General features: G+C 44.5%; 4 protein-coding genes across 4 annotated transcripts; 2 read left to right on the top strand and 2 right to left on the bottom strand.

The window, feature by feature from the left end:
- The first annotated feature begins 21,138 nt into the window (after window positions 1-21,138).
- On the top strand, window positions 21,139-67,987 carry LOC144225803 (putative DMBT1-like protein). Its single transcript, XM_077757394.1, has 22 exons — window positions 21,139-21,553; window positions 26,477-26,539; window positions 27,290-27,607; window positions 30,186-30,503; window positions 35,458-35,526; window positions 36,058-36,129; window positions 40,838-41,155; window positions 45,276-45,593; window positions 47,061-47,099; window positions 48,370-48,517; window positions 49,753-49,943; window positions 51,118-51,147; window positions 51,781-51,822; window positions 52,684-53,058; window positions 57,005-57,041; window positions 58,781-58,788; window positions 59,226-59,246; window positions 60,803-60,956; window positions 62,682-62,899; window positions 63,955-64,287; window positions 66,880-66,894; window positions 67,833-67,987. Exons 1-22 carry the CDS (start codon window positions 21,139-21,141, stop codon window positions 67,985-67,987), a joined length of 3,657 nt encoding a protein of 1,218 aa, XP_077613520.1.
- Window positions 67,988-70,859: 2,872 nt separating this feature from the next.
- LOC144224943 (scavenger receptor cysteine-rich domain-containing protein DMBT1) lies at window positions 70,860-104,283 on the top strand. The gene is made up of 14 exons (XM_077756398.1): window positions 70,860-70,950; window positions 71,845-71,994; window positions 75,996-76,109; window positions 76,728-77,060; window positions 79,588-79,626; window positions 80,384-80,659; window positions 83,128-83,442; window positions 84,795-84,839; window positions 85,628-85,942; window positions 97,685-97,996; window positions 98,804-98,845; window positions 99,967-100,142; window positions 102,504-102,871; window positions 103,992-104,283. The coding sequence occupies exons 1-14, from the start codon at window positions 70,860-70,862 to the stop codon at window positions 104,281-104,283; spliced, it is 2,868 nt and encodes a 955-aa protein (XP_077612524.1).
- Window positions 104,284-109,432: 5,149 nt separating this feature from the next.
- CUZD1 (CUB and zona pellucida like domains 1) lies at window positions 109,433-119,421 on the bottom strand. Its single transcript, XM_077755361.1, has 8 exons — window positions 119,405-119,421; window positions 118,397-118,611; window positions 116,165-116,315; window positions 115,413-115,630; window positions 114,759-114,931; window positions 113,085-113,476; window positions 111,690-111,958; window positions 109,433-109,755 (listed from the first exon to the last, which is right to left on the bottom strand). Exons 1-8 carry the CDS (start codon window positions 119,419-119,421, stop codon window positions 109,580-109,582), a joined length of 1,611 nt encoding a protein of 536 aa, XP_077611487.1. The 3' UTR covers window positions 109,433-109,579.
- A 7,819-nt stretch (window positions 119,422-127,240) lies between these two features.
- Window positions 127,241-129,405, bottom strand: FAM24B (family with sequence similarity 24 member B). Its single transcript, XM_077759458.1, has 3 exons — window positions 129,202-129,405; window positions 128,414-128,534; window positions 127,241-127,496 (listed from the first exon to the last, which is right to left on the bottom strand). The coding sequence occupies exons 1-3, from the start codon at window positions 129,281-129,283 to the stop codon at window positions 127,319-127,321; spliced, it is 381 nt and encodes a 126-aa protein (XP_077615584.1). The 5' UTR covers window positions 129,284-129,405; the 3' UTR covers window positions 127,241-127,318.
- Window positions 129,406-132,320: the final 2,915 nt, after the last annotated feature.

The following is a 132,320-nucleotide window of genomic DNA, read 5'->3' as shown; positions in this document are numbered from 1 at the left end:
TTAATTAACGAGTATTAATTAAATAACCTTCCAAAGGTAAAAGCAGTAATAAAAAGAAAAATAAAATTCAAAAAAGGGGAAATTGTTTTTAAAAGAAAAATTAAGGAGATACTGGAAAATATCAGATTAAAACTAAAAAAACTTTTATGTGTATTTGAATTTACATGTAAACTATAGTTTAATCAAAGAAAATGCTTCAAGATCAACTATAGATTGCTGAAGATGCCTGATAAAATATGCTGGCTGAAAATCGTAAGAATAACCGGTATAGACATTTTTCTGATTAAAAGGAAGTTATAAAACTCAATATACCCCAAAGCAAGAGCATAATGAAAAGTGATCCCAGAACATGGGTTCTCAAACCTGGTAGCAAAACAGAATCAGCTGGATTGTTGAACATTCTGACTCTCAGGTCCTCTCTGCTGAGAATGTGAGTCAGTGGGCTTGGACTGGAGCCTTGGAAACCAGTTTCTGATGCTGGGTCCTGTTGGGTATCCATACTGGGAAGGATATTTTCTCTCTCCCTCTGTTCTGAACACCTGGCTTCTGGGACACCTGGGTGGCTCAATCATCTTAAGTGTCTGGCTTCAGCTCAGGTCATGATCTCGTGGTTCATGGGTTCAAGCCCTCCGTGGGGCTCTGTGCTGAGACCTCAGAGCCTGGAGCCTGCTTGGGATTCTGTGTCTCCCTCTCTCTCTGCCCCTCCCCCACTCATTCTCTCTCTCTCTCTCTCTCTCTCTCTCTCTCAAAAATAAATAAACATTTAGAAAGAATTTTTTTTAAAAAATGAACATTTGGCTTCTAACGTGGCCGTATGTCTCAGTTTGCTCCAGGAGGGACATCAGAGGCCCCAGAGAAAGGCTGTGGAAGGTACATTCGAAGAGAAGCACCATGCAAGATTCCCCGGTGGAGCAGCCCGATGGTGAGTCGGAACCTGACCATCCCCTTGGCCTGGAGGAGGTGGGGCCGAGGGTAAGAGTCAGGGGGCACCTGCCCGGCTGAGGATGTGGGGAAGCTGCGAACGCCCCTGTGTGTGGATAAGCCACTCATCTCTGGAAATAAAGACACCCCATTTTTATTTCTATTTAACAAGACTGGGGTCTTTATCTAATTTCCTGCTTCTTACACATTAAGGAATGACTGAAGGGTCGCTATGTCAGGTGCTGTTAAATGTTGGGGTACATGGCAGTCATGTGGGTGCTGCAGCCTAGGACTTTGGAAGGAAGACTCTGCAAATCTCTTAGGCAGCACGTCCTTGGGCCCAGCACCTTGGCAGGAGACAGAGGCTGATAATAGTCCGCTTAGCACATTATTATAAAAATCTGACTTCAGAGAAATTTAAAAATGCTTTTTAAGTATAATTTTAAATGACTCTCTTCAACGGGATGTGTTTCCCCGGAAGACTGGCTTGCTGTGCAGCTCGTGGGAGGTTCTGGAGGGTGCTCTGGACGCGTTGAGGTGTACTTCGAAGGCGTGTGGTGCACGGTGTGTGACGACCTTTGGGACCAGAAGGAAGCACAGGTGGTGTGCCGGCAGCTGGGCTGCGGGTCAGCCGTGTCCGCCCCCGGAGCCGCCCACTTCGGCCAGGGCTCCGGCCCCATCCTTCTGGACGACGTGCAGTGTTCTGGGACCGAGGCCTACCTGGGGCAGTGCTCCCACGCCGGCTGGTTCACCCACAACTGCAGGCACGGGGAAGATGCTGGTGTCATCTGCTCGGGTAAATGTCTTTCTCTCTTCTCTGGGAGTTAAGCTTCCTTTTTTTTTTTCTTTTTTTTCCACAGCCTTTTCCTCAGTTTCTCCCCAGCACAGCTGGACACCTTAAATCTTTTTTTTTTTTTTAATTTTTAATGTTGTATTTATTTCTGAGAGAGAGAGAGGCAGTGTGAGCAGGGGAGGGTCAGAGAGAGGGAGACACAGAATCTGAAACAGACTTCAGGCTCTGAGCTGTCAGCACAGAGCCCGATGCGGGGCTTGAACCCACAAACCATGAGATCATAACCTGAGCCAAAGTCAGACGCTTAACCGATTGAGCCACCCAGGTGCCCCTGGACGCNTCTTTTTAATTTTTAATGTTGTATTTATTTCTGAGAGAGAGAGAGGCAGTGTGAGCAGGGGAGGGTCAGAGAGAGGGAGACACAGAATCTGAAACAGACTTCAGGCTCTGAGCTGTCAGCACAGAGCCCGATGCGGGGCTTGAACCCACAAACCATGAGATCATAACCTGAGCCAAAGTCAGACGCTTAACCGATTGAGCCACCCAGGTGCCCCTGGACGCCTTAAATCTAACCTCAATCTGCTTGTGGCTGTTCGAAAAGCTAAAGGTCATCATATTGCAAAGAATGCTAGCTTTGAAGCAAAAGAGCTTAGTCTGGTCACCACATGGGCTATATCACTGTGGGGCCTGGAGCAAAATGAAAATGTGTGTCTCTTTTTTCAGAAATTATTAAGACTTTCAAGACTGTGAAAGCAGAGCAGTAGAGCTCTGAGTGGGGGCCCTGATTGAGGCAGGAGAATCTGGCCTCCCTGACCGATGCACCCCCCCGCACCCCTCCTTCCTCATCATGTTGGGTTTTGTACATTAGTTCACTTTTTTTAATTTTTGAAATTTTTAATGTTTATTTATTTTGAGAGAGAGAGAAAAACCAAGCACATGCAGGGGAAGGGCAGAGAGAGAGGGAGACACAGAATCTGAAGCAGATTCCAAGCTCTGAGCTGTCAGCACAGAGCCTGATGCCGGGCTTGAACCCACGAACTGTGAGGTCTTGACCTGAACCGGAAGTCAGACCCCGGAATGAGCCACCCAAGCACCCCGTAGTGCACTTTTATCTAAAACAACGGAAATAATAACAATAGCAACCAAAACAGTGGCTTTCCTCCCTCTCTCCCTGCTGTGAGGGAAGACACCTGTTCATTTTTATCATTAACATGTCACTTCATAGCCAACCAGGCTGTGCCTGATACCCCTGCTTGCTGAGGACACCTACCCCCTAGAGACCAAGTAGTCATGGGTCTAGGAAACCATCTCCGGCTGATGGGGCAAGTTCGGGAGTCAGAAGCCAGAGGGGGTCTCTCATTGAGCCTCAGCTGCGGGCTATGGCAGAGTCAGGGGAGATTGCTGCCTCTTTGCACGGATCCTTTCTCCCAAGGCTGACTCGCCAGGACGCGAGATCCGACGTTATCGGCTGGCCAAGAGCCAAGCACACACTCATTCAGTAAACACTGTTGAGGAAGGCTTGGAGATTCAGCAGTGAACACAACGTCCCTGTCCCATGGGACTGACTTCTAAACTATTTCACATGCCAGCCTCTGTCACAAAGCAGCAGGCTTGCCTCTCTTGATGGTAGTGGGGACCAGACCCTGCCCTCCTGGAGCTTCCCCACTGCAGGCGGCTCTGTCTCCAGAGCTGGTTAAAGGGCTGAAGGAGAGTTTTGGTCCATTAAAATCACATCCCCAAACCCTCTCACTGGCTTGTCGGGGAAAGGGGGCCCCAGCCCCCCTGACTTCCTGAATGCCTAGAACCCACCTGTGGTTGAACCACTCCAGATGCTTTTCAAAGTGCTTCCTGTGAGTCCCCAGGACAGACAGGATTGGGCAGAAGTCATCTTTGCCTCACCTGGTGCTCCAGGAAGCCTGGGACTTTGGAAGGAGGACTCTGCCAGTCTCTTAGGCAGCACGTCCTTGGGTCCAGCACCTTGGTGGGAGACAGAGGCTGATAATAGTCCAGTTAGCTCATTATTATAAAAATCTGACTTCAGGGAAATTTAAAAACACTTTTTAAGTATAGTTTTAAACAGTTGTTCTCAACTGGGGATGATTTTGTCCCCCAGGGGACATTTGTCAAGGTCTGGAGACACTTTTGATTGTCACAACTAGGGGGTGCTGCTGGCACCTTGGAAGTCAGGGATGCTACTAAACATCCTGCAACACACAGGACAGCCCTCCACCACAAAGAATTTTCCAGCCTAAAGTATCAATAGTGCTGAATTTAAGAACCCCTGCTTTTGAGGTGCCTGGCTAGCTCAGCTGGTGGAGCATGTGACTCTTGATCTCAGGGTTGTGAGTTTGAGCCCCATGTTAGGTATAAAAATTACTTAAAATCTGCAAGGGGCGCCTGAGTGGCTCAGTTGGTTAAGCTTCCAACTTTGCCTCAGTTCATGATCTCATGGTTTGTGGATTCGAGCCCCGTGTCAGGCTCTGAGCAGACAGCTCGGAGTTTGGATCCTGCTTGGGATTCTGTGTCTCCCTCTCTCTCTGTCCTTCCCCTGCTCGTGCTCTGTCTCTATCTCTTAAAAACGAATAAATGGTAAAAAAATATTTTTCAATAAAGTAAAATAAAATTAAAAAAAGAAAGAACATTATTTTGGAATCAAGCGTGTGCAGTTGATTTTGTTCATTTTAACAAGTATGTGCTAATTAATAATTGATAGTTAATTAATAATTGCTTTGCTAATGAAAACAAAGTTGGCCATAGCTCCTTCTTCAAGTATCAACCTTAGTCCAGCTTTTTCCCAATAATTTCCTCTAATTATCTTATCTGCTGATTATAGTTGATTAAGTTTAGTGTCCTTTGGGGGAAGAGAAAATCTAATTCCTTTCAAATAATGATAGTTTGACAAACTTACCGAATCTTTACTGTAATCCTAGCATGTCATGTATTCCAAGTCTGGGCATCCTGAGTCGCTGGACAGAAACTGCCTCAAAGCGAGAACCCCATCGGGTCATGGAGCAATTTCCAGCTTTCCAAGTACCTCCCACCTGTTATCACATCCCATCCTTACACAATTCAAACGGGCTTGTTTTATTCACAAGTAAACTGAGCTTCAGTGACAAGGTTAAGTCAAGGTCAAGTAACTAGACCAAAGTCACATAGCGAATATCCAGGCCTCTGACCCCACCTCTGATACTCTGTCCTCTCCACCAAATATGCCTGCTAGCTGGAAAAGTGCCCCGAATCTCGACAAAATTTGCAAATGTTCAATGTTGTCTTGCTGCTCTGTCAGTGGCCTCACCCTCCCCTCATAATTCAGGCTCACCGACTCATGTACCCCAAGCCCTGGGACTCTCCCCAGATGCACGGTGCCCCTCGAGTAGAGCTGCTTTAATTTATTGAAACCAGAGCCTCCAGACCCACCTTCCCCGATCATCAAAACTGAATGTCAACTGAGGGAATGAACAATTGACCATGCAGTGAGAGAACAAATGTCCATGTGTTAATCAGCTCCTATGTCCCTCAAACAAATGCCCCCAAAGGGCACGGCCCAGGCTTGCCTGCCCTGAGCACAGACTCTCCTTGGAAACTGTTTACCTTCAAAAGTCACGCAGAGTTTTATTTCCGGGTTACAATAGAATCATATTTAGCATAATATGAAAACCAATGTTTAAAAGCCTCCACATAAGGTAACACTGGTGACAGGAGATGCACCTTAGAAAGATGTCCCTGTCCACCTGCAGGTGTCCCCAGCCCCAATCTCAGGGCAGGAAACAGACAACCCAACCCTGAGTGCATGTATTGAGCTATTCCTGAGCATAGAGTTTAGACTAAGATATTTGTACTTCAACAGATATTGAAAATAGTAAAAGGGTCTTTCGTTCCAAGCATCCTTTTTGGAATAACCACATAGAGAACAAATTCCAGGCTGAACTTTTTCACTGGGGTCACAGAGTGGGACAGCTGCTGATCCTTGCAACAAACGCAGGAGTTTCTGAATTTTTATCATCTTTGATGGACTCCAGTTACATTCAGCTTTCTTTTCTTTCTCACAGAATATGAACATGAGACTTCAGAAGCCTTGGGTAAGAATCACCCTGCAGTATATCTTTAAGAGAACATCCCCACATGACCCCAGCCCCCATGATTATATAACAGAGCCCACCATGGAGGTGGGGAGGGCAGAAGACAAATAGTGAATTTAATCAGAAGGACTCAACAGAGAAAGGACAAAAAAAGGTAGCTTCTCTGCTGTTAACTGTGGAAGAAACGTTTTTGCCCCAAACCGTTTCATTCTTGTTGCCTAAATGTATTTCAGAGAATTATGTATATGAATATGATTTGATAAATTATCATTCAAAGGCATAAGTGAACTAAAATTGTACTAAAAAATAGTCTTAACTTCAGACTTCTGGCAAATTCGGAGATGAATGGAGAAAAGCTCACTTGGGCCCGTCAACACTTTTCTTCCTTAGAAGTCCCTTTATGAGCCAGAGGAATACACTTCTATGAGCACTTGACCCTCTGCCTTTCTGGCAGAAGCTATGTTCCCAGAAAGAACCCAGTTTAAAAGAATAATGTGTGAGTAACTCTGAGCTGCCCAAATATACTATCAGTTCTCACCTGCCACTGATCAGGATGAAGCTGCCAAATCCAGTCCCCAAGACATGTCCTGAGCTCAATGTCTAGACCGTAAGGCCACCCTTGGCTCAGTGTCTGCCCTGTGAGCCCACCAAATACATGAGCTGCTCCCCAGTAAACTTGGGTGGACCATTTTGGTTTTGGATTTCTTTTTTGTTTTTTTTTTAAATATAATTTATTGTCAAGTTGGCTATTGTACAGTGTATATAGTGTGCTCTTGGTTTTGGGGGTAGATTCCTGTGATTCATTGCTTACATACAACACCCAATGCTCATCCCAACAAGTGCCCTCCTCAATGCCCATCACCCATTTTCCCCTCTCCCCCACTCCCTCAGTTGTTCTCTGTATTTAAGAGTCTTTTATGGTTTGCTTCCCTCCCTCTCTGTAACTATTTTTTCCCCTTCCGTTCCCCCATGGCCTTCTGTTAAGTTTCTCAAGTTTGGGTTGGACCATTTTGGATGGCAATGACGTCTCAATTCTTTCTCTCTGCTCTTAGATGCTGAGATTCTAACACCATTCCCTGGTGGTAAGTCAAGGTTTTCTACCTCTTCAGTTCATGTGGCTTGGTGGGTCACACGCTATGAAACAGAACAATTCCATCCCTGCAGATCTCTATGCATTCACCTCACTCATAAACCTCTGCTGTTTTTCAATGAACTGGGGAAGCCTCTGCCTCCTCCCATCCTTCTTTGTCTACTTATCTCCTTCCTCCTCTTTGTCCAAGCCTCAGGTCTGTAATCACTTCTTAGGAAAGATACCCTGTAGCCTCCAGCCTTGTATGCATTCTCCAACATTACAGATTCCCCTCCCTTCTTGCTTCTTAGCATGGAGCATAGTTGTAAATGTAAACTTAATTTTGGATGAATGTGATCACTTCCTCCAATCTCCTCAAATTAGACTCTCAGCTCTGTGACAGCAAAACCAGGTCTGTTTGGGGAACCACAATACTTAGAGTGCTATCTTCTGTGACCCAGTACATGCTCAAAAAATACGTGTTGAAGGGAACAAATGGGCTAATGCAGAATGTGTTCCTTCTCCTAACATGTAGTATTTTTGTGTCTTTGGAAGACTGGCCACAACTGCAGCTAGTGAATGGGTCAGGCAGATGTTCTGGACGTGTGGAAGTGTTCTACCATGGCCAGTGGGGCAGGGTTTGTGATGACCACTGGGACATGAACGAAGCTGACGTGGTGTGCCGGCAGCTGAATTGTGGGCGTGCCCTCGCGGCCCCTGTTGAGGCCCACTTTGGTGAAGGGGAGGGCAAGTTTCTACTGGATGATGTGGACTGTACAGGAAGAGAGAGTTTCCTGGGACAGTGTCCTCATACTGACTGGTCTCTCCATAACTGTGGTCCTGGAGAAGACGCCAGTGTCGTCTGCTCAGGTAATGGTCACCTCTTCCTCTGGGGATGCACATCTCATTAGGTAGATGGCATTTCCACTGCTTCCATCAGCGATGCTTGCACCTGTGTAATCATAGTCTGTCTCTGACCATGTGTATGAGCCAAAAGTAAAGAGACATTGGTATGTGGAAACTAATTTGACAATAAACTATTTGTAAAAAAAAAATAAAAAAAAGAGAGAGAGACATTGGTAATTTAAGAGCTTCACCTGGAGCTCAGGAATTTTCTAGCCACAAGATGTTGAAATGGATTTTTTTATAGAGAAGAATAGCAGATCTTAGTGGTTCCATTACGAGGACTAGATTTCAAAATGACTGGGAAAAGACAACGTTAGTCAACAGTGGTATTAATCAATCACTGAATGTAATCCACCTTTCTTCAGGACACTGAAGATAAGGATTTTCCCACTATAAGTTTGCAGTCTAATGAAGGCGAAGAAGGTGGGAGTTTATAGATTAGAAAGCACTGAGTTTTGTCCTGCCGATTGTGACTCAGGCCCTGTATTGCTAATCATAAGTCTTCGCCCAATTAGTAATTATGTGATTATTCTAGACCAGGATTTCTCAGTCACAGCACCATTGATGTTTGTGGCAACATAATTCTTTGTGGTGGGGGCTGTCCTGTGAATATAAGCTGTTTAACAGGATCCATCACCTGAGCCTAGTAAATGACATCCCCAGCTATGACAACCAAAAATGTCTTCAGACATGGTCAAAGGGTAGAGGATTGCTCCTGATTGAGAACCACTCATCTAGACAAACAGATGAATATCCACCAAATACATGACTAGTATTCATTATACTACCAGCTCTAAAGACCAGAAATGCATATGCTGGTGGGAAATAAAGGAAATAGTGAGTCTAGAGCAGTGAACTTGGGCACTTGCTAAAAATCCCAATTGTATTCAATTAGAAACGCTGGATCCAAATTACACTAATATAATTAATAAGTCAATTCAAACAATAAAATATTCGGGGGAAGTGTTTTGGTTTGTTTTCATTTATTTTTGTTTCTCTTTTTTCCCTCTTTGATTTGCCATTGTTTTTATTTTAGTGATTTAGTTGGATTTTTGGTTTGAAATTCCATCCAAGCAATCTGTTCTGTAAAGCCACAAGCTCACACCTGTTTCGTGTGTGTGACAAGTGTTTGCCTCTCGTGTGGAGGTGTTACAGAGTCTGCAGGGCAGAAACAGCACAGCGACAGCCAGATGAACGTGTGTTTTAGAAACACTATTAATAGACACACTGTTAATAAACAGTTTTGCATGTGATGGTTAATTAAAATCATCTGAACTAAGTCAGAGAGAGTCAACATTTTTATTTCTGAGAATCCCATTCTTTCATTTTAAAATTCATTTGGAATGGAAGCAACTCTTGAAACAACTATCTTTTCCAATGTACACCTTTCTTTTCCCACATATTGACAGAGACTGAGCGTTTCAAGCCTGTGTTGGGGAACGGCATGTTTTTGTTTTACTGACATGACATTTTTTGAGTAGGAGCAGAAAAGCGGGGAGAAGTTAAGATGGGGGAGCTGCATGGGGACCCTGAGCTTGTCTCATTCCTGAAATGCAGCTAGATCAGCACCAAACCATTTTGGTTTTACCTAGGAAACTGATCTGAGGATTACCGCGACATGACACTTTTCATTTTATGTGCTACCTGGGCAAGTAGTGTGTAGGTCATGAAGGAAAAAAGGATATCAATGATAGGAGTAGGGGCAAGATTGTCGTATTCTGATAATTATTTGCCATTTCCACATTCCTGGGCCATTAAGATGATCCTACCATTAAATTGAAAATGTGGTTGGGCCACTTTCTTCCTTCCACAAGAGTCAGCTTTATTTTCATTTCTGTTGTGTGGGTTTTAAGTTGTTCTCTGGTATTGATCTTTTCATCCAATGGAATTGCTGTTAAACGCATTGTTCCTACCACCATGTTAAGGAAATACCTTGGTAAATTATTTGTAGAGTTTACACAACTATTCAGCATATGCTCTTTCCCACTGGGTGGCTCAGTGTGGCTGGAGCAGGGAATGAATACTTTCACATCCTAACAGCCACTTGAATTCTCCACTCCTCTCCCTGCAGAGAATGCACAGGAATCACTGCCAATGCCACAAGGTAGGAAGAATTTTCATGTTGACTTTGCAGTATTTGTCTTTATTTAATGTAAATTTTCCTTTTAGTTTAAAACCAAAAGGTTTTTTTGTTGGGATTCCTGAACCAAACTTGGAGGGGGCAACATATTACATATTTTATACATAAACTATCCACAGATTGGTGTACTAGGAAACTGATGAGGTCTGAAATTAGTAAAACCCAGTGGCAACATGTTCAAGATAGGCCTGTGTACCAGTCCAGGTGGGCTTTGGGATGAGGGAAGGACAATGGATTTGGCAACAGAAGGTTTGAGTTAGGTTCCATCTCTGCCACTTAGTATGACCTTGGGCAAGCCACGGACTCTCTTCTTTAAAGGCCATACAAACACTTAATCCATAGAGCTCCATTTGAGTTAAAAGGAGGTCATGTGCGCAGAATGATAACAAGAGCTAAATTTTATTGAGTGTTAAGGATATTCCAGACATTTTCCTAAGACCTTTGCCTGCATAGTTATTAGTTGTTTGATTCTCTAATTCAGGGGTCAACAAACCTTTTCTGTAAAGGGTCAGATAGTAAATCTTCTAAGCCTCGTGGAACAAATGGTTGCTGCTGCATTTCAGCTCTGCTGCAGCAGCATGAAAGCAGCAGCCATAACAATTTGTAAATTGCTGGGCATACCTGTGTTCAAAAAAAGAATTGGTTACAAAAACAGTCACTGGCTTCAGTGTCCTGACCCCTGCTTTGATGAATAAATTCCAAGTACTTTGCATGCATGACCTATTTAATTTGCATAACAACGGTATGAAGTAGGTACTATTGTAATTTCCCTTTTACTGAGGAAATTGAAGCATAGAAAAGTTAATCAACTTGCCCAAGGCCATGAAGTTAGCAAGGGTCATAGCTGCTGATCTGTTAGACTATGACACCTTCCTTGGCTTTTACGAAGGGTAGATGTTAAAAACAGACATATTCTGCCCATTCCATTAGTTTCTTGAACCATAAGCCATCTCCGTTGCTCTCTTTTCTGCTCACAACCAATGCATCAGAAATTTCTCCTTCTCTCCTTCCAAAATGTATGGTAAACCTGTTAGTATCCCCCAACTCCACTGTTACTCTGTTCTCCAAACCTTCAGCATCTCACCCTCATTATTGCAACAAATTTCTGAGCGGTCTTCTGCATTGTCTCTTTCCTCTCCATCACACATATAACCTGTTCCTGGCACAGAAGCTAGAATTGGCTGGCAAAGCATAAATCAGACCATTGCTCTTAACTCAAAACCCTCCAAAGTTTTACTCTTATATTTGGAATACTGTCCAGTTCTGTTTTTAGTGACCTGTAAGACCCCAAATGACCTAAACCTAATCTGGGTTTCTGACCACTGACAAAAACCTCATGTAGGACTGTGCTCCCCACTGGATTTTTCCCCATCCCTTGAAACTGACAAGGGAGGGTTCACACTAGGGCCTTTGCATTGACTTTTCCCTCTGTCTGCAATGTTCTTCTCTCAGAGTTTTCCCACATGACTCCTTGTAATCAGGTGTCAGCTAAAATATCGCTCTTTCAGAGAGGATTCCTCTGACTATAAAATCTAAAATAGACTCCCTCTCAGTCATGTTCTATTTTATCAATCTCTTGTTTATCTCTTCACAGTACTTACATCATCTGAGATTGTCTTTATAGTTTTCTTTTGTTCACCTGCGCATCATATGTCCCTCCCATCCCACTTTCCAGAAAGTAAGTCATGTGAAAGCAGGAACTTTCAGCAAGTTAATGTCAGAACCAAGGACAGTTCCTGGTGTATAACAGGTTCTAAATAAATATCTGTTGAATGAAAAAATGAAAGCCATACTCTAGCACTCTGCCTCTCCTATAAAGTTGCTGTTGAAGACAAAGTGTTAGTCACTAACATGCTCAGTGGTCTTCAAACAGGCAATAACTCCCTTTAGGAAGTTACCACTTATCAGGCAATTCTGTCTCCTACACTTATTTGTTAAGTACAATTCCATTGTGCACCCATGATTTCCATCTCTCTTCAAATTCCAGGAAGTTCAGACCTTAACTGAATAATCAGTTTTAATAATTAGCTAAGAGATTTATTGGTTGGTTTTTGGTTAAATTAGTAGGTTATTTTTCTACTTATTTCTCTTTCACCCATATTGTCATTAAACTTGTATTCCTATTTTTCCGGTTTTGCTATACAGATATATATTTTTTACTGTCAGTCACTGGAAACTTGTAGCAGGGTATATATACTCAGAGTAATAGAAATGTTTACCGAGGGTCTGGGAGGTATATATGATGCCACTGGGTCCTGTGGGAAGCATGAGCTGAGAAAGTAGGTCAGATGTGGATACGCCATGGCCATCCTGCATTTGTCCCTATTGGGAGCTACTTCCCTAGATGGGTAGGTGGCCCCGAATTCCAGGGGTGACTGGCTTGCTCTCCATGTGTGGACATTCTGAAGAGTTAGTATCACATGTTAAAGCTATTACGTCTAGAGTCTCTTCAAAACAATGAAATCAGCAAATATTTTTGAGTTTCTATCATGCCCGAGGGACTGCATTTCACTAGGAATTCACTATATTTTTACATTTTATATTTTGGATCTGTCACATTAAAGATTTCTTGAAAATTGGTGAGTAGGTAAAATAAAAGTTATTCAATTTAATTAAATAAAAAACATTTCAATTTATTTGTAGCAATAGGTGATGGAAATTCAGCAACCGTATTACCAGGTAAGAGAAATTTTTATTTGTTAAGAGAACATTTTGGGGCTATTTTTCCCTGGAATATTTCTGATTACCCATCCAAATCCAGAAAAGAAATAAATGAAAGGGTTACTATTGAGTTCTTTTGCTGAGTGACTCATTACAACCTGCCCCTCACTTGTGAGTGTATGTGGAATTGATTTTCAGGTTTTGATCCCAATAGATTCACTAACTTCTAAATAAAATCAAGTAACAATGCCATTGTTTTGAATATATACTGGAAACCATTTTAAACCTGGTGGATTTTTAATTGTCTTTAAGTTTCATTTTGGCCAGCTCCTCTGAGATATACAAACTTTTAACTTTTATAAATGATATGTTTCAAATTTTCTTTGAAGGAAGAAATATGATCACATGTAATGCTTGCCTATTTTATGAGTTTTGAATAGCTGCTCTAACAAATTGACACACACTTAGAAGCTTAAACAACACAAATTTATTTATTATCTTGCAGTTCTAGAGTCAGAAATCCAAAACATCTCACTGATTTAAGATCAGGGTGTCTAGTCAGGTTATGTTCATTCTGGAGGCTCTGGAGAAAGATCCATTTCCTTGCTTTTTCCAGCTTCTAGAAGCCACCTGCATTCTTCAGCTCATGGCCCCATTCTTCTATTTTCAAAGGCAACACTATAGTGTCTGCAAATTCCTCTCTGCCTGTCTTCTTCTGCCTTTAGTTCCACTTTTAAGAATGCTATGATCACATGGAGCCCACCTGGGTAATCCAGGATAATGTCCTTTATCTTTTTTTAATTATTAATGTTTTTTATTTATTTCTGAGAGAGAGAGAGAGAGAGAGACAGTATGAGCAGGGGAGAGTCAGAGAGAGAGGCAGACACAGAATCTGAAGCAGGCTCCAGGCTCTGAGTTGTCAGTACAGAGCCCAACACGGGGCTCGAACCCATGAACTGTGAGATCATGACCTGAGCCGAAGTTGGACGCTTAACCGACTGAGCCACCCAGGCGCCCCGTCCTTTATCTTGTTTTAAATGTTTATTTATTTTGAGAGAGATAGAGAGAGCAAGCACACAAGTGTTGGAGAGGTAGAGAGGAGAGAGAGAATTCTAAACAGGCTCCACACTGTTATCACAGAGCCCAATTCGGGGCTTGATACCATGAACCAAGAGATCATGAACTGAGCTGAAATCAGGAAGTAGACGCTTAACCAACTGAGCCACCCAGGTGCCCTGATAATGTCCCTAATCTTGAAATAGCTGATTAGCAACATTAATTCCATCTGCAGCCTTATTCCCCTTGCTGCGTGACATGACATGGTCACAGGTTCCAAGGACTAGGATGTGGCCAACTTTGAGGGGGCCAGTGTTCTGCCTCCCACACTTAAACACAATTCTGTAGCTGCTGTGCTCAGTGGCACAGAGATGGACACATGTCTCAGGACGTGCACTGAAATCTGGTGACCCAGAAAGCAAACAAGGAAAAAAGTGTGATAGAAGAGGGGTAGCATCTACCTGAGTCAATATGAAGAGAAAAGCAATGTTGTCATCCACTGTCCTTTCTTCTGTCCTTCTTTCCTAAGGGACATTGTAATTGCCAGGGCTACCAGTGGTGCAGAGGCAGGTCGGTAGGCAGGAGAGAATGTGGCATTGCATGGATCCACGGAGAGTTCCTGTGCTAGGGCAGAACCTATGCCACGGAGCCACATCAGTGCTGAAACATGCTGAGGAAGGAAATAAAGAGAGCAAGTGAATGCAAGGACCAGGGGTTCCTGATGGTCCAGACCACCACCCAGCTCCTAGGGAGAATATTAAAACTCAGTACACATCATTCTTGCCACAAAACACCAAATACCTGCACCTGGACATTGAGTCTGGGAGAGAGGAGACCCAGATGATTGAACTGAGGATCCACAGGGCTGAGCGTCAGCCACTGAGAGGTGACCTACCCTCTCTATCACTTACACAGTGGTCACTTCAGCGTTGAAGAAAAACGACCTCTTTTGAGATCGCAGGGAACCCCTGGCTGGCCACATCTCTCTCGAGTCTTTATGGGCACTTACCTCCTGCTAACAGATGTTTCTTTACTACAGTTCTACCCGTCAGCATCCCAACTCAGCTGTCTCCCATGGCTGCAGCACGCACAACATCGCCAGGTAGGACTCCCTGCCCCACCTGCCACCACCGTTACCAGATTTAGGGCAGCTCCTGTCGTGAGAGTCAGCTGTTCTTTTTCTTTTATANGACTGAGCCCCCCAGGCATCCCGAGAGAGTCAGCGGTTCTGCCACCACCACTAGACGCCACTAGAGATTGAATGATTTGAGAAGAAAGAGACAAGAGGACCCTAGAGAGTGAGGATTTCATGCTGTCCAGCTTTCCTTTATGTTTATCATCTATAACTACAATTAGAAAACCTTGTAACACAAAGCTCCTCATTTCTCATGTTTCACAAATATAAAGAGTGAGAGAGAAAGAGGTAGGTGTGTGTGTGGGTGTGAGAGAGAAAGAGAGAGAGAGATTGAGAGAGAGAGACAGAGAGAGATTACTAAAAGCATCACCTCACACCTCTTGAATTGAGGAAATAGACTAGAGCATTTGGGAAGTGTCCAACCTGGAAAGACCCCATTATTTTCCTGTATCAGTGAATCACATAAATAAGGGACACCTCTTCCTAGTTGTGGGGAATGGTGGTCATGATTATGGGCCATTTTATTTTATCATTGTGCTACTTGATGCCAATTCACCTGCAACTACTGACATTTCAATCATACCATCAAATAATCTGTATTCTGACAATGCCAATGATAACCTGCCATAAGCCCTTATACCTACACTGTCCATGTGGCTACCGCGTCCTTGCAATGTGGCTCGGCAGAACAGACAGCTGCCCAGCATGTCAAGCACACACCGGTTCTTTCAAAGGCCTGGTGTGATAAAAGAATGTAAAATCTCATTAACATCTTTATATTGATTACATGCCAAAATGCTAATATTTTGGATGCATTGGGTTAAATAAGATATATGATTGAAGTAAATTTCACCTATTTCTTCTTATTTTTTAAAATGTGGCTACCAGAAAAGTTTAAATGATGTACGTGGCTTGCACTTCATTTCTCTTGGACAGCACTGCCTCCCGCCATGTCAGCCTCTGTGATGGCCTGACGTGGATTTTCTTATCTAATCTCCCCAACTGCTGGGGAGGGAGCTTCTATAATCCCCATTCTCTGAATGGGGGGACCTCATACTCAAATAGGTTAAATATTGTCCCCGAGGTCAATGGAAAGATTAACATGAACAATCTGACTTCAGAATCCTACATCTTAATCTCTGAACTACCTTAACTCTCTAAACCACATTAAAATTCTTAAACTCCTAGAAAGACTGACTGGGTGTATAGTCTAATCAGAAACCATGAGGATCCGTTTGCAGAGAGGAAAGCTGAGAACAAAAGGATGAGCGAATCTCTGAGCGACGCCTGCATTTAGTTTCTTACCCTTGCGCTTCTTCCACAACCACCTGTCTGTTGCCTATCGGTGGTCCATGAGGACACCAGCATCAGCCCCCTGCACGCCTTGTCCAATCCTTCCCATCCTAAGCTGGCAGCAGTGACTCCCTCTCCTAGATCCCTGGCTTTGTATCTGTCCTCACTCGCAGCTCCTATTCCTTCCTGAGAGTTGTATGTATGTACTAGCTCCAATGACATGATCAGCTTCTTGGAGCAGAATCCATAAGCTTCTCATCCGTGACATGGTCCCCACCCCCAGACACAGCGCGCGCGCACACACACACACACACACACACACACACACACACACACAGAGTCTTGAGAACAATGACTGCTGTCTGAAGGGAGTTCACTGTTAAATGAATAAATAAGTAAATGTTTGGGTAAATGAATCCCATCTGGCTGATCCCAGTTCACATATTTGTGTCTACTTTCAAATATTAATGAAAGAGAGAGCAAACATATTAAATTCCTAGATCTCATGTCTAACTAGCTAAGGATTCTTTTGAAACCTGGGTGGCATATTCTATTTACCTGCCAGTACAATGCTCAGAGCCAAGTGCTGGACCTCTGGGCTTGGGGCCACTCTCTCCTACCTCGCAGCTGTGTGACTCTCACCAGTTTTCCCTACCTCTTTGTGCTTCAGTTATTTGAAATGGGGAATAATAACTATGCATTTCAAGGAGTTGTAAGGAGCAAATCAATGAGTTTGTGTAAAGTGCTTGGCAAAGAGCATGGTGCACAGTCATGGCACGTGAGCATAGGCTTCGGTGCCTTAGGGTGTGTCCTGTGGAACAGCACTGTTCAAGAAGAGGGGTTCTGCTCCACTGCTAAGCTGGGTGAAGAGGGTACAGCATTTCTGCTCTTCGCTGATAGTCATGGCCATTTTTTCAAAATTCCTCCCCCAGCATCCGGCAACCCCCGACTTGTTTTCTATCTCTATGGATTTACCTTTTGTGGATATTTCACATAAATGGAGTCATACAATAAGTAGTCTTTTGTGTCTGGCATGATATTTTCATGGCCACTCTTCCCTTGAAAATTCTCTATGTTGAGGGATACCTGGGTGGCTCAGTCAGTTGGGCGTCCTTACTTCAGCCCAGGTCATGATCTCACGGTTCGTGAGTTTGAGCCCCGCGTCAGGCTCTGTGCTGACAGCTCAGAGCCTGAATCCTGTTTCAGATTCTGTGTCTCCCTCTGTCTCTGACCCTCCCCTGCTCACACTGTCTCTATCTCTCACTCTCAAAAATAAATAAAACATTAAAATTCTCTATGTTGAATGAGTTATATAGAGCTTGAATTCTTATGCTGAAAATATGAAGCTGGTGAAAGAAAATCCATCTCTTTCCATTTGGTATCAAACATTAGAAGTCATTTTCTTTGTATTGTTGTTTCCCAACAGCACGCTCAACTTCCACCATCCCAGAAGATATGAACCACCCAACCACATCAGCAGGTAGGCCCATGATCTACGGTTACAATCACAAAAAATGGGTGTGATACCTTGTATTTGCTACTTCCAACATTTGAGCCCATAGGAAGGATGATGAGGTCAGGGCCAAGGATGATTCACTACCCAGGGATCTAGGGACATGTGATGCCAATGTCAGCTTCAACACCTAATTTTATGCTTCATGAGCATAAGGGCTTTGTCTGTCTTGCTCATCACTGTACCTCTAGAAGCCATCACAGTGCTTGGCACACGGTAAGCACCCAATAAAATTCATTGAGTCAATAAATGAATATACAAGTGTGACACATGTGGACAGGCTGTTTAACCCCTCTTGGAGTAAGTTCAGTCTTGGCCAAGAACAATCCTGGCCAACAGTGCGCGGTGCAGAGTGGAGGCATCACTCTGCCAGTCGCCCCTCCTTGTACTAATATCCCTCCTCAGAAAGAAGTATTAGTATTTCATAGGTGAGCAAGCTAATGAAGCCAAATCCTTCTAACAAATATTTTTTTTCAGCCTCAGGAGATAATGAAAAGTTACCAACTCTCATATCAGGTAAGGCAACAATTCCATCACCAGTCCTTGCTATCCAGATGGAAGGTACAAACAGATGGGCCATGTCACTGGGTTGTATGATGTCCTCCATGGGGTCATCCAAGATAATCAGCATCCTTATAAATACAATCCACTTTAGGGGCGCCTGGGTGGCTCAGTTGGTTAAGCATCCAACTTCAGCTCAGGTCATGACCTCACGGTTCATGGGTTCAAGACCCACGGCAGGCTCTGTGCTGACAGCTAGCTCAGAGCCTGGAGACTGTTTCAGATTCTGTATCTCCCTCTCTCTCTGACCTTCCCCTGCTCATGCTCACTCTCTCTCTCCCTTTCTCTCTCAGAAATAAATAAAACATTAAAAATTTTAAAAATACAATCCTTTTTAAAACTTTTGACCAATTCATCACTGACTCATTTTACCACTGTGGAGCATCTTACACAGAACCAGGAGTTGATGTAAGTAAAGCTAAAGGAAGCAAGGCATTTGGGCGCAGCAGGATCACATTTAGGAGGTTTCTATCAGCAGCTTGAACTTGACTTCACCCTCTTTAGAAAGTCATTCTTCATGAGCGTGTGGCCAGTCCAGATGTTTTGGAAAGGTGTGGCATAGCTGATGGCCCTTCACAAGCAGCCAGTTGAGTCCTTTTCTGACATGTTGTCCTGTGTCCATCTCAGGAAGAGAAGTTTTAGTTCTAATCACTGTTTCCATGCAGTTCCAGCTCTACCTGTGGTCGACTCCCTGTCTTCCCGCCGCAGAGCCAGTGTTCCTTGGCCCAGCCCATCAGGTCAGCAGCCTTCCCCACAGGATGCACCATTGCTCTCGAAGACCCCAGGGGGTCACCACAACCAGGGTAGGAGCCTGGGAGCTACAGTTGAGGCCTCAGAGGTGCCTGGGGAAAGACCACAGTTACGGGAAGAAAGATCACTACCCCCGGAATTTGTCTGGGTCCCCCACTGCTTTGGCACCTGATAATCCTCACTGTCCTGCTGTTCCAGCAAAACTTTCTAAAGTTCAGAAAATACAGAGATTAAGAAAGCACATAGCCATGTCCCCTTTACCTATGCATGACTGATGCTTACATTTTGGTATATTGGTTTTTCAGGCTTACCAAGAAATAAAGCATCAAAGATAAATTTGAAATTCCTCAAATTCCCAAATCCCAGTCTCTATTCTCTCCTTCCTCGGAGATAAACATTCTCTTAAATTTTGTATATATCTTCACTTTTAATATTTTTACAAACAGGAATTCTGTGATCTCCATATATGTTGTTTCATGTTTTTCTTTTACACAAATTACATTATTCCCTATATATCATTCAATACCTCTTATTCTTTAATCAGTTATGTTTTTGATATTCACCTATGTTGATACACAGATGTAGACACTTCCCTGCTTTTAACTGCTGTATTATTATGTTTTTTTGAATAATCCATTTAAATTATGCATTTCCCCACTGCCAGAGATGAATTTTCCTAATTTTTGATTTCTGCCTTATTGACATCAAGTCCTAAAGTGCCAGTGTATAAGAAATATGTTTTCCACAACCTAATCTGTTTTGTTAAGTGACTAATAAAAGCATATCACATAGTGGTGTAATCATTAAGCAGTCTTTACCTAGAATGCTCTTATACATGTGGAGTAACCACGAGATTCCTCTTAATTTGTAAGCAAGGCAAATAAGGTGAATTGAATAGGAAAGTTTCAAAAACTTACCTTAACATTGGTTTCCACAGAACACTGGGCCATGCTGAGGCTGGTAAACGGCACTGGAAGATGCTCTGGACGGGTGGAAGTCTTTTACCATGGCACCTGGGGGTCAGTGTGTGATGACGGCTGGAGTCTAAAGGAGGCTCACGTTGTGTGCAGGCAGCTTGGGTGTGGCCAGGCAGTGTCTGCCCCCTTGGGCGCCCACTTTGGCCCAGGCACTGGAAAGATTCTCCTGGATAATGTGCACTGCAGTGGTAAGGAGAGCCATCTGGTCTTGTGTGCCCACGATACCTGGTTCACTCACAACTGTGGGCACGAGGAAGATGCTGGAGCCATCTGCTCAGGTAGGGGTCTTTTTGCATTTGAAATGAATCATGAACAGAATGGGTTATTACATAAATTGAGCAATGAGCCAATGGCCCCTCCAGTGAGGGTGATGGTTTCTTCTCTTTGCACTAACAGATTCTCTGATGATAAGCCCCTCCCCTCCAGGTAAGACTGACTTGGCCATTTCTATACCCTATTCTTAGTTCTAGTCCTGGCTGGCTAATATTTACCTGGGTGATAGAAGCGGAATGGAAATTACCCTGTTAAATCAAGCTGTAAGCAGTTTCCAGAAGTTGGTTTGATTGGTCCATATCACTTAAAGCCTAAAAAGTTTTCCCAGTCTATAGTTCAATGCCACCATAACACAGAGAACTCAGAACACAGGCATGAGGTGCTGACCTTACTTTCATGCACTCATACTCTCCTCTAGAAAACCCACTAATCCTGGCCAGAATCACCTCTCTTCTGGGAAACTTCCCGCGGGTAGTTCTCAGGCACTATTTAGCTTGGTGGAGAGCTCAACAGTGGAGAGCAATATCAGCAAAGAGGGAGTTCAGAAATTAGCTAAATACCCAACCAGCCAGGTGCAGGAATCTTCCTAAATCAGAATGAAATTACCACAGCTGCAGTCAAGACAGGATTCTTACGGGGTCTTTGGATAACTAGAATGGTCATTGATTTCAGGATAGTTGTCTTATGACTATGCCCATCAGTCATCACAAACCACTTATCTGAGAGAAAATTGCCATTCACTTTCCCTCTGGAGTCTGTGGGACCTGATCCTTTCTAACAGGTGAAGACAGCACATCAGTTGAAAATTTATGTTTATGTGCCATTAGGAAAAACCCTGGGGCCATTGCAAGCATTTCCTTTTTACCCTAAAGCAGTGGGTTTTAAGCTCGATTGTGTATCAGAATCACCCACAGGGATTCTTAAAATACAGATTGCTGGGCCACCGCCAGAGTTTCTGATTCAGTAAGTCTAGAGTGGGGTGTGAGAACTTGCACCTCCAGCAAGTCTAGGATGCTTACGCTGGTGGTCTGGGGACCTCACTTTGAGAACCACTGTATTAAAAAGAAAGAAGGAATCTTTCTTGTCCTAATAAATAAAAGCAGAATTATCATTATCATCTCCATCACCATTATCAGTCTCACCATTGTCATCCTCATCATTGTCATCATTGTCATCATCACCATTGTCACTGTCATCATTGCTGTCATCACCATCATCACCATTGTCATCACCAGCACTATCATCATCATCATCATTGTCATCATCATCATCACTGTCACCAGCATCACCTTCATCATTGCCATCATCGTTGTCATCATCACCATCACCATCGTCGTCATCATCACCAACATCGCCATCATCACCACCCTCAGTGCCATCATTATCCACATCCTTGTTATCGACACCAATACCATCACTATCATCAGCAAAAACTACTCGATCTAGTAAGCCAAAGTTCATATTAATGAATCACTTCTCTGGTTGTTTTTAGTTTACATGTTTTTTTAATGGTTATGTATATACAAAGCTAAACATCCTAATAAGAATATGAATAAATTATTTGCAAACATCTGGATATTCATTATTACATAAGTAATCAGGTCTCTGTGGATGAATCATTTTCCATTTATAGCTAGGAGCCTGAGGTGGTTGCACTCATGACCTCCTCTTCATTTGATAGCCACTGTCTGGATCCAAATTCTCATCACCTCTTCCTCCTTGGATGAACACAGACTTCTCCTGGCTTCCCTGCCTACAGGCTCCCAACATTATAGTTAATTGTTTATATGCAATCAGAGTTACTTTTCAAAAATAAAAGTCAGACTTATTGAAATATAACATACCTACAGTAAAGATCACCATGCAGTTCAAAGAATTTTGATAAATGTTTACAGTTTACAATTGTGTAAACATCACTTCCATTAAGATGTAAAACATTTCTACTACCTTAAAGAGTTTCCTTATGCCTTTCTGTATTCAATCCCTTCTCTTAACCCCCAGGTCCTGGCAACTACCCATATGATTTCTGTCTCTAAAAAGGTTTGACTTTTCCAGAATATTATATATTTTAATCAGACAATATGTAGTATTTTGTGTTGGGTTTGCTTACTTAGCATATTACTTTTGAGATTCACCCGTGTAGCTCCAAGTATCAGACATCCATTCTTTTTTATTGCTGATTAGTAGTCCACTGTATGGATGTGCCAAATGTGTTTATCCATTTGCCACTTGATGGATATTGAGTTTATTTTTAATTTTTGACTATTCTTAATTAAGCTGCTTAAAACACTCATATATAGATTCCAAACTATTTTTCAAGGTGCTGTACCATTTTGCATTCCCACCAGCAACACATGAGAGTTATAGTTGTTCAATATACTTGTCAACACTTGCATCCTATTTTTTGTTTGATCATTACAGTCTTTCTCTTGTAATGAGAATGATCTTTCTTTGTAGTTTTAATTTGCCTTCTCCTAATGACTAGTGATACTAAACACATTTTACTGTGCTTATTTACATCTCTTCTTTGGTGAAGTGTCTGTTCCGATCATTTATCTTTTTCTTTTTTGTCTTATCACGTTGTAAGACAGGTCTTTATATATTAAAGAAATATTACAGAAACATATATTATAAAATACTAGGTACAAATATTTTCTCAGATTGTGTTTTGCAAATATTTTCTCTCAGCCTATAACTTGTCTCTTCATTTTCTTTTTTTCTTTTAATTTTTTAAATGTTTTTATTTTTATTTTTGGAAGAGAGAGAGAGCATGATCAGAGGAGGATCAGAGAGAGGGAAATACAGAATCTGAGGACAGGCTCCAGGCTTGGAGCTAGCTGTCAGCACAGAGTATGATGCGGGGCTCAAACCCACGAACTGTGAGATCATGACCTGAGCCAAAGTCGGACACTTAACCAACTGAGCCACCCAGGAGCCCCATCTCTTCATTTTCTTAAAAGTCTTTTTTAAAGAGCAGAATTTTTAAGTTTTAATGAAATCAAATTTACCAAGATTTTTTTCTTTACTCAAATGTGCTTGTGTATTCTATTTAAGAAATCTTTACTTGACCAAAGTTCTCAAAGATTTTTCTCCTGTTTTCCTCTAGAGGTTTCATAGTTGTAGGTTTTTCATTTAGTTCTATGATTCATTTTTGTTGATTTTTTAATATGGTTTAGAGTACTTTTTTTCTATATAGATCTCTAATCATTCCAACGCCATTTGTCTAAAAGAGTCTCCCAACTCCACTGAAATACTGTGCTTGGCACTTTTGTCAAAAATAAAATAATCATTAATATGTGGGTCTATTTCTAAACTCCCTCTCTTCTCCCACTGATTTATGTTACTATTCTCATGCCTATATCACATTGTCTGGATTTCTATAGCTTGAGACTACGTCATGAAATCATTTTATTCTTTTTTCTTCCTTTTCAAAATTGTTTTAGCTAACTTGGGTTTGGGGCCTTTCATATAAAATTTTTGAATCAACTTGTCAGTCTCTACAAAAAATATCTGCTGGGATTCTTAGTTTAGACTGTGTAGAGTCTATATATAAATTTGGGAAAATTGACATCTTAACAGTGTTGAGTTTTCTGATCTATCAACATAGGGCATCTCTTTAGGTCCTTCATTTATCTCCGTTTTTTTTATGTTTCCATGTTCAAATGTTGCCCCTTGTTATCAGGCTTATCCATAACAATTTCATGGCTTTTGATGTTCCTATTAAAGATTTTTTAAATTTTCTATTTTGATATTTATCTTTGTGACTAGTGAGTTGTTTCCCAAACAATGAAGTGTTTATTGACTTAGAGATATTATGATAAGTTTTGAATTTATTCATTCCTTAGTTTATTAACCTTTTTCTTATGTATTGTCAGGCTTGATTCCCAGTTTTATAGATCAGGAAACAAATGTGTGGTGGAGTAAGAATCAGATTCCAGATTAGAAGAATCCTGTCTTTAGGCTGGAAATTCACTAAGCCCTTTAAATTTTTTTAATGTTTATTTACTTATTTATTTATTTTTATTTTTTATTTTTTTGAGGAGAGAGAGAGAGAGCACTGGCAGGGGAGGGGCAGAGAGAGAGGGAGACACAGAATCCGAAGCAGGCTCCAGGCTCTGAGCTGTCAGCACAGAGCTGGACACAGGGCTCAAACTCATGAAACCATGAGATAATGACCTGAGCTGAATGAAGTCAAACACAACAGACTGAGCCACCCAGGCTCCTCTAAGCCCTTTAGAAAGGGCTTTTATATTTCACCAAGAGATGCTATAAATTTCTTTGAAGTACCAGATAACTTTCCCTTTCCTCAGCTTTAGTTGTGTGTCTGTTAAGTGTTAGTCATCACTAACCAATGTTTTCTTTTCCTTGTAGTTACTGAAATAACAATGGAACTCATTACCTCTGAAGAAGAGCAAACACCAATAGGTACTTAAAAATGAAGCTTTTTTGAGTTTATACTGAAACATTATATCTTCTAATTTATTCAAGTTTACAAGTTATTTCTTATTTCTAGAAATAAGAAAAAAAATGGAAATTTAGTAATAAACATTTCTAGGAATCTCCAGTCCCTAGCAGAATCCTTGAGGTAGCTAAATAAAGATGTTTCTGAGAATATGCTCCCAGAACTACAGATCAACAGCATGTTAAGATAAATTGCAAGCACTGGGGCGCTAGAAATAAGTAGTCGGTTGAGCGTCCGACTTTCGCTTAGGTCATGATCTCGCGGTTCGGGGGTTCGAGCCCCGCGTCGGGCTCTGTGCTGACTGCCAGCTCAGAGCCTGGAGCCTGTTTCAGTCTGTGACTCCCTCTCTCTCTGGCCCTCCCCTGCTCACGCTGTCTCTCTCTCTCTCTCTCTCTCTCTCTCTCCTAGAAATAAATAAAACATTAAAAAAAAAAGATAAATTGCAAGCACTAACACACGTGGTGCATGTGTGCACAGGCGAGCATGCGCACACACACACACAGGTTCTATGGTCCAAAGAATTTAAGAAACATTGCATTAAACAGATTTAACAGGTTCTTTTGCTACAGGGTGTCTAGGAGTCTTTAATAAACAAATAACTATAAACTCCCCACTAGAGGGCACCTGGATAGCTCAGTAGATTAAGTGTCTACTTGGCTCCGGTCAAGATCTAAGTTCATGACTTCAAGCCCCTCATCTCTCTCTCTCTCCCCCTCCCCACTCATGCGCACTCTCTCTGTCTCTCAAAAATAAACATTAAAAAAAATTTTAATCCCCACTAGAAGTCACAGCAGTCAATGTTCATGAAATATACTCAACCCAAATCCTCTTTTCCTTATGTAGTATCTTTTAGGATGGTTCCTGCATAGTATCAGTAAGGAAAATGTAAAATCCAAATATCTGGGATTAATACATATGCTAGTACAATATTCTAATCAAATTAAAATGCAGGGGGCCTGCCTGGCTCAGTCGATGAAGTATGCAACTCTTGATCTCAGGGTTGTGAGTTCAAGCCCCACATTGGGTGTAAAGATTACTTAAAAATAAAATATTTTTTAAAAATTAAAATCCCTAGTTCCTCAAGTCCCTGAATGTTTGAATTCAAGGTCGCTGTCCTCTAATATCTGTGCTGCCTGAAATGAGCTCTCCCCACATCTCTTCCACCCATTTCTCAAGGTAGAGTCCCTTGTCTCCACAAGAAGACTTAATCTGTATATTTGTATTTTTTCTGTTGACATCCCTCATAATTCACCTCATATTACAGTTACTTATACATGGATTCTAACTTCTGAATTTTAAGGCTTTTATTTTTTAAAAACTGTTTACTTATCTATTTTGAGAGAGAGTAAGAGCAGAGTAGCAGCAGAGAGAGAATCCCAAGCAGGCTCCATGCTGTCAGCGCAGAGCCCAATGCAGGGCTTGAACTCACGAACTGTGAGATCATGACCTGGGCCTCAATCAAGAATTCGATGCTTAACTGACTGAATCACCCAGGCGAATTTTAGCCTTTTAAATGCAAGCATTCTGACTCAGTTTCTTTGCATTGAATAAGTATTTGTTATGAATGGTGGCACACAGTATTATTAAATTGCAGAGGCTGGTTTTATTGCTTTTAGGTCTCCTTAAGTATGATGTTCTTAAGTTTATCTTCTGTTTCTTAAAGATTTATTTCTACTGAGCCAAGGATTCAAGGATAACTTTACCATGAATAGCTAACAGATGACTAAAAAAAATGAAACCATCTTATTTGATGGTGACTTATTTAGATGAATCCAAAGAAAACACAAAGCTCCAGAAGGGTCTTAGAATGAATACTTTGGGCAGTGTGTCTTCTTTCTTCTTTCTGTCCCACTGACTGATGATGACCCAATTTTGTGTTCCTCCTAGCTGATGTCTTCTCAGAGCCCTCACTGACCACAGCCCTCATGGCCTTGACTCCTCCACTTGCAGGTATGGGAAGCAATTCTTGGGAATTAAGGGCCGATGGAAAGCAGGGAAAGAGGCATTCACTCCCTGGAGTGAAAGTGGGAGTCAGCCCACTTACAAGTTACGGCACTTAGAGCAATTTTCTTTGCCTTTTTTCACCTTTTCTTTCACCTCAATTTCTTCATCTGTAAAATGGAAACCCATGCCTTACCACATGGGGTTGCAAAGGTTAAGAGACAAATGTTTAAGTTAGTGGCTCTCAGAAATTCTGGCACTTCACTCCCAAAAAGCAAATGTCAGTTCCTGTCTCAGTTTCCTTTACATAGTAAAGCCCTAAAGAAAGATTATGGAGCCCAAGGGAGCTAGTTACTGTGAGACTAATTTAGTCTAGACAACAGAGGTCCATTTAGCTGTGGTCTGCGTATGGATCTTTCCTATTTCGTTAGATATATTGACATCTCCTATTTCTATTCTATCCATGGCAGAGGAATAACATATGGATAAAGTGATTAGGAGAACCTAGGAATTCTGAAAATTTCTCAAAAGGAGTTTCATCCTTTGAAAGGGGAGATTTAGTAAAGACTCATTGAAGGGATTTGAAATTGAAGATTATTCTGGCTATTCTTACTGTGTGGGTACATAAGGACTGTGTGATCTTGCATGTTTGTGAACCGGGGACTTGCATGATGACCTAGGGATTCAAAAGGATGAAGGAAACCCTCCAGATATGGGAGGGCCAGTCCCCCAGTCTTTTTGCTCTTTGTGCCTCCCCAGGACCCTGGATGGCCGTGAGGCTGGTGAATGGCACAGGGAGGTGCTCAGGCCGAGTGGAGGTTCTTGTTCAGGGCACATGGGGGACTGTGTGTGATGACTTCTGGGACCTGGCCGAGGCCACAGTCGTGTGCCGCCAGCTGCAGTGTGGTCAGGCCGTGGCGGCACCCACAGGAGCTCACTTCGGGGCAGGCTCCAGGAAGATCGTGCTGGACGACATGCAGTGTGTGGGCAGCGAGAGCCACTTGGGGCAGTGTGCACACAGGGGTGAGGCTGGGCACAACTGTGGACACCTGGAGGATGCCAGCGTCGTGTGCGCAGGTGAGGGACTGTCACCTCCCAGGATGTTACTGCTTTTATGCCCCCTTACGCATTTTCAACCTGTGTTGAAATTAAGTCATTAAGCACTGTCTTGAATAAGCCCCGTATTGTAAGCCTTATTATAATAAACCATGCGGGTGCCTTTCAATCTTCAGGTACTAATGGTCCACCAGCTCCCAACCCCACCCCAGGATCTGAAGCTCCTTCCTCAATGTACACACTCACAGGTGGGTCATCTTTGCTTGCTGCCTTTGCTTTTGGCTCTATTTACCCTCTAGAAGATGTCTCCTCAGTCTATACTCTGGTAGAGGCACTTAGAGATGGCAGAGCTATACTTACTGTACAAGGGTTGTAGATAAAAATAAAAGAGGGCATGACATTTTATGAAGTGTGATGCTTATCCATCACCTGGAACTCTCAGAGTGTTCCTTTTCTGTCTGTCCGTTGTTATTCCTGGGAAATCCAAAGTGTATTCCACAGGTTCCAGAGTCTATCTAATCAATTTTAAAAGAACCCAACAGGTTAAACGCATTATAAAAAAGCAGATGATCCCCCGCGCATCTGACTATCTATCAGATGCCGGCAGCAGGCCAGGCCTACTCAAAATGGTGCCTATGGAAACTACAGAGACAGAGAAAGCTGCAGAATTCCCAGTGAGTACTGAGGCACCCAGTGTGAGCACTATTCTTGCATCCGACCTGTGCTGGGTCTCCATCTCCTCTGACAGTCCCCATGGCACCTGTGAGTTATTACTGATGGTTAAGGCCAGCTCCACCAGAACCATATTGCCAACTAAAAAATGAGACCACAAACCCATTCTCCCCACACTGAATATCCAGTTTGCTGCATTAATTGCCATTTGACATTCTAAACACTGATTTGCCCCAACTGACCCCAGAATGATATGGCAGTAAGATCATTTGGATTGATGTTTTGTAAGGCAACATCAGGAACAAGAGCTGCTCAAAATCTCACACTGCTTAGGTAACACATAGTCTAGGTATATTGGCCAAACACCTAGGGCAAGCCTAAAAAGTCCGATCATTGATACAAATGCCATGTCTCCATGATTGCACACAGCTGGTTGTTTCCTAAAAGAGAAAAAAGAGAGATGGAAACAGAGAGATCCAGAAATGGACTCAGGGGCATTCAGAGAGCTATAGTGTACAAATCATGGGGAAAATTCCAAAATCACATCTTGAAGACTAGATAACTAAGTTTAAAGACAAGGTAAAGTGAGGGCTTCCCTACGTAAAACTTTGTGGAGAAACCAGCAGAAGACTCAATGTCATATTTGAGTCTTAATTTTTTAGGATGTTCTCATTGTAAACGTCTTCTTTGCCTATGTGGGGTTAGGAGGTTCTTGGTCACAAATGATGTCCCTGTTTATACCATTTATAGGTGGTGGACTATCAGCTACCATAGCCACAACAGGCCCTTCTATCCTTCATTCTACACTCATACCAGCAGGTAATGCCTCTCTGTGAATTGCTACATGTTTCCTGAGCATCTGTTCTGTGCCATGCACAGAATTAAGTGCTTTCACAATATTGTCACTCCACAATAACCATAAGAGAAGGTGTAATTTCCAACATTTCATAAATGTATAAGCAGAGGCTCAGAAAAAACAGATGAACAGAAGTCACTGTGACGACACTAGAGTCACACAACCATATGTGGTGAAGGTTGGATCACCTAGACCTGCCCAACTACAAGGATCACCGTGGTTGTTTTCACTGTGTTTTTCTTGATGACATGTATCAGTGTTACCTTGCGGGTACTAGAGAATGAAGTGAACAAGAACTAACTGCTCATCCCAAGATGATTTGAGAAAATTATATGGAACGGTTAAATGTTAAATATATTATTAGGCTGTCTACAACAGAGAATTACTATAATAAAATATATGAAAGACAGTGTTACCTATTAATTTCCATTTTCCTTGCACTGCTCCATTTGAGCAAAAGTTATCTCCTTGGCTATATCTAGGCCTTCTTGTTAGCACATAAGCTAATGCCTCTTTGCCTTTAACTGCAGACCTAACATTTTCAGGGGTACCTGGGTGGCTCAGCTGATTAAGTGTCCAACTCTTGATTACGATTCAGGTCATGGCCTCATGGTTCATGAGATTGAGCCCCACATCGGGCTCTGTGCTGACAGCACAGAGCCTGCTTGGGATTCTCTCTCTCCCTCTCTCTCTGACCCTCCCAACGCTTGTTTGCTCTCTTTCTCTCTCTCAAAATAAATAAATAAACTTTAAACATTAAACAAAAAGAACTAATATTTCCATAAGCCTTATCTCCTATATGAACATCACCAGGTAATAAACAAACAATTCCTTTAAATATCACTTGGGGATATTTACATCCAGGTCTACTGGGCCACATTGCAATAAGAATAAATAGAAAAGCCAATTAATTTAAAGAATCTACAAAGGCTGTTCTTTTTACTGTAGGTGATGAGGATTATGTCGAGACAGAATTTCTGAAAATTACCTAGCAATATACCCTAGTGTAAGAAATCTCCCTGACCTCAGAGAGCTAGGTCTCCAGTCTCTCTCTTCCTCATATCTCCCCAGGAGCCTCCATGACCGTGAGGCTGCTGAATGGCACAGGGAGGTGCTCAGGCCGAGTGGAGGTTCTTGTCCAGGGCACATGGGGGACCGTGTGTGATGACCTCTGGGACATGGCTGAGGCCATAGTCGTGTGCCGCCAGCTGCAGTGTGGTCAGGCCGTGGCAGCACCCACGGGGGCCCACTTCGGGGCAGGCTCCGGGAAGATCGTGCTGGACGACGTGCAGTGTGCGGGCAGCGAGAGTCACCTGGGGCAGTGTGCACACAAGGGTGAGGCTGGGCACAACTGTGGGCACCTGGAGGATGCCAGCGTTGTGTGCGCAGGTGAGGGGCTATGTTTTTTTTAACACAACATCACTTTGTCTCCTTTCAGGCATTTCTCAATGATTATTTTAATGACTTATATTGTAAATGGCACCCTAGCCCTTAACACATGTATTTCTTCTGGCCATTAGGTGCTGATGATTCACCAGGACGCACTCCAACCACAGAGCCTGAAACTGCCACCCAATCATACACACTATCAGGTTGGTCCAATCTTTGCATGGTTCCTTTGCTTTGAAGATTTTCCTCCTTGGACCTTTCCTAAGCCAAGTTAGCAGGGTCTTTGCATTGAACAACTTCTGGGGGTCACTACCCTACTAGAATGCACCGTGAATTCCATCATCATGCAGGTCACCACATGTCATACATGAATGGTGATTCCGGGGTTTGTGCAGCTCAGTGGTCCTGCATGGTTGAGTCACTCCAGGGTGGAATAGTTAACAGCCATCCTACATCATATCACATCATACAGAGGGGCACAGAGCCGAAGGGGAATCAGGCTTCTCGTTTCACCACTAGACCTCTTAAATAATTCCTGAACTTACCTAAACAAAACCTGGACGTTGAGAATATTTAGCTGTCTCCAGGGGTTCAGAGGCTCAGTTAATTAAAATAGAATCAGTTGAGATTGAATTAATTTCTACCAAATGATATTTATGGTGATCAAGAACTGCTTATAGATTCACATATCAGTAGATATTTGTATGATCAGTGTGTAACATCCTTTTAATTTCAGGAATCTGAAAAATACAAACACAAGTGGTTAGAAGAGGACAAGCACGTAAAAATAAATCATTTCCACCTCTGTAGGCATTTGATAGGAGAGTAACAAAGCCTCTTTCCTTAAATAATGATAACATGGATATTGTAATAAAATGGTTGCTAGTAAAATTTCCACTGGCAGTGGCCACACACGCACAAGATCCCCTTCTTCACCTTGACTGGAACTGAGTCTCAGTTGCTTTGCCATTAGGAGTAAAACTTCTGGTGTGTATTTGACATAAGAAGACTGATTGTACATTGTACCTAGTACAATGAACCATGTGACCAACTAAAAAATTAAATCAATTATTTGATTTTTTTCTTTTTCTATTACAATTCATTTTAAATAACCACTTTGATGGTATAACTGCTTGTAGATAGTCTAGTCCCAAATTATTTAAACAGATCAAAATAATTAAATGACTAGTCAATCACTTACATATACAAAATAACATTATGAAAAGTCTCAAGCTCACTGACAAATGTAAAATTAATATCTTGAACCCCTGAGTATCCAATACTGAGTTTTATCAAATCCTAATATTTTACTCTAAGTGTCTGATCATCTTTTTAAAAAGATGTTTGAGATCTTTTTTAAAAGAAAACAATACAATACACTTTAAAAAGAACATACATTGCGATCAAGTGGGACTTTTCCCTAGGTTGCAAGGGTAGTTCAACATATACAAATCAATAAATGTGATATACCACACTAACACAATTAAAGATTTTTTAAAATGGGTGAAATCGGGGAAGGGGTTTAAGAGTTCACTTATCATGATGAGCACTGAGTAATGTATGAATTACTATATTGTACACTTGAAACTGATCTATCACTGTATGTTAGTTATACCAGAATCACACTTTTTAAAAACAATTAAATAAATAATTAAAAAATAAATCAGATAATTACACATAATCATCTCAATAGATGCAGAAAATGCATTTGACAAAATTTAACACCATTTCATGATGAAAATACTTAACAACGTAGGGGTAGAAGGGATGTACCTCAAAATAATAAAGGCTGTATATGACAAGACCACAGCTAACATCATACACAATGGTAAAATTTGAAAGCTTTTCCTTAAAGATCAGAATAAAAGACAAGGATGTTCACCCTTGCCACTTCTATTCAATATATTACTGGAATTCCTAGGCAGAGCAATTAGGCAAGGAAAAGAAATAACAGAAATTCAAATTGGAAAGGAAAATGTTAAATTATCTTTGTTTCCAGATGACCTGATCTTACATATAGAAAACCCTAAGCACTCCAGAGAGAAAAAAATGTTAAAACTAAAAAATGAATTCAGAAAATTTATAAGATGCAGAATCAACATACAGAAATCAATTGTGTTTCTCTACACTAACAATGAACCATCCAAAAAGAGAATTAGGAAGATAATTCCATTTACAGTATCATCAACGAAAATAAAATTACTTAGGCATAAACTTAACCAAAGAAGTAAAAGATTTGCAACTGAAAACTATAAAACATTGATGAAAGATATTAAAGGAAATACAAATAAATGTAAAGACATCCCATGTTCATGGATTGGAAAACGTAATATTGTTAAAATGGCCATACTGCCCAAAGAGATCTATAGATTCAAAGTTATTTCCATCAAAATCCCAATGGCAATTTTTACAGAAGTAGAAAAAACTATCCTAATATTCATATGAAACTACAAAAGACTCAGAATAGCCAAAGTGATCTTGAGGAAGGACAAAGTTAGAGGCGTTGTACTCCTTGATTTCAAAATGTATTATAAACCTACCCTATCGTACTGGCATAAAGATAGGCATATAGACCGATGGAACAGAATAGAGAACCCAGAAATAAACCTACTCAACAGATCTTTGACAAGGGTACTAAGAATACACAATAGAGAAAGGAAGGTCTCTTCAACAAATAATAATATTGGGAAAACTGAATATCCATGTGCAAAAAAAAAAAAAAATGAAATTGGCCTCCTGCCTTGTACCATACACAAAAATTAGCTCATAATAGATTAAAGACTTAAACATAACTCCTGAAGTTTTGAAATTCCAGGAGAAAACATAGGGGAAAGTCTTTTTCACACCGGTCTTGGCAATAAATTCTTTGATATGATACCCAAAACATAGGCAACAAAACCAAAAAAAGGTAAGTGGGACTGTATCAATATGAAAAGCTTCTGCATAGCAGAAATAACAATCAACAGAATTAAAAGGCAACCTATGGAATGAGAGAAGATATTTGCAAATCATATATCTGCTAAGGGGTTAATTTCCAAAATCTGTATAGAACTCCTAAAACTTAATAGCAAAAAAATCAAATAACCACATTAAAAAAATGCAAAAGACTTGAACTGACATTTCTCCAAAGAGAATATAAAAATGTCCAACAGGTATATGAAAAGATGCTCAATACCATTAATCATTAGGGAAATGCAGGTCAAAACTACAATGGGATATCACCTCACAACTGTTAAGATGGTTACTATTTTTAAAAAGAGAAATAACACGAATGGTGAGGTTGTAGAGAAATTGGAACCTTTGCACGCTGTTCATAGACCTGTAAAATGGTTTTGCTGCTATAGAAACTATTTCAAAGATTCCTTAAAAATTAAAAATAAAACTACCATATGATACAGCAATCCTATTCCTGGTTAATACACCCAAAAGAATTGACATCAGGATCTCAGAGACATTTGCATTCCCGTGTTCATTGAAGCACCATTCACAATTGCTAAGAGATGGGAAAAAAAAAAAACCACATGTCTAACAACAGATGATTGGATAAAGACCATGTGGTACATACATAAAGTGAATATCATTCAGCCTTTAAAAAAGAAGGAAATTCTGCCATTTGCAACAATATAGATGAATCCAGAGGACATAATGCTAAGCAAAATAAGCCAATCACAGAAGGATAAATACTGCACAATTTTACTTATATGAGGCATTTCAAATATTCAAACTCGCAGAAGCAGAGAATAGAATGGTGGTTGTCAAGGGTTCAGGAGAGGGGGAAATGGAGAGTTCAATGGTATGAAGTCTCAGTTATGTTGATGAATAAATGCTAGAGCTTGCCATACAACACAGTGCAAGCAGTTAACAATATGGTATTGTGCACTTGAAAATTTGAGCAGTGCCTGGGTGGCTCAGTCGGTTAAGCATCCAACTTTGGCTTGGGTCATGATCTCACCGTTCCTGAGTTCGAGCCCCGCGTTGGGCTCTGTGCTGACAGCTCAGGGCCTGGAGCCTCTTTCAGATTCTATGTCTCCCTCTATATCTCTGTCCCTCCCCCACTTGTGCTTTTTCTCTCTTCCTCTCTCTCTGTCTCTCAAAAAGAAACATCAGAAAACTTTTTTTAATTTGTTAAGAGGATACATACCATGCTAAGTGTTTACAGCAAAAAAAAAAAAAAAAGGAGGGAAAAAAACACAAATTCTGGGAGGTGCTGGATATGTCTATTACCATGACTATGGTGATAGCTTCACAAGTGTTTGTATGTGTTTGAACCCAACAAGCTGTACACATTAAATATGGGCAGCTCTCTGAATAGCAACAATGCCTTGATAAAGCTGTTTTAGAAAGGGAGCAGAACAGAGGGATCTGGCTGGCTCAGTCAGTAGAGCACAAGACCCTTGTCCTCAAGGTTGTGAGTTCAAGCCCTGTGCTGGGGGTAGAGCCCACTTTTTAAAATAAATAAATAACTTTTTAAAAAGAAGCAAAACAGTACTTTATTGCCATTTTATGAGTCGATAAGATGAAAACGGGGCTGCCTTCATGCCCTATGGGAGCCTCACACGGTTTAGGCTACTCGGAGCCCAGACAAAGCCACCAAAAATCGAAATGACAAACGTTCAGCGGTGTACTTGACTGTATGTCTGCGACAGAACACATCTGGATTGCTCCTCAAAGAAAATGAGGGAAAAAATCTACCATTGGTTCTATGGACACTTCGAGAACTGGAGTGTGCTAGGCAAGGGGGTTCCGTCCATGGGTGAGCATTTCATCCCACAGTGGGGTCTGATACCCACGCTGGGTGAGCATGGCAGGGAAGGCAGTTGGAGCATGGACCCAGACCATAACAGGACAGACTTGTGCCTAGCCATCTATTTGGGCCTATCAGAAGCCCACCCTCCCCATGTGGGGAGGTGGCATCTAGCAGTGAACAAGGCCTCTCTTTGCTTTACACACACAGGTGACGTGCTAACAGCAGCCGTGCCCACCACAGAGCCTGTGGCACTTGTCGCGACGACCAATCCAGCAGGTAGGTTATTTGTTTTGTGCAGGTAGGTTATTTGTTTTGTGGGGAATAGGGAGGAGGGCGCTGTGTGCGGGGGACTAGCCCGGCCCCTTCCTGGGCCTGACGCTATGCTCGGGGCTGATCACAGCCTGGAGAGGACCCCTGGCTGTGTAAGAGCAGAGTCAGGAGGCCGCATTTATATCTGACTGTGACCTTCAAGCTGGCTTAGTGTTCAAATCTTTATCTTTCTTTCTTTCTTTTCTTTTTTTTAAAGCTTATTTATTTTGAGAGGGAGACAGAAAGATTGCAAACAGGGGAGGGGCAGAGAGAGAGGAAAAAAAGGAGAATCCCAAGCAGCTTCTACAGGGTCAGGGCACACAGCCCCATGTGGGGCTTGAACACACGAAACCATGTTATCATGACCTGAGCTGAAATCAGGAGTCAGACGCTCAACCGACTGAGCCACCTGAGCGTCCCTGAAACTTTGTCTTTCTGAAGTTAAAATGAGGGGATGTCCCAATCACTGGGGATGCTTCTGTTTGTCCCTGCTGACAGGTGATGGATTATTCACAGCCACAGACACAGCGGAGCCTACGGCCCTGCCATCCACAGCCACGCCTCTGGCAGGTGAGTCCTTGGGAAAACGAGGGAAGGGGCTGATGTTTGTGTAACAACCAAAATGTGATAAAGCAGAGAATCGGATGCTTTCATACAACTGACAGTTCATTGAACGCTCACAAGAACCTCCCAGCATTATTCTCCCCACAACCCTCATCATTGTCTCATAAAATGAGACACAGAGGGGCGCCTGGGTGGCTCAGTCTGTTAAGGGTCCGACTTTGGCTCAGGTCATGATCTCGCGGTTCGTGGGTTCGAACCCTGTGTCGGGCTCTGTGCTGACAGCTCACACCTAGAGCCTGTCTTTGGATTCTGTATCTCTCTCTCTCTCTGACCCTCCCCTGTTCACGCTCTCTCTCTCGCTCTCTCTCTCTCAAAAATNGGTTCGTGGGTTCGAACCCCGTGTCGGGCTCTGTGCTGACAGCTCACACCTGGAGCCTGTCTTTGGATTCTGTATCTCTCTCTCTCTCTGACCCTCCCCTGTTCACGCTCTCTCTCTCGCTCTCTCTCTCTCAAAAATAAATCATTTTTTAAAAATGAGACACAGAAAGGATCATTCTCTAGCATCACCCACCTAGAATATGGTGAAGCCGAGATTTGGGCACATGTCAGTCTGACTCCAAACCCATGTGACTATTAGCCTTTTGGGGAGTGGGGGAAAGTATGTCCAAAGCTACATCTGGATTACTGGGAAAAGAACATTCTTGAGCCTAACTGCTATGGTGGAGGTACATTATGACCATACCCAGGAAAGGGGGAATCGGCTGTGGGTAGTCACCCACTCAGTAGTTTTTAGTATAACATTCCTAATGGGGAAAAAACTTGTAAATTTATAGTTTCCAGTGTGGCAGACAGGCAAAATGTATCCTTTTAACATACCAAGCACTCTGTGTTAGGAATGAGCCCCAACCTGTCTCTTCCTTCTTCACCCTGGGAGACCTACCTGCACATCTGCTTTGCATCTACAGAAACATCTTCAAAAAAAGAAACAGATCTTTATCTCTAGTAAATTAAAATCTATTAGAAAAATTCTTTGGGATCGAAATCCATTACTCCTTAATAAATTCCTACTGAATGAGCAGCACCCCTCTTCAAAAAAATAGAATAACTTTCTTCTAAGTATACAGCATTATTTTCTGTTCTTTTTACTCAGTTGCCTTTTGTTTGGTGTTTTGGTATTTCTGTTTTTACTTTAGTTATTAAATGATTAGCTCTAGATTAGCCTATACTCAGGTATAGTAATATAATTTTTAATATAAATTGGTACTTTTAATATATCCTACATACATGTTCATGCTTAAATGTTTCTAAATAAAATACATCTTTTTTATGTTTATTTTATTTTTAAGAGAGCGATAGAGTGCAAGCAGGGGAGGGGCAGAGAAAGAGGGAGACACAGGATCCGAAGCAGGCTCCAGGCTCTGAGCTGTCAGCATAGAGCCCAACTCAGGGCTTGAATTCACCAACCATGAGATCATGACCTGAAGCCAAAGTCAGCACTCAACCGACTGAACCACCTAAGCACCCCAAAATGCATCTTATTACTAAAGACAAAAACAGAAATAAAGAGCATTAGTTATAATTTCTTTTTTTTCCCCTTCATATCTTTTATTTTTCTTGTGTTGGATAGGGCCTCCTTGATGGAAGCATAATGCATAAGGATCTTATTTCTGATTAAGTGGAACGCTTCTAAAAAATTTTAGCATTAGTGTGATGTTTGCTGTAGGGTTTTTACTTTTCTTTTTTAGGANTGATATTTGTCCTCTGCCTGACTTATTTTGCTAAGCATAACACCCTCAAGGTCCATCATTATTTCTAAGAAAAAACTTTCTTTGGTTATGTTATTAGGATATATTGGCATTTCCTAAAATGTGTTGTGTGGAGTCTAAATTCTGCAAGACAGTAACCCTGACACACACAAACTGGGGTAATGTTTCTGAATCTCAGAAACTTCAGTTGAACTAATGGGACAAGTTTTTGCTTTTGTTGTAGTTTTACTTCAGGACATCTAAGGGACTTAACTCTGTCAATGAGCTTATGGATTCCCAAAAAATGTTAAGTATTGACCATTTCCTCAAATTATCTGACCAGGGAATATTTTAATTTCCCAGGAAGCAGCTCTTAAGAATAGTATTTGGCCTAATATGTATTGGGGAAGGTGGAATTCTAAATTATTGACTTCCTACATGTGTTACTATGAATAATTCTAAACAAATTTGCCTTTGGACTATTTTTTTTAATGTTTTTTATTTATTTCTAGGAGAGAGAGAGAGAGAGAGAGACAGCGTGAGCGAGGGAGGGTGAGAGAGAGAGGGAGACACAGACTCTGAAACAGGCTCCAGGCTCTGAGCTGGCAGTCAGCACAGAGCCCGAGGCGGGGCTCGAACCCACGAACCGTGAGATCATGACCTAAGCGAAAGTCGGACGCTTAACCGACTAAGCCACCCAGGCACCCCGCCTTTGGACTATTAAAACCGAGACTCATTTGTAAAATAGGTCTGGTTCTCATCTTGTTTATGTTGTGGTATGATGGCTCTTTTCTCCTTCCCTCTTTCCTCCCTGCCTCTCTCCCTTCCCTTTCCTTCCTTCCTTCCCTTTCCCTCTTTCTGCTTCCTTCCTTCCTTCCCTCCTTCCCTTTCTTTCCTTCCCTTTTCCTCCTTCCCTTTCCTTCCCTCCTTTTCCTTTCTTCCTTCCTTACTTCTTTCTTTCCTTCCTTACTCCTTCTTCCTTCCCACCTTCCTTTCCTCCTTCCTTCTTTCCTTCCTTTTCTTTCAATCCTTTCCTCCTTCCTTTCTTCTTTCCTTCCTCCCTTCCTTCCTTCCATCAACATGATCTACACTTGCGCATTAATGATTACACAGCACTAACAGACTTACTGTCAGGCAGCCTTCCTTCTCCAACTTCACCCACTACCTTAGTTCTGTACCCACAAAATATGAATCTGATACTTCTGGGAGTTCTCTCTAGTTTTTGTTTGGTTTTCTACTAAATAAATCTCACTAAGATTTCTTGCATGGGCTATGGAACCAGAATTTCTAATTTCAAATACTGGTTTCTCAGAATTGTGTGATCTTGGGCACGTTACTCAACTGCTTTGTGCCTTAATTTCCTCACCTACAGTATAGGTATTATAATAATAGAATATATTTGTCTATAATACATCCATGACAGTGTATATACATGTATACACACTATTATTTATATATACACATCTACACACACACATAGATACACAGATATGGTTGGAAGGCTTAACTGTGGAGGTTAAAGATGCTGAAAACATCATTTACCTTAGTGCTAGATCCCAAGAAGTCTATATAAATGTTAACTCTATAATAACTATCGTCATCATTGTTGTCATCAAATATTTGCTTTTTGCTGAAGAGAACTGATCTTGAGAAACTTAAACACACTGAGAAGTGTGTTTAAATGTTTGACTTTCAAATGTCAGCATCTGCATAAGGACTGGCCTTTCTCCCAGGGTGGTGGCCAGATTCCAGGAGTCAGTCCCCTGAGGAAATAGAGCACAAGTGCAATGCACTTCCCTCACCCTGACTCGTGCCACACTCCATTGATCAAGAAAGTCACAAAGGCCCACCAAGATTCGAAGGGATGATGCAGAGACTCTTCCTTCCGACATGAGACTGTCAAGGTTCCAGAAGGCTCAAGGAACTGGAGATATTTTATAGACATCTTTAGAAAATACAATTAACCCTGATCACCTTCTTTGCCAGCACCTCACTCCTACATCGGTTGGCATGTTGTTCCTCCAAATACATCATCCGCGAGGTTTCTCTGGTCTCTAGTTTCTAAAAGAACGTGTGGAAATTTTCCGTCAGTTCTTACTATTCTTCCAACTTTCTCTTTCCTTGCAGGTTATATTTTAAGGCCTTTCACATGCTGTGGAAGGAGAGGAAATTAGTTTATTTAATCAAATCATGTTGCATTTGAAGACCCCACAGATTTCCCTCCAATGTGAACTTTCCTCTCCTTTCACTCTGTCTGGAATGAACCTCCTTCCTTCATGATCAACCTGCAGAAATTACCTTCCTGTTTCAAAGCCAGCCCTCCATAAACTCATCTCCCAAAGTAGATGAAATGTTTGTCACCAATAGTGTTGTTAGACTCCTAGAGGTATTCCTCTTATTTGCCCTGATAGTGCAAAGTGTGTGGTCTCTCCATTCTGTCGCTGATTATAAATCCTGAGGGGTGAACTCTATCAACTTTTGCACCTATTAGGCATTCAGTGAACATTCTATGGTTAAAAATACCACTATGCTGGTGCAAAGAAATGTCTTTAGTACTGGAATAGCGTTCTGCAATCTCCAGATTACACCGTACTGGACAACTGCCGTAGAAATACTCTGGTCAGCTGTCCACAAAGGCATGGCCATTGCATCCGGGTGGCCCTCAAGTCAAGGATTCCCTGAAGTTCTTTGGCTGTTGGTGAGATGGGGAGACATATGTAACACTGAGAACCAAGGACCTCTGCCTTTCCCCCTCTAGAAGTCAGATGTTGCTGCTCCCTAGGGTCTCTGGCACTTCCAGGAAGGAGAAACTCCAGCTTTGATGTTCCAAGACTGTAGATCTCTCTATCTGCCCAACCCAGAGGAATCATGACATCAGCAGTATATCGGTCCACTGTAACAGGATCAAGGCAATATGCTGACATAAATAAAGGTCAATCTCACAATATCCCACTGCTCTGTCTTCTCAGGAGCCCGGATGGCCGTGAGGCTGGTGAATGGCACAGGGAGGTGCTCAGGCCGAGTGGAGGTTCTCGTCCAGGGCACATGGGGGACTGTGTGTGATGACCTCTGGGACCTGGCCGAGGCCACAGTCGTGTGCCGCCAGCTGCAGTGTGGCCAGGCCATGGCAGCCCCCACAGGGGCCCACTTCGGGGCAGGCTCCGGGAAGATCATTCTGGACGATGTGCAGTGTGCGGGCAGTGAGAGCCATCTGGGGCAGTGTGTGCACAGGGGTGAGGCTGGGCTCAACTGCGGGCACCTGGAGGATGCCGGTGTCATCTGCGCAGGTGAGGGGCTGGCTGTCAGTCCTCGTTTGGCTACTCTTATCCCCTCACTACTCATTCCTCCACACACACAACCCAGCATGGTCCAGAAATGTCAGTGGATCAAGGTAGCCACTGGTGTTGTCTACACCCTTTCTAAGTTATGCATCAGCCTGACCATTCCCTTGACTAAAAAGATTGCTGAGTATGGCTCACGATCACAGAGCCAGGCTCCAATATGACCTGTTTGGTTTGAAAATTCAGGCTGAACTCAAATTCAGCCAACTGGGAGTATCTGGCATAAAATTCCAAATTCTTCCATTTGTGAAAAAAAAATTAAAAACAGAAGTTCAGGCTCAAAATAACAAATTCTTTTGTTACATTCATCAACTGGATCTGATAAAGGCTGACACTTTGGTCATGAAACAGCTTTCCAGTTCCCACAGTCCCCATCACTCAAACCCCTCATTTGTTTTATTCCCATGGCTTTCGGAAACTTTCATTTGAATTTGTGACCTCTGGGTGATGGGCCAAATTTGTCAGCTGGTGTTCCAAGGCCTGGTGGCCTTCCCAAACCTCTCTGTCCTTCCAGTTGACTCTGCTCCAAGAACCTTTCCTGATTCTGTCCCTCTGGCAGCTGGAATAACGTTGCTACAAATGACAAGCTCTTCCAGGCTGCACCTGGCCCATCCTGAGCCACACCCCTCAACACCTAACACCTGGGGGAGCACTGCCTTCTGACACTCCCCTGGGACACTCAGCATTTGCTGGCTGGTCTCGTGGCATACTGAGACCCCCAAGGGCAAGGTCTCTGCTTCTCTCTGCCTCCAAACTCCCTAAATCTAGAATGTTCCCAGTAAATAGTCACTAAATAAGACATGATAATGTGCAGTCTCTCTTCACATTGACAGGTGCTCAGTCCACAGCTGCTCTGCCCACAGGTAAGACCTGTCTTACATTTGGCCTCATCTACTAGACCTGGCGTAAGGTTCAGAGTCAGATCTTGGTTTGGTTCCCAGCTTCATTAGTCACTCATCTTTTCATGGATATTGACTGATTGTCCACCATGTGCTGAACTCTGTGCCAACAGACACTGGAGCCACAGCAGAGATCAAATCTCCCCTTCCCCAATGTTCTTCCTTCATGGGGTCTGCACCCTAATGCGAGGGACAGACATGGCATATGATCACCCTCAATTATATGACCTCAGACAATTGATGTCATCTCTTGATCCCATTTCATCTCTATTTCTCTTTGTAAGAGTCAGAGTAACATAGAGAATTGAATAATTGAGAATTGCATGTGACAATGCCCAAACGCCTGGCACTAGACAAACACTCCCAGTTTTTCTTTTGGTCAGACACCAACTAAGGGAGGCTGTGTGAGGGGGGCAGGGTTCAAAGGGTCTGAGCAGAAGGAATTTGTTCCTGGCTGGTCTCTTTCCAGGTGAATGACATTGGCCCTCACTCTCCATGTCATTAGAACAGGCACACTGGATTCCATGCTCTCTAAAATTCTATGCCTTTGACATTCTGTGACTAACAAGGAAAGGATCAGCAGCCACATTGATTGGCTGAATGAAGTGTATGGCTTCCTGGCAAGTGAGAGGTTATCGTCCAAAGACAGAGATGTAGGTTTTGTACTAGAAACTGAAGGACCCTTTCCCATCTGACACTTTATTATGATAATTTCAAATATGCATCAGAGTTTGAAGGATTTGAAAATGAGCTCCTACCTACCTAGATCACACAATAAATTTATCAATCAATCTAGTGTCCCTTCATTCAGCCATCAGCCTATCATATTTTTATAATGCTTGATTTGTGTACTATAAAACTCACCCATTTTCAGGTCCAGTTAGCTGGATTTGGGTGATTGTGTGAAGTTGTATAATTACCACCTCAGTCAAGATATAAAAGAGTTCCTTTGCATTCAAAGGTTTCTCACACATTTCAGAGTTGATGCCCTCCTCCCTCTCCCACACTCCACTTCCAGGAACTGCTATGTGAATCCCCTTGCTTCATTCAGGTGAAGTCATGACACACCTAGAGAGAAGTCACCAAGGAGATGATGGCCACCTGATGGCCTCTCCTACAGCAGGCCATGGGGCAAATTGTCCATGAGCTTTGCTTTTTTGAACATGCAGTGCATGTTCATTCGTCAACAGGCAATAATACCATGTTCTGTCCTAAATGAAGATCTTGTGGCTATGAAGTCACTGGCCTTAGAATACAGTGCCATGGTTATTCCTGGTGAGTCCTGCAAGAAGGCAGTTGACCCCTTGAAGCAACTGTATCTTCTCGCAATGTTCTGACTGCTCCCAGATGACCATCCTTCTTTTTTACCCACCAACAGCCTATGAGAACCTGCTTCCCACATCAGTGGCTCAACACCCACCTTCTTCTGCACCTCCTGGTAAGACTGTTTCTCTTTACAATATGTCTTCTGAACAACTTTGTTTATTCAACAATGAATGAGTGAATGAATATATGTCACTAAGGATACATAATGCCACTAGGGTTATATATAGCAATAAACAGAACTGATCTTCAAGTAAGTAAAGTCCATGGTGGGGAAGAACTGTTACCAAAAAGTGTGGTGAATGCTCTAATGGGGAAGCGCAGAATGCTATGGGTTCCTAGAAGAGAGTCTCCATCCAGATCCAAAAGGTCTTGGCAGAACCTAAAGGGTGAGAGGGCAATGGGATTATGTCAAGCAGGGAAGAAACCAGATAGACTGCAGGATGGGAGAGATTAACGTGCTCCAAATTAGAATGTAGTGCTGGCCAATAACCATACAGAATTTGTGAATAGTGAGGTGGCTCTTTGAGATGGTTTTCTGGTATGGTCAGGGATGAACAATATTTCAGGATATTCAGCCTTGAGTTAGTTTTTTTTTTCTTTTAAAAATTAGGTCTAATCTGAGGTCAGATAAGGCAGGAGTAAAACATGGGACTCCTGAGTCTCAATCTAGCTGTACACTCAAAAGATTCAGGAAGGAGAGAGAGGCGCCCTTATCACTGCCCAGAGTTTGAGCATCCCTGATAGAATAGTGACCAGCAGGTGCCATAGCTCCTGGCCATTGGCCATGGCTTTCAGGGTGTGGCTATTACCAAAGGTGCCATTGTTGGCTCTGTGAGTTCAATCACATGAATTCACACTCCACATCTTTCTTTTTTATGTTTTTTTTAAGTTCACATTTTTTTGTGTATGGTCAAGCTCCTTTCTTTACCTCCATTTTTTTAGGTATAATTAACATATAACGTTATATTAGTTTCAGGTCTACAACATAATGATTCCATATTTGTATATATTGCAAAATGATCACCACAAAAAGTAACTGATCTAAGAAACAGGTACGGATAAGCAAGTGTATAAATTATCTATTGCCATGTAAAACCATCCCAAAACAGAGTGGCTTAAAATGATGGCCATTTATTATCGCTCATGAGTCTAAGGGTCACCTGGGCAGTTCTGCCAATCTAGGACAGGCTTGGCTGGTCTTGGCTGCCTTGGCTGGGCTTGCTCATGCATCTGTGGCTAGCCAGCAAGTCAGCTGAAGACTGCCTGGCCTAGGATGGCCTCCCGCACGTGTCTTACAGTTTCATAGCTGTTATCTGAGGTGACAGAGGCAATGAGGTCAGGTGTCTTTCGTCACCCACAGGCTAGCTCAAGCTTATTCGCATGATTACCTCAGTGTTCCCATGGAGTCAGCTGAAGCCTGTCATGCCTCTTGAGGCATCAGTTCCACATGAGTGTGCCATTACTTCTGCCATATTCTACTGGCCAGTGCAAGTCCCAGGCCACCAGCTTAGAATCGAAGAGTAGGAAAATAAGCTTAACCTCTTAGGCAGAGCAGCAGTGTCACATTACAAAGAGCGGGGAGATCAGGAAGAGAACTGTGGTCATTTTGGTAAATACTCTACCACAGACAAGCAGTCTTAAATAGAATAAGGATAAGGAAGACATTACAGACTTCTCAAAGCAGACACATGCAGAGAATGGCATGGGATCTCACATGACAGTGTGGAGTGTGAATAACAAAGACAGGGAACGTAAGAGAAGTTAGGTTGTGTAGCACATAGTCCAGTCATCAAAAGGCAGACTGAGTGGCCATCACCCCTTGACCCTCGATTCTTCTCCAGGAGGCTGGGCCCCTGTGCGGCTGGTAGGTGGCCATGGGAGGTGTGCAGGTCGCGTGGAACTCTTCTACCAGGGAGTCTGGGGGACGGTGTGTGATGACCTCTGGGACTTGCCAGAAGCAAACATCATCTGCAGGCAGCTGGGGTGTGGCTGGGCCATTTCAGCCCCAGGTGAGGCCCACTTTGGGGAAGGCTCTGGGAAGATCCTCCTTGACAATGTGCACTGCGGGGGAGATGAACAGCACCTGGAGGAGTGCTCCCACATCGGCTGGCTTTCCCACAACTGTGGGCACGGAGAAGATGCTGGCGTGATCTGTTCAGGTAAACCCCTGCTCCCTCCCTGGCAGAGCCTAGCCTTGGCTCTTTCTGAGAGAGTACTTTTCAAAAGACAATGTAAATGTAGCTATTGAAAAGGAATCAGTACATTATTTGCTTACAGCAGATATTTTAATCCCTCACACTTACAGATGCTGAATATTCTATGGCCACACCACCAGGTAAGGAAGGTGATATTTACACGTGCAGTTTACCCAAACCTTGGGGAAGAGGTTCTGCTGGAAGTTGGATATGTCCTTCTCCAGGCCAGTGGAGGGACTGGGACATGTGGAGTCACCTGACTGTCCAGTGGGAGAAATGGATAGTACCTCAGAAATCTTTTGATCCAGCCTCACTTTCTACTTCTTCCCCATTTTACACACAGGCAGCAGATTTTAATCCCAGACTTCTGTATAACACTTTCAGGTTGTCAGCTCTGGGGGTTGCAAGGTAATGACAATGAGATATGGGTGGGTAGGGTAGGGGGTGGTTAAAATGTAAGAGGTGGGGAAGGACCCTTCCTGCCCGGGGGGCAGATGCTGGTGGAACAGACCTGGCCAAAGTCAAGGTGACCCATTCCTAACCCCACTCTCTTCATGCCCCTGCCTAGTTCCTGGTGCCCACAGAGCTGCTTTTGCTGTTGGCTTTCCTCCATGCTCTCAGTAGCAGTTCAGAGTTTTCCATGCCGGTGCCCTCTCTCCTTCTTTTTTTTTTTTTTTTATTTANCATTCCCACCAACAGTTTTTGAAAAAGTAAGCAAAATTGACAAACCTCTAGCCAGACTAATCAAAAAGAAAAGAGAGAGCACCCAAATAGACAAAATTATGAATGAAAATGGACTTATTACAGCCCTCTCTCCTTCTTAATCCCCCACATTCCGATGCCCTGCCCTCAGCTTTTGATCAGACAATGGGTCATGTATAAGGCTGAGTAGGAAAGTCTGATAAAGCTTCAGGCACATTCCCTCCTGGGTTGTCAGCTCCAGTAGGTGGGAAAGGATTGGTCCCACGAAAAGGGTCTCCAGAAGGCACGAAGGAAGGTCCACAGCATCCTTAGGTGCTGACTCAGTATTTCTGAGCAGCGCCAGGTCAAAGAAAGGGGTGAAGCAGTGCCTCTTCCTATTCTTACCTCGAAGTCTCCTAACTCTGGCCCTTGAGTCACTGGAATTGTCCATGGGTGCTAGAATTTCATGTCCTTAGTTTTCCTAACCCCTGAATTTTAAGATATCTCATTTGTGTGTATGACAAGAGGATAATTTATCAAGATCTGGGAAGGATCTAGATCAGTGCTTCTTCCATCTCCTACCTATTAACATCCCCAACATGCTCGGGCCTTGCCCCCAAAGATGACTCAGCAGTTCTGGGAGGGACCCCACAGTGTATTTGTTATGAGTTCCTTCAGGGTATCATGTGCAGGTGGGATGGGGACCTCAGCGCCAGCTGACGAGCCACATGTCCTTTGTGTGTTTGACAGATCACCCACTGGCTGTCATCGCAGGAACAACGGCAGCAGGTGAGAGTTTAGTGTCCTTGGCTTCTCTGACCACCATCTTCTAGCTCAAGCCCTGAAGTGACTCTCCAAGGAAGTGGAGCAAAAATACTACTGTCCTACCTGGGTCACCACCCTGAAACCATGTTCTGAGTAAAGTGTCCAATAATGAAGGCTGATAAATTTATGGCTCCAGTTCCATCTCTGTGCAGTCAAAGAAGGCAACTAATCAAGTGATGCCAGCCTGTGTGGTCTCCAGCACGGGCACTACACGTGGAGAATAAACATGCAGCTCTTAACACAGCAATGTTGCCAGGGCCGCTACACAAGAGCATCATTTCAGAGAGCTGCCACCATAATGATCTTGCTCTTCTTCTTCACCCTTTTCCCTTCTCTGACAATCTCTGTGTTCCTTGTTTGACCTTTCTTTCTCATCTTCCATTTTCCCCCCTCTCTTGTTTCCTGTATCTTGGGCTTCCAGAAGCTTTGCTAAACTTTTCTTAGTACCAATTGGAGATAAAGGGCTAAAATAATACTGATGCATGGAGGGCCTGACTGGTCTTTCTATGGAAGAGGCACAGGTAGATGACCAGAGCCCATCGAATGTAGGTCCAATTCTCACACAGCCAGATAATCTGATGGAGAAAGCCATTGTCACAGGTGTTACCTTTAATTTTGTACTGAGTATCAGACAGATGGACAGGCAGATAGACATGCAGTTGGAAAAACAAGTGAACAGGTGGTGAACAGGCAGACAGAGATGATGTCAGTTGGAGGGGTGGATGACTCAAGGCAAGTTCTCTCCACTCGGTAGTAGATTTTTAATAGTGTAACTTTAATAAATTTTAACAGATGACAGATCGAACACTGATATCTTCATATACATAGAGGCTCCATATAGGCTCAGCTTTAATTGGGAAAATGAAGCCACTTACTCATTACTACAGGTGGTCTGACATAAACCAAAGCCACAGAACCCACCACTAGGGAGTAACCAGAGAGAAAGCTTCTGGCTAATATTGGATAACTGTTTTGCCCAGCAAGGCCATGTCAGTGACAGAATTCTCAAAAGAACATGAGAGATATTTCAAAATGCTGACACTTTCATGCCCTAATTTTCTAAGTTTGCAAGAATTTTTAGACCGGTTTATGCATCTGATATATCCTAAGACAATACCCACAAGGTAATGATCATTGAGTCCTTTTTTGTAGGAAAAAAAAAAGAGCATCAATTACAAAATGAGTGAACTGAACAATGAAAAAACTGAATTCTAAAATACCTTTCTGCTTTTAGAAAAATCTTCGTGTGGCAGTGTTATCACTAACTCATCTGGAGCGATTAGGAATCCCCCGCGGAATGAAATGCACGACAACATAACCTGTGTGTGGGAAATCAAGGCAAATGTATCTGACCATATACTGCTGGCGTTTCCATATGTTAAGTAAGTCATGAGTACATTACTTAAGTATATTGTGCAGTTTAAAGTTCCAAGCATTTCCCCATGCTTGATTCTCATAAGCAAAAGAATCCTTCACACTCTTTCAAATTTTGAATTTTGAAATAATTGTAGACACATAGGAAGTCAAAAAAATAATACAGAGAGTCCCACATATACTTCCCTCAACTTCCCCCAATGGTGGCTTTTATATAACTGTAATACAATACTGTTGGCTAGGCCACAGATCTTATTCTGTTTTCAATATTTTCTACATTGATGTGTGTGTGTGTGTGTGTGTGTGCGTGTGTGTTTATGTGTGTGTGTGTGTGAGAGAGAGAGAGAGGGAGGGAGAAAATGTATGTTTTAATGTCTGGTTAAAGATGAAGATTCCAGGGAACCCCCCCAACCTAATAAATTAAGGAATTCTAGGTTTTAATATAGTAAATAGTCAAAGTTGATGTCATTCACAAATGAATGTCTTATGGTAATTAATTCCCAGGAACAACTTAAATTATTATTACTTTCGAATTTTGCTTAATCAAAAGATGACTTAGGGGCACCTGGGTGGCTCAGTCGGTTAAGTGTCTAACTTTTGGTTTAAGCTCAGGTCATGATGTCATGGTTCATGAGTTCAAGTTGCATGCCAGGCTCTGCACTGACAGCACAGAGCCTGCCTGAGATTCTCTCTCTCTGCCCCTCCGCTGCTTGTGCTCATGCTCTTTCTCTCTCTTAATAAATAAATAAACTTAAAAACTTAGAGTGGACAGCTCATCAGGCTGAAGCATGGTCTTCTGACTCGAATACCAGGGCATCTGGACAAAACTCCACAGTGAAAAACAAGAGCTAACAAATCATATGACTTGCGCAAAGCAAGCTTGGCAGACCTGTAGGCAGGTTGCCTATAAAGTTTTGTAAATAAGTTGTTTGGGACCTGAAGCCATGTCCCACAGGCAGGCCTTTGCTTGGCCCAGCCCTTGGCCCTGGGCTTCCAAGCACCCGCAGTTCCAGGTCTCAGCAGGTGCCCATCTAGTGCTTCAGCCTTCTCTCCCTTCTTCCAGGTAAAATCCCATCCCCTTAAGAAAAAATGAGATAAAAGAATCCATGCTATGTTTAAATGGCTGACAGGCTCTTAATCTGCCCCAGCTTCATAGTCTCAAAAGAAAGGGTCTGCCTCCAGCTACCTTCGAGATCTGCTAATGGGGAGGCCAAGAGGCAGCTTTTGGTCTTTGCTTCCTTAGCCTCGACTGCACCAATGAATATTTTGAAATCCTGGATGGCCCTCCATCCTCAGCCAAGTCCCTGGGGAAGACCTGCTCTGGTTCCTACCTCACCTACGCATCCTCCTCCAGCTCATTGACTCTCGTGTACTTCCGAAGCTTCAACAACAGAGGGAAAAACTTCATCGCTTATTATTATTCTGCAGCCAAAGGTATGAATGGTGGTTAGAAGCAGGATCTTTGGAGCTAGAGATGGACAACCCGCCTCAGGACCAGTTAGAGCCCAGTCGCTTACTCTGTGACGCTGGACAAGGGACCTGATCTCTCTGTGCTTCAATCCATTCCCTTGTATAATGGGGATAAGAAAAGCTTACCTCCTAGGCTTGTTGTGGGGCTTACCTGAAATGATACAAGTAAAGCCCTTAGTGCAGTGATGGTGTATCATAAGTGCTCAATGCCCGGCAACTTCACCATGGATCCGGTTCTTGTAAATACCTCATTGCAGTAGCCCATTAGGAAGCCATTTCTGGAGTTACTCTGAATCTAGGACTAGGTGGGTGATGTAGGACCTACAGAAAAAGAAGGTGTGGTCTCAGCCTAGGAGGGGCTTGTGTACAACCTAGAAGTTCAAGACAAACACATGTGATGCAATGAGAGGACAAGTAGAATGTACTAAATGAAGGCAAGCAAAAAGAATAGACTACACTGACACATGAATGCATCTCAGTAAAAGATGAGAGAGAAAAAGAGAGAGAGATGCAGGCTGTAAACACTAAGGAAACATAGGAGGAAACAGCCTCAGATTTGTCTTTCAGCCTGGCCAGGCTGTAAGTCAAGAAATAGGAAAGAGGCACAGCAGGTGAGGGAGCTGTATGAGCACAGCGATGGGATGTATAGGACGTGCAGCGAGCAGGTAGACAGGACAGAAGCTAAGTCAAGGTTGGTTTCTGATGAACTGCAGGTTCTCAAGGTTCAGTAAGCACAAGGGTGATCAAAATAGCAATGAACATTTACTGAACGCCTATTTTATGCCAGGCAACCCCATAAGCACTTTACTTGTATTCCCTCCGTATCCTCACAGAAACCCACGGTTCTTCCCCTTTTACAGACGAGGAAACTGAGGCATAAGAGGCTCAGTAATTGTTCTGAGATTCCCTCATACTATTTACCACTAAGAGAAAAGAGGCTGCCTCATAGATCTCTTGTGCCATTCTAGACTGTGCCCTGGTGGAGATGCAGTTCAGACAAGTCTTCCACTCTGTGAGCAAGCACTGAGGAGGCTCAGTGAGCAAGCTTCGCGCATGTGCTATGTGTCACAAAGTGGATCAGAGAAAGTCACTGTCACTGTGTTTGAACAGTTACTGACGAGGTTTCCTATCATTGCAGAGGCGGTTTCCAGGACCCCACATCTAATCAGTGAGTCACGTTTACTATTGTTACTTCATCTTCATTCTTCACTCGTGTGTCTTTCTTTGTCCCCATTGCTGGTGCTTTCACTCCATCATAGTGTGAACTCTTTTACATTTCCAAATTTCCTATATCAGTCTAGCTAGCTGAGAGATTCTGTCTGCATACGTCTTGCACAAGTTTGATGCCCATTCACTGTGGAACCAAGTTACACATACCAACAGTTGGGTCTCTGTAAATTGATAACCGTTAATTAGATCTCTTAATTCTTTGCTTTAATCAAAGACATTGAGACACACCCAATCAAACATTCCACATTTAGGGAAAGTTAACACAACAGCAGCACATGGAAGAAATGCCTTTTTCCCTGGAAGGACACCGTGCACATTCACATTTTGGCACAGAATGGTACAACTTAAGTGTTGTTATATTTCCAGCAGCTTGGCAGAGGAAGGGAATATTGTTTCAGCTGGATCCCATATGTCTTAAGAACAACAAGAGTTTGATTTGGGGGGGGGTCACTTATTATAAAGACGCCAGGGAGAATGAACCAGCCAGAATCTTGGTGTTTAAGAGAGATGGCCATCTTGACTTGCCCACATCCTCCCTTTTTACCTGAAGGCTGTCATCTTGTATTCACAGCAATCCCGATGACAACACCCAAGACAGTGACAGCAAGACCAGGTAAGCCCTGGAATGCATCCATTCATTTACCAAGTATTCTTTCCTTGTGGCATCTGCACTTGTACCTGCTTCATGGGCAGGAACTTGACTAGCTGCAAGTAGTTCATCTATTTGCAAAAGGGCCAGTTGGCTCTATGCAGATTTTTAGGGCCATCCAAAACTCTTGAGATTCTTTGGCTCTAGCATCCCAGAGTGAGCAAAGTACTTTTTTTTTTTCAGTATTTTTCAGTCATCAAAGCCTGAGCAGCTTACAAGTACCTTCTGGCAGGGTGCTATCTTGTCTTTATTTGGCCTGACCTGCTCATAGTTAACCTGTATCTGTGTATCACTAATAGCCTTTTTCAAAATGAGTGGGCGTCAAAGCCATTCCAGAGGCAGTGAGATCGAATAGCAGAGAAAAATAGTGAACTTTGAGATCAGGAGAGCTGAGTTTAGATCTGAGTTTAGCTAGTTACCAGATGTAACTGGTAATCCAAATGTGGGATTTGGGATAAATCATTTGACTTCACCAACTTTCAGTTTCCTTATGGATTAAACTGCTATATGAGGACTCTTCTGCTTACCTCCTGAGTTATTGTACAGGTGAAGATGAACAAACACACACATGTGCAAAAGCACTTCACAAAACCACAAATCACTGCAAATATTATTTATATTGTTTTTCTCCATTTAGCTAAAACAGATGGGCACGTATCTTTGGTCCAAGAGATACTCGATTTATAAATATTTTAGGCTAAATGTTATTTTGAAAATTTTAATTACATATTAACCTCCAATGAGGAGGTTGACTAGTTGACTAACTGATTGTTTCACCAAGTTCTCCATCCCTAATAGTGGTGTCAGGGTGGAGAGCTCAGCCAGCTCATGGGCAATGTGCTGTGTCCCAGAGGGCAATGCTCACCAGATCTCTGTCTGCAGGGGACCGGCCAGACCTGAGGCTGGTAGGCGGCTCAGGTCGGTGCTCAGGACGCGTGGAGGTCCTCTACCAGGGGGCTTGGGGCACCGTGTGTGATGACCTCTGGGACCTCAATGAAGCCGAGGTCGTGTGCCACCAGCTGAGGTGCGGACGGGCCGTGTCCGCCCTTGGGAAGGCCCACTTTGGTCCTGGCTCTGGAGACATCTTCCTGGACAACCTTCAGTGCTCCGGGGTAGAGCGCTCCCTGGGCCAGTGCGCCCACTCAGGCTGGTCGGAGCACAACTGTGGCCACCATGAGGACGCCAGTGTCATCTGTTCAGGTAGCTCCTCCTCTTTCAGACAGTCATTGCCAGCCCCACCATGCTTTAAGAACACCCTGCTGGAATTCAGAGCAGGCCAGGGACAGAGACAGGGCCTCAACCAGGTGGCATTCAAGTTTTGCTTTAATTTGGGAATTTAATTATGGGAATTTTTTAAAGTTTATTTATTTTCAAAGAGAAAGAAAGAGAGAGCATGAGCAAGGGAGGGTCAGAGAGAGAGGGAGAGAGAGAGACAGCCCTGATGCGAGGCTCGAACTCATGAACCGTGAGATCATGACCTGAGCGGAAATCAAGAGTCAGATGCTTAACTGACTGAGCCACTAAGGCATCCCTTTAAATACGGGAATGGGAATTTTTAAGGAATTTATCTAAAGGTCTTTCATTCAGAGGCAGTGCGAAGATGTCAATCTGGACAGACTTGAGTCTGAATCCCAGAGCCAGTGCTGACATTCAGACTGCATTTGGGCTACACTTAAGCTCTCAGAGCTTCAGTTTCTCCATCTGTAAAATTGGGGACTGATTGCTGTCTTGCAGAATTGCTGAAAGGATTTGGCCTGTCTTTGCAGATAGCTCCCAAGTGTACTGCGCATTTGGTCATTTGTATTACCATCTTCCTCACTCAACACACCAAGGGAATCAGTGAATTAAAAAGGCTCATTTTAATCATCTTATGACATTTCAAACTTTTAAAAATACTTTGGCTTTACTCATGTTCAAAACATTAGTAGGGAGTAAGGTAATCACCTCCGGAACATCTATCAATAACCCTTTCCAATAATGAGATGCCTTTTGGGAAACTAAGAGCTGTAACACCTGGTGTGGTTTGAAAGATCAGGAAGTATAACTCATTACTTGGAGTTGCCCATGTGAGAAGGGTCTCAGTCAGATGTCAGCACCTGCCCCCTGTGACTTTCATCTGAAGTGATACTTAGAAGCTTTGTCTGTTTGTTGATGCGTTCATCTGTCTGTCTGTGTGCTTCTTGGCATCTTGTGATGCGTGGCATGCCTGACCTAGTTACAGCCCCAAGTGCCACGTGTTATTTCCGTTTTCATGTTCTGGAGGATGACTATCTACCTGAGCTGACCCCCATGACTCCCCAAAGTCAAATTCATCTGCCACAAAATTGGCAGTTCAAGTGATACCCCACACCCCCAGGTGCACCGTATAGCTGACCACTTCCTCACCATGCAGGAGCAAGCCAACAGAGAGAGACAAGCTCTCTGTTGTGTCCACCGATGAATAGGGTCCTGCCAGCCCTATGTTGTTTAATGGGACTAATCTTTTCCCTATTGGATCAATAAACACTTTCAAGGATGTAATTAAAACCTTTGTATTCAATGGTTGAAGGCAAGATTTCTGAAAAATACTGACATATGTATCTTTATATAAACAGATGCTGAAGAATCACTTATTACTAGTCCAGGTAGGTGACACTTTTCTTGATGGGACTCAAATATCCATTGTTCCTGATTTTTTTTTTCTTGGGCTATTTATTGTCTCCCAGCTCTAAGTTCACTCTCTGTCTACACTGCAGAAGTTTTCGTACCATTGGAATTATTATTTGTGATTTTTTTTAATGTGGTAATTGCTGCGTATATGTGTGCATGTGTGTGTGTGTGTGTGAGTGAGAGAGAGAGAGACAGAGAGAGAGAGAGCTCATATTTTTAGAGACACATGCATGAGGGAAACAGCACTTCAGGATCATTTGGCATAGCTATATGCTTTTCCCTCTGGCTCAAAGGCCTTTCCCCACCTGCTCCCTGGCCCACTCCTTCTCACTGATTTTGGGGTTTTAAAATTTTTTTAATTTAAATAATTTAGTTAACATACAGGGTAGTCTTGATTTCAAGAGAAGAACCCAGTGATTAATCTCTTACATATGACACCCAGTGCTCACCCCCAAGAAGTGCCCTCCTTAATGCCCATAACCCATCTAGCCCATCCACTACCCACCACCCCTCCAGCAACCCTCAGTTTGTTCTTGACGTAAGAGTCAAGAATCTCTTATGGTTTTTCTCCCTCTCAGTTTTTATCCAATTTTTTCCTTCCCTTCCCATATGTTCATCTGTTGTGTTTCTCAAATTCCATATATGAGTGAAATCATTATGATATCTATCTTTCTCTGACTTATTATACTTAGCATAATACACTCTAGTTCCATCCACGTTTTTGCAAATGGCAAGATTTCATTCTTTTTCATCACCAAGTAGTGTTCCCATTGTATATATATACACCACATCTTCTTTACCAATTTATCAGTCAGTGAATATTTGGGCTCTCTTCGTAATTTGGCTGTTATTGATAATGCTGCTATAAACATTGGGGTGCATGTGCCCCTTCCAATCAGCATTAGGGTAGGCTAAAACTAAGAACTCAGGAAACAACAGGTGTTGGTGAGGATGTGGAGAAAGGGGAACCCTTTTGCACTGTTGGTGGGAATGCAAACTGGTGCAGCTGCTCTGGAAAACAGTATGGAGGTTCCTCAAAAAATTAAGAATAGATTGTTCTCAGCATTCAAGAGTATATTTTTAATGNATGAGCACTGGGTGTTATATGGAAACCAACTTAACAATAAACTACTAAAAAATTAAAAATAGAACTCCCCTGCCACCCAGCAATTGCACTACCAGGTATGTATCCTTCTCAGTGTTTTAAGAGGACTCTTTCCAGGCGCACTCTTTAATCTGTTCATAACATAGCACCTGTTCTTCCCTTCACCATTTTTATCACAGTGTGCAATAGACATGGTCCTAGAGTCTGCATGTGATTGAAGGACTTTAGGCTCCCTGAGGTCAGGAACTATATCTCTTGGCTTTATAGCAGCAGCATCAGTGCCCTAACAGGAAAGACAAATCAATGAATGCCTTTTAAATGAAATTAAACTGGCTGAAGACCACACCCCCTGCAGCTCAGGAATACACTAGAAACGTGAGGATCAGGCCCCAGTGCTCAAGACCCGGCTTTTTGCAACTGCAAAGTCCTGCCGGCCTCGGAGGCCTGGTGCTGGTGAACCTCAGGTAGGTCACGTGGGGACTCACACACTCACCAGATCTCTGTCTGCAGGGGACCGGCCAGACCTGAGGCTGGTGGGCGGCTCAGGTCGGTGCTCAGGACGCGTGGAGGTCCTCCACCAGGACACCTGGGGCACCGTGTGTGACGACCTCTGGGACCTCAGTGAAGCCGAGGTCGTGTGTCGCCAGCTGGGTTGCGGACGGGCCGTGTCCGCCCTTGGGAAGGCCCACTTTGGTCCTGGCTCTGGAGACATCTTCCTGGACAACGTGCAGTGCTCTGGGATGGAGCCCTCCCTGGGTCAGTGCTCCCACTTGGGCTGGTCAGAGCACAATTGTGGCCACCACGAAGATGCCGGTGTCATCTGTTCAGGTAGCCTTTGCCGTCTCGGACAATAATTTCTAATGCTATTCTTGAAGACATTTGAAACTGCCTCCCAGACGGAATTTTCATCCATTCACCCATTCACTCATTCTTGCATGAAACAACCCTTGAGCGTCTGTTCTGCACCAAGTCCTGGGCTCACACACATGCTTTGGCAGCACATGGGAAGTCTAGAATGTTCATGTACCCCAGGACCCCCTGGGGCATTACAATGCAGAGTCCAGGGCCCCGCCCCCAAAGAGCATGACTAATTAGTTTACGAAAGGGTGCTAGAATCTGCATTTTCACAAGTAATCCAGCTGATTCAGCATAAGAGGGGCCATGAGTAACCTGTCCTGCCTGCTGTGGGGCAGAGGTGACCCAGCTGCTGTGTCCTACCTCTCTCGGCCAGAGACCCTGCCAGAGGAGAGCTGAGTCCTGTGTCCAGATAGTCCTGTGTCTCTCCTTCAATCCCCATCTGTACCCTCTCCCTCTATCTCCCAACACCTCCTCCATGCTTTGGATTCACTAAAGAGAGTGACCTATTGCCTTTCTTTATGCATCTTTATGCAGATGCGGAAGAACTGCCTCCTCCCACACCTCCAGGTATGTCCATATCTTTTTCTAGTCTAGACAACTTTCCAATAATATTAATAATATCCAATTTACTTATAAATGCTAAGAACCAGGCACTATTCTGAGCCTCTCATATATATAACTTGTTTCATCCCCCAGTAACCCCCAGAGGCAAGTACTTTTCCAGATAGGTAAACTGAAACATAAAATGTTAGCAATGTTTTCAGGGCTAGACAGTAGATTTGAACTCACACCGTCAGTGTTCTTGGCCATCAGTCTCATTTACCACACCCTTTCATTGGCCCCGGCTACATAAAGACCAGGTAAAATTAGCACAAAGATGGGCAGACATTTTGCTCAGATTATTGCTAATCGTGCAAAAGAGGCATTTTGTATTATATTTTACAGAAGAGACATTTGAGGAACAGAAAGTTTGAGTAATTTTCCTGAGATCACTCAGCAAGTTAGTGGTGGAACTGTGTACTGACACTGATCAGTCTGACCCTAAAATATACTCTCTTGGGGATCTTATGAGTTTTGCCTGTTTTCAAAGATTTTATAACGTAATGATTGAGTGATATTCATCTGTAATAAAAAGGTTAGCAAAACCAGACCAACACATGCAATGTAAATTATGAAATGATACTGAAGGTAAATGAAAAGGCATTTTGTTTCATTTCAGTAGACATTTCTGAGCATTTGCACAGCAGTGGGGCATGATGCTAGGGTTTCTGTATGAATTGATTTATTTAATCCTCGCAGCTAAGGATTAAGGAGATCCAAAAGCCTGCCCGAGATAACTTTATTAGAAAGAAGCAGGGGTGAGCTTGGGTGGCTCAGCTGGTTAAGCATCAGACTCTTGGTTTCAGCTCAGGTCATGATCTTAGGATTCGTGGGATCCAGCCCCACATCAGGCTCTGCACTGACAGCCCAGAGCCTGCTTGGGATTCTCTCTTTCTATCAAAATAAATAAACTTTTAAAAAAATGAAAGTAGCAGAACTAGACTCTGCAGACCCCATCTCTTGCCCTTTGAATGAACCTGCCTGCCCCCACACAGCCTCAGAGACTTACATAAATCATGAGTCATTGGCAGAAGCATCCTTCTTGGACACTTGCTTGGAGGAGACCTTGATGTGTTCTGAGTGTCCATGGGGGCAAGACCAGCTTTATGCGTTGGGGTCACAAGTGAGGGGGAAGGGCCGTCCAAAGTTAAAAGGCCATCATGGATGGGGCCAAAGGCAGTGAATGTTTAAATGAAGGCCTACCTGTAGTCTTCTCTTTTTCCATAACTCAGCTAAACTGAAGATTACAGAGATGATGGGGAAATGAGGAAGACCGTGTTGAGTGAAAGGAGCCATTCTGACTGTCTATTGCTACTCCACAAACATAGCGGTTTAATACAATGACTATTCAGTTACATGTCATGTTGTTTTGGGTCAGGAATTCGGGCGCTGCTTGAACAGGAGACTCTTCTGCTCCACGTAGCACCAAGTAGGGTCGCTCGGTGCTGTTCACCTTGAGGCTGGACTGGAGAGTCAAGGGCAGCTGAGCTCACATGCTTGGTGCCCGGTGGAGGCTGCTGGAAGGGTGGGCTCATCCAGGACACTCTTCCTCCCCAGACAGTCTCCGGGCCTCTTCACAAGTCTCTGCAGCAGGGTGGCTCAGGGCGCCATGAGCAAGCCAGTGTTCTCAGAGATAAGTGGAAGCTTCTAGTCTCTTAAAGCACAGTGTCACCTCCACATCTCCACCATATTCTGTTGGCCAAAACAGAGGCCACCCAGCGTCAAGCGAGGAGACCTAGATCCCATTTCGTGATGGGAGGCATGTCCAAGAATGCGTGGCCTTCTTTAATCTGCCCCAGGACAGTAGAAATGTTCACTCAGAGAGGCAAACCATGAGAGACTCTTGAATGCTGACAAAAACTGAGGACTGATGGATGTGGGGGGAAGGGGGGGATGGGCATAGAGGAGGACACTTATGGCGATGAGCACTGAGTGTTATGTGGAAACTAATTTGACAATAAACTATTTGTAAAAAAAAAAAAAGAAAAGAAATGTTCACTCAGCACCGTCAGACCTTTCTCAGTCCACGCTAAGTTCATTGACATTTCAGAGAAAACCCTTTACATTTCACTAACTTGTAGATGAAACTCCGTATTTTTCCTCTGAATGTCATCATCCTCTCCCTTTTTTCTTTTCCTTCTAGGTCTTTCCACAGCTTCTCAGGATCATATACCAGGTAGTCACTTGTTTTAAGTGGAAATGGTAACTCCATGCAGAGAGAATCAACACAGAAGATGCTAGGCGGTGTGCCTTGGATGTGGCACAGACAGACTGGAACAGCATGGGCGAGGGCTGCCTGTCCACTACCCATGCCAGTCCTGTCATGGCCACCACCACGAGAACACCAGGGGAGTCAGGACTTCAGTTGATGGAGCCCCTTGGTCCTCACCACAGCCTTGCCGAAGGGCATCCATTAATGCTGCTAAGACCTATAAATACTTACTTTCTAATTAAAGGGCAGGCTGGAAAGGGGGTCTGCCTAGGTCAGAGTCGGTAATGGAAGGGTAATAAGAGACTAGAAGGGAATGTGGTTCGTCCATCCGAGGGTACTCAGCCTGCTTCTGGGTACAGTACTAGGGGGTGGGCAGCCACGACCGGCACCAGCTTACAAGTAGAGGTTTCAGGAAATCCAGTCCCAGGGGGGTTCGTGTCTGTCTGACCTGGCCCAGTTGTTGTAACTACAACCAACCAAAACAGACCGATGAGATGCCTGGGCACGTCCCCACCTCCGGCCATCTGTCGCAGGAAAGACCAGGAATCTTGAGATTCTGGGAGCATTACCGGTTAGTCGAGCACAAACAGAAAGAAGAGAATTAAGCAACATACTAATTTAAGGACAAGGTCAACAACACATGTTGTGTTTTCAAATTTCCTCTAAAATAATTTGATGATTCTAAGACTTCTGCTTTCTTGTGTGGCATGTTGCTTTAAGTGAGTGTGAGCGCGTATGTGTATGCATATGTACTGATTTCTATTACCATGACAACTAATTTGGAAGACTTAGAGTTCACTTGTGTAACTTATAAATCTAAAAACCTGTAAGTTTCATTCTCAGGAGCTACTGAGTTCAAAGAAATACAATCTACCCAGAAAAGGTAGTGAAGAAGTACTTGCGGGGGTGGGAAGGGTGCCCATCATAGCGTCTTTCAACAGTCCACAGTGTCCCCTTTTCTCCAACTCATCAGACCCCAAAGTTGTTCTGGAGCCTTTTGTTTCCCAAACCTTCCCAAACTAGCACCTTACCCAGACCTGACAGCCTCTGTCCCTGTGTCCCTCATTCCCAACCCCCTGTGTACATCCTCTCTGCCTCTGTCCCCACAAGCAAGAAGCCTTCCCCCTGTGTACATCCTCTCTGCCTCTGTCCCCACAAGCAAGAAGCCTTCCCCCTGTGTACATCCTCTCTGCCTCTGTCCCCACAAGCAAGAAGCCTTCTGCAATAGAAGAAGGAGATAGTGAACAGACCCGACAAATGCAGTATTTTCTTCATTAGATAGTAAGGGGAGAGAGAAAGGCAGGGAACTCCCATATATTAACACTTTTCCCCTTTAGAATGAGATTGAATGGGCTCTCCTTCCCAGGTGACATTTAGGCCAAAAGATCTGTTCAGACACTCTGGGTGTGCCCACCCAGGTGGACTGCTGCCTGACTCCACTAGACCACTGGGTTTGAGTGGGTCATTACTGGGGTCCCCAAAACGGGCACATGCTGACATCCTTTATCCTGTTGCTTCAGGAGGAAGTAGCTCTTGTGGAGGGGTCATGTCTAGTGTGTCTGGCTCATTTTCCAGTCCACTGTATCCGGAAAGCTACCCAACAGACATCCAGTGCGTTTGGGAGATTCATGTGGATAAAAAATTCCGCATAGAACTCATGATTCCAACTCTGAAGTAAGATAACAAACTTTTAAGAGAAGATTCTCTCTAAATAAGAATATTGGTTTGTGAAATCAGAATAAAGATATTTCTTTTAGACCAAAACGTTTAGGGGGGGAAACAGAAGAACACAAAATTCCTCCCAATTTTAAAGGTCAAGTTAATTTTGTGATTTTATCCAATGAGTTACTTCTAGTTCAAAAAATTTAATAAATGATTTATTTACATATTTAACTCAACCTTATTATGATATTTTTTCTTTTGATTTTGATTTCTAAAGGTGCCACCCAATTCCTCCTTACCACCTTTGTCCTTGTACAGTGGGTACCAATGCTCATCCTCTTAGACTTTGTATTTCCTTTATCTAACAGCAAATAGTAAGAGGCTTTCCATACACACACTTGAGCCACCTGCTCCAGCCCCAGGCCCAGCATCTTCTCAATGTTGCCACCAAGTGAAAGGAGACAGTGAAATCATGGCCTCATCTATGACATGTGGGGAAAACATTTCTCTGAGTCACTTTTTTATCTCCATTTTTTAATCTCCATGGCATGAAATAATAGCTGACATTTTTTTTAGTGTTGGTGTATCCAGACTCTATATGATGTATTCTGTTTGCTTTGTCATATTCCAGCATCACTACAGCCCTAGGATATATACCCTTGTCCTGTCCATTGGAGATGAGGAAGCTGAAGCTCAGAGAAGTTAATTAACTTGCCCGAGGCTGACCGGCAAGGTCTGTCTAATGTCAAAGCTCCAGCTCTTCTCTGACACATGGCTCTATAGGCGGAGTCTGTGAAAAGACCTTCTTGTAGTATGTGACAGACATCATGCTAAGAACACAGCAACACTGTGAGATGCTATGAAAATCCACCTGTAGCACACACTGAATTGCTGCTCAGTCCATGGAGTCCGGCATGCCCTATGCCAAAGAATATTCTAGAAACATGTTTTCTTTGTTGATTGAAACCCTAAGGACACAGAGAGCCCTCAATGAAGTCAGAATCTTGAACCCACACCTCCAAAGTCTATCTGTTTTAGGTTATCGGTTCCTTCAAAATCAGCCTCACACACATCCCTAGCGAGAGATTGCCAAAGTGCAGATATTCTCTATATGCTGACATTTCTATTTTAAAATTAACTTTTTGGGGAATGCCTGGGTATCTGAGTCGGTTAAGCATCCAATTTCAGTTCAGGTCATGATCTCACGGTTCATGAGTTTGAGCCCCGTATCGAGCTCTGTGCTGACAGCTCAGAATCTGGAGCTTGCTTCAGTCTCTGTGTCTTCCTCTCTCTCTGCCCTCTGCCAGCTCTCAAGAATAAATAAACATTAAAAAAAAGAAGTAAATAAAATTAACTTTTTTCTCCCCAAGATTTTGGGTATGGAAAATGTCATGAAATATGAAATATGGAGGTAGGAAAATCTGGCTGTGATGTTTACATACTGATCATCAGGGTGATTGGCCTGGTAAGAATTTGTTTGCAGTGCACACCAGCATCTCTAATGTTTCATGTAGATGGTGACTGCTGATTACTAAGTTGTAGCCATAAGCCTCCTATAATGCTCAGACGAAATAAGACTTCTGTAATAGGCATCTGTAAAAGTTAACTGATATTTTATGTATCAATATGCAGTTTAAAGTAAATCCAAATATTTAATTCCATGATTGCCATATGTTTTAAGCTTTTAGATCTAAGAAGTCTTAATCTGCCACTAACCCTCCACTTCAATTCCCGCAGCCTAGAGGATATCCTTGGATGCCCTTACGACTCTGTTGAAATCTTCGATGGCCCCCGGATCACCTCACTGTCCATGGGGAAGTTCTGTGCTTCCACATCTGTGATATTTTTCTCCTCCTCAGACATCATGACAGTGGTGTTCCGAAGTGATTCTATGATCACCAACACTGGCTTTTATGCTATGTTCAATGTGATTCCACAAGGCAAAAGGGAATCAGGTAGGAAGTTTCAAGTAGGCTTTTGGTCTTTAAAAGACAGAACAGTTTTCTAACTTGAGGGCCCTCCCCTATTAGAAAAGCCCTGGAAGTCAATTGTTAAAACACCCCACAATTTTCCCCATAAGCCCTACTGTATGCCTGGTAGATTTTCTCAGTAAGAGGGTCACATGGGCAAGTGAACTAAGGCAGCGAGGTGCAGTTGAAGTGACAAGATGATTTGGGGTTGGGGGAGTGGTAATGCCTGGGAAGAAAGAGCCTGGGTGGGGAAGGCAGAGAGAATGCTGGGGTGAGGTGGTTGCCCCTGTGGATGGAATGGGAATGGACAACCTTGCTGAGGAGGTCACAGGTGATGGATGACAGTGAGAGGGCATTCCAGGCAAAGAGAAGAGCAAATACAAAGGCTCTCGAGGACGTGTTGGAGAAACAGATGGAAGGGTCAGAGTGGCACAGTGTGCACTCAGGCAGGAAAGGCTGTCCTTGTATGTCTCCAGGAGACAGCAGGCAATTCCAGCTGGCCACTGCCCGTTGGCCCAGAAATAGCTGTTCCTGTTGAGCTTTATGAATTCATTAGACACCCTGGTGGCCCAGGTGCCTTCAAGGGATAAATCTACCCTGATCCAAATCATGTCCAAAAATGCAGCTGGGGACCCATTTCCCCCAGGATCCCAGTATTGTGTCAGAGAACCACACAGCAAGACCTGAGAAGCCAAGGTGTAGTGGGTGCTGAGCGCTGTGCTTTATACTCCCACTCCCACCCACTCATCACTGCAGCCCTCTGAGATACATGCTGCTAGAGCCCCCATTTTACAGATGAGAAAACCGAGGCCCAGGGAGACAAAGCAACTTGTCAGAGGTTACACAACTAGAGAGCAGTAGAGCTGGATTCAAACCCTCCTCTGTCTCACCTTCAAGCCCATCAGCCCAGCCTGTAACAGAATCAAGACAGCCTTAGGCTTTGCTTTTGAATTCATTTGCCTTAGCCATGAACATGGGAGCTAGAAATCCTTCCTACGTAAAACTTCCCAAACTCAAAAATAAAACCCCGCTCTCTTTAGAAGATGGACCGGAGCTGCGATTGGTGGGCGGCTCAGGACGGTGCTCAGGACGGTTGGAGGTCCTCCACAGGGGGGCCTGGGGCACCGTGTGTGATGACCTCTGGGACCTCAACGAAGCCAAGGTCGTGTGCCGACAGCTGGGGTGTGGACCGGCCATTGCAGCCCCTGGAAAGGCTCACTTCGGCCCGGGCTCTGGAAACATCCTCCTGGATAACATTCAGTGCTCGGGAAGCGAGAACCACCTCGGCCAGTGCCCTAGCTCCGGCTGGTCAGACCACAATTGTGGCCACCATGAGGACGCCGGTGTCATTTGCTCAGGTAGCCTGTCTTCCCGTGGCACGTTCTTTCTGACCTTTCAGCCAGCAGCATCTTAGTGGTGGATGGAGAGTGTGCACAAAGCAGGGCTAGAGAATCGGAGGGTGGTGGCCCCACAGATGAGTGTCCTTTAGCCAGGTTGACAAAGAATGATGACAGCCTGACTCCATTCTAAAGACATGCTCGCCGGGGCCATGCAACTGTCAGGCCCTGTTCTCTGCAACCTCTCCCAGGCCTGAGCTCCTTTTCCAGAACCCAGCATGCCCTCGTGCTTGTTTGTGTAACACGAAGTTTACTTGCTTGAGATCTGCCCACACTAGAAAACCACCACCCGCCTTCACAAAATGTAACTTAGATTTCCTAAATTTACCTCTTTCTTCAATCCTGCAGATGCTGGGGACTGGTCTCCAGATGTGATCCCTGCATCCCCAGGTAGGTCCAAGACCGTGAACTTCCAATCTCCCTGCAAAGTGAGTAAGAAATCTAATCTCTGTCTTGACCCAGACACTGGTGGACTGTGACCTAGACACTGACTATCCAGGGAGCCTTTAAATTCCTGATGTGCTGGCCGCACCAAGACCAGACATATCAGAATCTCTGGGGTCATACCAGGTCATCAGTAATATTTAAAGTTTCCCATGTGATCCCACCATGCAGCAAGTTGAGAACCAGCAGCTTAGACATTGAGCTAAAAGCCTCATTTCCCAAATGAAATGGCATCCCAATGCCCCTCAGGACAGCAGAGCAAGGAAAGGCAGCAGGGGACGGGGGGGTGGGGGACATACTTCCATCATCCTGGCTGGGAAGAGGGTCAAGATGGAAAGGAGAGAAGGTAGAAAGCTTTACCTCCCAGGGACACGTGTTGGAAAATGAGAGCGTGCAAGAAAACACTGATGCATCAATGGCTCGCTCTCCCAGTGGGTCAAGAACAAGCTGAGTGTGAGAAGTGAAATCATTTGGGGCTGTTCTGGGGGCCTTCTGGCTTTGCCGACACAGCAGGAATAGAGAAAGGGTACACCTTGTTCTGGTAACCCTACTCAGAGTCGATATGTAGCAGTGACCTCCAAATGCAAGACTCCAGTGGTATCTAAGCACGTGTGGTCCTGCCTCCTACAGCTGCATACCTCTCCAGGACAGGCTCTAGCTGCCCACTTCCCTGCCTGCTGGAACCCTGGTCCCCACCCAGCCTCCTCCCCAGCCCTGCTCAGTGATAACTTCCACCCTCTGCCCCCAGTGGGGGCTTGGATGTAAGACAGGTTGAGGTCAGGATACACCCTGCAGTGTTTGGGGGGCGGGCAAGGTGGCTGGTAGCCTGTCCCTACACTGAGCTGGCATCACCATGGGACATTTGGAGGGACACTTGATGGGGACTTCTTACCCACTCCAGTCCAGGCCCCAAGGTCATCCCAGGTGGACGTCACCATCCCCTATAGAAATGAATCTGTGGGAAGGGGCAATTGCCTTCCTCACCTCCAGCTGAGGCCCCACATTTTCATTTTGCACTGGGACCCAAAAATCATGCCATAGCCCCGGAGGGAAGCCAGAGCCCACAGAACCATTTCTCAGGGACCCATAAGCAGCTGCCTCTGCTCGGCGCCCTCTGGGTTTTCCTTTCCTATCCCAGTGAGGAATCTCCTCTAGCCCAGAGCCGGGGAGGAGAACATGGCTTTCAGTTCATCAGACAGCTCTGACCGACATTCACTTGCAGTCCAGGGTTTCAAACCTCAGAAGGCTTTTCTCTTTTTTCTCTCTGCTATAATATTCCTTTTCTGAGGCATAGCTGACTGAATAAGAGAATGGGTCATGAAACAAAAAAATTTGGGGGGAGAATGAAATCCTTTATGTCTAAATAGTATCCCCCTGTAAATGAACCACTTCTTGATAAAGCATTATATATTCACCTGGACACACACACACACACACACACACACACGCACACACTAAGGTTTTTGCCATTAAACTCTCTAAGGGAAATGCAGCATATTAGACATTTTAACAAAAGACAATTGCTTCTGATACAACTTTAGGTCATGAAAAAATACATTCTGCTGATGGCCAGCACCCTTCCTGAGGAAGGACTAAGAAGGGTAGACAGTGGGTAGTACCGCTGTCCTCACTGCCCTGCACCTAACGGCAGTGCTGTCCATGGAGAAGGACAATGGGTGTAAGGGAATTCTTAACAGCATCTGACCCATTTGCTTCAAACCCCGTGCCCACTAACTCCTGACGTGGGACTCCAGCAAGTACCACCTTTCCAATAGACAGGCTTTCAAAATCTGCCATTGACCCACCAGCACTGTCGATTAAGGATGCCTCTAGAGGGGCACCCTGCGTGGCTCAGTCGGTTAAGCATCTGACTCTTGATTTCGGCTCAGGTCATGAGCTCACATTTTGTGAGTTCTAGCCCTGCATCGAGCTCTGTGCTGATAGCACAAAGCCTGCTTGGGATTCTCTCTCTCTTTCTCTCTCTGCCCTTCCCCTACTCATGTTCTCTTTCTCTCTCTCTCTCTCTCAAAAATAAATAAACCTTTATGTTAAAAGGACACATCAGAATATAGAAATATATGCCTCACGGAAATCAAAGCCAAAAGGACACAAGAAAGGAAGAAGCCCTCCCCACTGAGGGTCATCTACTTCAATGTAATTCTTGTCCAACCTGCCTTCCCCTGTCCAGGCTCGCAGCCATCCGGTTTTTGTCCCTGTGTGTTTTTCACGCTCTGCAGTGGTGTGCTCAGATGCTCAGCGATTTTACTGTGGGTGATGCATGACTGATCGACCTCAGGACACCCCTGGGGTTGGTGGACCCTCACACAGAAGAGAAAACAAGTCACATAGCTGTGCGTTTTCTGTGATTTCTTGGCAAATCACTGAAAGAAGGGGAGAGACCGCATGCCACATCGGGACAGGACAGAGAAATGAGCGTTCCCACACCACACATCAAGACTCAAGCATAGTTACAGGTTCATTCATTTGTACATAAATATATGATGCTTTTGTGATGCCTCTTTCCTAATCTTCTTTGGTTTTGGTTTTTGCAGCTCCCATCCCTCAAGTGCCTACACCACAAGGTAACTCTCTTTTCATTGAAAGTATAACCTGTAAAAGATGGACTCACTTTGATAACTTGTAAAAGCAGAATAGATGTCTGTCTGTTCTGGCTGCCTGAGGGGAAGGAATTGGTGGGATGGAGCCCTTGCGAATGAATGGATTGTCTACATCTGAGTTGAGTTGGTGTCTGCATGACAGGAAGCTGGGCAGAGCATTAATGAAATATTGGCTGGACACCCCACATCCGCCGTGTACATGTCCCATGCCATTTCCAGTCTCACCTAGAGTCTTAGGGTCCTGCCCTGGTACAAGTCACACATCTTTTCTTCCCCCTCATTCCCTCTCAGGGATGCACACACTGCAGCCAAGCCACAGCTATGTCTATATCACCCATGATCCCCTCCCATTTTGTGACTTACTATTGAGTTTGATGGAATCCTGGATTCTACTCCTGGGAAAATGCCAGGTACCTGCCTGAAGAAGCCAACGAGTGGTCTCTTGTCTGCTTGCAGGAGGAAGTAACTCTTGTGGAGGGGTAATTTCTGGTCTCTCGGGCTCCTTCTCCAGTCCTTGGTATCCAACAAACTACCCCACTGACGTGGAGTGTATCTGGGTGATACACGTGGCTGAGAAGTTCCGCATAGAACTGGTGATCCCAAGCTTGAAGTAAGCAGCTTTGCCTATTTCTACTCCAGAGGCCAGATTAGACTTGAATCCATGCGTTCCTCAAGGAGGTGGTACATATCTAGTCGACTCAGCTGTTATAACAAGAATATCATACACTGGATAGCTTAATAAACAACTGAAATGTGTTTCTTACAGTCCTGGAGGCTGGAAAGTCCAAGATCAACATTCAGTGTCTGGTGAGGCCCTGCTTCCTGGTTCACAGATGGTCATATTTTCACTATTGTCTCACCTGGTAAAAGAGGCAAGGGAGCTTTCTCAGGACTCTTTGTAAGGTCACTGATCCCATTGTGAAGGCTCTGCCCTCATGACCTAATTGCTTCCCAAAGGACCCACCTCCTAATACCATCCTGTTGGGGTTAGATTTCAACATATGACTTTTGAGGGGACACAAACATTCAGCCTACAGCACTGTGTGACACATCCTTTCACATTTTAGGTAAAAATCGTTCCAGTCGTCTGAGCTTAGGAGTCTTATAATCATTGAGCTCAACTTCCTATGCAAATGGAGAATGACCCAAACACCCCATGAGCATCCCTGACACCAGACCACCAAGGGAGCCTCAGCTGGGGTGACCCACACACGAAGACTTCATGAACCCTCCATTGGGGTTCATGCCAGCTCCACTGGGGACACTGCCTCTTCTTTGGGCTGAACCCAAATTTGTTCTTCTTCATTCTCATTTTCTGATTATCATTCTTGCCTCTACTGCTACACAAAACACATCTGCTTCAAGAATATCTATCATGCCCCTGCTAATGGTTTTCTTTTGTAGATTAAATAGACTCCATTCATTCTTTCCTCTTAGGTACAATGTACTTCCTACTTCTTTCTCCAACCATCACCCATTTTTAAAGGAATTTCTCCTGTTTTAATGCATATTTATATGCATGTATATATACACACCTATTCACATACACATACATATACATGAGTAACTTTTCAATGAAAATATTGCTTTTCCCGATAATGTTTAACCTGGTCTCATCTTTCTACACTGAGTCCCATCTGGGTCATTCTCTCTTCCTGACATTGTCACAGTCTCTGCCAGACCTCTGCCACTGTTTTCCACCTGTGTTCATTGGCCTCAGCAGTCAAGGAGCTGAATGGTTAATGCTGCCTTCAAATGCGAAATGAGTCAGCAATGGAGTGAGGGATGCACTCGATTAGCTTTACCTATTTTACCTAGCACCAGAGCTTAGGCACTGATTTTCTCAGGTTTTGGTATTTTTAAGTCTAGAGTTCTTGATATTTACTTTTTGTGTCTAAGAACAGGAGGTTAGTCAGTTTGCTCCAATGAGGCTTCACTAGAAATGGTAAACCCCACAGGACATTTGTCTGGGACTGGAGGCATCTTTTATTGTCTCAGTTGTGGACGTGGGGTTTATATGAGTACTGTCACATAGCGCTTGGAGGTCATGGATGTGGCTGAGTGTCCTACCATTCACAAGACAGCCCCCCACAGTGAAGACTTCTCCATCCCTACATGTCGATGGTACTGAGGGCCCCTGATTGAAGCTTGCTTTAGTTTTGTTTGGTTTTCTTTTTTGTTTCAGCTTCTATGGAAACCAAATTCACACTCAATTTGCAAAAAATATATCCATATTTAAAATGTGCCATTTTATTCTTGCTAAGTGAAGTGTGTCTTGTTTTCCACTGAAATGATTTCTCGGATTGCAATGTCACCTGTCACTGTCACCCTACTGTCACCTTACACACAAATCTATCATTTTTTCTTATCTTAAACATGGGTTGTTTTGAGGCACTTGGCTCTTACTCCATTGGAACAGGTGTGCTTGGCAATAAACAGGCTTTCAAATTTGGATGTGTCCATTGTGTATGTATTGTGCAATGGGCACTTACAGCACATGCCTCAGGGGCCACTTATGGCTGTTTGAATGCCAACATACATACCTCCTATTTTTGTCATGTTAGATTAATGTTTATATTCTTTAAAGAATACTTGTTGAGCCCACTTTCATGCAGGTCCTGGTCTAGGAACAGACTTCTAGTGCCAAACAAGACAGACAAGATCTCTGTCCTCATGAAGTTTATATTCTAGACAGGGAGATAAATAGTACTCATATAAACCAGTAACTCAAGGACAATTACCATTAGTGATAAGTTGATAAGTGCTATGAAGAAAAATATATATACCTAGATGGTAATAGAATAAAGAAGGGGGGGTGCAGACAGGGTTTGGTGGGATGGTCAAGGACAGCTTCTCTGATCACCCATGTCAGAACCAGGCAGTTTGGGGCATGGAAGGAGAGAGTCCTACTCAGCAGGCCCTGGGGGCTTATTAACAGCAGGTCACCATCTCTCCTTGCTCCAGGTCCCATTGAGTGTTCTACTCGATGAGACACTAGCGGACACCTGCCTGCACCTCAGGAAGTGTCAGAGTTTGAATAGTCAGGAGACATTCAGGAGACACTAGTGGCAGAGAGGAAGCTGATGGGAAAGACCAAAAGCCAAGATACCAGATAGAGGCCGTTGAAATAGAGCATGTGAGGCAGTGTAAGGCTGACTGACCTGGGCCAGTGCCCATAAGGAAGAACAGAAGGGTAAATTCAAGCCATATTGAAGGAGTCAAGTCCACCAGTGGGATGTGTGGCTGAAAGGAGTCAGCAGGGATGATTGCAGCTTCTGCCTGGATACAGTGCAAATGATGTTTTATTTAAGACTTTTCTGCAGATTTCCTTGAGATTTGCTGTGCCTTTACCTCCTCAGATTAGAAGACATCTACGGGTGTCCTTATGACTTTATTGAAGTGTTCGATGGACGGCAAGTTGCCCCACTCTCCATGGGCAGATTTTGTGCTGGGGCAGAGCTCACCTTCCTCTCCTCTTCAAACATCATGACTGCGGTGTTCAGAAGTGATGCCATGATCACCAACACAGGGTTTTATGCTCTGTACAATGCCATTCAACAAGATGAAAAGGAGAGTAGTAGGTATCCTAATATCCACCCTTGATGGAAGTTAAAGCTGATTTGTGTCCTTTCCCTTTAAGAGAGAATTTTCTAAATCCGACCCGCGGAGTACACCATCATTAACACCACCCTGAGTGATGTCCACTCTAACACTAACAGACCCCAGCTAATCCCTCATCCCACTCTGCCACTCACTGTCCTTTTCCACCACGACAACATCCTGGCTAAAGAAACAGGTCGCTGAATCTCATATCTTGCATCAACTGTGTGTATAGATGAAGGATACAAACGAAGATCTTTCTTTTCCAAAGGAAGGGAAGTTACAGTAGGGCCAATCCTTCTGGAACAAACCTACCTCAGACTACAACTACCAGCCCACCTGGTTCCAGGTGAATTCAATACGAAACCATCCAGAGCACTTATACAGACCTCTTAGGATGTGGGGAACATTCCAGAGATCTCAGTGGATTGTGCTTAGGGTGACCATGTAACTTATCCTCCAATCAGGATACTTTTGAGAGTTTAAAAGGGACTATAAAATAATTAACAGGCATTACTCACTCTGCAACAGTTATAAACCAGGACTACTCCAGGCAAAGCAGGACATAAGGCCACCCTATCTAGAGTCCAATAGCCTAATACAGAAAAATGAGCCCAGGTTCTGGGCATTCATTCTCTAACTGCAGAAGGTCCTAGAAGTTTTGGAGACAGCATCACAGCTCAGAAGCCTCTGTCTTCCTGTCTCATAGGTGCGTCTTTGAGACTGGTGAATGGCAGTCACAGGTGTGAGGGCCGAGTGGAGGTCTTTTACAACGGCACCTGGGGCACAGTGTGTGATGACAGCTGGGACATAACAGACGCCAGGGTGGTGTGCCAACAGCTCAGCTGTGGTGAAGCCTTGTCTGCCCCAGCTCAGAGCTACTTTGATGGGGGTACTGGCCACATTGTGCTGGATGACATGCAGTGCACGGGGAACGAAGCCAGGCTGTGGCAATGCAACCACAATGGATGGTTCTCCCACAACTGCGGGCACCACGAAGATGCCAGCGCCATCTGCTCAGGTGAGCCCCCCTAGGACACAGCTGTCCTCAGAGCGGGTCTCGCCTATCTGCAGCTTCTGGGAAGGGACAAGTCAGTGCCAGCAATTACTCAGAAAGGAAGCCAGGGCTTCAAGCCATCTCTTTCAAGTCAATTTGTCTAAGAGTTAGTGTCCTTTCTCTTAAATTATTGTGTCTGTAACTTGTTCAAGTTTACCTCTTAAAAGTTGGATAATTAGGTAGAAGATTTGTGTCATCAGACATCCCATTCCTGGATAAGCATGCCACAGTGTTGGTGACAGTCCACTCCCCCCTAAGACTAGCAGAGTGCTGACCATGTGCCAGCTTCAGTGCTGAAACCAGCACATCTATATGTTCACTTCATCTTCATAATCTCTAATAAAAGAGACAATTGTATTCTCATTTTATTGATAAGGCAACAAAGGTGTTCCCTCGATAACACACAGGCCCATACTCTGTTAAGTATTCCCAAGATACAGCCTGAAAGACTGAGCTTGGCTCAGTTACTAAAGCTCCTCCAGCCCCATCACTGATGAAAAGCAAAATAAATACCATATATATAAATATATATATATATTTGCTTTCAATTTTCATACTTCCAGCAATTAGAGGAACCATCATGAAATTGAAAAGTAGAGTGTTCTTCCTCACCCAGAGGGCCCTGACGTAGGCTGCCAATCTTTAAACAACATTGATGGGTTTGGGGGCGCCTGGGTGGCTCAGTCAGTTAAGAGTCCAACTCTTGTTTTCAGCTCAGGTCATGATCTTACTGTTCGTGGGTTCTAGCCCCGCATTGGGCTCTGCACTGACAGTGCAGAGCCTGCTTGAGATTCTGTCTACCCCCCTCTCTCTCTGTCCCTTCCTGCTTGCTGTCTCTCTCAAAATAAATAAATAAAAATAAACTTAAAAAAATAAACAACATTGATGGGTTTTGATACATACTCCCAACTGCCCAGAAAGAATGTGTTTGATCTTTAAACAAACAAGCAAAAGAGTATCTGATTTTCTTTTGTCAATTACATGACTATCTGACTCATCCTCTCTTTGGTCTTTGAGTAGGTATCAATGGCAATCCAAAAGTGGGACCAACAGGTATTGTTCTTCCATACATTTCAACTGCTTGCCAGGCCCCTGAAATATGTGATCCTGGTTAATCTTCAATACTACACTCGAGGCACAGTCGACACCATAAGCCTTCTATTGCTAATGAGCAGTCCGTTCATGTTGACAAGATGGTGGGACTGGGGGCCCACAGAGGGCAGGGAGAGAGCTGGGGTAGAGTTCAGGGTCACCAGAAATGTAGTATCTGGACCCCAAGGATGCCCTGAGTTGGTACCTGCAGTAAGAGAGGGCCAGCTGTTGCAGGGATGATCATCCCACAGATGCTGTGGGGGCCAAGGAAATGAGAAGCCCAGGTGAGCCTCCAGCGAGTTGTGTCAAACTACACCTATCTGCACACTTAGTGTGCAGACGCCCCAGCTCTTGAGGAGCCAGTAATCTCTCTCCGATGAGGCACAGAGAAGTCACAGCTTTGAGTGTCAGTATTTTTGAGTATTTTAGAGGCATATGTTGGATAAAAGTCCTTGCTCACAGTATCATTTTTTTCCCTGTATATTTTCACAGACTCGACTGGTGACGGCCCTGCTACAGGTATGTCAGCTTTATGTAAATCCTTCACATGGTTTTATATTTGCCCTTTTTTTTTTATTTTAGAAAGAGAGAGAGAGAGCAAGTCTGGGAGAGGGACAGGGTGTTAGAGAGAATCCTAAGCAGGTTCCATGCTAAGTGTGGCTCTATCCCACAACCCTGGGACCATGACCTGAGTCAAAATTAAAAGTCAGACACTCGGGGCACCTGGGTGGCTTANGTCGGACGCTTAACCGACTAAGCCACCCAGGTGCCCCTCTTTTTCTGTTTTTTTTTTTTTTTAAATTTATTTATTTTGAGATAGAGAGCCTGCACATGTGAGTGGGGGAGGGTCAGAGAGCTAGGGAGAAAGAGAATCCCAAGCAGGCTCCACAGCATCATCAGTGCAGAGTCTGACACAGAGCTTGAACTCACACAACATGACATCATGACCTGAGCTGAAATCAAGAAAGTGGACGCTCAACCAATTGAGCCACCCAGGCGCCTAGTGCCTTATTTTTAATGTCAGTACTTCCAACAGCTGAATAAATGCTCTCTCCTTTTTACATATGAGAAGCTGCAGTACAGAGGGGTCTTTCACTTAAATTCCACACCAAATCCAGAATTTCAGCCATAAAGTGGGTGCTCTTCTGTTGGTCTGTTGGTGCTGATTCCAGCTGGGATTTGTACATAATCTGAGAGATCTTCCAATATGGGCAGTTTTATGACCAGCCGGTGACATGTACTAGGGCCTCCATTGTTCTCGTGTCTTTTCATTAAAACACATGCTCAGACCCATCTGTGCATATGGGTCCAGTAAGCCCTGTCAACCATACGTCACTGTCATTTGTCCTCACGAAGCCCTGTAAGCTTGAGGGACACATGTAATGGTCTCATCTGATAAACAACAGCATTGGAAACTCAGAAAAGTCCCCAAAGCCAACTTTGTAGTTACTGGCCAAAGCAACCCTGAAACGGGTGCCCCTCCCACCTGCTGCCCATGCCCTCTGACCCCTCTGAAAACACCAGCACAGCACAGTGCTTCCTTCTGATGGGGTGTTTTCCCCATGTCTTGTAGATGAAAACTTCCACTGTGGTGGTCTGCTCACAAATAATTCGGGCTCCTTCTCCAGCCCTTGGTATCCTAAAAAATACCCTACAAATGTGGTGTGTGCCTGGGACATACAAGTGGATGCCAGGGCTCATGTCAAGCTCACATTTGATGTGGTGAAGTGAGTAAATATCTCCCACTTTTCCTCTCTTCTTTGCCCCGTCATAAACATAGTTATGCTGCCCACTGCCCCACCCCTACCAATAAGTGAACAAACAAACATAAATAAAACCCCCCTTCCATAGTTAACTCTCAAAAGTGAGGAAGGCCAGGGAGGCCCGTTCTGTAATATTGATCAAAACTTTATTTTTTTAAATAAGTTTATTTATTTATTTTGAGAGAGAGACAGAGAGAGTGAGTGGGGGAGAGGAGAGAGCAAGTAGAGAGAAAATGCCAAGCAGGCTCCACTCTGTCAGCCTAGAGCCTGATACAGGGCTCAATCTCATGAACGTGAGATCATGACCTGAGCCAAAACCAAGAGTTGGATGTTTAACTGATGAAGCCACCCAGGTGCCCCTTGATCGAAATCTTAAAGGCACAAATCTTCTAAGGCAGCAAGTCTAGTTCCAGAGAATCAGTGTACTGATAAAGTCCTGTGCACAGAGGATAAGCATGGCAGTGTTCTTATAGGAACACTAGATTGCAAACCATCTAACTGCCCATCAGCAGGGGATCAGTTCAACAGGCTTGGGTCCATCACACATGTAGGGAGCATTGCTAGGGAATGGTCTGCAAGAAAACTTTGAACCACACTGCAGTGTCTGCCTTCTGTGCTTAGACTATCTGGAAGCAAACAAAAAGAAACTGTTCATTGTAGCTGCTTCTAAGAAGCAGAATGATGTCAGAGGGGTGAGCCAGGGGTTAGAGGAAAATGTACTTTTCACCGAATACCTGTCAATAGCACTTAAGTTCTATTCTTTGTGCTTATAATCCATATTCAGGAAATGCAATTCAGTGGAAACTTTACAAATTAAAAGGATTTTATAAACAGGAAGATACATACTGCCTAAAGCAGCAGGGTCCTATTTCCCTCTGACCAGTGTGAAAAGATGTAGGTTTCAGATAGGTCTTCCAGAACCTTCCCTTCCTGAACCAATCTGTGCAGTGTTCAGTGGAGTGAAAGCCTCAGTGGACAGAGTCTGAGTGATATCATGTGTTCATAGGTTGGAAAACTTCTTCGGCTGTCCGTACGACTTCATTGAAATCTTTGATGGCCCACAGAGCGAATCTTTTTCTCTGGGAAGATTCTGTTCTGGTACAACCCCAGTATTCACCTCCTCCTCAAATCGCTTGGTGGTGGTCTTCCACAGCGACGCTATCGTCACCAACATGGGCTTTTTTGCATCCTATGAGTCTCTTGTGCTGGACGAGAACAATACCAGTAGGTCCTTTGGTCTTTTGGCCCCGGTGCTGCTTGGTGATGAAGGCGAGGGTGGGTGGCCGAGTCTGACTGGGCACCAGGGATTGGAAGGTGTCCCCATGCCTCTTCGTTTACCCCCGAGATCTGACAGGATGGAGGTGTGGTTAAACACCCGACACTGCCGTGGGACAGCACGTCCCCACACACCTTCTGATACTACAGCACATTGCATGGCACCAAGGAGGGGTCTTGTCAGACGCTGTCTCCAAGCCCATTTCACTCAGAACATGTGTGGTCCCTTTGCACCTCCTTCAAGATGTTGCCCCTCCCAAGAGCAGCCACAGCCAGTGTCAGCATGCCTGGTGGTACCCACCTCACACGGGGCTTCCAGACGCCTCCTTTTGCCTCCGTCCAGTAGACAGTCTTGTCTGGGAAAAGAGCTTTAAGAAGTACCCCTCGAAAACTCACATTGACATGAGAGTACTGTTTGTGGCCCGCTTTAACCCTTGGTGGCTCCCTCCCCATGTCTGAGAGGAGAGCCCTCAAAAGCGGGTCAACTCACAGGAAATGCCCTGGCCCTTCCTTGAGAGCAGGGGCAAAGCACCCACAGCATGACCCAGGCGTGTCCTCGTTCCCCAGATGTGGCCCTCAGGCTGGCCGGCGGCAGCCACCGGTGCGAGGGCCGCGTGGAGCTGCGCTACAACGGCACCTGGGGGACCGTGTGTGACGACAGCTGGGACCCGCGTGATGCCCAGGTGGTGTGCAAGCAACTGGCCTGTGGCAGGGCGGTGTCGGCCCCCGGAAGGGCGCATTTCCACCAAGGCGTGGGCCCCATTGCTCTGGATGACGTGGAGTGCGTGGGGACGGAAGCCAGGCTGTGGCAATGCCTGCATGGTGGCTGGTTCTCCCACAACTGTGGCCACCACGAAGATGCCAGCGTCATCTGCTCAGGTGGGCCTGATTCTGGGACAAGTGAGTGGCAAAATGATATTCCCAACTGTCCTCAGAGCAGGAGGGGGTCCTGAGGTCACTGTTTCCCAAGCTTCAGCCATTAGGATGTTCCTGTGTGGCTTCTGGCCACTTCCAACCAACACCATGTCTTCCTTAATACTTTTCTTTATGTGGACTCCTCTTCTTTCACTTACATGAATTCATTTTACGAGGAAGTCCTATATCCCCACCATACACAGAGAGCCAGGATCACCTGCCATACACAGATAATACACACAAGCAGACACAGTGATAATATAACAATACTAAAATGTTTACAAACTAAAATAAACAATGAACTATCATGGTGCCTGGGGGGCTCAGTCAGTTAAGCATCCGACTCTTGGTCTCGGCTCAGGTCATGATCTCATGGTTTGTGAGATCGAGCCCTACGTTGGGCTCTGTACTGACAGTGGAGATCCTGCTTGGGATCTTTTCTCTCTCTCTCTCTCTCTCTCTCTCTGTCCCCCCACCTCAAAAAATAAGTAAACTTAGAAAAAATAAAATAAACAATGAACTATCTAATCTGATCAATTCATCTGCATGCATATCTGAAAATGTCCTTAATCAGAATGGAACTCAATGTAGATTTTTTAACTGGAATGCTATATAAACAAGTGATTCTTAAAATAACAGATGCGTTACCTCAAATTATCTCACATCCCCAGTGATGAGTCACACCTCAGGGAGACATGTCTTTGGTTCATCTGCCTTGTTGCCCAGGTGACAAGATGACTCCTAAAGTCACAGAGCTGGGGAGCTGGGATCCCAGGTCCCAGCCCAGGGCTCTTCTTCCTCAGCTTTACCCCAGTTGAGTTTCTGCAAGTCAATGCAGTACTTGGAGTCAAAAGCTCCAGTTTATCTCTGCATCCTTCTGGGTTCAGCTGGGAAGAGGCAAAGTGGTGTACCAGCTAGACAGGCCCACAATGACCAGAGGACGAAAGAACAAACAGGGGTGGAGATACTAGAAAGTTCTGAGAGAAGAAAGGGAAGTCCAAGGGGCAGAATCAGTGTTGAAGAAAACATAGGAGCAGAAGCCACATGCTGAGTGTGACATCCGAGGACAGTGCTGGGGGATTCAGGAACAGAGAGGTGTGGAACCAGGACCCCAGGCAGAGCTACTCAAGGTGGGTCAAAGGTGATGGAGAAAGGTCACAAAGCAGCTTCCAGAGTTCTCCACTCTGGCCCTCGGGCTTCCTCCAGGTGCTCACGCGGCCAGAGCGTGTCCTTGAAACAAACGTAGTTCCCTGCTTTGTGAACTGGCATTTGCTCTGGGAGGCAAGACCCACATACCCGGAAAGAACTACAAAACCAAAGCAAATGGCAAGATAGGCATTCCACATAAGGCAACCATCACTGTGGCCAGAGTTTGAAGAAAATTAAAGACATTGTGATGTTCCTCAGCTGGACAGCAGTGAACCCAGTGACCCAGGACATCTGCTGACTGTAACCATGGCAACTCAGGGCCATTCTCACATGCCCAGATTGGGTGCAGTTTCTCCCCAGAACCAGACATGGACCTTTCTGTTCCAAAGAATTGGGTTTGAGAAGAGTGATTTTGATTTATGTCTCTCACAGCCTCTCTGCCTTACTCAACACCATCACCTCCTGGAAGTTACCCCACTTCAGGTAATTTCAATTGTTCTTTTTTTTTTTTTTTAACTTGAGAGAAAGAGTACAAGCAGGGGAGGGGCAGAGGTAGAGAGAGAAAGAGTGGGAGAGTACCGAGAGAGAGAGAGAGAGAGAGAGAATCCCAAGCAGGCTCCACACTCAGCTTGGAGCCAGATGCAGGGCTCGATCCCACAATCCCAAGATCATATCTGAGCCACTTAGGCATCCCTTCAGTTATTATCGATTAACTGTAACTTGTCTTGGCAAAGTCACTTTGGGCAGTAGTGCAGTGGATAGATACAAATGTCCTGTATCTGTCGCCCTGGCTTCATCATTTATGAGCTCCCTCAGAATCTGTCTCTCCCTCTCTCTCTCTCTCAAAAATGAATAAAAACATTAAAAATTTTTAAAATAAAAAGAATAAAGGAAGTGAAAGCATCAGTTGGTCTTACCCTGACTCTGTGACCAGTTCAATAGTTGTCACACTTCAAATTGAGTCAGCTGCTTGTCTGTGGCACAGTCTTTAACAGTAAAATACAATATGCAGAAGGGTTAGGAAAAAGAAGTGACCCTAAACCTAAAAGGAAGTGCCAGAGTAGGTTATACTGGATAGCAGTGATGCCCAAAGAATGCTTTCTATTTACCTGCTTTAAAAAAAATCTATCAACCACCGCACTTTGATTTTCTTGAGTGTGCTTTAGCTGCTTGTCTTCCTGGTGCATGCAGCAGTGGGTTGATGGAAGGCTCCCTCCAGAGCAAGGACCTGGGTGGGGGATCCATCTAGAATCAGAAGCTGTAGATAATCCACAACTTGGAGGGCCCACCGATAGGTAACTGAGAGTTATATGCGCTTGTCACCTAAGGTGTTGTATCCTGTTGTGTTTCTCTCTGTCCTTAGTATCTTTCCTGAAGCCAGCAGAGGAGTCCACGTCAGCAGGTAAGCTGTTCCTCTTCCCTACATGGCCTTCTCTTACTGAAGTTTTAGCTCAGAAACACCCACCATTACTACCTTGGGAGAAAGTGTCCCCACTGGATACACTCCTCTGCAGCCTCAGGCGGGCGCCTCAGCGCTGATGGTGGCCCACTGATCTCAAATCTCCCCCCAGCCCCACCATGGGCTGTCTTTGGCTGTGTCCGAAGCACATCTGGTCTCTGGTCCCTTCTGCAACGCTGTCCTCTGAACTGTCCTATGTGCTCCCAGGAGCGTCTATGCACACGTGATGGCATCTGATCCTGAAATGACATAGATGGAGCTATTGCAATTGTCACTCGATCAGTGTGTGCAAGGGCATGCAGAGAACACTGCACGCGCATGTGTGGACACACACACACACACTCACACACCTCAATCAGTATGTGCATGTTAGCATCTCATAAAAAAAAATAACCAGAAAACCGTGTGAGTGCCAGAAACCAAGACTTCAAGACACACAGTGAAGACAAGAAGCAGCTCCATGATGAGGCGGGTCTCTGGGCTGGCATGCTAAGGAGCAAAACCATTTCTCAACCAACTTTCATCTCAGGAAACACAGGGAGTAATATCAAGGCAAAAATTAAATGAGTGAAGCAGAGTGAAGGAAGGAGTAGATCTGTTGTCATCGATCATCCATGCTCAGTTTCCAAGAGCTGCTGGCTCTTCTGTGGACTTTCCGATGAGCCTTGATGGAGGTCATTGCTTGAAATTGTCCCCCAAGGTCTGGGCCTGCAGCTGGTGAACGGGTCAAGCAGGTGCGAAGGCCGAGTGGAAGTCCGCCACACCAACACCTGTGGCATAGTGTGTGATGACAGCTGGTCCATAGAGGATGCCCGCGTGGTCTGCAGACAGCTTGGCTGTGGCCCGGCTGTGTCCGCCCTCTCAGGGGCCAGCTTCAGCCCCGGGGCAGGCAGCATCCTCCTGGACGATGTCAAGTACACAGGAAGCGAGTCCTCACTGGGGCAGTGCCTTCACAACAGCTGGCTCACACACGACTGTGGGCACCACCAGGATGCTGGCGTCAACTGCTCAGGAGAATGCAGGTCCCTTCTGTGCCAGTCATGGAGCTGCGCAGGCCAAGCCCGAAATTAGCAGATGGAGTCTGGAGATGTTCCCAGTCCTGGACCTTCCCCATGTCCAGGACAGATTTCTTGTTCTAACTTTGAAAAAGTTGCAAGCCATTTAATGTACAGGAGGGCGCCCTTCCATGGAGTGACCATCAAGGTTAATCCATTAGACAATAAAGAAAGTAATGGCGTTTGTCTCATAAACTTGCCAGGAGGATTACACAAGGCATTCAACATCTACTCAAGCATGTGGCCTCTGTAGCTGCACAGAATGTTGACTCCTTTGCTGGTGGTGGTATTTTCATTACTAAGGCAAATTCTTTCAGAATCATTACCCCAGAGTTTCAGGCCTGGTGACACAATCCACACCTGGCTCTAAAAACCCAGAGGGACAGCCCTAGATGCGTAAGAACAACTGTTTACACAGGCTTGTTGAGTGGCATATAAACTGAGACAATGGTCTTCAAACCAGTCGACTGCCCTGGTTTCTATTATGAAACTGCCTTCATGTCTCCTTTGTCTTTGTAGATCCTACAGCTGCTGGACATCCAGGCATCTGTGAGTTCACATCCATCATATCTGCTGATTGGTGACTGGCCATCTAGTGCAGGGTCCCCATGCTGAGTCCTCCTCACCAGCCTTAGTTTGCCTTGACAGTGCTCTGAGCTCCAGGCCCTTCCCAGAAGGCAAAGTTCCAGGGCTGTTTCCCATTCCCCTGGGGTCCCACTCTGCATCCAGAGGAAAAGCCATTCTGGGTGTTGCCGGGTTTGATGTCATCCTTCCTGTCTGTGAGGTCTGCATTTCAGCAGGACAGAGACACTGGTTCCTTGACCCAAAGTGGTGGCTCAAGCAACAGAGGTTGTGTTAGCCTGGAGAGGACGGAAGGGTCTGGGGGCCAGTGGGCCTTGTGCAGGAGACACTCCCATGCCTGCAGCCCCACCTGGGACCCCCTCTGTAGTTCTGAGAAGGTGTCAGGCCTGTGGGGGCCACACCTTCACAATCCCGATGCCCACATTATTTCTCTGATTTTATTATTCTTAACCAGAGTAATACATAAACCTGTAGCAACTGTATGAGCTACCATCACATTTTAAACACTAACTACCTGCGGGTGCCTGGGTGGCTCAGTAGGTTGAGCATCCGACTTTGGCTCAGGTCACAATCTCACAATTCATGAGTTTGAGTCCCATGTCAGGCTCTGCTCAGAGCCTGGAGCCTGCTTTGGACTCTGTCTCTCCCTTTCTCTCTCTCTGCTTCTTCCCCGCTTGTGCTCAAGTGTGTTCTCTCTCTCTCTCCCTAAAATAAACATTTTTTTAAAAAATAAATGCTAACTATCTGATTAGAGATTGGATGGGGTTGTTTAAAGGCAAACTCACGTATGTGACGTAGACAGTACTGAGAAGATTATGAAATTGCATTGTTGGTTTGGAAGGTGCTTACGATGACTATTTCTTTTTCACATGTACAGTTGCTGCAACTCCTGGGGAACAGCCACATGTTTTCCAACCAATAGGTATTTTTTCCGCTCTTACATTTTGCAACTTCTTTTCTTAGGCTGGCATTTGTGGGCCCACAGAAATGTAGCCAACATAATTTTCATGACTTTGGTGCTGCACAGAATAAAAGCTGTGCTCATCAGAGGCAAGCTGGTGGTATGGTGGGTTCCCCTCGTGTAGGGACCTCTTCAAGGAGAGCTAGTCACCTGCCCACCCTCGGTGGCATCACCAAAATCCCCGTAGGAAGGTCCTGAACCACACAGTGCTCTTGGGAGCCCTTCTCTAGGGGGACCCCATGAACCAGCCCGGTCTCTGGGGCTCAGAATCTGAGAACCAGCCTCATTTGCTTTTGGCTCGGGGGGTAAGTTTCACTCTGTGAGTATCTGACCTTCTTGTAGGAGTGACGCCCCCTCTTCCGCTGCACGATTTCCCAGCCCCAACCTTCTCCATCATCCTCCAATAAATACTTCATCCTTTTTAAAATTCAAGGAAAGTGAAATTAATTTTGTTATGAGAATTCCGTAACATTCTTCAAGAGACCTGGGTAAGAAATGTGAAGCCCTAAGCACTCAGCCGAACTGTTTTGAATTTTAAGAGAAACCACATGACAAATGGCACCCAAAAGAGAATGAAAGCAGACAGTTGCTTTTAAGTGTGTCTTCCACAAAGCCACCATGTGGCCCATATTTCCATAAAGAAATGGCCCAGTGAGGGCAAAATGCTGGAGTTTGTGCTGAATTTCAGAAACAAGAAACCATCAGATGGTCTCCTCCGCATGTATGATTTTATTTCCCCGTGGACACAGGCTGCAGACTTGGGCTAGAATTCTCTAACTGGAAATGCCGTCTCGTTCAAGAGTCCAGGGAGCCTTCTCGAGCGTCTCTGCTCTTCGGTTCCTGCAGATCTGCCGGCGGTGAGGCTGGCGGCCGGGAGCAGCAGGTGCGAGGGCCGCGTGGAGATCCTCTACAATGGCACCTGGGGGACCGTGTGCGACGACCTCTGGGACCTGCCAGCTGCACGGGTGGTGTGCCGGCAGCTGGGCTGCGGAACGGCCCTGGCGGCCCCGAGGAGTGGTCTATTCGGTGACGGCTCGGGCCCCATCTTCCTGGACGATGTGCGCTGCACGGGAGATGAGACCAGCCTGGGCCAGTGCCACCACCTCGGCCTGTCAGTCCATAACTGTGGTCACCACGAGGATGCCGGGGCCGTCTGCTCAGGTACCTGAACTCCCCGGAGACCAGGTTCCCTCCTCTGTCAGGCAGGCTGACCCTGAAAGGCTTGGGGTTCCAGGTCATGAAAACAGCTTGTCCCTGGTTTGCCTGGAATTTTCCCAGTTGGAGCGCTGAGGCATATGTCCCAGGAACCCCCTCAGATTCCGCTAACCCAGGATGGTGGTCACAATCATCTCCACTGTACCTGATATCACAGCCTGCTCCCCTGGCCCTAGGAAGAAAGTAGATCCTAGGAGCAAAACAAGCAAAGAAACAAACAAAAACCCAAAAAACAAACAAACCAAAAAAAACAAATAACAAAAATCAAAACAAAAAAATGCCTGGAAGTCAGGAAGTTGTGTCCCTGCTCAGGATGGTTTTTAATTTCCAGGAAACATTTTTTTATGTTTGTCACATCATAAATTTCTCGTGAAGGTACTTCTCAGAGAGAGCTATGTGGGGAAACTCTCTTGAGTTGCTGATTGCCCAGCTCAGGATTTTCTTGCTATTAGGGACAATTTTATGCAACCATTCAAAAAAGCTGAATGAATATTTAAAACCCTTGCTTTGTTACGTTTTGTTACTAAATGATGTATGCAACAAATATCTGTGACCTCCCCACCCCCTCCACGGCCCCGAAACACCTCCCCCTCAGAGTTGGTGGGAGGGAAAGTTTCCCAAATGTGTGAAGATGCAGACAAGGTGGGAATATTTCCATCCCACCCTGCTGTGGGATAGTTGTTGGGTTTTTGTTTTAATTTTTTTTAATATTTATTTTTGAGAGAGAGTGTGTGTGTAAGCAGGGGACGGACAGAAGGGAATGTGGACAAAAGATCTGGGTGTCAGTGCAGAGCCTGATGTAGGACTCTAACTCACCAACTGTAAGATCGTGAACTGGACTGAAGTCAGATGCTTAACAGACTGAGCCACCCAGGCGCCCCTCTTGGGTAGTTTTGTTTTGTTTTGTTTTGGGTTTTTTTGTTTTTTTGTTTGTTTTATCTGTAGAGTGAGCGTTTGGTGCTAAAAACAAGTCTCGGCATCTCTCAATGAGAACTCTGAATTGAAATGTCATCAGAGGCTCATCTGGCCTATTTTGTAGCCTCAGATCTGAGGGGCTATGGATGGCTCCTCCCTGGAAAAGTTCAGGTAGACGCTTCTAATTAGCGTCCTTATGGATGCCAGAGTCTCACCAGCTGAGGGAAGGGAGGTCTCAGGAGCGCCGTCGCCTTTGTCAGGATGTCCTGAACCAGCACATGGGCACCGATGTGGGTTCACGTGCCCAACGGCTGGTGTGTCCGTGAGCGTTTTTGCAAGTGTGCACCTCCGCTAACGTGAATGCCTTGCGCTTTCTCTTTCAGTTACCGAGGCTGCCCCAGGATCAGCAGAAACAGCCCCGGCCATTGGTAATCCTTTGACTGTTTCTTTCACACCTTCCTAGCTATTGAATCTTCCTAGTGGACTCCCTGAGATTACAGTGGGAAGGTCAGGGCCAGGGTGGATTCGGCCCTGCCATGGAGGGAGATGTTGCATGTGGAGCAGCCACTTGTCTAAGTCTCTGCTTCTAAACTCTGTCTGACTGTTGGGGCATCTGGGTGGCTCAGTCAGTGAAGCATCCAACTTCAGCTCAGGTCATGATCTCGCAGTTTGTGGGTTTGAGCCCCGCGTTGGGCTCTGTGCTGACATCTCAGAGCCTGGAGCCTGCTTAGGATTCTGTGTCTCCCTCTCTCTCTGCCCCTCCACCTCTTGCATTCTCTCTCTTGCGCTCTCAAATATAAATAAGCATTAAAAAATTTTTTTAATGAAATGTAACTGTGAATCTGGGCCAGTGTACAAGTCTGGCTTACAGAAAATAATGAGAAGTTGAATTTGACCTATTTCCATGCTGTTGCTCAGCAATTTAATGACTCCATTCTGAAATAGATATCTGTCCTCAACTTTGCAATTATCATATTTCAAATGCAAAGATGGGAATGAGGGAACAAAATGTCTGAAATCTGAGCTCGCCTGGAAAAACCAGTCACTGCACTGATAAGCACTAATCTGACTTTTTCCTGTGGGGCTTGGAGAAAGGAACGAGAGATTGTACAGGACTTCGGGGTTCGCTACGGTAAAAACTACAGGAAAGTCCTGTTAGAAATTATTTTCCAGAAGAGCTAATCCCGTTCCAGTAACAACCCTGAATCTTCCCCAGACTTGCCCATCGTCAGGCTGGTAGATGGGAGGAGCCGCTGTGAAGGTCGCATAGAGGTGTACCACGGCGGCGCATGGGGGACCGTGTGTGACGACCTCTGGAGCATCAGCGCGGCCCACGTCGTGTGCCGGCAGTTGGACTGCGGGGAGGGCGTCAGGGCCCTGGGGAACGGCCACTTTGGGGAAGGTGTGGGCAGCATCCTCCTGGATGACGTGCACTGCCAGGGAAACGAGACCACGCTAGGCCAGTGCCGCCACCTGGGTCTGTCCGTCCACAACTGCGGCCACCATGAGGACGCCGGGGTCATCTGCTCAGGTACTTACTCTTGGCTTCCTCTTGAAGCTACTGGAGCCACAGCTCTTGGGGTGGGAGAGGGGGCCCTGGAAGTAAATGTGAGGAAGCTTGGGTCCCGCCGGGGTCCTCCAAACCTATGCCTAAGGTCTGTTCTCAACACTGGTTTCGCGGAGGCCTCTGGGTCATTCTTAGCCTCTCTTAACTTGCTGACCTACCCGATGCTTGAAGCTGCATTCACGATTCTGCTTTAGAGCCCTCAGTCTCCGCCCTCTTCAAGGATTTACCAAATTCGCTGTTATTCACCCGCTGGGGTAATTGCTCTTCCTAGTCTGTTTTAAAATTCTGTGTTGAACCTTCAAGCTGACTTTGTAGTGCCACTTTGAGGAGTTCCATGAACAAAACCCAGTCCCTCTCATCCGCCCTCGGTGTGAAAGCACCAACACTATTTCCTTTTGGCCTTAGTGGTGTGAGATGGTCTCCTTTTCTTCTTCTTTTTTTTTTTAATTCAGCCCATGTATATATTATCTTTGGCTTCCAGACAAGTAGAATTAGAAAAGCCAATCAGATGAAGTGAAAATATCCACTGCCTTGGAACAAAGACAAGAATAATAGGATTCAGTGGATTCATCCATTTATTTTACAAATATTTATGGAGCCCTTTGCCGGCTCCAGGCAAACGAAGTAGTGAGGGCAGCAGACAGCAATCCCCCCCGTCATCCAGCTTCTGTTCTGGTGCAACGGTTCAGGATCATTGATGCGTTTTAACCACAATAGGTCATTAACGAAAGTCAATGAACGTCAAATGGCAGAGGTCCTAATATGCTTAATTATGTCAAGGGGCCACTCTCCTTTTATATTCAGATCTTGGTACCATGTTTTAAATGAGTTAGTTTAGTGAAAATGAGCAATCCATGTAGTTTGGCTACTACTTTCCCTGGCAGCCCCAGGAAAAATTTGCTCTTCACGGCATCAGAGAAACAGCCTTTCTGACCCACGCAGGGATCCTCAAAGCCAACGGATGGTTCTCACCTCGGCCTTACCTCCACCTCAGTCTCAGCAAGAGGCCTTACTTATTTTTAATTTCACATTCCAGAAGCCATTTTTGTATCTTGTTTTAGTATGAGGCATAAATGTTTTAAGGAAAAAGATGTCTTCTAAATTTTGTTTGTGAACGGGATTTTTATTTGATTTTATCTTATTTTGTTTTGCTTTTGTTTTACAGTTTCAGCATCAGCCACAGAAATGACCACTTCACCTGGTAATTTTATTTTCTCACTTGCCTTATGTACATCATAGATCGCTACATGGCCTCATAGATGGTTACGTGGCCTCACATACGGTTAGGGTTAAAGTTTATGCATCACCAGAAATGAAATATCAAGCTCATATCACATCTAATATGAGGTGCTCACATACTCACTGAATGCTTAGTAAATTAGGCAGATGCTGCTTATATACTTTTCATATGTATGTAGGACACCATGTGCCCGGTTTGCTCCCTCGGCTCTTGGTACAGCTGCAGGTCTCTGAAATCAGGTTATAGTGAATTGAGCCTCCTCAGATTCACACACTTGAGAATTCAATGAGTTCATTTTTTGACAGTGCAAGACTTCAGGCATTGTGGGTACAGCTATCCCTATAATCTGCATTTTCAGAAAATAATAGAGTGCCATATCTCTCGTGTGTTTCAAAACACACTACACCAATCCAGTCATATGCAAATAAAAAAAATAATCTGCATGGCTAAATAAGTTGGGGAAATACCATATCCCTCTTTTGAAGATTCACAGTCTGTTAGCCCATTAAAGTCTCTGACAAGTCCTGTAGTTAAAGATCTTTTTAAAAAGTTGGCTGGACCTAGTGTTTCTCAACTTTCTTTGACCACTGAAACCTTATGAGTAGAAATGCAGCATCACGGCATTTGGAGCCCAAGAATCTGGCCTTATGGTTTGGCTTTAGCCTTAACCAACTGGGTGACAGTGAGCAAATCCCCTTAACTCTCAGGGCTTCTGTTTCCTCTTTGGTAGAACAGAAGGAGGAAGTTTGTCCCAGGGATTGGGTTGCAGACACTGGTGGAGGCACACAGTGACAGGACTTTAGTAGTCATACTCCTAAGAGATGTGTGTGCTACCGTCTGATGCTTCTGGCCTGGCCCTCTTTAAGCAACACATATGTCTTTTTTGTAAACTTCCCTCTTGGGGACTTTGGGAATCATTCTAGGACTTGAGCTGGTCAATATATGGGTAAGTAAGTTCAAGAAATGCCATCTCAAAACAAACCAATTCACTCAAGTTTTCTCTGATGATAAACAGTTATGAAAGTAGCTCATGGTCCCTATTTCCTAAATCTCAGAGCCCTCTGCCAGGCTTAGTAGAAACTGACCTCTAAGAAAATCAGACAATGAAATCAATTTCTCACTTTGTGGTTGGATCTGTGAGAATCAGCTGTGAGGTCTCTCGGGCAAGTTCAATATGGCATCATCACAGTAATGCATTTTTTTAAATATTTTAAAATGTTTTTTATTTATTTCTGAGAGACAGAGAGAGAGAGAGTGAGCAAGGGAGGGTCAGAGAGAGAGGGAGTCACAGAGTCCAAAGTAGGCTCCAGGCTCTGAGCTAGCTGTCAGCACAGAGCCCGACACGGGGCTCGAACCCATGAACTATGAGATCATGACCTGAGCCGAAGTTGGACGCCTAACCGACTGAGCCACCCAGGTGCCCCAATATTGCATTTTTTTCAAGATGTGGAAGAAACCTTAAGTCTGTCAGAATGGAAATCACAAACAGGCAGTCTGTGGGGCCAGTTTTGACCCAGGGAGGGGTTTTGATTCAGACAACAGAGTTTTGCTTCTGCAATGTTTACTTTTCTTTTAATACCACATTTTTAAAATGGGAAGTTTTCATAAAAAGTCCAGGTTTCAAGCTTTTATGGAAAACTCAGAGGAGAGGAAGTGCTAGCATGAATTTTGGCAAGGCATCAATTATCCAGGGCTGGGGAAGAAAGGGACCCTTTTATGGGGGCAGTGCTGTCTGGTTTCCTCCTGGCCTGTGCCAATTATTTCTGGGCCTAGAGGCAGCTCCAGTTTGGATGCTTGGTGCCTCTCAAACTTCAACATGTGTATAAATCACCTGGAGACCTTTTAAAATGCAGACTCGGATTCAGTAGTTCTGGGGTGCGACCTGAGGGTCTGCATTTCAAACAAGCTGATGTAGATGCTGCTGGTCTGTGGATTAGCCCTTCAAAGTCATGTGCTCGGTTACACAAAGAGCAGAAACCAGAACCCAGGTGTCTTGAGTCCCAGACCCAAGTACCACCTTCCTCATTAGTTATTTTCTTTTACTTAGTATAGTATACAAGAACAGGAAAATCAAATAGGAACAGAACATAATCAAATATGACCACGGCTGGGGCATAATTTGTAAACTGGGTGATTTTTGAAAATTATTTACCAATGAACTTGACTGACAGGGATGATATTTAATTAAAATGTCCTTATATTGTGCTTGTCTTGACAGTTCCTAACTCCATTTCAGCCACCGATTCAGTCCTTGCAACAGGTAACAAGTTTTCTGCTGATTTGTCCTCTTAATGCCTTTAGGGAATATTGCTGTGTTGAAATTCTACCGAGATCATACACTTATACTATTTTCCAGGGGTCACTTGGCTGAATTAACCCCTTGGAAAATCGACTGGAACCCACAAATAGACAAAAAGGGCCCCTACACAGCCGAGTTTAGGTCCCAGCATTCAAGCTCAAGTAAAGTGTTTGAGTCCACATGGGGGTGCCTACTGAGCCTGTTATTACTACATGCACACACACACACACAGACACACACACGCACGCACATGAACGCACACACGTAACAACTGGCTATCAGGTGTCCCCACTGACTATATTATGAGAGACAACAAATGGGAGGAGGTGGGGACGGGGGGGAGAAGAGCTGCTCATAGAACAGCCACAGTGGCAATTGCAGGAAATGCCAACAGATAGTCTGACAGCCAGAGAAGTCAGAAACCCATTAAATGACACTAGACTTGCTAAATGTCCTGATATGAGGACACTGACCTCAACATCCTTCAATCACCTCTGTACGACAACCCTGAACAACAGTCGTTTTTTCCCCATGAGACTGAATCAGGCAGGTTAGAATATGACAAATGTCTTCTGTTTAAAAGGACAGGACAGGAAAACGTGCTTCATTTCAGGAAAGTTTTCTTTTAGAACGACTCACACAATTTACTTTGGGTATATTCACTTTTATTCAGGAGGTAGGGAAATATCTAGTCCTCACACCCGAGTTTTAACAACCACAAAACCAGGTCAATGAGATCATAGGAAAGGCGGAATTGTGCAAAATTGGAAAATGCATAAAAACTTTGTTGACTGACTTTCCTGTTGGTGTTTCGTATTTAGGCACAATTTCTACTTCAGCAGAAGCGACTTCCTCACCTGGTAATGCCCTCTGCCCCCTGCCAATGTAGGCAGATGGGGCAGCAAGACAGCCCGGGCCATGTCACCAGGGCAGATGCCAGGACAGCTTGGTGGGGGAGCGGGGAAGATGTAAGGTGGTCACTGTCTTTGAGCAGAGTGCCCAGTGTGGGCCAGAATTGTGCCAGGCACGAGGTGGTGGTGCCTCTCGAGGAGGTAGAGAGGGGACCTCTCTGGCCAGGTGAGATCACCTCTCACAGGTTCTCGAAGCAGCACATATTTCTCCTTCATTTCACTTGTCCCAGTGGCAATTTTACCGAGCAAGAGCCCCATCTAGTTTTCTTTAGTGTTTCTCTCCAGCACCTAGTACGGTGCCTGCCACAGCATAGGGAAGAAGCAAAATTTGTTGATTAAATAAATGAAGTCTGTGATCTCTATGCCCCCGTGACAGAGAGAGGGAGACCAGTTAACAGTAAAACAATTATTTTAGCTATTTGGCAAGTATTGACCAACTGCCTTTTCTTATTTCCAGAATCTTTTAGTATTACTGTAATCACCTTAACAAGTAATGTTGATGTTATTTTGGGTTCTAGCCATCTTACTAGCTATAAAAATCTTCTGTGATTTTCCAAGGAGCTTATTACACAACCATTTATGTCTTGATCAAATTATTGCATTCTTTAGATTTTTTTTAGTGTTTATTTTTTTTTAAGAGAGAGAAAGAGACAGAACATGAGCAGAGTGGGAGGGGGAAGTGGGGGCAGAGAGAGAAGGAGATACAGATTCTGGAAAGCAGCTATGCTCACCACTATACCACCAACACAGATGAAGGAGATACAGATTCAGCTCAGAGCCTGACACAGAGCTCGAACTCACAGACTGCGAGATCATGACCTAAGCCAAAGTCACACACTTAACTGACTGAGCCACCCAGGCATCCCTTGTTCTTTAGAGTTTTTAAGTATATTTATATTGACCTGACTCACATGGGCCACCTCTGTATCCCCTGATGGTGAATGAATTCTCGACAGCCCAGCTAAGGGCATGGGCTTAGGGAAACATTAGTTCAGCCAATTCAGCCAAACCCAAAAATAAGCCATTTACTGGACTGACTAGTGTTCTAATGTCAACTGCCCACGATAAGACTTTCTCCTGGAGACCAACCACAATGTGGGCATTGGAAGAATGGCAGGGAGTTCAGCCATGGCTTTGATTGATCCCCTTTAGACATTCATCCAACATTCAGGGAGGGTAGCCTTATGCCAGGCTCTGTGCCAAGGTCCTGAGGGGTAGAGAGTTGACCACGGTAACAAGTAATACCTCGCTCATACAATAGATTTGTGCAATGCTAGTTGCAATTATCTGAGGAGTTCCTGATGTGGCTTTGGATTTAACAATTATACAAAGAGACTGTTGGAGGTTTATTTGCGGGGAGGACCATAAAGAGGGCGCTCTCCCCTACTCTAGGGACTAAAGCACTTAAATAAAACACCAGAGTTAACTCCAAAAATGGCCGTTATTGCTGAGGGCAAGTCTTCATACAAGACGCAAATGGGGTGGAACTAGACCACAGTCTAGGTCTTGGGACAGCTCCTCTTGAGGAAGTTCTATAGAGTTTGCCCTTTCCTAAATCACTACCTTCCAACCATTTGAGGAGAAGACATAGGATTGGACAAAGAAAGCCCTCCTTTACAGAACTTTGTTAGATTAGCCCTTATTGGGAAAAACTTGGACCAATGGTTGTTGCCCTCTAAGCAGGTAATTTCCAACTTCTCCAAGGGGTGGAATAAAGGGTGGGCCAAAGGAATGGAGACCCAACAAGTGGATTGGTGCCCTAGAAGGGGTGGTGGATCTAGAAATGTCCTGCCCTTGCCCCTGTCCGAAAAGCAGGAAGACAAGTCTGACTAGTCATACTGAACTATGACGGCCACCTTTAGGTGTCCTGTGTCTTAGGAACACATATGCCTCAATGGCTGTCATATTGCTTCTTATTTTGTTCACTTGCAGCTCCAGTTGCAACCACCGAAACCTCCACACCAGGTAAAACACTGTCTCCTGCCCCATTAGGTGCCTCTTCTTGGGGTTGCGTTCAACAGACTAGGCTGTTCCATGGAAAGTTTATCCCCAACACAGCCTCCATGAAGACAGAACCCCAGGAGTCCTCTGCACTGGTTTTTAGGTTTCTTCTTCTCTTTTTCTACAGATACCTCTTCAACCTCAGTGGAGGTGACCTCTCCATCTGGTAAAGTCTCTCTTGTGCTGTTTGAATGAATGAGACCAGCTTCTTACTTGCCATGTTCTGTTCAGAAAAGTAGCCCACGTAACGACCGTTTTGACCACACAGGAAACTGAATGAAAAGACACCCTGAAGTGTCCTCGATTTTAAGTGTCCTATTCTCTCTGTTCATATACAGATATATCCTCAGCCTCCACAGAAGTGGACACGCCCTCTGGTAATGTTTCTTCCCTGTCACATTTCTTATGTTAAATACGACCACCTCTCCTTCTTTCTGTTGGACAGAAGAACCTATGTACTGCATGTGTTGTCTGTGGTATAAGCCCCAGTGTAAACAGAAGTCCCAGCATCCTTTTCATGGAAACAGAGCCTCATGTTCTCCTCATACATCCATAGACACAGAGTGGTCCCTTCACTAGGGAACACTCTCCAATTGTTGCCCTGGTCTTAATCAGATGTGCCCGTGGGAGGCCAGGGCAGGCTTGGTGCTGTGTGCTGTGTTGCAGGTGATGCTTTGACCCACCCAGCACATGCAAATACGAGAGAACTGGGTTGTGATCGTGTTGGCTCTACCCATATGCAATTCCACTTTCTACCACGCTGTTGTTCAAACCAAAACATTCTATTTTCTTTTCATTCTACTTTGTTTACAGACACAAGTCCCACTCAGGGAGAAGAGACCTCTTCACCAGGTATGCTCTCTGCTCTTTGAGGCAGCCCTGGTGAGTGACTTTCTGAGAAACCCCAGCCCAGCAGGAATTACACACCCAGAGTAAACACTTCCTGTTTCCCCAGGAGAGGTCAGGGGAGATGAGAGGGAGTTGGGAAGCTCCAGACCACGACCCTAATGGTGGTTCTGATCCTGAACTCGGTGAAGGCAGATTCCGGGACAGGATGAATAGGATAAGAGAGCGTCATGTGTCAGCCGTGGAGGAAACCTTGGAGATGACCCACGGCATCAAATGTCAAATGTCCGTGTGCATAAGAGTGGCCTGAAGAGCTTGTTAAAATGCAGATTCAGATTCAGTGGCTCCGGGTAGAGCCTGGATTCTGCATTTCTCACAGGCTCCTAGATGATGCCCACGCTGCAGGTCAGTGGCCACATTTGAGGAGTAAAACGCTGAGCCACTACTCTTGTTTTGGAGGCAAATGAGGCCCAGAGAAGGAGGACACTTGCACTGTCCTAGCTCAGCAGTCACAACTAAATACCATAGACTGAGTGGCTTCAACAACAAGGACTTATTTTCCACAGTTCTGGAGACTAGGAGTCTGAGATCAGGTGCCAGCAAGCTTGGTGTCTGGTGAGGGTCTTCCCTTGGGTCGAGGATGGCCACCTTACCTTCTTCCTGTGTGCTCACAGGACCTTTCCTCAGCGTGTGCTCCTTGACAGAGAGACAGAGAGAGAGAGAGAGACAGAGAGAGAGAGTGAGCTCTGGTGTATCTTCTTATAAAGACACTGATCCTATCAGATCAGGGGTCCCCTTATGACCTCACTTAACCTTGATTACTTCCTCAGCAGCCCCATCTCCAAATACAGACACACTGGGGGTTAGGGCTTTGACATGTGAATTTTGAGGAGACATAATTCAGTCCACAGCAGTCACCGCACCCAGCAAGGCCAGCTGGGTCTCCCAGCTCCCAACCAAGGTCCTTTCTGCCCCCAGGCTTTGCCGATGAATCTGTCTGTGTGACTCCATCCCATCCGTCTGATACCGACCTCTTCAGTGGCAAAGACTACCACTTTCTTCTCTTATCTATTTCCTTTCTTTTCAAGTCCTGGGTACTTTGAAGACATAATGCTGTTAAAGGCAGTGAACCAAGCTTAGGACTTTCCTCTCACTTATACTTAGGGAGTGTTCTCCCTGTCTCCTTCCACCCCTCCCTTCCTCACGTTCTTCTTTCCCTGCTTCATCGTGACCTCACCTTTGGCAGAAGATCCCTTCACTCGTACATCTCAGTGGCTCTTGACATCACGTGAGATGAGCTTTCTTTTGCAGACCTGGTTCGTGGGAACTGGGTCGCTTTTCATGTTGATTCAGTGGCATCACACACTTTACCTCTTTTACAAAAGCATGACAGCACACTCGCTTCCTGCCTCTCGGAGTGTGAGGGCAGATGTGGGGACCATCAGACCATCCCCTTCCTTCCCCCTGGTCCCTGCTCACCTCAGAGCAGAGTGACTGTGACTCCCTCATTTCATGCTCCTGAAAGGCAGAGTGCTGTAGAGAGGGTGGGTGCTTCAGGGCCTCCCAGGTCAGAGCTGAGGATGCCCCGGGCATGGCATGCAAGCCCTCTGAGTCTGAAGTTCCTCATCTCTACCATACTGATAATACTTCCCCGGAAGAGCTGTTGTAGGGATTTGAGGTGTGAATTATACTATGAATCCTGGATGCTCTAAATGGGATTTATTCATCCATCTTGCAAAATGCCAACTTCTTATATATCATTCCATATATATATCATTTCACTCCTGGATGTGTGAGTTCACAAGATGAATAAGCAGGGCTGATTCTTTTACATACAGCTTATGAATCAGGCATATTCTCATAAACTTGCCATCTACAGCATAAAATATCAATGACAACCAATTTGAATGCTTTCTTTTCACTGGGAAAAATCTCTCTCTCTTTTTTTTGGCAGCCTTAGATCTGATTTCAACAAAGGCGACATCATCACCTGGTAAAGATCATGTGCTTGTTGCTAGATTAACTCAGTTCCATGGTTCTTTATACAACTATGCTCTATCATAAAATCCATTGTTACTTTTCCTACCTTGCCTCCCTCTATAGATTTTCATGTGGAATTACATCTCTCAAATACAATCTTTTTTTTAAACATTTTTTTTAAAGTTTAAATATTTTTGTAAGAGAGATAGTGTGTGTGAATGGTGGCAGGCGTAGAGAGAGAGAGAGGGACAGAGAATCCCATACTGACATACAGTAGAGAGCCTGATGTGGGACTCAAACTCACGAACCGTGGGATCATGACCAGAGCCACTTAGCTGCCTGAGCCACCCTGGCGCCCTGATCTTTCTCTTACCTAAAAATGCTTCTGAGAAATCTGATTGGTTTCCTTCTTTTTATTTTCAGCCCCTATAAACATTTTTCCTGCTAAATCTAATACTTTTATATTTTTCCTATAAAAATTCAGTATATTTATAAGTCTTCTTTTGTGACCATTTAGCAAATTATCTTCTTTTTGGAGTATAAGCAGGACTCAACACCACTTGTTACATTTTGATAAGCAAATAAAATATAGTGGATGGTATTTCTGCATCTAAACCTAAGCAGAAATTCAAACAAAACTATTACTTTCTGAACCTTGAGAAAATGTGTAGATCTTTCAGCTTTGAATATAAATATGTGACTTTGAGGATATGTGTTTTTTAAACACAGTTTTTCTTTTTTACAGTTATAATTTCGATTGGTGAAGACATGATCCCTCTACCTGGTAATATTTGTTTGTTCCTAAGAACTTCAATTATCAAATCATTATTAGTACTGTAGGATCATATTTCTTTTTTTTTTTCAAAGTTCCTCCTCTTTACAGAAAACTTTTAAAAAAAATTTTTTTACATTTATTTATTTTTGAGAGATAGAGTGAGACAAAGCACGAGTGGGGAAGGGCAGAGAAAGAAGGAGACACAGAATCCAAAGCAGGCTCCAGGCTCTGAGTTGTCAGCACAGAGACCAACGCAGGACTCAAACTCACAAACCGTGAGATCATGACCTGAGCCGAAGTCGGACACTTACCCGACTGAGCCACCCAGGTGCCCCTCTTTACAGAAAACTTTTATGAGTAATAGGTGTATATGTATATATCCATATATATGTGTGTGTGTGTGTATGTCTACACATACCTTTGTGGGTCGGGAGCCTCATATTCACCTCCTGAGACCTGACACAAAACATATCTGCCTTTATTCATAGTTCAGACAAGCATGCTTATCTTGCTCTAGTATCATAGCAACCAATTACATAAGAAGAGAGCTACTATCCTAAATGAGGACACTACAGTCACAGAGAAGCCAGTGGTATTTATTTACATTCACTAAGCATCTTCTACAGGCCACGCAAAGCAGGGAGTTGGAAAACAGTTGGTAGCAACCACTCTTATATGAAGAGGAATCATTTTACACACATCTATGGGTGTGGCACCGCTAACACACTATAGATTTTTAAAATTAGTTTTACTTCTTTAAATCATCTTTTTTGAAGTATAATTACCTACAATAAATTGCAAACATCCATGAAGTTTTTCTTATGTCTACAACTATGTCACCACCACCACAACCAAGATCTAGAACATTCCCATCACCCCAAAATGTTCCTTCATGTCCCTTTGCAGCAAACCCCCCAGGCCACCAACTGGTCTCTTTCTGTCACTGTAGATCAGATTTGTTTTTCTAGAATCTCATAGAAATGGAATCAAATAATACGTGCTCTTTTGTGTCTGATTTCTTTTGCTTAACAAATTGTTTTTGAGATTTGTTCGTGTGGTTCTTTATATTGGTATTTTGTCCCTTTTTATTGCTTAGTAATATTCCCCTGTGTGGATATTCGGCAACTCATTTATCCCCTCTCCCTCTGGTGGACACATGTGGATGGTGGAGAGTTCTGCTGCACACAAATCTTCCCGTGCACGTCTGTTCCCTTTCTCTTGAGCAAACACCTGGGAAGAGCCAGGTCACACAATACACTTTGTGCAGTTCAAGGGTTGGCTTTTATTCATCCAGAGTAAAAGGAAGATTACTGGACAGATTTTGTTTGCTAAGCCAAGCCAGTTGCCTCAACAACTTCACTCCCAAGATTTGAGGGGTTTGCCATTTTGTTTTCTTTTGGGTTTGGGTCCTTTCACGCTTAGATTCTTAGATTCATTGTTTGAGGGCTTCTGTTAACTCAGGTTTGACTTTTCTATGAGGGAATTCGAAGGGAGCGGGGGTGAGGAGAGAGACAGAGGGCAACAGCTCACCGCAGTGTCATTTCTCCCACTGCAAATGACACAGAAGGGGCAGTGGAGGGCAGCTGTGCGCCTGTTGCTCCCGCCTTCCCCCTACTCACTCACTCTCTCTCTCTCTCTCCGCCCCCCCCCGCAGAACCTCCCCTGCGCCTGGCGGGCGGGCGCGGCCGCTGCGAGGGCCGGGTCGAGGTCCGCCACCAGGGCGTGTGGGGCACGGTGTGCGACGACCACTGGGACATCAGGGAGGCCCGCGTCGTGTGCCGCCTGCTGCGCTGCGGCCCCGCGCTCTCCGCCCCGGGGCGCGGCCGCTTCGGCCCGGGCTCGGGGCCCATCCTGCTGGACGACATGCACTGTGCGGGCACCGAGAACACGCTGGGCAGCTGCAGCCACTCGGGCTGGACGCGCCACAACTGTCGCCACCGCGAGGACGCGGGTGTGGTCTGCGCAGGTGCCGCGGCGCGTTCGCGCCCCGGGCTGTCCCCGGGGCTTCATCCCTCTTCCTCAGCCCTGTTCCCAAGGCCAAGGCCCTGTCTGCTGGGAGAGCCAGGGCGCATTTGTCGCACAACCGCTGAGCTAAGTATTTGCATCGCTCAGACTTGCGGTTTTATTCCAGCTCAGGGCGGCATTTGCTCTAAAATATTCCAAGATTACAAGCTGGAAGGAAGAAGTGACAGTGTAGTACAATGATTTAGGACAGACCGAGGCTATTAGTCAGACTGCAAATCTCTTTTTCAATTTCTGACAAGGTCATCAAGGGCACGATCCTAGGTGGACACCCTTCTTTACCTTGACCTGGCCCTCAGAAATCAGAACCCCGGGTTCCTCGTGTGTCCTTTTCACCCAAGATTTGGCCTATTCCTTTGCTGGACTACTTTTTATTACTACCAGATACCCCTCTTGGCATTCTGGCCTACATAGGCAGACCCCATTCTGGGTAGAGTAGTACTTTCTTATACTTGCCTTACATTTACCCAGTTAAATCTCGAAGAGTTACGGAATTCTAAGATTTGGTGAACAAGTCTGAGCCCCCACTGTTCCATCCCTCGTTTTTTTAACAGGCAAACCAAAGAATCACTCCCATTGTTTTCATCCTTATGTGAGAGTTACTCTTGTTTTGCCTAGAAATGGATCACAAATAGAAAAACTATCAGAGTCCCCGAGACTAACAGTCTCGCAGAGAGCCATAGAGTATGAGTCCCCTGGGGTCTTGGGATCCTGTCTTCCAGATCCTCACTTTCATTGTGTCTGTTTACAGTTCCAGCCATGCCTCCTGGCATCGGAGGGCCCAATGGCAAGGGTAATTCGTTTTTTCATTCTTGGATTATACACCAAGGGATTCACTGGGTACAGCGACCAAAGGAACAGAGGTCTGGGGCTGAGAGTGTCGGAAGGGGTTGAGTGAATCTGGCCAGCCACGCTTCCTGGCCGGGACCCTAGCCACAGGTTACTGTCCTGCCTTGCTTTTGGGCTGGGGAGGCCTTTGATGGCCATAAACTGCCTACTTCCCAGCTGAGATTCCAAGCATGTCGTGTGCATGGGAAGGGACACCAGCCAGAATTCATATATGTGACGGTGTTAATAACCCTCAAAGCCCTGTATTTACTACCCTCTTGGTGTTGATGACACCCATATTCTCAATACTTCTTCACACACATCGGGATCCCTCTGTCCTGCTCCACCAAGAGGTTCTGGGCCCTCTTTCCTTCCCATCGCCCTTGGAGTATTTTCAAGCCATTGCGCTCCAGCTTTAATAGCTAAACCGAACGAGCCCATTTCCGGGCACTGCATGTCTACTGCTGGCTATATCGTCCTCCTCCAGGGCTTCTGCACAGTTGACACTTGCTTCTCACCAGGTCCAGCTGCCTCTGCTGTACCCAAAGACAATGGTAAGCCCTCCCCTCTAAGCTGCGGGAAGTGGGGAGGGTTTGAGAGAGCAGTTGTCCCAGGGAGAAAGAACAGGCTTTGAGGGACACCAGCTTCTATGTCTCCACCGTGATCTCTCACATCCCCATCTACTCACTGGGCTTTCGGAGGCTGGGAAAGAAGCCCCTTAACACTTACGCTCCCTCCCTCTTTGCTTCCATGCTCTTGCCTCAGATAGATGTATGTTCAGCCTCAGGTAATGGAGGAAACAGGCTGTTCTCTAAATCTATAGACAAGGCTCTGACTCTAGGCCCGTGGGACATGTGCTGTGTGTCTAAGACTCCAGTGATTAGCGTGACTTTTTGGAAAAGAGAGGATATAAATAAAGTCAGCAAAAATCAAGTCAAGGGTGGGGGTGATGAGAGCTGAGCCAGCCCCCTGCCCCAAGGCACTGTTCATGCTTTATAAAGTAAGCGCACACCCACATCCCAGACCTGCTCGCCCAGTGTACCGGATCGTCTTTGTGAGTTTCTCCCCATGCTCCTCCTCCTGCAGCCCAGCTCTCCTGTTTGCCTCACCTCTTCCAAGTCACCATTGACCGAGGTTATCTCCGGAGGCTGGGCTACTCCTCTTGGGACATCCACTTAAATGATGAGCTGTGTCGTCCCCAAGTCACGGGGCGCTACCTGATCTTCAACATTCCCTATGGTCACTGTGGCACCGTCAGGCAGGTAAGAAACTGACGAGGTGGTGGTACCCTTCTGTGGATGGAGGCCGAGGAGAGAGATTTGGAAAATTCAACCACCTGTTAAAAACCTGGCAGGGACAGAAGAAAGGCACAGTCATGATTTTGTTTCTGAATTCAGTGAGACCTGGAGCACTCACTAATTTGTCTGAAATCTTCCTTCCTTTCGGGAATTTGGAATACGTACTGAATTTGGAATACGTGGTAGTAAGTGCTGAGTGCTGAAGGACTGATGGGTGGGTAAATGGATGGATGGATGGATAGATGGATGGATGGATGATGGATGCTATTCTTTTAGCTCCAAACCTGAGCATTTCCCACAACTTGTTTCTTTATTCACCTTTACTGCACACCTACTATGTGCACGCTATGACGCTGGGCATGGGAGAGGACAAATGATCTGACTGCTGTGTTCTAACCAGACAACTAGCTGTATTTCCCAATCTAGAAAGCATAGATCTAGGACATTTGGGTACAATGAAATGTATATGTCTGTTTCATTTTCCTTAACCACCAGCTTATTGCACAACACAATGTCACTGAAATTAAGGAAACAAGTGAAGAATGTGTAACTACAAAATCACTTTTCTCAGCATATCTAACAATGTACCATGTTAGACATGTTACACGGTCTCCATGCTATTCCTGTCTTCCTTCATATCAGTATTTAGACACACACACAAAAAAACAGTAAACATTTGGCATTGTTGGAGGCTTAATCCACTCCAATGGTCTGCATGATGCCAAGTGACCATTTATCTCCATACTTCACATTTTGTCTATTTGGTTGTGCAGCCCACGGTCATCCTTATCCTTTTTGCTCTGAAACTTCTAGTTTTTGCCTCAGAGGTTTCTGCCCCAAGAGCCACGCTGGAAGCCCCCCAGTGTCTGGGAGGTGGGCACCCCGGAAGCTTCTAGACCATCAGGGAGGACTCTGATGCTATCTTCTGTGGCCCTGACTGACCCAGCTCCCACAGCACTGGGGCCAGAGGACACAGCAAGTCAGGACATAGTCTCAGGCCACCCACATCGAAACACTGCCACAGAAGGGTCCTGTGTGTGATTTCAGAGTCCGTGAATGAGCAAAACTTCCGAGGACACAGTAGCCAACAAGATGGGGACCATGCTCCTCAGCTCTCACATTCGAGAAGGAGACAAGCACTGCACAAATGCACATATGAGAAGCATTTTACAGATGTTAAGATTGCAGAACAAGGACGAGAATAGGAGATGATGTCGGATGGAGGGAAGGTCACTTGGAATAGGGTGGCCAAGGAACTGAGGCCTGAATAAGGACTAGGTAAAGGATCAGGGGGTGTGCTCCGTGCAGGTGTGACAAGTGCCGAGGCCCTCAGGCAGCAGCAAACTTGGAAGGCTTGAGGAAGAGACTCAAGGGGTCAGCACCAAGAAGCCCAAGGTCAGGTTAGAAGGGGTAGGACCATGTAGTCATGGGGTTTAGCTTTTCCTCTAAGCTGTGCATCAGGGCAACTGACAAACGAGATACCAGTTCTTAGGGGCAAAAAGAAAAAAACATCTGTTTTTATGGATAAAGCATGCAGACCATAAAGAGTATCTTTGTTGTATTATAATGGGGGCTGGGAAGGGGGAGGGGGTGAGTAGGAGAGAAAAGGTCTAAAAAGACGGACCTGGTCTGAGCTGACGGGGCAGTCCTTGGAGAGTTCCGAGGCAGACGTCAAGGATCTGAGTCACACAAGCAGAGGCTTCCTCGAAACGGTGTCGCTGGGTGGGCTGAGTGTCTGGGCAGCACCCAGGCTGTGGGGAGGAGGCTGCCAGAAGCAATGGCACCTTGCACAGTAGCCTTTAGCTCCCCCTCCCCTTAGCCTTCTGCGTCATGCTGGATTTGAAGGAGCAAGGCTGAGACTCAGAGTGAACAGGGCCAGGCCCACACCCACCAGGAGCCAGAACCGGTCTGGGGCCAAGAGAAGGGAGGAGCTGGAAGAGAGGAGAAAGGCACCAGCAGGTCAAGGTCTGCGCGAGGCTGAGAATACCCAGGCTGAGGGGATGGCGTGTGTGCAGGAATTGGGCAGAGAGAGCACCACGTAGCTAGCATGGACCTCCTGCCCCACTAATACCAGCAAGGCTTGGCCCTCACAGGAGGGAGGAAGGAAGTCCAGGCTCACACACCAGGGCTCCTTGCATGCTCCCTGAACTGCAGTGGCACCCGCCATGGCACTCGGTCCCACAGGAGGCAGCCCCGAGACCCCCGCCTCCAGCTCACCAGTAACAGGTGCCCAGCAGGTGTTACTACACTGCCTCTGCCAGTGTAGGAAGATGCTTGGCAGGGAGACATGAGCACTGGCCAGAACCTCCCCTCTCGTCTCCCCAGGAAAGCCCCGGCTCCCTCAGCTACTCCAACTCCATCAGAAGTCGAATACGGGGCCACCCTGGCCGGGTCATCGTGCGGCACAAGGTGCCTCAGCTGAAGTTCACCTGCAGGGTGGGTGGCCCCTCTGCAGTTGAAATCATTCCCGGGGCTGACGTCTCAAGGGAGAGCGTCGGCTATGATGTGTCCATATCCTTCCTTGAGTCACCCATGAGCTTGGGGCCCCACGATGCCAGCCAGAGGAAAGAGGTCTTCCTCCAGGCCACACTCCAGAGCCCTGACCCCAGCCTGAGGCTCTTTGTGGACACCTGTGTGGCCTCTCCAGATCCCCATGATTTTACGACTGTCAAGTACGATTTGATCCGGCAAGGGTAAGGAAAATAAAAGGCCCTCTAGAGTTGACTATTATATTCGGGTGGCATTCCTTTGGGGGACCTGTGGCTTCTCTGGTGGATCTAAGTCATAACATTGTGCAAAACAGTCCTCATCATGTCCCAGAGGTGGAGATGGGGCCTCTACTGTCCCTCTGATCCCAGTTGGGGACAAATAGTTATAGGAAGTCTGGACACATTCCCTTGAATCCCCAAAGAGTCTTGGGCAGAGCCCCTGCTGACCCAGACTCTGCTCTCCCATCTCACATTTTCATACCTGTACCTCCCTTTCCTTTGTGTTTTATGCCTTTTGACACTCTCTATTCATGGTTCAGGGCCTCTGCCCTCCCCTGATGGGCTCATGCATTTTCTCAGCCTAAACTCTTACAGTGGTGAGATTCACTATGGCTCCTTTGATTAAACAATGGATTCGCCAGGTTAGAACTTTGGTATAGTTGTTTGCCTTTATAGCTCTCTTGCCCCCTAACAGGAACAAAACACTTAGAGATGGGCAATTGGTAATCAGTGCTAGACAACAAAACCCTGTCACTTACTGGTGGCAGCGAGAGCCACATGGGAAGCATCATCATGATACCTGTTTCCAAAAGCCAAGGGGAGGGACAAGACATAACACTGTGCACAGGTGACATGAGCTATAACGTGGGAGGTTTACAGATATGGCTTTAGATTCCTCTGGGTCTTAGAGTGAGAAAGCTCTTCCCTTTCCCTTCTCCTTACAAACAGATCCAGGAGAAAGACACAGTTTGGTGTCAGAATTTTAACAACCGGCATTCTCCAATTCTGCTTGCTTAAGTTTAAATTGCTCTTCTTTCTCTAATTTCTTACGGTGGGGTTTTAGATTATTGATTCTATATCTTTCTTCATTTCCAATGCATGCGTTTGATTTATTTGATTGTGGTAAATTGTATATTCATTTTCACTTAGTTTGAAATAATTTTTACATTTCTCTGGAGACTTTTTCTTTTACCTCTGGGTTACTTTGAAGAACTCTGGGATTCATATGTCTGAGTCCAAGCCTGATTATTTGAGTCAGGATGCATTCACACCATACTTTAAGTTAATTCTTGTGGCTGGTTGGGGGGGGGATTTCTTCTCTCAGGTGCATCAAAGACAATACCTATGTCAACCTCCACTCCTACCAGAAGAACACAGCCCAGTTCAAGTTCAACACCTTCAACTTTCTCAGCAGCTATGATGTGGTGTATCTGCAGTGTGAGATCGCCGTGTGCAAAGTGGGGGACCATTCCTCTCGCTGCTCCCAGGGCTGTGCCAAGCAGAGTAAAAGGGACGTGGGCCCCTCGGAGACCACAGAAGAGCGGACTGAGCATTTCCAAGTGGTGGGGCCACTGAAAATCCACAGAGGGACGGGTCAGAACAAGACCCTTGTTTGATTTCTCCACTTTTCACATGAATCTCTTATTATAAAGCAAAGTCTATTTCCCTTCAGCAATGTAATAAGTTTGACAAATCAGGAGTTGTCCATACAGTGACAAATGAAACTGCTAAAGAAGTTCTCTCTGAAGTTTGTTGCTAAATAAACCTTCTCTGATTACTAAACTTCTAAGGCGGTCACTATCTTTGCCAGCTGGAGATGCCGCATTTTCTTATTCTTCACTACCAAGCATGTGATCATTGTCTTAACTGTACAAAATGTTATCGAGAACAGAATTCTCTCTATATATCAAACTGCTAATTTAAGGATTTTTTTAATTGACTCCTTAGTATTCAGATGCTAGTAGGTGGATCTTTTTGTTTCTGTCCCTTGGGTGATGTGAGAATTTCTTTTCAGATCTCTCTAAGAGTCTTATGGAAAATAAACTAAGTGTCAGGAAGTCACTGCTTTTTTTTAAAATTTTTTTAACTTTTATTTATTTTTGAGACAGAGAGAGACAGAGCACAAGCCAGGGAGGGGCAGAGGGAGAGGGAAACACAGATTCTGAAACAGGCTTCAGGCTCTGAGCTGTCAGCACAGAGCCCAATGTGGGGCTCGAAACCACAGACCGCGAGATCATGACCTGAGGCGAAGTCGGACGCCCAACTGATTGAGCCACCCAGGTGCCCTGCCACTGCTTTTTTTTTTTTTAACCTTAATAACTTTAGTTGAATCAAACATGTCATTTATTCATTTACTTCTTATCACTTACTCAAAATAAGCTCATTTTGTCCATTTCAAAGGGAACAAGTTATGCCTTTGTTGGGTTTGGGTGAGAGCTTTGATATTGACAGCAAATGGGAGCCTGAGACACAATCCCATGAACCACCCGTGACTGCTTGCTGCACTACCACACACTCAGTCTGTGCCCAGATCCTCAAAGCTTTATAGGAAACTTTAAAAGTACACGGGAAATCTGAAGACTACAAAAATGAAGGCTTGTATATCTCATATCCTCCTGAGAAAGGAGGGCAGCACCCACTTTATCTAAGCCCTCTTTGTATCACAACAGAAAGAGGTCTGCACTAGGCTCAGTACCCTCAAAGCTGTCTCTAAAGAGACAGGTTTCGATATGGTCAATGTTTTTTTCTTAGCTTGTCAAGAAATATTCAACAACAACATTTAAAATATGAGTCCTCAAGCCCAAGAAATTGTTCCCATCATTGTCATTAAATAACATGTATGAGATGAGATGAATATGGCCAAGTCCCCTGGGGAGGAGGGCAGAGTTTGGGGGAGCCTGGGAGCTAACCCTGAAGTCCCCAAGAGATGAAAATCTGACAAGTGACCCAAGGGCGGGCATTGTGTCTAAAAGGGAGCCTCTCAGTTCCATTTCAAATGTGCCCTTCATCGACAACCATCTTGGTAAAAATAGGTTACTGACATTTACTTTGACGATGTTCCCTGCTTACACCTGGTAGAAGCTGATAAAAACGTAATTATGGGTCAGTCTGGGGAAGACTGATCCTTAAATCAAAACTCAATCATTTGTCACTGAGTGGCTTCATCTTCAGTCGCATGATTTTATCATTGGACATCGATTTCACCCAAGTGCTTCAGATGAATTAAGGAGTTTTCCAAGTAGCTGTGAACTGCTGGAGTTTCTACTTTCCAAAGCTTATCTGCCCATTAACTGCAGCTATCCAAATGTGTTGAGGAAGTGGGAGGCTAAGAGCTTCCAAACTCAGCATCATGTGGCTTTTAACAGGTGCCTAATGTGAAAACTATTGACATTGAAAGGACCGAACTTTTCAGAATAAATAAATAAGGGGCCGGTGAACGTCCAGGTCAGGCTCTCCGGCTGTGGCTCAGCTGATGGAAGCCAGGAAGTGGCCCTTTCCACAAGTACTCCAGGTGGTTCTTAGGGATGCTGAAGTGTGAAATCCATGGTCACTGCTATGCATCCTGTGCTTTTTGGATCAAAATCCACTTACCAGAAAACTACAACCCAGAAACACCCATGGATACAGACAAAAAGGTCCCAAGAGAAGCCTGCTATCTCCAGCCAAATTTAGGATGAGTAAAGGAGCAGACAGGCAAGACAGAGAACTTTTACAAAAGAGCCTCCTGGCTCCAAATCCATGGGTGAAACTGTGGCCCTACCCCCAGCCCAGCCAACAAAGGTGAAGCAGGGGAGTCTAGACTTCCTTCTGCCCTCAGGATCCTTTACATCTCCCCTCCCCTGTGCAGGGTGGTGTTACCTCTGGGCAGTAACCAGAACCTCCCCAACACCTCCCTTGTCAGGTGGAGACCAGCTGGGGAGACTGGGCTTCCAATCTCACCCTTTATGACCACTCTGGATAGAGCCATGACCTTGACCCTCACCCAGAGGTAATGAGGCAACTCTACCTTCCTAGGGGGAGGAACAGCAGAGGTCACATGGGTAGCCTGGCTTCCACCCTGCTCAGTAAGAATGAGGTGACCCTCCCCATCTTGTTTGCACCTGTTAGTATTCCATTGCCCAATTTGCTTTTAGCCTTGCTGACATACCTTGTCAGGCATGTGCCTTGAATACAGCATAGAGTCAGAGTTTAACACTGTGAGACATTCTGAAAATTCTGCTCTTTTAGGATGTGAGTCTAGTGACTGCTCTGGTATGACACCCACATCTCCCTCAGCTGGGATCACTTGTTCTTCAAGCTTCCAGGAGTGTTGGTGGCTGATGGCTCTCAGTCCCACTGCTCTGTAGGGATTCTCTCAGCTCAAGGCAGCTGTCTCAGCCACATTCAGAGGCTTCAACCAACAAGTGGTCAAGAGAGGCACATAATGACAGCACTCTCAACAATAACCAAAACATGGAAAGAACCTAAGTGTCCATCAACTGACGAATGGATCAAGATGTGGTTTATCTATACAATGGAATACTACATGGTAATGAGAAAGAATGAAATCTGGCCATGTATAGCAATATGGATGGAACTCGAGGGTGTTATGCTGAGCGAAATAAGTCAGGCAGAGAAGGACAGATACCATATGTTTGCACACATAGGTGGATTAGGAGGAACTTAATGGAGGACCATGGGGGAGAAGGGGAAAAATAGTTGTGGAGAGGGAGGCAGGCAAACCATGAGAGACTCTTGAATGCTGAGAACAAACTGAGGGCTGATGGGGGTGGGGGAGAGGGGAAGGGGCGTGATGGGTATAAGGGAGGGCACTTGTTGGGATGAGCACTGGGTGTTATATGGAAACCAACTTGACAATAAACTATTTAAGAAAAAAGAAAAAAGAAAGAGAGGCACGTAATGGCCAGAGCACCAAGCCTCAGTATGGGGCATCTCTGAAGAGCCAGCCCAGCCCAGGACTCCTGGGGGTTGAGTGGGCTTTTTGTTACAGCCACTTCTCTGTTCACCACCTCCCCTGCCAGGTCCTGCTTCCGTCACTCCTTTCAGGGCTTGATCGTAAGCACACTCTCCAGGAATCCTTCTGGACACAATCGTCTGTATCAGAGTTGGTTTCCTGGGATCCAAGTCATGACCGTCAATATGGGATGGGGTCCGAGGAAGCAGGTACTAAGACAGGACTTGGGGGGCCAGCCATAGGTAATCTCCACTGATGGCAGGTAACACAGATTGCCCCTGACTGCAACTCATTTTCTCATTTAATCCTTGCAACACTCCTGGGGGGTGGGCAGCTGTTATCTTCACTGTTTCAAATTGTGGAGATCAAGGCTGAAGGGGATCTGGACAAGGTGACCCACCAGGGAAGAGGAAGAGCTAAAACCCAGGCCACCAACTCCAGATCTGGGATCTTAAATCACTTTACTGCAGTTTCCCCTGAAGAAAACAACTTGCTGATATATATTATTTTATACTTATAATGCCTTGGGATAGCTGAATAGCTCTGCAAAGGGTTTTTTGGTGCATGGTAACACAATTTTACACTGTCTACTGAGTCACAACATTTGACAATTGTCTTAGTCTTATACTACATGCCTGGCATGCCTCTGAGCAGCCCTCACCCTGGCCACCAGCACAAGACGGGCCAGCAACCAGACAGGTTGTAAGTTCTGATTTTCTGTACTGAGTTTGATTTGCCCATTCTGATTACGTTCTCAGTGTTTTCACACTAGGTTGGAAGAGAACTTTTCAGTAGCTACATTTTGTCATACTGATGGAATGCAGAGGACACCCAACCGCATGACCACTTGGGGGAAGTGCTTGGAAGATCCGTGTGGAAATATTGAAAAAAAAAATGGGAAAGACGCGTTTTGATTTGGAGTTGGAAGCCCAGCAGGCCCCTACCGATTTGTTCAATGAGAGTAGAGATGGTGTCTTACTTGCAGTGTATTCCCCAGGCATTACTGTGTGCCTGATACACATGTGTGGGGGTGGGGGGGAGTCTTTGAGCACTCAGAAATGTGGTTGCCTCTTTGCATGTAGATCAGAACCCAAAACCATGGTGGTACTAAGTTGACGAGGTAGAGTTGTGTGATGCATCTAAGACAAAGACTTCAGCGTGATGTTCAGTATGTGTAAAGTCAGTTCACACTGAGATCTTTAATAATTGCTCGGCCACAGTAGATAGGAAGGTGTTAAGTCAGAACTGACTCCTCCTTGCTACAGGTATGTTTGGCTTTGGTGTTTGATGGGAAATGAGAGAATTGGTGTTTTCATTCGGTAACCTAGAAACTACGCAGAAGTCTCACCTATTATAGTCAGGTTCTTCTTTCCAAAGCCCTTTTCTGAGATGTGTTTAAGTTGTAAAATGCGGGGACTCTGCACTAAAATAGCAAGGTGTATGAATAAAACAGACGGTCATTCTCTTTGTCACACTCCATTTCAGAAATGATAACTTTTGTATGTGTTTCAAAACGTAGCATAGAGGGGTGATGGGCATGGAGGAGGGCACTTGTTGGGATGAGCACTGGGTGTTATATGGAAACCAACTTGACAATAAACTATTTAAGGGGGAAAAACGTAGCACATTTTGCATCTAGAAAATAAATACATCTAATGCTGAAGACTTAAGTAAAAATAACCTTTTTTCCTTTCACCTAATTATTTACTGGAAATGTTTTGTTTGTAATAAAGGATGCTTTTAATTCATTTAATATTTTGGAGGCTTCAGTTCTTTGCTCTGAGACCTAATTTATATAATGTTTGCTCATCTCTATCACCCTGCAAGGCAGCACACTCTGACTACAATGGCAGCAAGACTTGTGTATCACTTTTATGAGGCTCTCTCTAATTTATTAATAATGGGTAGCATTTCCTTCGGCGTTCAGGGGAAATGCGTCTCACTTAAGGCTGGACCCGTCAGTTAATATTCTGCAGCTTCTGGTACTTGTAGTCTGTTCTCTGCTTCACAAAATGCCTTGCTATGATCGTAGCGACGATCACTACATTCAGAGCAAGGACCATGAATGAAAATAGATGCAGACTGTTGAAAGGTTGCTTCTGAGTTTCTTCTCCATGTATTTGATACTGAGATCCTGTAATTGGAAACAAGATAAACATCATTTAAAGAAAAGCATTACTTGGCATTACAAAATTTTCATGAATCCTGAATATCTCCTCGCAAATGCATGTCTTGTGCATCAACTAATGTGTGGTATATAATGCCACACAGCCCACAGCAACTGTGAGCAAATATTTCAATTAGTTTGTTTCTGTTAGAAAGGACAAGATGCCCTTACATTTGTTTGTTTAAGCAGTTAATTTGTTTCCCTGACATAAGGTGAAAAACGTGAAAATCAAGCATCTTGGTCAAACGGAAGTGCAAGTCCATTTATGGATTTCTCGCTATTTCCCATAGTTGTCATAACAGATTTGATCGATAGAGAAACAACTAGTTTCTCCTCTTGAAATAGGAAAAGGGTACTTTCTTTTTTTTTTTTAAGTTTTTATTTATTTATTTTGAGAGAGACAGAGACAGTGTGAGCAGGGGAGGGACAGAAAGAGGGAGGGAGAGAGAGAGAATCCCAAGCAGGCTCTGCGCTGTCAGCACAGAGCCCGATGCAGAGCTCAAACCCATGAAACCGTAAGATCATGACCTGAACTGAAACCGAGAGTGGGACACTCAACTGGCTGAGCCACTCAGGTGCCCCGGAAAAGGGCACTTTCTAATATGGATGATATTTCTATAACTTTCATTCACAAATTTTCAACTAATTTCAGACTAATATCCACAAATGCATCATCCTTAGTGAATGTGTTTATAAAGTTCCTGGATTTAATTTTTGTGTTCTTTTGTTTTTATCTTAGAAATATTTTGCTAAAGGGGCGCCTGGGTGGCTTAGTCGGTTAAGCGTCCGACTTTCGTTTAGGTCATGATCTCGCGGTTCGTGGGTTCGAGCCCCGCGTCAGGCTCTGTGCTGACTGCCAGCTCAGAGCCTGGAGCCTATTTCGGCGTCTGTGTCTCCCTCTTTCTCTGACCCTCCCCTGCTCACGCTGTCTCTCTCTCTCTCTCCTAGAAATAAATAAAAATATTTAAAAAAAAGAAATATTTTGCTAAAAACTAGAATCCTACTCCCTCATAGTCCATTCAAATAATAATTAACATAGAGTTCACAAGATTCTTTTATGCCAAGATAATTTTCACATGAGATAAATTCTTATAAACAGTTTTTATTTAATTATAGTCTGTCCANTGGCTTGTCCGTGAGCGGCCACCACCACCTCATTCTCCTGTGACCTGGCAGGGCTCATGTTTCAATCTTTTAAAAAGAAGCAGGGCTGGAGGCACCTGGGTGGCTCAGTCAGGTAAGTGGTTAAGCATCGGATTTCAGCTTAGGTCACGATCTCACGGTTCGTGACTTTGAGCATCGAGCTTCGGATCCTCTGTCTCCCTCTCTCTGCCCACCCCCAACTCTGTGCTCACGTTTGTGCACATGCTCGCTCTCTCTCAAAAAAAATAAATAAACATTAAAATCTCTGCCCACCCCATGCTTGCATGTGCATTTACGCTCTCTCTATCTCTCTCTCAAAAATAAGATCAACATTAAAGAAAAGAAGTAGGTCTATCTTAAAAATAGAGTATTTTCTCTGTTTTAGACAAAAATTGCTTTTTTTCCCCAAAAAGGTGGTTGCGTGGGATGCTGGTTAAAATACACTGCTTTGATTCTGTTATCTGCCATGGTGTCTATAACAAGGAGTCAGGAAGCTAAGAGAATGTGTTGTTTTTAGAAGTGAGGAAATTATACTCAAAAGCCACAGGAATAGTGGTACACTGTCAGTACTTAATATGCTTAAAATGTACATGGCTTACATTTCATCAACTAATAGAAAGAAAAATTAATCTGTGTGTGCTTAATTCAACTTATTTAGGACTTGGCTACAAATATCATAAGTCTCTGTACTGTACATATGTAAGAAGGAACACAGTTGAGCAGAATGTAATGGGCCATGAGGAGTCCGTGTTCCTTACCCGAACTTCCACTTGCGATTCGGTCCCTTTTCAGACGAATAGGTCCTATGACAGAGTCGGTCTTCCATTTGTATGAAGAAATGTCACGCTTCCTCCTAAAGACACAGCCTTGGCTACAGCGAGACTGATGGTCGCCGCTGTCACATATCAAAATCTTACACTGTAGGTACACGGAGCCCAGAGTTCTCAAGAATTTAAAGGCATTAAATTGGAATCTTCCATAGTGTTCAAATAATGGATACACCTTACACGTCTCATCTCGACTACACCTGGAACAGAATTTATGGCACGTTTAGAAAACTTACAGTTTGGTCTGTTTGATGTTGAGAAGAAATGATGCAAAGTTGTGTCTGAACCGTCTAATTTGTGGGTCCAAAAAGTTCCCTAGAAGGACAATGTCTTTAGCTCAGACCACAGTGATCTAGGCTATGGATATGCTTCCTGGGTAAGATAAAGTTCTCTTCAGCAACAAAATTCCTAGTCCATGTGAATTAATTAGAAAATCAATTCAAGGGGCACCTGGGTGGCCCAGTTGGTTAAGCGTCTGACTTCAGCTCAGGTCATGATCTCACAGTTCGTGGGCTCAAGCCCCTCGTCGGGCTCTATGCTGACAGCTCAGAGCCTGGAGCCTGCTTTGGATTCTGTGTCTCCCTCTCTCTCTCTGACCCTCCCCCACTCACGCTCTGTGTCTCTCCATCAAAAATAAACATTAAAAAATTTTTTTAAAAAGAAAATCAATTTAGATATATTAGAACTCAAACACCTTACTTTACACACTTGCTTTGAAGGTGCCAATATGGTTGATGTAGTTAAAGTCCATCAGCTTATAGAAAAAAAGGAAAACTATCCTTTCAAAAAAAAAAAAAACTTCTTTTTTTTTTAAAGAATGCCACATATACTTTACTAATTGCATTATGTCTGTGTTCTAAATCTAGAACAAATGAAATAATCTTTTGGGGTTTTGTTGAAAATAATCAATATGGGGGGACGGGGGAAGAAGCAAAAACAAAACCACAAAGCCTTCTTGACAAGAAATAAATTTGTTTCTTCCAGCAAATATTTTGGAAACATACTTAAAATTCTAATGGATATGGGTTGTGGCTGTAGAAATGCTCTAACTTAAAGTATTTGTCAAATATAAAGTATATGTGTATATACTTTATATATATAATACTTAAAGTATTTAAAGTATTTAAGTATTATATATATTACATACATATATATAAATAATACTAATGGTATTTTATAAAACAATTGAATTTACTAAACTCCATGGTATCAGCATAGAAAAAAATTATACAGTATGCATACAGGAATCATATAAACACACACAAAAAATACTACTTCATTCAAGTCATTAATCCTCAGAAAAGCATGCCACCCATCAGCACATACCCACTCTTGATTAGGTCATAGGTTGGAGATGCGAAGTCAGGTGTGGGAGAGGCGATACAGGTATCAAGAAATACCACCAAATTTGGATCTGAAGTGTGTATACTGGCTTGAACAAAAAGAGTTTGGTTCATGTCCACATAATATGGTGACTCGAGTATAGGCTTTTCAAATGAATCGGATTCAAAAAGAGCCATGCTTGTGTTATATTTGCCAAGCGCACTTTGATTCTGTATTATGTCATCTTCTGTTATGTACATCGTCTCCACAGTAGAATTATGTTCCATTTCACACTTCAGAACAATCTGGAGATGTTTCTGACGAGTGATCACTTCTGATATGGAGGATGGAATAAAAGTGATTGTATTGGTGTAAGTAATTGAATGATCTTCTGCCTGCGGAAGAAGGTGAAATTCAAATGTTGTATTTTAAGTCCAGTAATATTTTAGAGCATTGATGTGAATGACATATGTGGGTAGGCACATAGTTTTCATAAATTGCAAGTCGGTAGCTTGCGTGTTGGAAAACTATAAGGCTCAAATGTGCTTTATTTAAGAAACATGCTGGGTAGGAAGAAAACATGTGAGACAAGAGACAGAGCTTGGCTTAGAAAGACGAAGACGGAATTAGACAAAACTTTTTTCAGTTACATTAAAAACAATTTTGTGGGGCGACTGGGTGGCTTAATTGGTTAAGCGTCCAACTTCGGCTCAGGTCATGATCTCATGGTTTGTGAGTTCAAGCCCCGCATCTGGCACTGTGCTGACAGCTCAGAGCCTGGAGCCTGCTTTGGATTCTGTGTCTTCTCCTCTCTCTGCTTCTCCCCAGCTCATGCTCTGTCTTTCTCCCTCAATAATAAATAAACATTAAAAATTTAAAAAAAACAATTTTGAACCCAAATGTCCAGCCCTAGAAAGACTTGAGACCCTATAATGTACTGCCTTTTATAAGTAGCATTAAGTTAGTGTGGCTCCCTGGGCAGTTTCCCAAGTGTATGAAGATCAAAGTCCTGCAATAAGGTTCCTCCAGACCACCTTCCCTAGGGATGTGCAGGTAATCATCCAGGTGTTCACATGGAGCAAAAAATAATGGTTTACTTCCATCCTTATCGATTCCCTGGAGTAGCTCCCATTTTTTTCAACGACATCATTGTTTCATGACCTGAGTGAAAAGTTTAGGGAATACATCCTAAACGGACCTACAGGTTGTAAATGTCTGAGATCTTAAAGTTCTAGAAAAGGCAGAACAAATCACAAACTTATATCCTTCGTGTTTAAAACAAAGCATAATGTTTTTATCTTCTCTCCTTACAGGGGAAAGAAGATCATAAAAATACAGTTAGGTTTTTGCTAAACATGAGATGTAGACCTTATCTGTACAAGTAGTATTGGTAGAGTCTTACACCTGCAGTATTTAGATGTTCGAACTTTCTGCAGTGAATTGTCAGAGTTCTTCACCTTTTGGGAAAGATAACCACCCTCCAGTGACCCTGAAAATGAATGTGGTATTTTGACACTGGTGTGTAAATGAGTGAGTGCACCTATCTGTCCCCACAAGTTTACCACATGTCAAGCCGCTAATACTTGGGAGTTTTTCGTTAAAGCCACCAGCAAGTGCCGCACTGTCAGCGCTATCTAACACACCTCCGGCATTGGACAAAATCCAACTCAACTTTACCTTTTTTATTGTACCACATCCCTTCAGAGGAATAGAAAAGTCCACCACATTTGATATCCTCGGTCTGCAAGTTGGGTCACTTAGTTGTAAGTTATTCTCGCTATATTTTAATGATGCCAGATAAGATTTACTAATGATAGCTCTCATCTTGTCCGAGAAGCAGGTTAAAGATGCTGTCAAGAAAAAAAAAAAAACAAAAACAGATGATTATATTTACATCAACTAGGTACTTTGGATCTTGAGAAGCTTTGTGCACAGAAGATTATATAAAAACTCAAAGCCTTTTTGCTCTAAACCATAATCGAAAGCCCGAGACAACAGAGCAATTAATCCAACTTTTACGATGTTCACTGTGACCTTGTTTGCCCCTTGAATCTATGACTCTGTTAGTTTTAATTGTGCCTTTACAGAAAGCAGGAAGAAAAACAGTTCCTGTTTTCTACAGAAATTGTTCTCAAGTTAATAAAATCATTCCCTTCCTCGTGTACGAAGCAATGCACAGAACTGATTCTCCAGCTTCAGATTACGAATCTGTTCCAAAGTATGTACGACAGGCTTGCAAGCAGGGCAGCCACGGTTGGGATAAGAATTAAGGGACAGTTTCAATGGGCACAGCCTTCAGACAGCTCAAAATAGCTGAGGAGCAGGACTTACTAGTGGTGACATTTTCCGCATAAATTGAAGTGTAGGAAGCAGTAAAGCCTCGGTAGGAGTTGGCGTAATCTGCAGACAGCACAACGGTCAGCGAGTTTGCCGAGGACTCGAAGGCGGGCTTTGCATAGCCACACACTTGTCCAAGCAGGCCAGATGTGGTGGACAGCCCATCGTAGACGGCGATAAAGTCAAATCGGCAGTGTCCGTCCCCTTCTATGCTAGAGAAGTAGCGTCTCTGGTGAGAAGGCTTTCCAAGCCAATTCAAATCTCAACAATCCCAGTCCTAAGTGATTCAAGATCTTCCTTACGGTAGGATCTTAGGCTTCTGATGACAAACCTGGGCCTTTACCGTCCCTGATGCGACCTCAGAATCTTGAGAAAAATAGTCCCCTTAGTTCAATGCAATACTATTGGTGTGTTCTTTTTTTAACTGTTTTTAATGTTTTATTTATTTTTGAGCAAGACAGAGCATGAGCGGGGAGGGGCAGAGAGAGAGGGAGACACAGAATCTGAAGCAGGCTCCAGGCTCTGAGCTGTCAGCACAGAGCTTGACACAGGGCTTGAACCCATGAACTTCAAGAACAGGACCTGGGCCAAAGTCAGACACTTATTGGTATTTTCTTAATACACCCATTCTTTGAATAATGCCTTTCTAGGAGGGGATCCACATGACCTTCTCTCTTCCCCAGGTTCCCCATTTGTGAAGTGGGCTCGCTGCCTTTCTCCAAGAGGAGAAATGGATCAGTACTTACAACATGTCTTTGAAGTTTAATTTTATCTTGTAACCTTTCTCCATCTGTATGTGCCACACACAATAAGCCATCGCAGGATGCGGATTTGGGTAATTGGGGCTGGTAAAGGATCCTTCAGGGGCATCCAAGTAGCCACCACAGTTTGGAATAGCTGAAAGGGATGTGAGGGTGACCAAGAATGTAAATCAAGAGACAGACTTCATTTAGTTTCTGTGATGTGCTTCAGCTTAATAAGCAACCCTCCACCTTCACCCCTGAATTTTATTCCATTGCCCTCTTATGAATTGGTAGCAGACTGAGCTTTTCATCCTTCTTTATCACTGGATTTTCTGGCCCCTTGTGCAGGGCAGAGTGACACTGTAAGATCTGTCCCAGCTTTAGAGACCCTCCACTAAGGGTCTTAGCCACAGAAAATCCTCTGTGGACAAAAGCCACAGAAAGGGATGCACACTCTTAGGACTAACATTTGAGGCTCCTCCTCACTTGGCCCCAGCCCCGCTTCCCAGCCTCATCAGCCACCTCCGCCTGACCTGCTGTTCCAGACTGTCCTTCCTTCCCATGGCTCCTCAGACTGTCAGTGCCAGCAGACAGGAGCCCTCCTCCCCTGCTTCCCGCCTCTCCTTACCCTACACTGTTGTTCACAGCTCAGCTCAGATGCAGCCTTCGTGAAGCCACCCTCCGTCCCTCCCATCCCCGGTAAGTAAGCGAGCAGCCGGACGAATGAAACACAGACCGCCAACACCGAAGGCTCTTTTTAGGGGGGTGTGGAATGGTGTAGACTGGCTAAGGCCTGGGCTGCAAGTCAGGTAAGGCCCGAAAAGGTGGCCTGAGTCTGGCTTCGGAAAGCCTTGACTACTCGACTCTGGAGATCTGCCACCACCAAGGATTCCGTGGTTTCAGAGGAGAGTGACACGGTCCACTCTGGGCCTCGGAAAGCAAACCAGAGTGGAGCTTTGTTCCAGAACCCTCTTGCGGAATTGCTTGGCACTCTGCTTTGGGGTGCAGTGGAATCTGGGTGCTGTGAATGCAGGACCATGTATTTGTTTTGTAGCCTCAGCCTGCCTGACAGTCTTAGATTCGGATGTGAGATCAGAGATTCTCAGCATGTGCTCCCCGGATGACCTTCTTCATCAAGAATTACCTGGAAGGGGCAACTGGGTGGCTCAGTTGGTTAAGCATTGGAATCTTGATTTCAGCTTAAGTCATGATCTCATGATTTGTGAGTTCGAGCCCCATGTGGGGCTCTGCACTGACAGCACTGAGCGTGCTTGGGATTTTCTGTCTCTCCCTTTCTCTCTGCTCCTCCTCTGCTCTCTCTCAAAAATAAATAAACATTTTTTAAAAATTAAAAAACAAATCACATGGAAGACGTGTTAAATATTTACATTCGATAGCTCCACAGATGTTATGTATCAGACCAGAGGGAGGAGCAGTCCTGGAATAGGCATTTCAAAGGATCTCAGGGTTATTAATAAAACAGGCTGGGAGCACCTGGGTGGCTCAGTCAGTTGACCATCCGACTTTGGCTCAGGTCATGATCTCATGGCTCATGAGTTCAAGCCCTGTGTCGGGGCTGTGCTGACAGCTCAAAGCCTGGAATCGGCTTCAGATTCTGTGTCTCCCTCTGTCTGCCCCTCCCCCACTCACTCTCTGTCTGTCTGTCTCCCTCTCTCTCTCAAAAATAAATAAACATTAAAAATAAATAAATAAGAGTGCCTGGGTGACTCAGTCTTAAGCGTCCGACTTCAGCTCAGGGCATGATCTCACAGTTCGTGGGTGCGAGCCCTGCATTGGGGCTGTGCTGACAGCTCAAAGCCTGGAGCCTGACTCAGATTCTGTGTCTCTCTCCCTCTCTGCCCCTCACCCACTCCTGGTCAGTCTCTCTAAACATTAAACATTTTTTTGAAAACAGGCTGAACTTGGAGCTTCTGCTTTGGTCTGTCACACAGTACATCTCAACACGTAGCTGTCTGATCAGCCCCATCCACCTGCCTCACCGGAGAGCTGCTTAGAAAGGCAAATTCATGGGCTCCACACCAGAACCGATGAATCAGATTCTGATTTCACAAGCCCTCGGGGTGATTCTTACACACACAGGTTAGAGAACTACTGCTCTCACACACAGCGAGCTCTCAGGGCACAGATCCAGACTCAAGGCTACGACAACCCATGCAGGAGAGTATGTGGCCTTCTGTGCTCGCAGGTGCAGAGTATGAACACATGAGAACTTACAGGTGCCAGGTGAGAAGTAGTAGTAGAAGATGAAGACAGTTCTTTGCATTCTTACAGAGTCAGTGACTATTTGAATCGTTAATGTATCGGATGATGATTCAAAAACAGGAATGTAGTCATGTTTACTGCAGACTCTCCCTAGCAGAGGGCCCTTGGTAGAGTTTCCATCAAAGACTTTGATGTTTTCATTTTCACACCCCCCACTGGGATCGAGCCTGTGAACAGAACACATTTGTGGTTGGAGACAAACCACCAGGCCAGTGGGTTCAGTGGGGAGTCCATTGTTCACCTCCGTATGGCAGTTTGCATGCCATGACTCACCACCCCCTACCCCCTCCACATCAACCTGCCCACCGTCAATCTGTAAAGGCCTCAGGAAGCACAATGCTTGGCCAACAATTCTGTAAAGTCAAGGGGAAGGCAGGACTCGAGTCCGGGACTCCTTTCCTTCCATCTCCATCTCTCCCATTCCTCATGCCCCTGAGCAAATTGTGGGGTGAGACCCTCTTATTTAGAATTCATTCCCTTTTCACATTTGAAATCCAAGCCTGTAGAGAAGTGATGCAACTCTTCTTCCATGGCTGCCTCTCTCACGGGAAGGCAAATTTAGCATCTCCCCAGATGCCCCTTCCTTCCCTCACATCTCCCTGTCCTCGTTCATAAGGATGGTCCGTGCCCTGCAGTGGACAGGGCAGACCCTGATTGTGTATTGTTTTCTGCCCATCCTGACAAGGTCTCTGCGGATGGCCTCAGAATCCTGACATAGTTGCAAGATGGCTTAGAGAGAACAGCATAAGGGTAGACGAACCTGAATTCTCCTCCTACCATAGTCACTTCCCTGCTGTGTAACTTTGAATGAGCTACGCATTATTTCACTCACTGTCCCTTCTGTAAGCTTTCTTCTTATCCTGTGGGAGGTTTATAACCATCTGAACAGGATACACCCGGCACAGCCCTGGCACACAGAAGTGTCTAAGAAAGGTGAAATGCTCATCTCCCCTCCCTCACTTTTCCCCCGCTGCCATCCTCTCTTTCTCTAACACATCAAGAATAATGTATATGATTCATGGGGCACGTAGCTGGCTCAGTCAGGTAGACGTCCAGCTCTTGATTTCCATTCAGATCTGATCAGATTATGATCACTGTTCATACATCAAGCCTCGAACTGGGCTCCACACTATCAGCACAGATTGCTTGGAGTTCTCTGTCTGTGTCTCTCTACCTCTCCCTTTCTCTCTCTCTAAAAATAAATAAAAGCATTTTAAAAAAATAAAATAAAATCTTTAAAAAAAAAAGAATACGGCATGTGATTCTTAATAGCCCTTGAATTCTAGGCAATCTGGGAGTCCCCACTCTCTTTTGTTCCCTTGAAGGCCAAACAAGTCAATTCCAACTTCCCTGGTGTGGAGCCACGAATCTCAAAGCGTGGCACCTTGACCACACCAGCAGCACCACCAGCAACACCTGGGAAGTCGTTACCCGTGCACATTCTCAGGCCCCAGCCACTCCCATCTGGGTCAGAACCTGGGTCCAGGGTCCCCCACTTATGCTTTTGCAAAACCTCCAGCGGCTTCTGATGCTCCCCAATTTCAGAACCACGGGCAGGGGGTGAGAGTAGGGGCTGTGGTGCAAGGTTGCTGGGATTCAGTTCCCATCCCACCTGTGTCAGTCCGTGACTCTGGGCACATGAAGGGACCTCTCTGGGATTTCTCACCCACTGACTGGGGACTAGACTACATCTACCCCAGAGGGCTGTTGAGAGGGTTCACTGAGGAGGGTCCCATGAAGCCCTGAGAGAGTCTTGTCATGCAGCGCCCTGTCCTCAGCCTGGCCTCACGCTGCCATACTCTGGGCACTTACAGAAAACACTTTGAGTGTATTTATTTCAAAATAAAAAATTTTAAATAAAAAAAAACCCCACCAGTGCCTGGTTCCCACCCCCCCCCACCCAGACTTTCATGGGGTGCAGCCTGGGAATCTGACTTTCTGGAAGCTCCCCTGCTGATTATAATGTATAGATTGAAACCATGACTTTGGTGTTTTGAGGCCTGGAATCTGGAACTATACTAGCCAGATACTAACTCTGGTTGCTCCACTTACTACATGACCCGAGACAAGTCCTTGTGCCTGTGATACTCATCCTGCCTTCACAGGCCCTCTGTGACCACAGCCAGGGGCCCTGTCATCAGTCAGTGACTGTCAACCATTATGACCATCCTCATGGTCATGGGAGTTACTGCTACCTCTAGGAGCAGCTGATCTTGTTTCGACAAGATCTGGTATGGCCAGAGTTCAACCACTCTCATTAGAAAGTAAAGCCTCTACTTACTGGAAATGGGAAAAGATGAGTCTGATGCTTTTGTCTTCTGGTTTTTCTAGAGTCCAGGTGCAGTCCTCATTGGGATTGAGTTTCAGGATTAGGGCTCTATGGTCATCTGATTGGCTGGTGCCTCCCAAACTGGCCCGGCAGCTTGATTTGCCTGGTAGAGACCACAGTTAGCACTGAGGAAAGTCAGCAGCCCTGCCCTTTTCCTCCAGGGGCTGGGACTCCACCTCCCACATGTACTATCCATACAAGCACGCAGGTCATTGTGAATGGTATTTAACTCATCCAAAGTAAGCCACCAACAACTGATCTGTCCCTCTAGGGTCCTTGCAGAGAAAATATTTATGATTTTTCTATACGTGGTGCATAAAAGATAATATATTAAGGCTTGAATAAAGATGGTTTTGAAAAGAAGCTTTATATCTACAATATACAAAGAACTCCTACAACTCAATCATTAAAAGACAACCCAATAAAAAATAGACAAAGGACCAAAATAGATATTTCTCCAAAGAAGACATAAAGGCCAATAAGCACATGAAGAGATGCTCAATATCATTAGTCATCGGAGAAAATGCAAATGTAAACCACAGTGAGAGAGGGGCACCTCGGTGGCTCAGTCGGTTAAGTGTCAGACGTTGGCTCAGGTCATGATCTCGCGGCTCATGAGTTCAGGCCCCATGTCGTGCTCTGTGCTGACAGCTCAGAGGCTGGAGCTGATTCAGATTCTGTGTCTCCCTCTCTCTCTGTCCCTCCCCCACTCATACTCTGCCTCTTTCTCTCAAAAATAAATAATAAAACATTTTTTAAAAAAAGAAAACCAGAGTGAGATACCACTTCATGCCATTTTAGAATGAGAAAAAAAAATTAGTGTCAAAAACAGAAAACAAGAGTTTGACAAGGATGTGGAGCAAGTGGAACCCTCCTGCAAAGCTAATGGGGCCATAAAATGGGATGGCTGCTGGGAAAATGGCCAACAAGTCCTCAAAAGATTAAACAGGGAGTTACCGTAACCCAACAATTCCACTTCTAGGCATGTCTCCAAAAAGAATGAAAACATATGCACACTAATGTTTATAGCCCCACTAATAGAAATAACCAACAAGTGGAAACAACTCAAATGTCCATCAACCGATGAATAAATAAAATCTGGCCCATCCATATAACGCAGGATCAGTCAGCAATAAAAAGGAATGAACCGCTGGCCCGTGGTAGGGCATGGATGAACCTTGCAAATATTACGCTGAGTGGAAGATGACATATATTGTAGGGTTTCATTGATAGGAAATGTCCAGATTAGGGAAATCTATAGAGATATAAAGTAGATGGTGATTGTCTTGGGCTGAGAGCATTGGAAAAAACAGCTAATAGGTACAGAGTTTCTTTCTGAGGTGATGAAAATGTTCTCAAATTAGACAGTAGAGATGGTGGCACAATGTTGTGCCTATACTAAAACCCAGTAAATTTTACATTTTAGAAGAATGGATTTTATGGTATGTGAACTGTATCCTGATAAAGCTGTTACCAAAGAAAAGGAAGAGAGGGAAGAAGGGGAGGAGCTGCAGCAACAACTAAAATGGAATGTGAATTAAAAAGTCAAATACTTCAGGGGCGCCTGGGTGACTTAGTTGGTTAAGCGTCCGACTTTCGCTTAGGTCATGATCTCGCGGTTCGTGGGTTCGAGCCCCGCGTCGGACTCTGTGCTGACAGCCAACTCAGAGCCTGGAGTCTGTTTCAGTCTGTGACTCCCTCTCTCTCTGACCCTCCCCTGCTCACACTGTCTCTCTCTCTCTCTCTCCTAGAAATAAATAAAAAAATAAAAAATAAAAAAATCAAATACTTCAGAACGGAACCCAACTAAGAGTTAAAACCTCCACTTAGAAACAAAAAGCTTCTCATTTTCTTTTTATCTATGGCTGATGAGTTATGTCCTTATAACAATAATTTCTTATTTTTTCCCTACAGTAACTACTATTATGTTTATTAGTTTAAAAATCAGAAAGCAAAGAAAAAAGTATATAATCCCACACTTCCAGGAAAAAAAAGGACCATTAAAAACTTCTTGTAAATACTTCAGAACCTTTCCTTTCTTATTTCCTGATTTTTAAAAATGCTCAAATGTATGTATTTTAAACATAAACATCATATTGTACAAATTTCAGGTAGCTTTCTCTCTCTCTCTCTCTCTCTCTCTCTCAAGGTAGATCTTGGGCACCTTTCTTTTTTTTTTTTTAATAGTTTATTGTCAAGTTGGTTTCCAAGGAACACCCAGTGCTCATCCCTACAAGTGCCCTCCTCCATGCCCATCAGCCCCCTTCCCCTCTCCCACCCCCCCTCGGGCTTGGGCACCTTTCTTATAGCTAAGTCTTACTTGTAAGAAACTGCCGATGTATATACGTTTGTGTAGATTTACAACTTACATAATAAATGAGGGAAATTCACATTGTTTTTTACAATTGGGTAAATACTCCGTATGTTTGTTTTTCTGTACTTTTATAATTACTTCTGAAATATTTAGTTCTCAGTAGCAAAATTACCTGGTAAAATTCTTTGTGCTTTTTAAAAATATTTTTACAGATATTGTCATGTAAGCTTGAAAAAAGCTTAGTACTAATTCGAAATCACATCAAGAGCATATGAGTAAATGTTCTCTGTAATATGGCCATTAGCAGATAATTAAAACGTCAAAACTTTCAGCAGAGGCCACTTGAAAGGAAGCCTCTCTATTTTGTTAGGGGGAAAAAACTCATTTAATTTTCTTACCTTGAGACTCGGTCAAATTGAACTCCGCCAAACACGGCACAATGAAAAGGACCAAGAGAACAAGTCTTCTCACAGCCTCCATCTTTGTCAGGGGAGGAACAGCCCAGAGGGCTTAGCAGGCTTTTATATTTCTCGGTGTTTCATAACCGCTGGCTTCATGAGCTTTCCGGCGACCTTCAGGGAACTGTGTCAGTCTGACCTGGCAGGGGCTAGATTGAGGTGAGAATAGAGCAGCTGTGTGACTGGTTTATTATCAGCAAACTCCAACAGCGAGTGTTCCCTCTCCGGCTCCTTTCTGGAAAGCTTACAGAAAGTTCCCAGCTAAAAACTTCTTCCCAGGGGATCTCCAACACCCGGGCAGCAGGAGGCACTGAGTAAGTCATCACGGCACCAACTTCGAGTTGAGCCTTCACCCTGTTACTTGCTCAGATCGTGAAGCAGGTAGCACTGCTGATATCTCAAGCCTTCGCTGGTCTTCTCCTCAAATTAAAGTCAAAGGATCAGCCAGGGGAGGTGGGTAGCACCCGGGCAAAGTGTGGGTCCAGCTAGGTCACTCTGATGTCTGCTGCGGTGCTAGGAGGGAGAGGAAGAAGTGGTACAGGGTGGGGAGCACAAAGAAAGTATAAGTTCAGGTTCGGCTTCTAGGACTTCAAACCATTATGCCCAGAGAGGCTGCTGCAGGTGAATTAAAGTCCTCTCAGCACTGTTTTACCAATGACAGAAAGGAATCCTGGTGTCCAAGGTGAGATGGGTGCTGCAGTAGCTAGGAAGTTGTGCTCACAAGGAAGTTGTGCTCACAAGGAGCTTGTATTGGGGACTTCCCTGTTTTCATTCATTCATTTATTCAACAATTATTTGTTAGTTCCTGCTTAGGGCCTGAGGACTCAGAATTGAATATGAGAAACATAATCCCTGCTCTTATGGAACTTATTCTCAAAGTGGAGGCGACACACAAAAAAGAAACTGAATTACAAATAGTGAGAGGTACTATAATGAAACAGGGTGATGGGATAGAGTGGGGGAGGTGCGATGTTGGGGTGCAACTGAGAAAGATGAAATGTGAGCAAACAGAAAGACAGAGGCATTCATGTGTGATCTGGGCTTAAGAGATGCATTTTAGGCAAAACAATGGGCAAGTGCAAAGGCCCGGAATCAGTTGGGCATGTCTACAAAATAAGGGAAGGCAGGCCAGTATGGTGGATGTGAGTAAAGGAGAGGAGAGTGAGACGTAAGTTAAGGAGAGGGAAATAATGGTCCAACAGTGAAGGATGTTGTAGGTCAGATGAGGCATTTGCATTTTATTCGAAGTTCAGATGGAACTTTTTGAGCAGGAAAATGACCAGCAGCTCTGTGGAGGTAATGGTAGATATAGTAACAGAGCTTATAGCTTGAAACCCTTCCTGAGTGCCCCCAACTTTCCATGTTGTTCTGACTGTCCTGCAGCCCAGAGATCCTTGTTTGGCTCTAGGACACTGAGGTTCTTGGCAGGGCATAGTACCAGACTGTGATCCGGAGGATCCGTTCCTAGTTAGGTGCCTGGATCAGGCATTTGGCTTCACACCAGTGCCACAGTGGCAAGGCCACCCCTGTGACGTTAACAAGTTGTGCTCAATAAGGAGCTTGGACACTCATCAAGGTACCTGGCACAGCCCCACTCAGTTCCTGTAGGCTCGGAGACTTCTGGGGCCGGCCACAAACCAGGTGGGGACTGGACGTCCTGATGTGCGAGTGAGCAAGGGGCATCAGTATAGGGTAGGGACCCTTCTGATCACTAAGGACCCCTTACCCTCAGCTGTGCACAGACCACCACTCCTAACCCCCACTTACTTACTAAAATCCTCGCCCTATCTCCTATGGACATGATCGCCTAGCTCCCTGAACTAGGAGCACTGTGTGTGAGAGCTCTGTGGTCATTCTTCTGGGAGGGGGCTCCCACAGAGGAAGGAAACTTGGGTCAGCAATCAGGGGAGAAGCAGCTCAGGCCACTGGCAATTTACCATGAGATCACTGGATCCCAGGGCCTGTGGGGTTGGTCTACCTTATTTTGCTTAATCCTCAGTGTCACCTATGCAAGCCCTCAACTTACATCAAGGAAACTGAGGCTCAGAGATGTTAAGAAACTTCCCCAATGGCACGTGGCTATTGAAAGGCAGAGTTGGATTTGAACCAAGTGTATCTAGCTCTGAAGCCCACGGGGTATACTATGTCCCTACTGCCTACCGGAGGGGTGTCTCAAGAAACCTTTGCCCTATCTTGCCTCCTTCATGGACCCTGGGACGCCTGAACGTCTGATGTACTCCCATAGAATTCCTGTACAGAACGCACTTGCACAGGGCCTCTGGAGCTCTGGACACTGTGCCGCCCATTGAGTGGAATGGGATGTGCTCAGGGGCTTGCCAGGGATGAGAAAATCGAACAAGCGAACACCAAAAACCAGGCCAGGAGATGCCAGAGAGAGGCAGAGAAAGTGCTTCAGGAACTCAAGAGGGACAGGTTACTTCCAGATGGAAAGTCTCAGGGCAAGATGCAGGGAAGATGCAGCCTTGGATCTGCCTCCTGAAACTCATCCTGGGGCTGCCCGACACTCAGCCTGCAGGGATTTTCACGGCCATTCCAAGCGGCTGCTCTGTGAGAGCAGCCTCAGCTCCCACCGCCCCTCCTGGCAAATTTCGCCACCACTAGAGTGCTGAATGAAATGCCCTCATCAGCCAAGCCCTCTGGAGAGAGTGCTCTGCTCACAAAGCCAGGGTTTTGTTGACAAGTACAAAATGCAGTTTCAGATGGGGAGTCTGTGAGTCAAAAGGGGTCCAGACAGCAGAAAGAGCAGGAACAGGAGTGGAGAGGAGTGTGTCCTACTGCTGAGATCGAGAACCCTGGCCTCTCCGATCCAGCTGGGGGTTCCTATCAGCAGTCACAGGCACTGGCAGCTGAGTTAGCAAAGCTCAGTGTTAAAGTGATCTAAAAGGAGATCTGCTTCTGAAGATTCGGTGAGTGCCAGAAGGAAGACTCACAGGTCTTCTGAGATGTCTTTTAGATGCCGTTGGGCTCAACCTCATCATTACGCAGACAAGGTAACCTAAACCCATCACATCCGCTTGTTCCCACTCCCTCCAAGATGACAGTTCTCTTTCTTGAGGACAGTGTGACATAACTGCCCACAGAAGAGGTGTTGGAGGAGAGCGGATGGAGCGCTCAGGAGGAGAAGAACCACATGAACTACTCCAGCTGGGGATTTCTGCTGAGTCGGAAACTGGAATTGCCCTGAAAGCAATATATTTTTTTCTTCTGGGGTCAGAGATGTACCGGATGTTTTTGTTTTCTACTCTAACTCTCCTTGTATTGCACTATAATACTACATGATAGTTGCCCCAAGTCACCAAGTGGTTAGTACATTTAATACATTTAAGTGCATTTATTTATTTTTATTTTTTTATTGTTTAATGTTTATTTATTTTTGAGACACAGAAAGAGAGAGAGCACACAAGCAGGGGAGGGGTAGAGGGAGAGGGAGACACAGAATCCGAAGCAGGCTCCAGGCTCTAAGCCATCAGCACAGAGCCCGACGTGGAGCTCAAACTCAGGAACTGTGAGATCATGACCTGAGCCGAAGTCGGACCTTAACCATCTGAGTCACCCAGAAGCCCCTAAGTGCATTTATAACAAACAACGACAAACACCAGAGGCAAAGGATTATTTTCAATATTGCATTTATTGAAAAGTACATAAATATGTTATATAATACATAATGTAAACACTATAAAACTTGACTTGAATAATAAAACATTCTACTAGGAAAGAAATACTGCACATGAAGATTTTTGTGCCCACCCAAGTCAGAGTCCCTCGTTTATGTCACAGAAGCACGGTGGCAGGGAATCAAAGTCGGCATACAAGCTACATTCGTCACAGCATTGGAGGTTGGGATAGGACCCAGCAGTGATGGCTGCAGCTGCGACCTTGTCCAGGGGTGAATTATTTTTTAAGGCCAAACACAGAGGTGCCTTTGAACATCTCAAGAAAAGACATACAAAAAATGTAGGATTAGAATTTTTCTTCTCCATCCGTTTGTCACAATTATCGGGGGTATGTGGGAAGTTTAGGGCTGGAGCCAATCAAATGTATGACACGAACCCAAAATTAGAGCTCTCTGGCCCTGTCCCAAGTTCCTAGCTAACCCCCTCCTCTCCCAGGACTGCTAGAAATGTAAAATCAGGTTACAGCAAATAAGGGAGAGTGAATTGCAAGGGTGGCTCACCCAGCTGACTGCTACAGGCCCATCAGGTGCAGGGCATGATCGGGAAGGGGCCACAGAGGGCCACCCCCCAGGTCCTGGGATTTACCTTCTAGCTCACAGGCTTAACTTCCCTAGGATGGGAACACCACAACTTCTGAGGACCCACATTTGAAGGCTCCTATCTTTTGTCTAATCTAACTCCCTCGCGTGGGTGTGCCTGGGGATCTTCACAGCTCAGTTTTCCTACAGTCCTACAGGCCCACCTCCCTGTCCCAGAGGTCAAGCACAGTGAATGAGAGAACACCTGAGAGATTCAGCCAGCCTATCCTCTGAATGAGTCCAAGACCCAGACATATTCATAGCCTCCTGCACAGTCTGCAGTGCCTGGGACAGAGGGAGGGCCCAGCCAGTGTGCTGAATAAACCAGCTGAGGGTCAATGCAGGGAAGGTAGGTGAAGCAAAGCAGCACCCAACCACCGAGCCTAGAACATTTTACTTATGAGCTCACAGCCCTAAGCCAGAAGGGGGGAAAAACCAAGATTCTACACTCACCTGCCTTTGCCTTTTCCAACCTACTTGCTGTTCCTGACCTCACCTAGGGTGAGGCCACAGGGCAAGGAATGACCTTGCTCAAGCAGAGAGCCCCAGGTATCCTATTTGAGGGGTATTTTTCACTCTTACCCACATCACTCACTTCAATGCGTTGGCTATTTTGTAGTAGAGACAGATGACAACACCCATCAGCACAAGCATGGCCACCAGGATACCGCCAGCAATGCAGAACATAATTATTGTGTTGATTTTAGGAGACTTACCTAGGCAGAGAAGTGCAGACAAGTGATGAATGTGGCTTCCCTCCCCACACACCCACCTAGCAACCTCAACAGCTTCTTCTAGTGGAAAAAGAATGAAACCCAAACCACAGATCCTTATGCAAAATGAGTCTTCCCAGGAAGGCCTAGGACCCTAAACTGGCCCAGAGAGGTGGAAAAGGGTTTAGTTATGAATGAGAGGAGACTGAAATGCAAAATCCAGAAAGAAAGAAGAAAGTGGAAGAGTCTTTTTCTTCCTTTCATGGGCAGTAATGTGCAGCTGTAAGCAACAAAACACCTGCACTTGAACAAATGGTTTTACTCCCAGACATCTGGGATTTCCTGGAATACAATCACTTTCAGATTCAGAATTAACTCCTCACTTGATATCAGGCTTAAAAATCTCCTATGGGAACGATTAAGGGGATGGCTTTTTAAAAATGTTATGTTCAACAATGCTGATAATATACAAATCCATCTTCTAAGTGATACAAGTTTCAGGAAAACAGTTTTCTATTCTCACACTGACAACTGCCATTTTTCCTTCTAAATCCTCTCCGGAAATCCAGTTTTTCTGGAATAAGCAATTTGTTTAATCTTACTCCCTGAAACTTGGGGAAAGTAAGCAAAGACTGATGAATAAACAACCCAACTGCCAAAACATACTTACTAGGGTCTATCTCTTCCATGCTCGATGAATGCAGGCAGCAAAAAAAAATTACAATTAATATAAACTTTAGGGAACAGTACATCTTATCAGGGCTTTCTCAAACTTTTAAATTGAGAAAGAAAATTCTAATCAACCCTTTTAGGAGTAATTAAGAGAGAAGTTTGAAGAGCTAGGTTTTAGATGCATCATCTCCGCGAGGGCTGACAGAATGTACAGCCACTCTCCAGCTCCAGCTTCTGTGCCTGTCAGGTCATACATAGGATGTGTGACATCAACACTTCAGACACCAGCTCCCTTTCACAGTGTTCTGAATTCCATTCCACGTTCAGATATATTTTAAGACCAATAGCAAGATGAATGTCCAAATCCTATTCTAAATCATTTACTCTCAGCCTCACCTTTTTAAGTTTTCATCCCTCAGAGAACCTTTTAAGGCTTTACTATTAAACAAAAGCAAATTTGGGATTTTGATAGAATAAAATGACAGTAGTGTGGGGAGGCTAATATCTAAAAATACTCATATCTAAAAGTTCAATTATAGAAGGCTGGGTAGATTTTATGCTGTGGCAACACAGTAGAATAATATATAGTTGTAGTCATTCTACAGGACTCAGATATAGGTTTATTGACTTCAGAATATTATCATCCTTTATGGCTAAAGCAAAAAGATTTCAAAAAGTAATTTGAATAGGATGCCTGTTATAAATCAGGTTTCTATTATTTTAAGGTACTCACACCCAACAAAGTTTGTTCAATTAAAAGAGGAAACTGTTTTAACTATGAAGGGTTATTTCTTGTTGCTCTATCCAAACCTGGGTGGAATCACAAACAGCAGGGGAATTATCAATTAAAGCAGTCGCATAAGACCTCTGAAAATTCTTTCCTCTCTAAAAGCAATGAGAAATCTAGCAGAAAAACTGCCTTTTACAGACACTGAAAATCAAAAACTTGGTGCAGTTCAGGAAACATTTATTTAAGAAGAACTGAATCTCAATATAAACAGCAAGGTTTGTGGCATTGTTCCATCATTCCCTCTCCAGCTCCATGGCAACCTTGAAAATAATGGCCCAAGCTCCAATGCAGCCACCAAAGGGAAAACAGAGGTAAAGCTGTATCAAAGCCTTATTCCCAAAGAATTGTCATCATTGGACCTGTCTGCTGGTTACCTGAAAATCCTCACTTGCAAAGCTATCTGCATTTGACCTAACTTGAAGTTCACCCAATGCAAAAAGTCTTCTAAGGGGATTTTGGCAAAAACAATTACAGATGATAGTTTTAACTTCCTGGCTGCCTGAAGTATTGGATAACATTTGGGGCAAAACACAGAGTAGCCAAGTGGCTTAAAGGAAAAGCTGGCAAATTATATGTCCATAAAATATTCCTAAGACTCAAGGCCATGCACATGTGTAGGACTGTGTGTGTGTCTAAATCTGTGGGTATACTCAAGAAGACATAAGATGGCCCTAAGCATTCACCTCTGACTGACCTTGAGGCTTTTCCCAAGCAAAAAGTGAAGGCTATGGCAGAGTTTTCAATCGTTTGGCTGATTGTTGAAGGCATCCCCCAGCATGCACACAGAATCCCTCATGAAAGGTGGATTTATTGGTTCTAGGCATTTAAGACAATCTTTGTCCAATCATTAGCTGCTCACTAAGCTAATCAAGAGACTTCAGTGCCTGCATACAACAAGGATGACAGGTTTTATAGAATTCATTGTTCTCAATGAATTGAGAAGTCACCAAACAACAGACCCTAGATAGCAGGGAGAATCAGATTTCCAGAGTTGCCATGGCATATTATTTTAAATGTCTAGTTTTCAACAAGACAAAAAGGCAGGAAAGAAGAGAAAGAAAGAAAGAAAGAAAGAAAGAAAGAAAGAAAGAAAGAAAGAAAGAAAGAGAGAAAGAAAGAGAGAAAGAAAGAGAAAGAGGAAGGAAGGAAGGAAAAAAATGAAAGAAAGAAAAGAAAAGTATGGCTGATAAAAGGAAAGTAAACCAATTAATAAAAAAACTTTCCCTAGGAAGCCCAGACATTGGCTCTAGTAGACACAGGCTTTAAATCAACTATTTTAAATATTTTCAAAGGAATCCATGCCTAAAGACTAAAGTATGAGAATAATGTCTGTGATGGAGAATACTAATAAAGCGATAAATTATTAAAGAATCAAATAGAAATTTTGGAGTTGGAAAGTATAACTGAGAAAAATTCATTAGAAGAGCTTAACAGCAGATCTGAGCAGGCAGAAGAAAAAATCAGTGAACTCCAAGATAGGTCAATCGAGAATATCCAGTCTGAGGAACAGGAAAAAAAAAAAAAAGGATGAATATAAACGAACACAGAAATTCCAGTTCCACCACAACATGTAAAGACCTTGGGAGGTGCTATCCTCAAAACAAGAAAAAAGCTGAAAACACTGATAATCATAATGTCTTCCTAGGCCAGCCAGTGAGTTGAAGTCACAGGGCACATAGACACCCCAAAACTGATGGGGCAGCTGAATATAGAGAACTGCAGCTTCTCAGGAGCAGAAGCCACTGTTAGAGCCAGCAACTGGTAAGAATATTTCAGTGGTAATTGGTAAATTGCTGGAGGCTGAATGAGGACCAGCACGGGAGAAAAAAATTCCTGGGGTCCCAAATTTTGTCTGGGGGAGAGGAGCCACTTTCATGAATTTTACCTCAAGGAGATCAACTAGACCTGTGATGACCACAAAAAAATCCCCTCACGCTTTGGTCTCCACTGAGAGCACAGTGGAGGTGGCCTTATTCAGGAGGTGAAAGTCCTGAATTTCCAATACGCCTCCTCTGATATTACCCCAGCAATTAGGTGGAATGGTGCCTCATTACCACTAGGTCAAAATGAAAAGTGCAGACTTCCCAAGATCTCCACTGATTATGAAGATACGGGTGTCTTCTCTGACAATAGTCTGGCAGGAAGGGGTGATTTGTGACAACTCTTTATAGAGTGGTGAAAGTGTAGGCTCTCTACTTAGTCTTTGCTGGGGTGGAGGGACTGGAGGTGGAGCCACAGTTTTTCTTTTGGGATATTTGGCTGGAATACAGGCTCCTTGTCTTGTTAGGCTCCCTTATTTTTTTTTTTTTTTTTTTTTTTGGTACTTA

Source organism: Crocuta crocuta, unplaced genomic scaffold (genome assembly GCF_008692635.1).
Source record: "Crocuta crocuta isolate KB4526 unplaced genomic scaffold, BGI_CrCroc_1.0 scaffold1063, whole genome shotgun sequence".
Taxonomy (NCBI): Eukaryota; Metazoa; Chordata; class Mammalia; order Carnivora; family Hyaenidae; genus Crocuta; species Crocuta crocuta.
Note: the sequence above shows the minus strand (reverse complement) of the source record. Positions and strands in the feature narration are given on the sequence as shown.

Coding starts and splice junctions, on each gene's coding strand:
- FAM24B (XM_077759458.1), bottom strand. CDS start 129,283: ATGTACTGTTCCCTAAAGTTTATATTAATTGTAATTTTTTTTTGCTGC. Junction 128,535..129,201: donor CATGGAAGAGATAGACCCTA/GTAAGTATGTTT, acceptor TTCTCTGCCTAG/GTAAGTCTCCTAAAATCAAC. Junction 127,497..128,413: donor AAAATAGCCAACGCATTGAA/GTGAGTGATGTG, acceptor TCTTTTCTTGAG/ATGTTCAAAGGCACCTCTGT.
- LOC144225803 (XM_077757394.1), top strand. CDS start 21,139: ATGCTTACGCTGGTGGTCTGGGGACCTCACTTTGAGAACCACTGTATT. Junction 26,540..27,289: donor CTTGACTCCTCCACTTGCAG/GTATGGGAAGCA, acceptor GTGCCTCCCCAG/GACCCTGGATGGCCGTGAGG. Junction 51,823..52,683: donor GACAGTGACAGCAAGACCAG/GTAAGCCCTGGA, acceptor GAGCTCAGCCAG/CTCATGGGCAATGTGCTGTG.
- LOC144224943 (XM_077756398.1), top strand. CDS start 70,860: ATGACTGCGGTGTTCAGAAGTGATGCCATGATCACCAACACAGGGTTT. Junction 80,660..83,127: donor CAGCTGGCTCACACACGACT/GTGGGCACCACC, acceptor CGGTTCCTGCAG/ATCTGCCGGCGGTGAGGCTG. Junction 85,943..97,684: donor CGCCGGGGTCATCTGCTCAG/GTACTTACTCTT, acceptor CCCCCCCCGCAG/AACCTCCCCTGCGCCTGGCG.
- CUZD1 (XM_077755361.1), bottom strand. Junction 116,316..118,396: donor CTACTTCTCACCTGGCACCT/GTAAGTTCTCAT, acceptor CATCCCTTTCAG/CTATTCCAAACTGTGGTGGC. Junction 111,959..113,084: donor TATGACCTAATCAAGAGTGG/GTATGTGCTGAT, acceptor ATTCTGTTCCAG/GTGTAGTCGAGATGAGACGT.